Source organism: Anopheles stephensi, chromosome 3 (genome assembly GCF_013141755.1).
Source record: "Anopheles stephensi strain Indian chromosome 3, UCI_ANSTEP_V1.0, whole genome shotgun sequence".
Lineage (NCBI taxonomy): Eukaryota > Metazoa > Arthropoda > Insecta > Diptera > Culicidae > Anopheles > Anopheles stephensi.
Genome location: NC_050203.1, coordinates 84,968,061 through 85,092,189, shown reverse-complemented (window position 1 = coordinate 85,092,189; position 124,129 = coordinate 84,968,061). Strand labels below are relative to the sequence as shown.

Sequence of the window (124,129 nt, the reverse complement as noted above, 5' to 3'; positions counted from 1 at the left end):
TGCTTCTAGTCCATCCCGAAAGAAATAAGCGACCGAGAGAGAGAGAGCGAAAGAGAGAGAGACTGAACAAGGAGCCACGAAACCACAAGCGACGAACCCTCGCACGACGCACCAGCAGCGACCGAGCCCGGGGAAGAATCAAAGAACCTCCACAGCGGTAGACCGCCAGGCGGCTCCATTATTGTAGTGGGCATTTGCCGCGATTCTCTGCGGCGCTTCGATCGATTGAAGCAAGTGTGAGCGAACGGGGCAGGCGATTCTGCTGCTCTTGCCTGCTCTTTCCTGTAGCGTGAACGCTACGAAATTGGTAGAGCCGCCTGGCAGGAAGAAGAATCGGCCGATTGCTGCCGGGCGGTAACGATAAAATAACTATATTTTCTGAATTCTTTTACGTCGTCATAAAATCGGACCCGCCACTGCAGCTTCCCGGACTGTGGGTCCCGGAATGCATGCAGTCCATTTGGGAAAGGTTTGGCGCTAGAAGCGCTGCGGTGGTGGGCCGATCGTATGGGCGCCTCGATCTCTGGCTCATTTATGGATCTCTGGGGAATGGATTGCAGGGCGATGAGTATTTGCACACTCACTCACCTCATCGGATGGGGTTTGGCTCACTATCGGAATGCCTAAATCTTTCCCTTCGGTGAGTGCCGGTAAGTGATTGGGATGTTCTGAGCGTTAAAAGTAGTAATGGATGGTTGGAAGTGATTTTATAGCAAATTTCAAAGGATGTAGGGAACAGGAGAAGATCACTCAATCAAGAAAAAAAATTAATAAACGCAGAACAATATTTAATCAGTTGTATTCAAATAGAAATTAAATTTCTACGTTTAATAAATGTTTATTCGTCAAATTATAAAATTATAGTGACTTATAAAAAACTTAAATTTACTGTAAAATGAGAATATAGATATCCACAATATAAAGGTTCCATATAAGAACAAGGACATGGCAAAATCAATAAAGAGTAGATTGTCTAATGAATTTGTTCATGAGTAATATTTGATTCTATAGCTAAGTATGTAATTCATTCTTCATCAAGCTCTAGATAAGAAAATGAACTAGAGAATGAACCTCAAATTAGGTGATTCAGTTCACAGACACTATTTTTAATCTAAAATTTAATCCACCGTTCGGCATTTAACCCATTTTTGTACGAATTTCGTTTTTTTTTTACTAATTTTTCCTTCCCATAAACGCCAACCATCTGCCAAAGGGACCACCGTCGACGATACGCTTTCGAACTTCCAAAGTCCCAAGAATGAACCAGCGGGGGACCGGACAATTCCGGACGTCTCCAACCTCAACGGGACGTTCTAAAAACCTGTTGAAAATCACCAGCGAACTCTCTCTCTCGCTGCCCAGCCATCACTAAGCAGCCGCGGACACACGGACAGCTCGTAATTTTTATTGCATAAATTAACCCTCTTTAACTCGACGAAACGCTACGAAGCTTCTCTAGACCGTACCGAGCGGTCCAAAATCGGCACATCCGATACCATGTTGATAAATCATAAATTATTTTCACGATGGCAGTTGGGGGGAACGCAGAACAAAAACGCGTCCTGAGCTTTTGGCAAACGAGACCAGAGCGTGGACCTGGGGCTGGAGCACATACAAAAATGTGCTACAAAAACCAACATCGTTTCGGTATCGCTATGTGATCAGAGGCGATCGGTCAGCCAGTTTAAGATCTACTTCAAATCTAGACCCGGGCCGGGACGGTTGTATCCTTTTGCGCTTTTCACACGGACGCTCACGGGCACCAATGCGGGATGCGATCTTCATCAAGTCCTAGCCCCAAGCAGTATATCGATGAACACGGAACGATCCACCGTCCATTACCTTACTGAGTCCCAGTCTCCCTGGGTTGGCGAAGCGTCCACGAACGATAAAGGAAAAACCCCGCTTTACGAGCCCATTATGTACTGAAGGACCTCCTGGAACAGTTTTCCTGCTTCATTTTGTTGCGCTGCCGCTGCGGATCTTTGGAGACTTGTAAGACGAGAATGAGGTAAGAACAGGACGGGCAAAAGCAATGCACGAGAACATATAACATCATCTTATTAACGTGTTTGGATAGGTTTATTTTCTGCCGCTCCGGTTGCTGCGTTGCACCGTGCTCCTGGGACTGCTGCATCGATTCTTCCCTGCTGGTTCCTCCCGGTAGGTCTCGTTGCGATCTTCTCGTTCGAACAAAAAAATTACACCGCGTTCGCGAGATGATTCCTTTTGATACTTTTGATCGTGAGCTACCATGCGCAGTCACTCCCTTGTTGCGGTCTCTTCTTTACAGAAGTGGTGAAAAATCGTTCCGAAAGGCGAAAAGGATTCGCTCAGCAGCAGTGAACCGCCACACACAAAAAACCCTTTACGACGCAGATTTCCCAGGAATTGACTGGCAAAAAAAACGCACACGCAAAACGTAGAATGGTGGCGTGATTGCGATTCGGTTATTTGGCGGTTAATGTGGACAAGCCCATTGTATCTGCGCAACTGTTTCGAGGGAAGCGTGTTGTGTGTGTGTGTGTGTGTGTGTGTGTGTGTGTGTGTGTGTGTGTGTGCTTGTTATTTTTCTCTCCGTCTTACCAGGGGAAGAACACAACGATGGTGGCCCAACGATGGTTTGCATCGTTAGACTGAATGGCGTACTGGTGCATCCCCTTCCCCGTACAATCCCTTCCACCAGTACGCCTCTGCGCACCCTGAGTTGGCGTGATCGGAACGATTAATTTCCTCCGAACGTGAACCGGCCGGGAGAGTACAAGAACAAACAGTGCTGACTGAGTTTTGGTTTTGGAGTTGTAGTTTTGCTTGGGTTTCTTTTTCACTTATACGGGGGAAAATGGGGGTAATGGGAAAAAGGTAGATCAATGAGAAGATCCTCCGAAGCAGATAGAGATCGTGTGTGGGCATCTCCCGATCGATTTTTGGGAATGCAATGCTGAACTTTTGTGTAGTATTGCGAGTAGAAAATATTGCCTCTGCTCTCTTCTCATCATCGTACACAACTTGAGGAGTTTATTAGATAAGTTGGAGAAACTATGATATTCGATGTTAATTCATCCTTAATATCAAATGTATTCTCAAGCATTGGACATCAAGAGGCTCGTTTAAGACATCATAAGACCTATCTGACCATATCAGAGTATTCGTTCAGATAGTGAAGAATGATCTGACGATAGCTATAGCTGGAAGTAAACGATGGCTGGAGCACGTGATGAGGATGACGGACTCATACCTGACCAGGAAGGTGCTCGTCAGCTACCCATAAGGTACGAGACGTAGAGAAGCACAGCGATCTCGTTGACCAAATTGAGTGGAGTCAAACATGGCCAAGACCAAGAAGGAAACAGAAGAGCTGTTAAACATTTAGGTGAGCAAATCTTTGAGCTCTGAACTCTTCGAAGTGGTCTTAAATATCTATGTCTAGATTGTGTATTAAGGAGATAGTTGGTGACGATCGAATAGTCACCTCCAAGACTTTCGTTAAACAAGGACATATCAAGTGCAAATTACCTGTGATAAGTAGATGTCTTCATCAAGAAATCTGTGTGTGAAGAAATTGGATTTCTGACCAGCCTTGTTCCAGTTTGTCTAGATATCCCTTAAGGCGATGTAACAGGCGAAGAAAAACGATTTATTGGAATGTCCCTTCAAAAATTCTACTACATACAAATCTCCACCATTGCTTAAGTTGTGGAGATGGTACCTTATATTGGATGATACTTAGAGTAAAACATTTAAACCTCTAAATTTTATATGGTATACTTCATGACTTTTGGCGAAGAAGAACTTAGGTATTTGACACGCCGAGCTGGGACTGTGATCAATATGTCAAAATAAAGCTCCCCTGTTTGTATAGCATGTTTGTTTAGCAGAGTCTATTGAACCACTTCACAGCAACTCCACGACTTTGTTCTAATCGCGTGTTTAGTCCTTCGCACACTTTCTCTTCAAATGAAACAAAAAGGCAAACGTCCACAGCAATCGCACCGCCTTTGAACACAATAACAATCAACACTTGCCTGCCTCGGCTACGTCACCTGCCCGATTGCAAACCACCAGGAGGGAAAAAGTTACCAACGGACCACACACACCGACCGTCACCCTTCGAGTTGGCTGGCATCGTTGCGTGCGGCTAAAAAAATCCCCACAGCTGATAGTTCCTCCTAGTAACAACGGGGAGCGTGTGCGGTTGCAAGTACAGCACAAACAACAATCGAGCCGCCGACCAGAACGATCGATCGATCGATCACACCCCGGTTCGAAAACAACCGCCGCGATCGACGCCCGGCCGTCTCAATCATTCGCACGGTCACGTTCCGCACCGTGTCCATTGCGCGAACGTCCAAACGGCGTGTTTGCGTTTCGATTGCGTCGCAAAACGATCGTCGCGCTCCTTCAAACCGATCCGCTCACTCATCATCGCTTATCCTGTGTGTGGACGCGCGCGCGCGCTCTCGATCGCTCTCGGTGCTTGCTATAATCTCAGGATTATACCCCGTCAAAGAAGGTGTGTGTGTGTGTGCACCCCGTGCTCGGTAAGTAGAAGCCATTTTGCATTCCTAATTATTTAAACACGGGCCTCACTTTGCTTATCCACTTTCCAACATCCGGGCATTGTGGTGGGTGCCGATAAGGCTTGCCGACACCCGGATTCATGCTGATTCATTTTCGCGCAACCCTTAATCATTGGATCAATGTGTGATCGATGGAATCGGCGAGCGACCGCTTATCGAGTTTGGCCAAACGCTTTCCACCTCACCGGTTTCGTGGAATCGCCGAATGGCGGCAGCACGAGAGCGCCCGTCGAATACGCCACGCACACACGTTGCCTCGTTTTGTAATCACAGTGATTTTGAATTTTAAATATCAGTTATTTTTAGTACCACGCCATTAATGAGTTAATTATAGAAAGATAGCAAAAAAAAAACAGCTACTCACAGCTATCTGAACCGGCTCGGTAGCACGGGTTTTTTTCAGATTAGATATTCACCACGAAACCACGGGCTGATCGCGCGGCTCCCTAGCCCCGTGAAGGTGGTGGCGTAGAGTAATTAAGCGCATACTGCCAATTACATTTTGCCACTTCGGTAGACAACTTTCCAGGGCATTTGATTGCTGCCGATTAATAGATTCCGTGCCGGTGTGATCCAACACCTGGAAAAGGCAAGGGCAACTAACTAACACGCCGCTAACTTGCAGCGCGTGCACCAGCAATTGAATGACGATCGGAGCGGCTAAAGTACGGGTTGCAGCTCGCAGATTACGGCGTGTGGACCTGGGAGGGGGGGAGGGGAGAATTTCTGATGAAATGTCTTTTGAAAACAAAAACAGATTTAATAGGAGGAACTGCAACCCATAATAGATAATGAATCTGTGCAGAGCGATTTACGGCTGTTTATTCTCTGTCATTGTAATTCATTCCTATCATTCATTCTGCTATAATTCATCGAAAAACCTTATCCTGCTGTTCTGTTTATAGTGCATGATTTCCAGTGATCCTGTCTTTAAGAACTCCGTCCATGAAACCTATTTCTTATGAAACTACTTTACCTACTTACCTATCTGGACCTGCTTCAGGAGATCTCGCTAAACCTAACCGTTTTCCAATCAAATATCCTGAAAATTTTAGTGCAGGAATCTTCTCAATCAGTTCATCTCAATGTTGGCCTACCACGTTGCCTCTGTGGTTAATGTGGAAGGTACCATTCTCATGACATGACCATCCTACCGAAGTCTCGTAGGCTGAACTCTGCTATCGTCGCAATTCATTAGTACATTTGCTATAATTCACCTGGATTTAAGGGATATACTTTTGTTTATGCTACTTCTTCTTCTTTCTTGGCACTACAACCTCGAGTGGTCTAGGCCTGCCATATCTGACTTTCTGTGATGGGATATGAATCCCGTTCTTTCCGTGTGAAGACTGTTATCATAAATCATTAATGTTATCATAAATTTACCAATGAACTCTAATTATAGCACGCAAATATTCTAGCTTATTTGCCGTTTGTTGTCATAATATGTTCATCAACCCGAATCAAAACTTCCTTTGACGCTTACCGCCTCTTGCAAAACTTGTTTTGATACATTCATACGTACGTAAATCGAAACCGGCGTGTACGTGCCTACCAGCTGCATAGTAAAAGTGTTCAATTCTATCACGCAACGCCGAAAGGTACGTACATCCGCAATGTGCGCCACTATGGCTGCGTGCGTTCGAGCAATATCAAACATCCCACCCCTCCCAGTGCTTGGGAAGATGGGGAGGCCTTAACGCATTTGGACAGCCAAAATTTCCCACCCATAGTTTTGAGATTGTTCGCCAACAAAAACCGGGTTAGCCAGAAATTAAACCATCAACAATCGTTTGCCTCCAATCACGCAGCTGCGGGAGCAAGATCAGACCGATAAAAAGGATTTCCGTTTCCCGGCAAAGTTAAAAATGTGTCAGGCCACATAGCTTAAGATCATCTCGAGTGATCGAGTTCTCAGATGGACTCGACCGACAAAAAAAAATCCACAACTGCAAGAATTCACAAAAAAGCCATCATCCTCCCCAAAAATTACAATCATTGTTCTCGACGCTCGCCCAGGCGGATGAGATTGAGATGATACTGAGACCGTTGCGATGTATTGCGCTGTGCTATCCGCCTGGGTGTGTGTGTGTGTGTGCCGTGGAGGATGCCATAATGATGCTGCAGCACGGGGCAGCAGCAGCAGCTCCTTTCCTGATGCGGCTCACAGGTGGCCCTTGACGTTGAGGGCTGCCCAGTTCAACGGAATCCGGGAACAAAGGGAACATTTTTCACAAATATGTCTGAATGGCGTGTGTGTGTGTGTGTGTTCTGCGCATGGTCAGCGCTGCATGTTTTTATTTGGAAGGAATTGCCCCTTTTTTTAAGCGCTGCACCGTTTTCCGAACCGCACCTAGTTGGGTGGTCTGCCGTTTTGTATGCGTGTCCACCGCCTGTGGCCATTCCGTGTTGTTCCACTAACGGTGTTCCGCACGGGGTCCTGGTAGACTGCGAGGAGCTAAGACGTTCGGAAGGTTCGTCTCAAGGTCTGAAAGCAGCAAAGCAAATAAGACGCTCCCGAGGCGCAGAATTCTTGGAGCTTAAAGCAAGCAAGTTCCCATGGGAGATAAATGAGTATGAGTACAAGTATGAGAACAGTTTCAAGCACACAACAGTTTATTTTTGAGGAACTTACACTTACCATTTAATTACTAACATAATTACTCCATTATCATCTTCGGCTACCTAACATTTCGTATTCATCATAACACCAGAATCAGGCCACTATTCCTTGAGTAAAAGAGCTTGGGAATCTTCCTCCAGTATTTTTCAAAACTAGTGCCCATAGACGACACTATGCTCAAATAGCTTCTCTACCGAGAGACTTGATTGAGACTCTCGAACTATGTTTTCCTGTCACATTTTGGTAATCAAGAACATGAAGAATTCAGTTGTGAGTTCAATTCTGCTTCTACATCTTCAGGTCTCCAAGGGAATCTTAACCAAAGGTCTGTAGGAGTACAAACTTCTTTTTTTCCATCCATGAATTGCTTCTAATTTATCGGCAAGATATCGACAGGAGAACCAATTCGTCTCTCATTCAAGATCTTGTTGAACTTCAAGGTCTTCCTCAAACTTCAGATAGTTGCTGTATCAGCTGTTGAAGAGTTCTTCATAGTACAGCATGATTTTCGGATGATTTTACATCAGACGAGCGTAGCTCTCTATTTGCTATCAGTTCACACGCTGAATCATTCCGGAGAGTGCTCAGGTCAACCTGATCGCAACTTCAAATAACTAACGTTCTGCTTTAGATAGAGGTTCACTGCTATGGACTGCTGAAGGTTCGGTCTTGGCATATTTAAAGTGTAGTCTTACGTCCTACGTAGTCCTACGGGGCGGTCCGGTGGCCGAGGCGACAGCGGCGCCGGTCTTCACACGGCAGGGCCGGGGTTCAAATCCCATCCAGACCGCCTCCCCGTACGTAAGGCTGACTACTTTACTACGGGTAAAATTAAGTCACAGAAAGCCAGAAATGGCAGGCCGAGCCCTCTCGAGGTTGTAGTGCCAAAGAAGAAGAAGAAGTCTTACGTCCTACAGCTATATCCGCGACCCATCACAGGATCAGTCACTCCTACGTATATACAAAGAGTTGCACCGCAAGGACCCAAGTCTTCTTCCGATGAATGTTAGTTTCTTTCCTTTTTTCATCACAGTAATCTACAGAGCTTCAAGGACCACGGATACAAAACAAACAGCAACATGGTACGGTTTTGAATTTCTTACAAATTTATTCCTCAATTACACGCTTCCGCTGTTTCGTAAAATAAATACGTTGTTTTTCCTTCCGTTTACAGGTACAGTAATAATATACAAAAATTTACACAAACACACACACACACAAACACACAAAATCATATTCAAACATAGTGTAGCGGTGACCTAAACGTAATAGTGTATAGGCCACTCCCCTCACAGCGGCAGGCGACCACGAGGAAAGCGACCGGAAGTTGTGTGTTCGGAACTTTATAAAAGCTGCTCAAGCAACGCAAAACGTAAAGGACTGCCACGCAACGCGCTAAGCTGTTTCGTGACTTTTTGACTCGATCTGTGTCCTGCCTCTCCTACCTTTCCAATCCATCGATGAGTGCGATAAGTTTAATGCTCTAGTTTATCTCACTATATAGTTCCTGTTACTTTATACACTCACACACACACACACACCTTCGAGCAGGCCCTGTGACACAAGAGCAAACCGTCCTCCCCCCCTGTTAAGCTTCCTATCAAATAAATATGTACAATATGAGCTTTCCCCTGTTCTCTGCTGAAGTCTCCGCCATCTAACACCTATGCCACAGCACTAGTTTCCCCAAGCCTATCTATCCACTATCTCACCAGGCTCTCCACTCTGAACAACTCTCTCCTCGGACATCTCGGACGGACAAAATACCGTGTGTTTCGCGCACCAACCTGTGTTTTATTTCGTTACTCTCGATTAGTTCCGTATGTATGTTGATTATGGCTTCTTCTCTGCTTTGACGTCACGCACTCTCACCTCGCAGCATGCAGCGGAGAATGGCTCCTACTGACGACTACTACTACTACTGCTATCGCTACTACTACTACCTGCTACTATGGTACACCGCTTTGTTTAACCCCACGTACACGCACAAATACATACGCTCTTGCTGCTCGCTTTTCCTTAGTACGTTCGAACGCATGTGTGTGTGCTTTTTTTTATACACAAAACAAAGATTTAAAGTAATAATTAAACAAACAGTAGCGGCCCTGCCGATTCCTATGGTCATCCATCCTCGCCATTCTCGTCGATACCTATCCGAAAAACCTCTCTCTCTCTCTCTCTCTATGCTTTCTCACAGAAAACATGCCTTCCCTCCCCCCGTCACTCCTTTCACCGGCAGCCACAACCAACAACTGTCATGTCCTGGTAGTTCTTCAGTACCACCTTGTTCTGCTCGTTCAGATACAGCATCGAGATGGAGGATAGCTGCGTCGGCACACAGCAAGCCTTCGGCGCTAGCGTCGGATTGTACGAGTTGACCAGCGTCTGCACGATCGCGTGATTCGTCGTGTTCAGATGGTCCGCGATCGGGAACCGGCAGTCGCCCTGGCAGAAGTACGCCTCGTACCCGGGCGGCGCCACTATCCAATCGTTCCACCCGACATCACTAAAGTCAACGTACAGTGGCTTCCGCTGGCAGAGCTCATTTTTCCGCCGACTACTCCGCTTGGCCGACGCACGCCTTGCCCTGTTCGCGCTGCTGATCGCATCCCGGATCGGTCGCTGCTTGTGTCGACCGTCGTCCGTGTACGTGAACAGCAGCGGTTGCTTCTGCACCCACGTATCGTGCCGTTCGGCCGCATTCCGCCGTAACCGCACGTGCTCGTGCACCGGTACAGCTGCTGGCACGCTACGCCTCTGCCGACTGTGACCGACAGCTCCGGCCGACCGTCCCCGACCAGTCACCTGCACGAACAGGCCGTGATTTTTGCGCGGTTGCCTAAGCCACCGTTCGACGGCCGGCATCACATCGAAGCTGGCCGTACCGGACTCGTTGATGGCGAGCGTTTTCGTGTCGACCAGCAGGAAGGTGGGCGCTCGCTTACCTTTCACGCCCGGCCGGACTATGTCGTACACGAGCACCTGGTACTGGACCGGTGTCCTAGCCAGGGCCCGGCCACTTCTGTGTGCGATCCCGTCCCGGGTTAGGGTGAGTTCGGCGGCCCGTAGCTTCTCGCCTCGCGGGATACTCGATACGTTGAACAGTAGCCGGAAGCGATGATGGTGCTGGAACCGCTCGTCTATGTGACTTTCTGTAAGTAAAGTAAAAGAGAAAATGTTTATTAGCACAAGTTGTACGAAATTCTTATCTCAAGTTATTTAGAAGGTGTAGTAACAGGATCTTCACATTGCTATAATGAATTCTCCCATAAGATTCTGGAGGATATAACAGTCAAATTCATCACAAAAATTCTGTTTTCACTGAAGAATTCGTAACGAAATGAAGCTTGCCCAATCTCAAACAAACCAAACTTATCGCTTAAGTCTTGAAACACCTTACAAAACTCGACTTCAAGCGAAGCACATAAAGTGAACTCTCGTCATAATGAATTGTAACTCTTTCCCCCGAACTATAACGGCGGCTTATTAGGGGCTGAGATTTATCAAGGCATCTGACACAACGAAACATCGTTATGCACGCAGCAGCAGTTTCATTGTTTAGCCATAAATAAACCATTTAAAAACGGCTTTGGCCCTCCCCGGCGTGGCTCACAATTTCCCAAACCCTGTTACATGCAGAAGAATAAACAATCCCGTACCTGTCAATGTACCACCTGGACGATCTCAACTCCCCCCGAAAGAGAGCGAGAGGAAAAATAATACACGAAAAACAACAATCATCTCTCTACCCCGGGTGCGGGTTGCTAATATCCGTCCAGACACAAACCAGACACCGGTTGGCATCGCTCGGCAACACGATCAGCAAGCAGCTCGCCAAACAATAACACCTCCTCCAGGTTTTTAATCGATTTGGCAACCCCATTAGCGAATTTGAACAATCAGCAAACTCACCCTTGCCGCCCACAGCCTACGCATCGTACAGCGCGTTTCGCAATCCGCGTCCGACCGATCGAGACGGTCGGGTTTTGTTTGCGATTTGCCGAAAAATTGCGCCTCACGGGCACTCGCTTTAATTGCGATCAGCGCGCGCGTTGTGTCGGCGCTGCTAATATTCCTAGTACGTGTTTGTTTACAAGCGGGCTCTCGAATACTACTTCCAGCTAAAGGGATTTTGCGTAACTCTTCCCCATCCGGAGCTGCTGCCCGCTACAGTCCCAGCGCTCGATGCCGACATAGGATAAACACTGGGCCTGGGAGTAGGCAATAAAACTCTCACCCTCACGCACAGAGAGAGAGACGCCGACCAGTGAATAGTCACAGTGGAGTGAAAGGTCAACCGGACTTAGGACTTGAGACTCTACTGGATCTCCCCCACCCCCTCCCATCAGGTTCTACGTACCGCCAATAAGGTGTTGACGGACGATCCTCTCCTTGAACCCATCCACAGCTGGACGCAAAACAGCTCAGACTCAGGAGGTCCAGTTTTACGCTTACGCTTACTCGTGTGCAAAATTTACCGATCATTTTACGCACGATGCTTCGACGCTCGTGGGCAGCATCTTCGATCTTTGCCAGGCCGGCGGGGACGGCCGGGTTAAAGAAAACACGGCGCGCTGACTACGCCGCGTTAATCGTTTTTCGGGGAGGGTTCGTGAATTGTGTAAACAACAGTATGCGCGCCGGAATTACACAAACAACGTGCGCGCTTCTTTATTGCAATCGCATTTCCAGGTAATGCAATCAAAGTGCACCAGCTAAACCGCGGCCCGACATCCTGGTTCCCAAGTACTTGGTGGTGGTACATTTGGGGGTTTTTGAGGATCGCTTAGCCTCTTCGAGAAGTGCAAAGATCGTATATAATTGAAAACGGGGGCTCGCACAAGAAAAGTTCGCCACTGCCACACTAATTATGTGTTGCCATAATTTTGCCATAATGGCGTGAGTACACGCGTTGCTACAGATGGGTTTTGTGCGCTGCGATTGGAACCACCTTTCAATCGCGTTATTACTGCGCCACGTTAGCTTGCAATTAATTGAATATATAGAAAACAAGTTCATTCTGTGCCTTCTGCACACGAACGATCGTTACCGATATCGTGCGTATGTGGCAACCCGCGATCGTCGTTGATCAACCCTAACCAGCTTTGCATCAGCTGCATGTACCGGTTTTTGACGTCGTCGTCGTGGTCGCCATTTGTCGTCATGGCTTCCTAGATCAACAGATATCCCCTTCTCCAGATAACCCCAGTGCACACTAGACCGTACGTACCTTCGTGCGTGAAACTTCGCACCGTGTTGGCGTTGCGCGTGTTGAGTCCTTCCTTTGGTACACTGACGGAGTCGACCAGATCATGGCCCATGATCTGCGCGTACAGCTGCTTCATCGCCTCCGGTATCACCACCTTAGATCTATCGATTTTTGGTCGATTAGGAAACCCGAACAGGCTCAGGAGATTCTTCTCGATCTCGACTAGTGTTTTAGGATCGGGCCTGCTGGCGCTGTCACCGTACCGGGCGTCGTCATCACTAGCGTCCGCCTCCCCGTCACTGATCGCGTTCTCTAGCTCCGACTCCTCCGCCGGCTCTTCCTCCATCTCGCCACCCGGGGCTGCGTCCTTCCCGGCGACGTACTCCTCATACTCGTTGGTATCACTACTGCTTACAACACTACTACTGCTACTACTGCTGCTGCTGCTGCTGTCCGGCTGATTGTAGCGGCTGCTGGACTGTTGCTGCTCTCCGCCGATCCCAATCACTGTGGTGACTTTCGTCTGTGGCGCTCCATTGGGGCCGGTGCTAGCGACTCGCAATACACCGTGTGAAATCGCTAACACCACCAGCACATAGAACCAGGCGTGCATGTTCGCGGGAAGCAACGGTCTGTGGGAAAAAGGAAAAGAAAACACGGAACAAACGAGTTAGAAGAGCGCTCAAGTACTTCACTGGCGAACAGTCGGTGGATGAATGTGACAATCCGTTTGTCTGCCCGCTACCTAATAAACACCGACCAACGCCACTGGTGCGATTAGTCAACGCGCACGCTCCCGCACACTAGACGCCACGTCTTGCGAATGGGCGATGGGCAAGTGCCGCCAAGAAGGAGGAAGCTGATAATTAAAGTAAATGTTTTCAAAAACAACACCACAGTTGACGCGAGTCAACGGACCTAAGGGATGGAGGAGGGAGAGTGGGGGGGAGGGGGGAGATTCTCGGTCAAAGATTGGGACAGACCGGGTGGCGACTGCACGGTTATTGGCTTGCATCATGCTGGAGCTGCGGATTCCGCGGCATGCGGGCATCTGGAAGTCGCCACTTGCAGCGCCATTTATGCCACTGCTGTTGGCTTGATTTCTCGAGTAAAGGTCGACAGCAGCCGAGGTCGTTCGAGGTACAGGAACAGTGTTCGCGTACACATGATTCATTTATAGCACACGGACACAAACACACACAGAGTGAGAGAGAGAGAGAGCCATAAAAGCCACCTTCTTCAAGATCGCCCACTTCAGCAAGTCTCTAGACATCCCTGGATCAGGTGCAGACCGGTACGAAGCGATCGACTTCCCCGGGGTGATAGAAGAAGGTTTGGTTTTCGGGCTCCCTTGCTGAACCCGGTGCGATCCTTCTAGGTGTGGGCGAGTGTGTGAAACAACCAAAAAAAAGGACACAAGCTGCGATTCTCAAGTGCCTCCTCTTTATAGGGGCCCATAAGACTTCCAAAGGCTTCCTTCGTCTTATGAAGGACCCTTTTTTTTGGTTTTCTACCAGGAACCAGGCTTTCGCACGCCATCTCGCTCTCTCTCGCTCTCTTTCTTCCTCTCTCTTGTGCTCCCAACCCATCCAGAAAACCGGAGGCGATTGCAGGCGATTACAGGAAGATCTCCGGGATATTGGACGGTAGAGTTTTACTACCTCTTGCCACTCAAGTGGGCAACAAGCCCGGGGTTGTTGCCGTGCCCTGCCGAGGCTTACGCACGGAGGACAACAAATCGATTGTTCTTCACAATACGGTGGGCGGAGAACTGAAGAATGTGTCTCGTACGCTATTTGTGTGTGGCGCGTCCCTTGCCGTTGTCCTTGGGCTACCGCACTCGACCGCTACCACACACACACACACACCTTACACCGAGCTATAACGGGCGCTTAGGTACAAATCTCGGTTGCTCTGTTAGCTGGATGGGGTTTTTCCCGGTCCCACGTCCATTTATTCGTCCAGTGCTGAGGGCCGAACTGGGTGTCTGAATGTGGGATGGATTTGGTAATTTCCATACCCACTTATCAATGGGGAGCACCTGCTAACGATCGGTCCTCGAGATCCTCCGGGTACGGGAGTTCCGAATCGTCGTTTAGAATCGTTTTCTGGGAGGAGACGAGCACGCTCCGGGCGTAAAACACATAGATCGCACACACCGATCGCACAATCGCCTGCTGCCTGCACAACTAGGTCACGCCAAACGTACCGAGCAAGAGCAAGAAGAAATTGCAGCTAATCTCACCCATCATCACCACCACACAGCAACCAAGCTGATCAAGCAAACTGCATACAGGGCAATGCCAAACTGTGCGTCAACAACAAAGCGAGCTCGAGCGTGGCAGCAAATTCCAACGCCAACCTGGATCCCAACCTGGGAGCAGTGATAAAGTCCACGCCACCCTCGATCAAGTTTCCAACCTTTAACGCCTCCTTTCTCACTTGCTGCGGTTGCCTGCCCTGACTGCCCTGGCGGCCGTTTGCCGTACCTGAAAACGAGAAATGATCGCGCCAAACGCCACACAACCTCTGCCAAAGGGACTCGACTGGGTTACCACCCTAGTCGCAGGCGCGAAACTTCCTTCCCGGGAGGTTTACAGGTTTTGCTATTTTTAGCTCCGGCACCAGATAGAGGGGAAAAAAAATGGCAGCCACACACGAAACCCACCCACCCCGCTTACATCACGTAACACGCAGCATTGTTAATCGCGTTTGAATAATAATCGTCAGCAACCTTCATGACACATAGCAAAAGCGAGCGACGAAACGAACCAGCAAAGCTATTCTACGTACTTCAGGGTCCGAATCGTTTCGGACCAGCACAAACCGGGGTCTGGTTGCTTCGAATCGGTTTGATCCGGCTAAGGACGAGTACCAGCTTTAATCGTACGACCGGGTACGTGCGCTACCCGTACGCACCCAGAGGCGTTCCGAGGGTGCACATTTTACTGCACACGTCGCTTGGTTAGCTGGTGCCGCGTCGCCAGGATCCTATCCCCTTTTTGCAACAGACCAGCGGAGGACGTTTGCGAGGTTGACATAAAAGCATTAAGTGTGGGTTTTATGTGTTGATTGCCTAACACGTTCTGGGTGCTAAATGTGAGAGCTGGCTTTTAAACCTTCGTGGCGTCAGACCATACCCCGAAGGTGCCAGACACCCGTCAGGAAGTGCTGGAGAGTAGATCTGGACGATCAGGCTCACTGGGATTATTTAATTAATCCAACTATTTGGGCTGATCTTCTCATACGTTGCTTGTTCGGTGTAGTTACGACCGATCGTTGCTGTTGTACTTCGTTGACCCCGTTGGAGTGCTTGTTGTGGTGGTGGTGCCAGATAGTGAGCGGACAGATAAAGCCACGTCAGAGCACGTCCTTCCTATTTGCTCTGATTTATTGTCGGTGAGCTAACGATCGTCGGCTTAATTCTCACGGCCTCGTCTCATAACTTCTGATGAGTTATTTGCGGACTCGGGTTTTGGACCAACTCCCCAAAGGGTCCTCCAGAGGGACCAATTAAGTAACTCCGGTCCGTCGGTCCGTTGAGGTCCGTGAGGAAGTGATACGATCACCCACTAACCCTGAAGATGATCTTATCCTTACGATTCTTACCTTCTTCTAGTGTGCCGTCTGCTCGTCGTTACTCGCTGCGTGACAGGTTCGCCGAGCTGTGTCCTCGGGAAATCTGCGCTTTCGCTGCAGCCGCGGGGACATGCAGCCGCATGCGCACGCAGCCGTTCCCGCGTCATGTACTCCGAGCCGCCGGAACGGACCCGGGAACTCGCCGTCACGAAGGATATCGCGCGTCCGATAGGATATCCCCAAGGACCTCTCTCTCTCGTTCTCTCTCTCGCTCTCTCTCTGAATAGGTCAGATAAGCTGCTCTCTATGAAGCCCGGATACTCGGATAATGGACGCGTCAAACGGCAACTACTGCTGACCGTAACACTTGCGGCCCGTTTGGCCCCTATGGCACTGTGTCGTGACAAGCACGGGAGGGCTCTGTCGATGGGCGTTCGAATGTTTCCTGCTCAGCGGCCAACCACCGGCACAAAGCATTATTTCACTAGAGAAAAAATCCGACCCGGAATTTCGCTCGACCGTCACACGACTTTCACATCGAACCACTGCACACTTCGCGACAGGACGCTCGACGTACGGGTTTTGCCTCTTTCGGTTCGTCTGCACTTCCTTGCACTTGCTGCATATATCTATATCTGTGTGACTTGGTGTGGCGTGTAAGTGTGTTAGTGTATGTATATGCTGCTGCTCTCTTGTTTTAATTTCCTGACACTCTCGGGCCTGTTGGCCGATGTTCCGAAAGGACCTCCTTCTACCTGCCCACCACACACACACACACACTGTAGACCCTTTTTTTTCGTCTGTGCTGGCACTTCGCAGCACTTCGATGCACTTTTGCTTTCCGTTCGCTGTGAGGCTCTGGCCTCGCCAAAGGCTCACTAGATTACAGGTTGCAGGCACCTTCGGACTGCACACAATCATACACCGCCACAAACCTCGGGTGGAGAAGACAACAACAAAAAAAAACGCTCTCTATCTGTCCACTGATTGCTCGAAAGTTGCTCGTTCACTTTTCTTGTCGCCCACGCGCACACGCCGTACTTATGCACTTCTTCGCGGCGATGCACTTTCGATCCGGGGTGTCCCGCAGAAAAAATGCACACACCAAAAACAACAAAACAAAACTGGAAGGTAAATTATTTGCGTTCCAGTCGTGCCCGTTACATTCCAATCTTTGCTTTTTCGCCTTACCACTCACGCGTCGCTTTATTTCACGGTTTCCACTCACAAAACGTATTCACACACACGCACGGTGGCTCTGCTCCAGATTTAGCCGATTAAAGCTCGCTGCACTTCGATCACTCGGCGCGTACACTATCAGCATGCACTATTTTCAGCCAGACCCGCTCCGAGGTAGACAACTGTTTTACAATGAAAATGTATTTCCTCCCATCCACACTATTCGTAACCGGTACAGCTCACACACAAAACGCTCCACTGTGCACTCGGGGCCGATCTTGGTCTTGTTGCGGCAGCTTCACAAAGTTTTAAACATCTCGCGACAGCATCTCGAACACGAATGAATGAACGCGAGAGCAAACGTGCGAGTGAATGCGCCCCGTTCGGCCGACTGGCGAATGAACCCCCGGCTAGAATGAACTGCAGACGAGTGAACTGGTTAGTGGGCGTGGTCAGTCATGGTGTGGTCGGTGTGTTCGGGAAGGATGAGAGGATGATCGCGATCGTCCGGAAGAAAAAGAGAGGATCAAGACGTTTGAAAGACGTTTGACGTTCGAAATGACAGTTGCGATTGATGGAAGAGCACGCGCCCTGGTGAAGGTGAGCTCGCATTTGAATTGTAATTTTGCATTTGCATGTAATTCTTGGAAAAGCAGCTTAGGTTTACATCAGCCGGGTTGCGCGGTTCCTGGCCACCTTCCTGGTGTGCATAAGCCGAGTCGAGTAGCTGGAGGGCCTCGCGTTAATTGTGGTTATCCTTGAGAAGCAAACCACAGTGCCACAGTGAACGATCGTCACGGAACTGCTGCTGCACTATCCCCGTCCTGCTTTTGCTAGCTCACTCTCTCCCTTTCTCCCTCATTCTCCTCTCACACTCGCACGCACTATCACCACCAACCGAGCCAGTAAGAAATATTGAGGAAATCATATTTTCATTAACAGTTATTTACACTCCAACAAATCGTGAAGATTTATGTAAACTGTGTAAACTTTCATCTCTGCCCTCGCGGGAGCAATCGATCGATCCGATCTCGATGCCAACCTCCACCAGCTCTTCCTCCCTTCGCCCCGCGCGACCCCCGGTGGTCCTCCGCCGCCACCACCGACGCTTGCACAAGGGAGAGTGAGAGAACGATTTATGAGAACGATTTGTAAACACCGCGAGCGTGCGCGGCTGGAGAAAAGCGACTCGATCGCACACGCGAGCCGAGGCACTTGTCGTACTGGTGTGTCGGTGTAATGTGCGTGCTCTAGCGTGATCGTTGGCTCAGGATAGACTGATTGACGCGAGCACACTTCAGTCCACGCACCCGGGCTGTGGCCTTGTGGCGGTGGAGCATGGAATTGCTACGCCCGTACCCGTACCGTCTCAAAGCGAGAGAGATAGAGAGCGAGTCGAGAGCTACGGAAGAGAGCACGCACAGCAATTGCATGTCATTTTCACTTCCGAATTATTTATTACCAGCGCTCTGCCACAGCGGAAACCGACCGACAGTAGACCGACCCAGGGCAGGCCAGCACATACCGGTGGACTTCTGACAAGCTCTCGGCCACAACTTGCTAACTAGTCCGAAGCGGCAAACGGGTGGCCGATGCACACGGGATTGATGCTCTGTGAAGTGAAATTTATCTGTTATTTAGATCGAATGAATTATATTTAATCAAACAATTAATAAATTATCACCGATCGATTGCCAGAAGCGGCACTGGTCGTGTACCATGTTTACGCTACGTCAGCCGTTCCTCGCTGCTTTTTGAGATGATCGCCAAGCCGAGAAAGCTTGCCATGGTCGGCCGTACCCTGGTCGGTACGGCGGTTGTGTAATCTGGGCCAGTCCGTCTATCGGTGGCGCTCTATGCGTGTGCGTGCGTGTGTGCGCGCCGTGATTTCTTGTCTATTTTTTCACGTCAGCAAACTGTTGTGATGTCCATCACAACTTCATCCATACGGCGGAACTATCAGGCAAACAGATTACAGCGTGATGCTCGTTTAACCCTTCTTACAGGGGAATCAGTCTGCTACCTCAGGTTCTACCCAGCCAGAGCTGCTGTAAAGCATTGGCAGAACCCTCAGTGAGCCTTAAAAACGGATCCTTCGCGGGGGAATTCCCGGAAACTTCGTTCATGAACGATTCACGAAACGATGCTAGAAAAAACAAAGCGACCCAATGTGGTTGTTATTATTTTTTCACACCTCCAAATAGTATGTGACCTGGAAGGATGTTTAGCTTCCGGGATGGTGGTATCGGGATTTTCCGAGTTCTTCTTGAATGAGCCTCCTCCCCCTTGCTGATGGGAACTCGGAAAAACCCAACTATTTCCATTCGTATTTCGTGTCCTAAACTGTCATGTACCTAAGACCAAGCACTTTACGAGCCTGCAACACAAATCCTCGCTTTTTTGCTATAAATTTCCAATAAAAATCCCAAGTGAGGTAGCGCTGAGAGTCCTTGCATATGACACTTGCGATCAAGTTGACTAACACTTACGCCATCGCTAGAGGTCGACCATCGAAACAAGGAAGCGATTCTAACTCACTCGAAAGGTCAGTAATCTAACACCCCTGAAGTGAGGCAACGAAACGTATGCAAAAACAAGAGTACCCAAACGATCGGTTCGATGCAAAAAAAAAGACTCACACCGAAAGCTTCGATACTACATTGTAATCGTCCTTCTCGGTTACCCAACACCGTGGATCGGTTTCAAGTTACACCTCTGCTGGCCCTGGACAGTCAGCCAGCCCGGACCAGATGACTGATAGCGGTACGGTTCCCCAAACCTTAGCCAACTCGCAATGGCCATCGGAGGCACCCCAATCAACAGGCGCTCAACAGCTCCAGGGAAACAAGTTACCTGACAGGGCTTTTATGAGCCCGTTCCTACGACTTTTTTTGCCTGTGTTGTTGTCATTTTTGTTTTCGTCTCCCTCCCCAATCCATAGTGAGCGGATTGCGTCGTGTGAATGTACCGAACAGAAGCACAACCTTCGCGGGTAACCGTCGAAGGACGCAACAGCATAATGACCAGACAAACTGGCACTGGTTGTACAGTCTGTGCCTCGCCGACTTCTACGATCTACGATAGCTCGATCTACGAGACCGATCCGCAGGAGGTGATCGCGGATACGCAAATGAATGAAAATAATAAACTCTTATCCAGGCAAGAAGGTTCCCATACAGGCGTGCAAGGATGCTTGAGGTGCGCACTTTCCGAGGACAACTTCAAACCAACGCGGGGAAGTGATCGCGCACGGCAGAGGGCATCGGCTGGGCAGCATCTTTCGACACCTCGCCGATATTCGCGATCGATCGATCGTCGATCGATCAGTCAGTTCGCCGACCGCCGATGAATGCTACACACACACACTCGGTGTGATCTTTCGCAGCCGCCAGAACGTCTGCGGCGAACACGCACCACCGTTCCTTTGTCGGCAATCATTATCGTCAATAAATGGGACGTGGGTTTCCTACCGGGCAGAGGAGTTTCGGCGGCACTCGGAAGGTTTGCCACGGAAGCCCCGCGCAGTTCAATCAATTTTACATCTCACACGCGCGCCACCTTCACACCTTCGCTCCGGGAAGGAGCGAGCGAAACGGAACGTGCAAAATTCCGGACCCAAGCGTCTTGTGCGCACTTGACGGCTAAATATATAATCAACCTTCGACACGGAACAACCGCCGAGCCGCTGAGCGTCTGACAGCGGCATTCGGCTCGCATTATGTTTGAAATTACCGAAAATCCTTCAGACGAAAGTAAACAATTTTGTAGCCGATATGTAGCAATTTTATGCTTTTGGGAGGCGAAAACCTGTACGCCTGGGAGAATGTGGTGGTGTTTTGGTGTTGAGTGCAAATGTAGTAATAATATGCCTGCAACACCAAGCTCGGGAGTTTCGGGAAAGTGCCGTGTAGTTCGTTTAATTATGAGTGTTTCAATTTCGCCTGTGACCTACTTGAATGGTATTAACTGAGCTTATGCAAGCGAGGCGTCCATTGGGAACAGAAGTAATTTCCTGCCCGTAATGTTTAACATGGAGCTATCAGCTTTTAGCGTCAGTGTCTCTGTGACGTATACGTTTTATAGCTACAGTATAGTATTTTATAGCATCCAATCGCCGTAACGATATCGAGCCGCGTTTCATAATCTGCAAAACGGAACTCTTTCACGGTGAAATATCTATGCTAGTCCCTCGGTTCGTTCGTTTCAGTTTTTGTGGGTCAACTATGCTCAGCCTTATGTATGCATCGTGCGCGAGACTTTCAAAAACGCGACCCGAAAAGACCTTCTCTCGCTCTCGGCGGCGGTGGAAAAATGAAAGGGCCCATATGCCCACGCAAACACACACACACGCGCGCGCATGGTACGTTTGGCGCCCTTTCCATGTTGCGGCGAACGATGACACAAGACGAGACGAGCTGCTCGCGTCGACGACGACTGCGGAGACGTCGTACAGCTCTGCCAGCGACAGGCTGTCTGGTCCGGTCCGGGCTAGCACAACCTTGAACAACCCATTAAAGGAACAGCACCGCACAGCACAAAACAACAAAAACGACGCTCGCCAGAACCAGCTCACAGCTGCGACCGTTTGGGCATTGACGGGCCTCGACGGTGCGCCTGGCAGTGGCCGCGTGGCTCTGCTCACAAATGATTCGTTAAATGTAAATAAATTATACTGGCCAACACCGTACCTCCGTCACACGCACACAATGGAGGCGCACCTTTCATAAGCGTCCCAAACCATCCCGCAAAGCAACACCGGACAGTAATCAACGCCATCAAAGGCACATCCACACACACACACTCCGAGATCGTCGAACATCGTCTTGCTGCGTTCGGACGACAGCCATACAATAATAGCGTGATCTTTCCCTAGGCAAAAAGGGTGCCGCATCTCGAGTGGCCCTTCTGGGGTCCACTCGTAAACGCTGATAATGCGCCAACAACAATGTGCCTGTTGCCGATGCGTCTCCGGGGACGCTCGGGCGAGGAAAGCTCTCGGAAGGCTGCTCTGTTGGGATGCTGCGCAATAGACAATAGACGACCTAATAAGATTTGTGCCGTCAAGCGGTCTATCTCACTCCTCCGATCCTGGTGGAATCCTTTGGTCTGGGTGCACGGCTCGCACATATGCACGGCTCGGCAGCAGGAGGTGCCGAATTTCTAGCCCTACCAAACAATAGCGGAACCTCCGCTCCGCCGCCGACATTGCCAGACAGCTTGACTCCGGCGGTCAGGGTATGGAACACACAGAAGAGAAAAAAAACAACAAGCAACTTCTAAAACCAAAAAACACCCTTGAAACAACAGAAGTGTGCAAAGAACCGTACAGCTAAGGGATCCTCACGCTGTCCCTCACTTCCAACTGACCGAGGAACCAAGGCGAGCATTTTTTTTTTTTTTTTTTTGCTGTAATTCGAGATCCCATCAAGATGCCCATCTCGTCGGCTTATCGGTTTCTATTTCTCTGCGTAAGTGCAATTTTCCAAGGATTGTGTGTGAGTGCATCTCTCGTCTAACACGGCTGGTAGTGGCCGGCATTCCTCGAACCAGGCGAGCGTCGGTTGCCATATGCATCGCTTGCCTGTTTTTGAAACATGCATTCTGCGTTTGTTTTTTGCCACTTCACCAATGCGTATTGGGTTTTATTTCCGAGTATTCTAGACGAGAACTCAACGGCGATGACTTCACAGAAAGCGGAGGGCTATTAGGAGGTATGAGAATATCTGTAAGCTGGTGTACGAAATTATCATATTACATAGTGTGTTCAATGTCTTCAATTAATTCTTCAATAAGAGAGAGAGAGAGAGAGAGAGAGAAAATGACGAGGAAAAGATAGCCGAGCAATTGAATTGCTCAGCACAACCTGATCATTTTATTCCGATTTTGCATACAGCTCAGGAAGCGGTAAGATAGTCTCATCGGTAACGCGCTGTTAGAAATCTCGCCCGGAATAACTTCAACCCTCGGCTAGACCAAGACCACCAAACATATAATGAAAAAGTTCAGATTACCTTTTTCACGACTATGGGTTGAGTCGCCCTTAATCTCAACAAGGATTCAGCTCTCGTAAGAAATAGAAAGAGACTTTTCTGAGGTCCTCTTAAGAGACTCCCATACCTTGTAGTAGTCTCCACTACTGATACAAACTCTCATTCATTCAACGAACTTTAAGGACAATGTCGCATGTCACCAGCATCATCGTCATCGCCATGATCGGCGCGCTGAGTACAGCAACCGGACATTTCCTTTTTCGCGCATTTCATTCATAAAACGAGCTCCTTCAAGCTCGTTCCTTGCCAGCTCTCGATCAGTAGCCCGATCGTGTACGCGCAACCTCACACACTCGCTCGCTTGCCCGCTTCCGGTACCTTGGCAAGATTCCGTTGTCACAACACACACAAAACGGAGCGAAAAAAAACAAGCCGTCCGATAATAATCGAACCATCATCATCACCACCGATCGTTGGAACATTTCTCGATCGGTGTCACGAGCAAAACGAGCTTGCTTCAAAGCACGAAAACAATCTGGCCTGGCCCTTTGGTACATTTCTTTTTTCTTCTCTTTTCCCCTGTCCCGCCCATCCCCCGCGCAGGAACAATAATCGGCCGGACGCGGAAAACGCTGGCAAGGGAAACCGAACGCATTTAATTGATACACGCATTGCGCGTTCCTGAATGAATTGCAGATCGCGAATGAATCCCAATCCCGGTTTCCGTCCGGTTTTTCGCCGTCCGTCCGGTGCGCACCGAACGACACAACTGGCCTGGGCAAGCAGGCAGGCCCAGGTTGACCCATTGCCGTCGGCGGAATGCAAACTGTCCCCGTGTGTTGCTGCCTGACGGATGCTGTGACGGGTATGTCAATGTTAATTTCATCGGTCCGCTGTTGTCGTTTTATACATTTCAAAGTTTTTTTTTTTCTTCTTTCAGTTATTTGTGGCCATCCCCGACCGGCCCGAGATATTGCCGGGAGATGGCGCTGGATCGGTGCTGGCATGCTTCGAAACGGGGTCCATCTGGTCTCCAGGAACACAACAAACAGCTTCGGACAAGGGAGCCGGGGGGGGGGGGGGGGGGGGGGAGTACCTAAGCATCGTTTGTGATGCGACTCGCGGACTCGGACAGCCGCGACTGGTTTTCTCCGTTTTGCTTATGTTTTATTTATTTGTGTGAGCAAAAACATTCCTCTTAATTGGAATGGAGTTATCTCCTTTTATAGGAAAATTTGTTTTTAATTGATTTCTTCTCCTGGAGCTAACCCGCCCTCCGCCTCCGATCGTGCGCTGGGGCTCGTGCGAAGGTGCCCCCAAAGCGGGTCCTCAACTTCCAGTGCGCCATGACGTGTGCACATCTGCAATCGATACGCACCGATCTTCGATTCGATCGCATCGCAACGCCACAACCAGACGGCGCAGTTCGCCGGATCGCCAAACCGGATCGCCACGGGCCAAACTTGCCCGGGTTTTCGCAGTAGTACTGTGGACCGCAGCAAGCCACACTCGTGCCGTGGCCCTCTACCACCGGGAAACCGGTCTCGGGAAAAGGCTGCGGAAAAGCAGGTTTCCGTGACTGCTGGGCCGGTCCTGCTGGGCCAGGATTTCTGTCCAGCGCCTGTCAGTGCCAGCTTCCGTTCTTCCGTGCTGCGAGTTCTTCACCGTTCCGACCGGGACATTTGTCCTGTGGCGCGATTGGAATAATGATGAATATTGCACATTCTCCGGTGCATAGTTTGTTTGCAACAGTTGAACGTGCACAAAGTGTCAGCCCAACGCGTACAGAATCCATAATGGCAAATGGCGAAAGGGACGCCGTGGTGGTGCCTGCTCAAAGTTTGTTTACAGCCGATGGATCCTTTGATCGTAGGGGCATCAGATTGGGCATCAGCTTTCTCTCACTCTAGATTTGTTTGATAAGCACTCACGGCCTATCAGCGCGATCTGGCGATGAAAAACGCTTTGTTTAACTTTTATGTTGCTAAATAAACAACTCGCTGTGTTATGTTAGCCAAGTAAACGCTGTTAGCGCCACTGTGATGGAACTGACAACAACTACTGACAAATGGCGGACAGTAGCCCCGGCTGTAACTTCACACCGTGTTCCAACCCCAGCCTAGGAGCATCCATCCTTGCCGCTGTTCCGTAATATCAATATTGAACCGATTCGGCACTGGGACTGCGATGTACGCAGTGTGCGGTTTAGCCACTTCTCCTCAAGAACGCTGCACAAACAAATGTAACGATCATGTTCAAAAGGGTGTCGTGTAAATATTCTGGTACGAAGCACGACTGTAAGGTAAGCCGGGTACAAATGGCATTCCTTGCATCGGTCGCGTAACTAAATCTGCGGCCCGATCCCGATCAGCGTCACATTTGGAATCGCCCTGCCCGACGGCGGTGCGGTTACGGTGTAGGCCAACCGTCGCCAAACCGACATTCTGCGCATTTGTATAATAAACAGGCTTGACGGCACGCAAACCGCAGGCTAATCATAGCAAAGAAATGGCTAGATCGACGCTGTTTTGATCTCCGTGTGTCGCTGGAAGGTGGCTGTGATTTGCACACCCATGGCTTCAGCTACCGAACCGCAAACTTCCTGCCATCTCGCACCCTACCTGTTCACCCGGCCGTGCGAGAGAAATGAATGTGTCATTACTATTTCTTTGTGCTTCGATTGCTACACAGTTGGCATCGGGGTATCAACTGCGTGGTGTAATTGAAATACGCTAATTAACGTCATTCTTGGAGGGCTGAACAATGGCCTCGTGGCTCGGTGGTTGGGCTGATATACCGAAGGATGACAGTTTGAATTTCATCCGGAACGGCTCAGCTTTTGCGCAAAGACTAAATTGAGCAATACGATTTTATCTTCTTTAACTAGGTAAGTTAATAGAGTTTATAAGGCTTCGAAGGCCAATTTTTAGACGAAACCGATTCGAACTCATGTGCCTTTAAATTTGACATATTCCTTGATTATAAGTATGGTTTACCAAGCTTTTTGTCGTCTACATTTAAGACATTTAGAACAGAGCTAACTCCATCCATCGTTAGGATATTATTAAAACAATCAACTTTCTCTTGTAGTTTTACTATGAAGTAGCAAAATACAATGTAGCGAAGCTAACTTGAAACAGGCACTCACTCACTCAGAAAGGACTAGCGGCTCTAACATTTAATATAGGAAGCCCTTGTCTAATTAGCTTGTACTACTCACTCATTCTCTCTCTCTCTCTCTCTCTCTCTCTCTCTCTCTTCCTAGCCTAACGGCCTCTTAGATCATGCCGGCCATTTCTGGCTTACTAGACAAGCATGTACTACAAATTGCTTAAATATTTCTGCTATCAGTCAAACTGTTTCATATCATATTATCGCTTTTCTTTCTCGATCATACTTCATGCCTCTACCAAAGTGTGAAAAGAGGTCATTCAAACTCTCAAATCTCTCGTTTATCTGGGTCCTATAAAAGCCATTTGATCTTCGATTCTACGCATTCTTGAGGAAGGATGAGCAGATAGTGAGATAATATAATCTCTCTGGTGTCGAGGTTGAAAACATAATCTCCTAATCCAACATCACATGATCGTTCACATAACTATATTTTGTTTCAAGCCTCGTATCTCACTCAATGGAATGCATTTTAGTGTAGAATGACCTCCCCCCCTCTACAGCCCAAAAAGTGAGTTCATCCAACATCTCCAACACCTCTCTCCAGCCGTCTGCTATAAAAAGTTGTGCAGTGTTTAGCAATGTTTACTGCTTTTGCTTTTCCAAAGCATTCCAAACGATGGACGGGGTTAAAAAAGCCTGACGAAACGTCTCATACGAGATGACCTTGTAGGTCGTTTCTATACTTTCACAAAGGCCTTGGGGCGATTTGGTCGAGGCCGCCGTAGCTGAGATTGAGCGTCGCGATCATCAAGTCTTGTGTCGATGAAAATCAGGAACCAAAAATGATGAAGAAATAATGCTTTGTGTGAGTGTGTTGTGTAAAAGAGGTAAATAATCGTAGATGTACTAGAACTATTAGCCATTTTTTATAGCAAACTAAATCCGGTACTTAATCGTTTGAGTTCCACCGTTAGTAGAATGCCACCACGCAAGGATCTGTGCCATTTCACCACACCTGCTTCGATCATTCTTTTCGCTGCATTTTGTCACCGTTTTTTGTTTTGTTTCACTTGCGACTCCTTTTCCTCTTTTGTTTCCTCAGTGAACATGGGTTGACTTCACAATTTATGCACACAGACACACAAACGCGCGTATACTTCGTTGCTGATCTTTTTTTTTCTCTTAATAGCTTCGATTAATTCACCACTCCTTGCCCATTTCCTTGCTATTTGGGACCCGCACAGGCACACACACACACACTCAAATACACACACACACACTAGCACACCTCAATTTCGCTTCCCGCGAAACCCTCATCCACCCATCGATAGCGCTTTTCTTCTTAAAGCGATCCGCGCAAACGATCCGCAACGAGCGGGCCACGGAACGGATTCGCTTCCCGAACGGCCGCCCGAACACACGCAACGCACAACACCAATTCCCCGCTGTTGCTATCTCTTTCCCACTCACACACACTCACAATTATAGCTCCCCTTTAGCTCTTACAAACTCACAGCCCAAGCTACCCTCACACGGGGGCTTTCTTCCTTCACCTGCTGTCGCCTTCGCCCGTCATGTACTTTCACCCCGTTCGCAAGGTATGCATGGTATAGGATACACCTTTTTTTTTTTGTTTCTTACACATCGACCGTGTTCTGCTACTAAACTGTGTGACTTTGGCAGAAACAGAATTCCTCAATGCACTCAATGAGCAAGTTGGCCAAGGTTTTGGTGCCACAGATTTGAATACTATTTTCACACCTGCCCTGAGCAGGATTGCCGTCACTCGCCATAGATCACTGCGGTTGATTGGATCGGATCGCTCGATCGACCGGGCCGGGATACTACCGCACGGGGTTCGTCGCTTGCGCTACTAGGCGCAACGCGAGTCTTTCGATTCGCAGGAGTAACCTGATATCGACAGCTCGCATCAGTATGATGGACAATTCGAATGATCTGGAGTTGTTTACTAACCACTCATAACACACACGCACGCACACAGAAAAAACACAACGGGAAGAGAAAACGCTAATTCCTCCCAAAATACGGACGAATTCCCGCACCAGGTCTTCTCGACATGCTGTTATGTCTGCGCTCAACTCTCTACTGGTTAAATCTATCCGATGATTATTTTAAACTCCCCCTTCTCCGGGGGCTTCGCGAGGCTCCGGTGGTAGCCGAGCTTTAGCCGATGTTTGCTGCAGATGACAGCTCCCCCCCCCCCCCTAGCCTCCATCTCCTTCCTTCTCACCCCATTTCCAAACCCCAACCAGAGTGTGAGCCACCGTCCACGGTCGAGTGGCAGGAAGAAAATCGAAATGATTACGGCGATGATGTCGATGATGATGATGATGATTATCATGAGCAACGAATGATCATGATCGGGTGAAGCATACGATATTGCTGGTTTGTGGACAAGTTTTTGTGTTTTGCTTTTTTTGTTGCTGTTGTTCAACCCTCCCGCGAACAGCCACAGCAGCAGCGTACAGCCTGCCGTATGTAGATGAAGCAGCGAACCTGCGCAACAGGTGGATCAAGCCTCCTCTTTCTCGGTGTCCCTCCCGATCCTCTCCTTCTCCTTCTCCCTCTCCCACTCCCTCTCTCCCACACCCCGGGGGCTTAAATCACACGGAGGGCGAGCGCGACAAGGTTGAGTCGCGTTTATGCCGCGGCGATGGCCATTCGAACCGCTGGCTGCTATTTTTATTTATTTTATCCTACTACAACTACGGCCGCTCGCTTTTTTTGCTGCTGCTGCTGCTGCCTTTGCCATCTCCGTCTCCGTCGCTCGGGAAGCTGGTTTTCGAGCTGGTTCCCAGCTCCCCAAGACCGGCGAGAACATCGAACATTTGCATCGTTAGAAATCGGCGTAGAAAATGAAACCCCCGAGGCCGAGGCGCAACGGGTTGGGACACCCAAACGTGGCGGGGGGAGAGGGCTATCCCAACGGTAACTTGGGTGCAAAATCCAGCTGCCCTTTTATGCTTCCCTTTCTCGGTGCAAGTGTTCGCGCTCGGGCAATCGATGCGATCCCAGCACCTCGGTCCAGCCTTCGTGGAGCCCCGCGTGGACGATGTGGCATGTGGACGTAGGTCAGGCGCGAGCAGAGCGGTAAGAGGCTTGGTGTGGCGCGGCGGAAAATATCACCTTGTTACATGATACTCAATTTTATAATTTGCATCTCTTCACCGTGCGAGCCTCGAATGGAGGCCCATAAATCCGCGTGCTCTCGCGACCGACCGTTACACGCAGTCGGTCAAGGAATTCCCGTGACAACAATTCCACGCCATCTCATGGTGCATGGTAGCGGAGTTGCTTCGACCGGGTACATTCCAGAAATCCTTTCAATTTGTACCATTTGCTGCAATTTTTCGAACTTCCAACTTCTCGCTTGGACTGCCGTGCCAGTTCTAACTGGAACTCCTCGGCAGGGATCGGCCAACCTCAGCAGACCGGCATGCAAATTCATCGTGCACACTTAGCATCATGTGACTCACCTCGTTCTATCGCGCCTCTTTCTCTGTTTCCCTCCCGCTCATTCCACAACTCTTCCTGTCGGCGAACCACAAACCATGGCTTATAACGATCAACCCGACGAACACCACTACGACATCGATGACATCGCCAAAGGGGCGAATTGAAATTGAAGAGACGGCGAAGCACCAGCGAACAAAAAAACAGACCAGGCACACATCTTAAACAACTTTAACAACATTACTACAACCAATCCGCGCTACTAATAAGAACGTGTTTCTCGTCCCCCTTCGCGAGCCCTGCTATATTGGCCCAGGCCCCTCGGTGGCGGCAACAGTCCGCCGAGTCCGAATCGAACCGCTCCGAGGCTGCAACCGGTCTAACCGGTGGCCTTCAGTTTTTTCGAGTCAACGTATTTTTTCCCTCCCAGGCAGGCTCCACCACCCCAACGAGCCGCCAGTTCCAGCTCCTTAACCCCCTGTACAGGCGGGTGGTGTGTGTGCGCGTGCGCGCGCGAGCTCGCACATAAAACCAGGTGCCATTTCCGCCCGCGTTTGCTGCGTTGCCGTCGGAATGTGAAAGAGAAGTTTCCAGCTCCAGACGGCAAACGGCAAAACAATCCGCTGCGGGCAGGAGCGGTGAGGGGCGAGAATTGGAGAAGGCGCAGCAAGGCGTGTAGCTCATCAGCAGCAGAACTTTGCAGAGATGGAACGTACGACGGTCCGAAAGGTTGCAGTCGCCAACCGAGCTAATGGCGCATCTTGTGCTGCACAGTGCCATGGACAATCTCCGGACGGGAACGGCAGCTCGGTCAGTCAGGTGCAGGCGAGCGTTCGCGAACGAGCTGGCTTGGAGAGTTCTTGCGTAAGGTTCGAGGTACGAAATGTCAGATGAGATTTGGAACTGCATGGCACTCCAATATTCACTCGCTCAGGAACTTAGGAACAAATTCTACTGAAACCAATCTGATCTGATTCATTCGAGTTCATTAGGTTCATCTTTGACATCTAAGTACAACATGGGTTACTATGCGCTGGAACGATCATTCCCCTATGATTTTTTCCAGGCATCATGAGCCACTACTTAGCCTCTGCAAGATCGAATCCAAGCGTAACCCGGATTTGTTTCACTAAGCTACACCCTTCCAGGTCTGTATCCACCTGGTTCGAATATTGAAGATTTCGTAAGAGTCCTTTCAGAGCTGTGACCCATCGTCATCTGCCGCAATTGGCTTTTAGCTTCACAATGCTCACCTAACGTAACGTCCCTTGTGCCCAACCTAATGACCCCAAACGGCCATAAAACCCCATCGGCCAAACATGGGGCCCAATATTCACAGCCTAATGTGGCCTTTCATAATAAAACTTTATTTGCCCTCTCATTCGCGCATTTTCATCAACCGCGGGATCGTAACGCTCGATCGAACGATCGAAAAAGCGCCCAAAGCTTACAGAGACTTGTGAGAGTTTCCCCCTAACTCTAGTGGAGGTAAGGGCAGAGTCATCTGTTTCTAGACGTTTGTTTGGTTCAAGCCACGGCTCCCGGGCCAGTGGGTATGCAATGATAATCGATAAAAATCATCAACAAACACTCGCTGGGCTCAGAGGGACACGGGCATCGACGGATAGTGAGATAAGAAAAACAAGAAGAAGAATGTCATATCATAGAGAGAGAGAGAGAGCGAGAGAAGCGAGTTGCCACCAAGCTCGTTCTTACGTTAGGAGGCTACTCCACGCGGGAAATAGTATTGTGATTAGGGCGATACACGATGTCCAAGATGGGTAACTACGCTCCAGGGAGATTGTTGCCAATGCATTTTGGATGCGATTCAGCCCTGGAATTTGTGGCCACTTGGGAAATGGGAACGCACCAGACCTGGAAGGCTGAAGCTAAACGGCCAACACTTCGAGGCCAATCTCCTAGGCCACAAGGTGCGCGAGCTTCGAGATTTCCGGGGTGGTAAGGTTGAAGAAGAGCTGATCGTAAGAATGGAAGAGAGAGAAAGAGAGAAATGGTGTAGAATGTCTGGTGCGCGTTGTGGTCCCCTGCCAGTGGCGGGACCACTTCGTGACGAAGTGGATGATTAAAGATGTGTATAGGACACCTGTTTTTTGTTGTTTTATGATTATTTTTATAGCTTTTATTGATGCCTGGAATATAGCTGTTAATTAGTGAGAAATTTTAAAACAAACTTGTTCGCTTGGTGGGTTCGCTGTCCCTCTTTCTTGCTCTCTCTTTCTCTCTCTCTCTTTCACACAAGTCCTCGTAAAAAAGGGGGCCCCCGGGTTGGACGTACGGGCAGCTGACTGCTAGTGGATGGAACGGTTCCCAAGCAGCTTCTTCGTCCCTCCGGGAGTTTGTGTAAGGTCCGACAGGAAATTGCTGAGTACGCACATCCGCCACCACCGTGCGGGTCCGTCGGGGTGAAGATAAAGGCTACGATTTTCTAATTCTTTTTTCACACGTTCACATTCGTCGGCATTTTCCGCGTTGTAAGGGCCCGCAAAAGGGAGGCTCCCTCCGATCGAAGAATTCCCTTTTTTAATGAGCATTAATGAGCGGTGAAGGGTGAGCACACTTGGGCTCACTTTGAAGCTTTCCAGTTTTATTTCGAGGGTACGAGGGTTCCTGACGGCAGTCTGATAAAGAGCCGTATTTGATTGTCAATCGCGATTGTTAGGGGTTTGTTTAGGACCCACCAGTAGGATTAACTTCAAATTACTACACTGGCACACTTGACGTCATCAGTCACTGAGTATGCATTCTAACCCTCAATATTTACGTCATTTTAGTCGAAGCTCAGCTCCAACTCCAAAACACACGCGATCATTAGCAACTTTAATGGGAAAATCCCCCCATGGGACAGGGATCTTCTGCTTTTTTGGGTTGGGAAACGAGTTTTTAATTTGTAGGTGGAAGCAAACTTAAAAACTAGTTTAGCACACAACATCGCTAGTTGAAGTCTAGCGTTCCAACGAAAAGAAAACATTTTGGATATCTTTTCCCAAAAAATCTCCCCAAGAGGTACTTCCAACGTTCGAACCGGTTGCGTATGACTCGCCGGTAACGTTGGCGTGTCGAGTGTGAAATTTTCTGCGCCTCGAGAGTCTTCAGAAGCGCACCATCATTCAACGCCCGGTCGGTGGGAGTGGATGGACTCGCCACAAGCCACAGCGCCAGACACAACGTCGACGAAATTCACCTCAAACGTCCATCCGGTCAAACTGCGCCGTATGCGTACCGGCGTTCACTCATCCCCCGGGTACTCTGCTTATGCTGTCTTCTTCTTCCAGCAAGTACCGTTGGATGACGGCGAGGCTCAAGAATGTGCGGCAGCAATTAGCCGCAATGAGTAACGATCGCTGATAATTGCATTCTCCGCTGCAGTGTGCTCGCTGCAGTTCACCAGTTCCAGGGCATCGTCGTTTTTGGTCCGCCTCTATCACCACGGTCGGCCGGGGACTAGCCGCGTCGAGCAGGCAACTGATACGGTTTATCCACGGAGCTAGAATTTTGGTCTAGTCCACGGTGTGCACAGGCGTGTAGATACGCTGACACACAGCTCCTGCCACTTCCAGCTACTTCCTTTTTTCGGTTGGTAAGATTATTCAATTTATTAGTTTGATGAGTTTGCTTCAATTAGCGTACCCGCGTGTCTGGAAACTCCCCACGTGCCCCCCTTAGCCTCTAGTCTCTCTTGAGCAATTACGCCCTGGATAGAGAGAACGGGAAGAATTTCAACGCCATCCCATCTCGGTAACGGAACGCGACGATCGTGCCGGCACTCGATCGTGCTGTCGCGGGCGATTGTTGGAAGGAAGTAAATCACACAGCAGGCCCAATACCTGAAGAATACCCCTTTTCGGGAAATGACCATAACGGACCATTTCTTCCCACATTAGAATTAGCGTCCCGGGTCCGGTCGTAGCCAGCGCCGTATCAGAGCGAAGCCAATTAAACGCGCACCGGAAACGGCCCCTTACTGAGGTACGAAGTTGCTGGGGAAGGAACTGGGAACGGCCGCCTGCTAGTTGCCATTTAGTCTGATTTCACGATGCCGGACCGTAGCCGCCTGCAGTTGGAGTTTGCCGACGTGGCTCCATGCAGTCTCTCTCTCTTTCTCTGCGGTACGGTCGGACGGTGACAGCAACCGCGGTGGTGTAATAATCGGTCGGCACCATTGTGTGGATTGTGGCAAATTAACGATTTTGCGGAGATACGGCCGCTGCTAACTGCTTAACCTTGGAACGAAGTTGGGAAGATGGACAGCAGCTGTGCTAATATGCGGAAAAGAGTTTAACGAGACAGTTATGATTTTCCAATTTATGTCCAGCTCGATCGAAGTTCCAATTGGAATGTTCTTGTTGTCGGAAAGTAGGAATCCATCTAGAAAACTTCGTTAACAGCCTAGCTCTCGTGGTCCAAGACTGTGAAACACGTTATAAATAAATGTGAATCAGCGTGTTCCTCCGGCGAGAAACTCTTCATCCCCGGTAACAGAGAATGAGGTTAAGCGAGCTCTTGAAACTTAAAATTCCCAAAATCGCCACCTCGTCCAAGGCGCTCGAGGCGAGAGCCTCGTGGGACGCAGGAAAACTGTGATAAGGAAACCTGTCAGCAAGAAAAGTTAATGTCGTGGCATCAGCAAACAAACAAACAGCAAAAACCACAACAACAGCCGATCACTTTGCGTGCATCAGCACAGATTCCAGATTCCAGCAGTGTAGCCGGGAGAACATATTTCATCGGATTTACCCATTTACTTTCTTTCGACCGTTGCGCATCGAGCCTCCCGCCATTAAATGGTAACACGAGAATGATGTGGCTCGGGACAGAAGGTGCGGCACAAAGTGCAGATGAGGCCTCCACATTATCCTTTTACCCTGGAAGGAGCCCAAGGCTCAAGAAAAAGAAAAAACGAACCGTGTTTTATGTTCCCGGTCAGCGAAAAGTTCGCACAGTCTCAAACACACACAGTTTCGCAGCCATTTCGGCGTCCGCGTGGGCTTTAGCTGCAGGTGGACGACAGAGCACTGTGATGCCGATGACATCTCTTCGCCAAATCGCCGTCGTCGTCACTCAGTGTGATAAGTCTTCTTGCTGTTGCTCCACAGCTTACGTTATATACGCCGCTTTCCTAATATGCCAACCGGCAGAACTGGTCTGGTGTGGTGTGCCTGCCCAACAGATGTACAACTTTTATGAGAATTATTATATTTTTGCATAATTTTAAGATTAAACCAGTAAAAATATGTAAATTGAGCACACCCCGGCACAGCGACCAGACTCGATGGCCAGATGGTGTGGAATGGATACCTCGGAACATATACCGACCGAGACACACATACACACATATGACTCTTCTCCATTGCTGGTTAGTGTCCGATCGTCTAGTTTTTGGAGTTGGGCTAATTTCGACGAGGGCTCTGGCTCTGGCCTCTTCTCACTCAGGGAGCTTCCCCGGTTTTTGTCAGGCCCAGAGGTCCCAAGTCTCAGCAACATCTTCAGCAGCAGCAGCAGTAGTAGTACGAAGAAAAAACTTGATCGATGAAGAACTAACTATGATGCCCCATGCTGATTTTGGGGCGGTTATTTCATTAACAAAACAAAATACCCATACCTACACCGGTACGATCGCACCCATAAGCGGGGAAAATAGTTCACAGACCATCCTCGCCATTGTATCAGATGGCCATAAATTATGGCCGGTTTGGTTGACGCTCTTCCGGTGTTTCTGTGCGTCTACTATTACTGCTGCTGCTGAGTGACTCATAATCTCGGGCGGGAGAAAATGAATTAATGCGGACCGAAACGAACGGAGCATGGCCAGAATGGTCGACTAGGCAGCCGAACTAGGAGCTATGAGGGAGTTAATTTGAAGATTAAAAATGTAACCAAAGTAATTTTATTTACTTAATATTCCTACATTTTCCTTAAAAATCTATCAACAATAAGTGTAAATCCATCACATTCGTACCGGTATGGCCAGTTTTCACAAAATAAGTTCCCTCTTTAAGGCCCTCATAGAACCTGTGCGAGTCATTATTTTCTATAAACGATGTTCCTTTGTGCGGTGAATTTTCTTCATACTCTCTTGCTACGAACGATCCTCCAATTGCTCCAGCCACATCCGTCGGACCATCGATTCCATCTGTTCCAGCGGACAGAAAACACACCGAATCGGACATCGGACTCAGTTTCCGAATGCCGTAGGAAAATCGAAGAGCGAGTTCCTGATTTCGACCTCCTTTTCCTCCGCCGGAAACGCATATGGTTGGCTCACCAGCTCCAACGATCAGCAGAGGTTCCATTTTCGAATCGATCACGTTTCTAACAAAATCTTCCAATTCTAGGTCGGGACTGTTTAGTTTCAACAGCACGGTTCTTAACTGATCCGTTACTACATTTTCCGGCAAAAGACCTTTCTTAAAGTTGTATAAAACTGCCGCCAACTCAACGTACATGGCACTCAATTCTACTACGTTCCCTTCCAGCTGTTTTGATAAAACGATACATTTCAATCCTTCATCTTGAGCCTTTTGTACAACACGGTTTACAGCGACTGCGTTGCTGCCCAGTAAAAACAGCTCGTTATTATCTAAATTAATTTGATCGTCCTTATCTCCCGCTCTCGCAATTATTTCTAGAGCAGAATTCGGAAATTTATCCCACAGCCGGTATTTCATTAAAATTTCCTTCGCTTTCCCATTTACATCCACACCCTCCGGAACAACGGTTGGACCGCTGGCAATCAATGCTACCGGGTCACCGACAATGTCCGATATTACGTACGAATAAACCCGATAAGCTTTTCTGGCTTCCATCGCTAACTGTCCTCCTTTCACATCCGAAAGAGCAATCCGTACGTAGTTCAGTTCCTCGATCGACGCGCCTGCTGTGGAAAGTGATTTAATTATCTTCAATTTTTCCGGCAGTGTGATGGGCGCTTTCGGAAGACAAAGTAAAGCAGACCCTCCGCCAGACACCAAAACGCATAGAACATCGTCGGACGTCATGCTACGTGCAATTTGCTTTATCTTGCTCGCTGCCACCAGCGATCGTTCGTCTGGTAGGTTGTTACGAGCGCACTCGATCACTTCGAGCGTGGTATTTGGTGATAGGCTGAAGTCTACATCTCCTGCGAATTTTTGGCTCGTTCCAAGTGGAATGCTTAGACATCCGCTTCGAAGGCGACTACCGAGAAGATTTTCCATCTGCACAGCCATCCCTAGAACGGCTTTTCCGAAACCGATCACATGATAGCGTTTGTGTTCGTGATTGAAACTTTCGTGGATTTTGCTCGCCGTATTGATGTATTCTGCAAACAGTGTCGCTGGTTTTACCGCATCCACGCCACTCAAGAATAGTTGCTTAAGCTTAGTAACATTTGCATAATTGCAGGTACTCATCGTTCGAGGTATCTGTCCCCACAATCTTATCATTGATAATCATCCAACAGAAGTATGAACAGGTACGGCAGATACGAACGAGGTGGCCCAGTTGTTGAAAACGTGCAATGATGATAAAGATATTTAATCTGAAATTGATATGAAAAGACTGTGAGCCTTCAAGCCACTATGAAAATGTAGTTCTGCATAGAAATTAAAACCTTTTATTCTCGTTGCTCCGAATGCACCTGTTTATTTGTTTATCGGCGAGTTGTCATTTAAGCGCGTATTTAATCTTCACGTATATAGGATCTAGTTCAGGAGTTGATTTGTAGTTGAGAAGAAAGCAAACTCCATACCAAGCTGTATTGAAAGAAGGTATGCTCATACAAAAAACTTTCATTGCAGTTTTTGTTAATTTTTTCCATTCATCATGGTAATTTGCAAAATTGCAGAAATTTAAGTTCCAAATACTGAATATTTGAGTTCAAACAATTTATTTCTTTGCACAGCCACACATTGCCAAACCGAATTTCTTGACCCCAATTGCGTATGACAACATCTTGCCTCTATTCATCTTGCCCTAAGCTGTGCAAGCTGTCGATAAACGTCAAACGACGCTGGCCCACCTCCCATATGTGCGCCAGAAATCAAAACAACCAATGCAAGCCGGCCCAAAAGAAGCGTGTTTTTGTAAAAGAAAAACTAAGAAATAATAGAAATAGTGTTGTGCGTGTGCTGTGCTAATACCACTATCGCGATGGCCACGAACGGAATAAATGAAACACGCACTTCAATCACGTAAGTAGCGAACCGGTCGCTGGCAGTGTGTTAAAGCGCTTGGTCATTTGTGCCCTCCTCTTCCCTTCCCGTCCGCGTGTCGTTTGCAGCTGCGAAAACATTCCGGAACTGTTTCTGGACAAGCTGGTCGCAAAGTCGCACTTTAGCCGGTTTGGCAAAATCAAGCGCTTCATACTGCGGCCCAGCCGGCATGCTTGTACGGTTGAGTATGAGGATCCGGAGTCGGCACTGAAGGCCCTGGAACGGGGTGGCGAGTACAAGAACCAGACGTTCAGCATCACTTGGACGGACCTGAAACCTGCATCGTTCGGCGACAACGGGAAAGTAGGCGCATCGCCCATCGATTTGGAGGTGCAGATGGAGCTGGAAGCAATCGACCATACGCGTGGTGCACCTTCGCAAAGTAAGACCCGTAGAGTCCCGTTTGCGCGCTGTAGTTTAACATTGCGAATCTATTCTCTTTTAAGATGTGTTGGCGTTTTACAAAAATGCAGAACGTCCCGCGCTCGTCACCGCCAACAACCGTCCATCCCTTCCTAAACCCGCATTACCTCCCGCCGTGCGTACCGAGGTAGATCCGAAAATTAAACAAGCGCGTGCTGAGCTCGAAACGTTAGCCCGCAAGCCAGCGTTTTCGGCGGAAGAACGGTGCCGAGTGCTGGAGGCCAAGGATCGCTACATTCGGCTCACAACGGAACGCACGACCGACATTAAGAAGGCGAAAAACATCGAGGGAACGTGCCCGGACATGTGTCCGGAAAAGGAGCGCTATTTGCGTGAGTGGAAGTGTATGGTGCCGTCGTACGAAAAGCAGCTCGGCGGTGGCAGTCAGATCGATCACGTGAAAGCCATCAAACAGTACTCTCGCAGTTCGGCCGATCAGGAACTTCCCTTGCCGCACGAGCTGCGATCGCAACACGCTTTGGGGCGTACGATGCACTTTTTGCTTACGAATCTGGCAGATGTGTGTGACGATGAGGAAGCTGAGGGTGGGGGCAATGTAAGCGATTGGTTCCACTACATCTGGGACCGGACGCGCGGAATCCGGAAAGACATTACGCAGCAAGATCTTTGCTCACCGACCGTTGTGGAGCTGGTGGAGCAGTGTACTCGCTTCCACATACATTGTGCGGCCCGTCTCGTTTCCGAGGATCCTTCCGTGTTTGATCAGAAAATCAACACCGAAAACATGACGAAATGTCTGCAGACGCTGAAGTATATGTATACCGATCTTGCCCAACGCGGACAGCGCTGCCCATCGGAAGCGGAGTTCCGAGCGTATATGGTGCTGCTGTATCTGAACGATGGCAACTTCCTGTGGGAGCTGCGGCAGCTGCCGGAGGCAATCATCCACTCGAACGAAATCCAGTTTGCGCTCTCGGTGTACTTCGCGCTGGAGGAAAACAATTTCGTGCGATTTTTCCAGCTCGTTCGCTCGACCACCTACATGAACGCGTGCATCTTGCTCCGGTACTTCACCCAGGTCCGACAGAAAGCGATCGACATCCTGCGGAAAGCGTACGCGGTCCGTTCGACGGCTACCTTCTCGCTGGAGTACATGACGAGCATCCTTGGCTTCGAGGACCAGGAAGAGGCGGACGCTTTCTTCGATCATTACGGAATTGTGGTGGACGAAACGACCGATATGGTGATCTTTGAGCCGCGGCAGTTGAATTTCTACAAACCGGATGTTCCTTTTCGCACGACCCGTGCGGTGAAGCTGGTTGAGAGCAAACGCACCGTATCGATCGGTGAAGCCATCTGTGGACGTCCTCTAGAGGAGTTCGAAAAACAGCTCTCAGCGGTACAGCGTCCAATGGACAGTTTCGATGCGAACGGATGCCTGAAAGAGCAGGTGCTGGAGAAGGTGTTTGTGGACCGAAAAGAAACCGAGGAGAATGCAACACCGCCACCGAAACCTTTCCTTAAAGACGCACAACCTTCTGCTCATTCGATCGAGGAAGACAAGGTAGACAGCTCGACGTTCAACGCACCACGCGATGAAACAATGTCGGACGATAGAATCTTCAAAGTGCCTTCACCCACAATCGTTGTGCCGCGGGTTTCTCCTCGAGCACGGACACCTCCAACGAAGCCCGTTCCCCCATCGCCATTTGCCGTGGAACCACCCGTGTTTGGAACGAGCGAACCCAAACCGCCCGCTGCAGAAACGTCCATCTTCAAAATAGCGACAGCACCACCACCAGCATTTCCCGCATTTCCCGCCACCGGTTTTGGAAAAAGTATTTTCGGAAATGTTAATCCTCCCTCGACAACACCCACCGCTGATGGGGCTAATTTGTTCAGCACGCTTTCATCCAATTCAGCTTTGTCCGGGGGTAGCATTTTTAGTCAAACTACTGCCAGTAAGCCAACGGTCGCAAGTAAAAGCAACATATTCGATCAACCCAGCAACACCACGCTACAGTTCGCCAGTCCACCGACGATAGTCCCCACCGGACAAACGTTCTTCCAAGCGGCCAAGGAAACGTCGTTATTAAAACCACAAACACCATCAGCTGCATCATCGTCGTCGGCGTCCTTGTTTCAGCCTAAACTTGGAGGATTCTCCCAATCACCATCGCCATTCGGTGGCGAATCGTTATCCAGCGCCGGCAATCCTTTCGGACAAAGGACGAATTTATTTGAGAAAGCATCCACCATGCCTTCTCCGGCAGTGCCCGCTGCTTCAACGCCTGCAATTTCCGGAGGTTTCTTCCAACAGCCTCTTAAAGAAAAGATGGAAAATAAGGAGCAACCTAGCATGGCGCTTCCCGTTCCGAAAGACCTCGACCAAGCGGCTGAACTCGAAAAGCAGAAACAGGAGAAACTTAAGCGAGAGGAAGAAGAGAAAAGAAGAAGGCAAGAGCAGCGTGAAGAGGAGCGCCGAAAGGCAATCGAAAAGGCAAGTGCGGCGGAGTTGGAAAAGCTGCTCGATGCCGTTGTGCAGGAGATCGTTCCCGATATTGCAGATACGGCGCTGACGCGACACAAGCGCCTGCAGCAATATCCACACGAGCTGTTCGACGAGCTGTCGGATGAGATACTGCGAAGCCTTCTGCCGACCATTGCCAAACAGGAGAACGAGCGAATGGAGCGCATAAAATCGGCCCGAGCATGGAAGCTGAGCGTCAAGTACTTTCACCGCTGGCACCGACACGCCCAAAGTGCGGCCCGATGGCGTCGGTTGATGCGAACCGTACCACCGTCGTTTGTGAATGGATCGATTGGGATCGATCAGCTGCCACGCTGCGATCGATTGCGACCATTTTTAAATGCTCGCTTTACGGCGGGCACGAAACGGAGCGCGGATGAGGTGTTGCAGGATCGATCGGTCCGGCGCGAAGTGTTTCTGTTTGATGCTTTTCCCGAGCGACAGCTGATCGATCCGTTCGTGCAGCTGGAAGGTATGATTCATCAGTTGCAGACACTCGCTCCAACGCGATTGGTCGGGCTTGCGGGACCAATATGCTGGAAGCTGGTAATATCGGTACCGGCGGAAGGTGAGGAAGGATCGGCCGGCTTTCCGAGCTTCGTACATCGATGGCTGAAGTGCTGCGCGTTCCGGAAGGACGAACGAAACATGAATCATCCTTACTTCTATCTGGCGGCAAGGGCACCACCTTCAAAGCAGCATGTAAGACAGAGCGCGAACAGCGCAGCGGACGTGAGCAAGGAACAGCGAGCGATCTGTATGCGATTACTCAAAGGAAAATCGTTAGCAAGTGAGAAGGACACAGAAAGCTCCCGAGCGTGTAAGCTGAGTGATGGGCTACTATTTTTCCTGAGCGATCGCTGTCAAGTGGAGGAAGCCCGCAAGCGGTTAACCAACATCCTCGCCGAGTCGGGCAGTGAGGGGCCAAGCGTGGCAGTTATGCTGTACAGTCCAAACAGTGCTGATGCAGGCACCGTTTCGGTGGATGATCTAGAAAAACGATTAGGATTGGTTGTTGGAGTGGTGAAACGGTGGCGTGTGTTTGTTTGGAGTAAGGTAACCGATAACGACACCCTGCGAGAGGCAATCACCTACCTTACGAACTGTTATCGAGCGAATCTCCAGTTCGACTCTCCGCGTCATTTGGAGCGGTTAGAGATGCGCCCCCTGACGGACTTCCTGGAGTGCTGCGTTGGTTCGGAGCTGTGGTTCCGGCTGGATAAAGCTTGCCGGAAACCAGACGGCTACACGCTAGCCGGACAGAACGGGAATGCAATCGTCGAGCTGTACAACTCGATCCTCAACAAGGTACAGTCGATGGTCGACCAGGATTTAACGCAATTCGTGCAGCTTCCGGAAGAGTTCGACAAACTTCGAGATGGTTCGGGTGGGACGAAAACGGGCAAATTTTTACCACTCTCGGAAGCGTACTTCCCTCCAGATTGGCACAGTTCCGAACGTCGGAAGCAAATCGTACAGCTGCTTAAATCGCTCGAGCTTCGTCCGCTACCCAGCAGTCTATTGCAGGCGATCGATCATGTCGCGCAGCAAGCAACCACCAAAGGTGTCGCATCGGATGTCACGCAACTTAGAACGGAACTGACCTGCTATCTGTCGAGCTATCGGGTGCCGCTGGATGAAGATGTTCACGACTTGAGCACACTAACGCAACGAGTCGTTCAGGGCATTGTTTCGCAGCTGGCAGGATATGTGCACGAGGCGGAAACACGACCAACGGGACAGAGTGTTCGCCACTGCTATTGGATACCGATACTAGCGTTAGTTTCCGAGACGATTCTGCGTGCCGTGCTATCGAGCAGATCACCACCGCTGGAAGTGTGTTATCGAAGGAATGAGTTCCTGCAGCACACCGAGACGGATTGGTGGAAGGACCAACTGCATCAAGTACAGCAACAAGCGCAAAAAACGTATGAAGAATCGCAAGCCAACGCTACTAGCTTTTCGGATCAATCCCGTCGATCGAGCTTCACCACCACGACCACCTCGGACCGTAAGCGTACGCATAAGGAGCTTTCGCAGCACAATGACAGCTGCATTAGTATAGGTGACAGCATCACAAGCTACAGTGACAGTAGCAGCTTTAGTGACAGTGTCCGCAGTGATGGCGGCAAGAAACGGACCAAGCTAGTGAACGGTGTACCGTACAGTCAGGACATTGTCGACGATGTGATTGCGCAGGGTATGCGAGCGTTGGCCAGAGCCGAACAGATGCTTAGCCAACGGCAGAAGACCACCTCCGAGCTGCAGCACGTGTTTAATCCACTGGAGCAGACCATACTGGATGTGGAGAAATCGTGCAGGACGCTGCAGTACCAGCACGGGAAGGGTTCGTCCAAGTGACTGTATGAGCTGGACGAATGACGTAGGCTTTACGGAAACAAAGGTACGATCGATTAAAATAATTTATTTGCTTTCACATTGACCATTTTCTGTCCTCCTGTAGGGTAAAGATACAGCCTGATGTCTTCATAGTGGGTATTGTGTACAGCGGGAGAGGGATTTAACGGAACTTCATCTGAGTCGGAGGACCGTCAGATACTAGCTACGATTGTATAATATAAGATTAAAACAAAAAACTTGTTGCCGGTTTTTTTACAAGACAATTGAGTGTGGTAAGGGAACTCTAGGATTAAATTAGCTAGCGTCAACTCATTAATCAAGGACAAGGACTATTTTAATTGTGTAACTGTGGAACACTTGGTACGAGAACTCATCATTGGGCATCAGTCAGAAAGTGAAACAAGAAGAAGAGATACGTTTTGCTAAGACCCGGTCGCCGGTAAACGAGCCATAATGGAAAGAGGTATCAATGTTTTTTTTCGTTGCGCTACGTTAAGTATTAAATAAATTCAACACGACAAGATTGTATTACACTTGCTGCATACAGAACCCCGTGTACGCGTCAATAATTCAATTACTGTAGGAAAGAACCTTCGTGTGTCGAAATTATCGCGGTTTAAAAGAAAAGGGCCAAACTAATCTTACTAATTATGTTGTAGACCGCTAAATTCCAACTTCCTCCTTGAGGTACGGTTCCACTCGGGCTAGAAAAAGCTAGACCGGCTAGAGACTATCTTAACGCTCACTGCCATTGCTTTGTGATTTATAATGTGCCCTTAATGTGTGCTTAATTAACACCGGCGTAATTTATTTATTTATGTTAATTTAATTTCCCCCCTTCGACTTTGGCGAGAGTGACATAACAAGCACCATTCCTGCTTATCAGACATGACAGTGTGTGTAATGTTCCTCGTTCCAGTGTTCCTCGCAGTGGCCAAAAGTGTAATCAGTTTTAATAGGCTATTCTTAATAGGCAGCTACCAGTGTTTCGGTTGCGATAAGTGGCCGTAACGCCCTTAACTTCAAAGTTGGCAAACGCTTATTAGGGTGTTTGTAGTACAATGTTACATTGTTTTACATGGTAACAGGGTAGTTAACAAGAAATTGTTGTATGTTAAAATGCCTGTCGCTGTAAATCTCATCCCGAACCGTATCTCAGGGATGATTATGTCAAGGAAGTCAGCAACAGCTGGTCAGAAGAGGCTTCCTGAGGCTTCTGTTGTCTAAGAAGGAATTATTAGCTGCCTTTGTCGATCTTCACTTGATTAATCGATACCCTATGACAATGATCAAGTTCATGACCTCAATTGTGTGTGTGTGTGGCTTAGGCACAGCTAATTGCATCCTCGCCACCTTGACATAGACATCATAATTCATTTTAATCACATACTCCACACAAAAGAGAAACAAGATCACAACATCTTATCGCCTGATGTAAGGTGGAGAAAAGAACACACGCGGTTACGGCAGATTAGCCCGCCAAGAATCGACGCGACATACTGTGGTGCGATTCATTATCGCCACTGGGGGTACCGTCATATTTGCATAAAAGTTCGATTAAGGTCACCACACACACACACACGCAGGCTCATGCCCAGCCAAAAAGCAGCTGTTGGCAAGAATCTTGCAAAAAAGAGATGACTCGGAAGAAGGCTCGAGGATCGAGCCTGATGTAGCTCGATAAAGAATGCGGCACAGTTTAGGCCGGTCTGCTCGCCGTGTCACACGTCACCTTTTGCGCAGATCGGTGTTGCAGTTTTTGGTTGCAGTGCCCCCAGTTCTTGCCCCCACCCCCTCCCCCCGCTTGTTAGGCAACCGGTAAAACAACGATAAACGCGCGCCGAGCGAATAATTGCCACCCGGAACGTGTTCTGTGATAAGCGTGCGCCTCCTACCAGACTCCAACCGGTAACGATCGCCCCGTCCCGATCGGCAGGCGTAATTTGGTATAAAAGTGTTAAAAGAGAAATTTTGCGCTTTTAGAATGCTTGACGAGCTTCTCGTGACAGTTGGTGCGTGTGGCTGGTTTGGCGGTTCTTGGTGACACGGACAAGAAAAATGCACCCTCAGTGAAGATCACATCATCCGGCTCGCTCTCTCTCTCGCTCCAAAGTGATGTTCAAAGACGCATTGTTGCGGTGGTTAAGTGTGGTGATTGTCTCGGGCACGATCATCAGTCTGCAGCTGGTGGCCGGTGCTGACTGGAACTTTCTCAAGTGTTTCGAGACGGTGAAGCGATGTCCGAACCAGAATGTATCGTTTTATCTCTACACGAGGTACGAGGCTTCTTACGGGTTTATTACAGCCCTTCAAAAGGGTGATTGTACTAGGCTCACGTGGTCATAAAGTGTATCACACACGGCATACGATTAAGTAGTAGACTTAAGGATTAATACGAGTTAAGATTCCAATCGGCTTTTGCGCCCCCTAATCAGCTTTCGACTTCTTGCCACCAGTCGAGAGGCTTCCCTTAACAATGCTAACTACCTTAGACAACATCACCAAAAGTGCGCCGAAAGCGGCGAGCGTGAACGTTAGCACATCGAAAGAATACTTCTGGAACCAGCTCATGTGAACCGCCTTCGACTGTAGCAGATCCGCTTCCGGATTCCGCAGAACCCATTCACACCACCAAACCGCCCGCTCTAGTGGACTCTCGGGCTGATCACGGAACAGTCGGGACATTTGCTTCATCTTCGCACTGTACTTATCACTGGCCAAGATCTCGCTTACCGCCTCAACCAGCTCGTTCGCTTTGAAGTGTTGTATCGAGAGCCGTTTGGCGATCCCGGCATCCACGCAGTAGTTGATGTTGCGGAACTGATCGGCAAACACCGGGAACCCGATTATCGGAACTCCGTGCCAGATCGCTTCCTGCGTGCTCAGCAGCCCACTGTGCGTGATGAACAGCTTAATGTTGGGATGGGCGAGCAGATCGTTCTGGGGCATCCAGGCGCGGATGTACACATTTTTCGGCACCGGCATCGGTAGCTTCGATTCGTCCGATTCAAACTTCCACAGGAACTGATACTGCGGCAGCCGTTCCATCGCCAGCAGTATGTTCCGAATGCGCTCGGGCCCTAGCGTATCACTGCGCGCATTACTTCCAAGCGAGAACAGAATGAATCCATTCTTAGCTCCCTCGACAACGCTCCGCAAATCATCCGGCAGTGCTTTCGGCGGCATGATCTGCAACCCTCCGACGGGGACCATGCTCGGCATCATTGGTTCCTTGTACTGGATGATGGGATTCACGTTGGAGAACGATACGCGAACATTTTTGTAGAACGTCGTCGACGAGGGAGCGTCCGGATATAGCTTCCGCACAATTCGGTCCGCTTCCGGATGCATAAACGTTTCATGCAGAGCCATTTCGTACATGTCGTAGAAGAAGTTTTTCACCCGCTGCACAAAGCTCATGCGCTCGGGTGCATCAAACACGTGGTTCGGGACCAATCCGGGGTATGCGAACGAACCAAGAACTGCGGCCGACGTGGATGGTGCATTGTACGGTGTGGATGGGATGAACGGTAGTTCCTTGAACCGATGCATGATGATCGACGGTATGCACGGACCGATCATGTAATCACTCACAAACAGATCAAACTTAAAGTCTTGCGGGTAGCCAAGCAGGAAGTGCAGTCCTTCCGATTTGATGGCCGCCTCGCACAGGTTCAGACCAAACTCGTCGAACAGCCGCAGCATCTTGAACGGACTGTCGTTGGCCAGCTCGAAAAAGTCCAGCTGCTCTCGCATCGAGGTGTTGTACATGGTGCTGTAGAAGTTTTCCAGATGGATGTACGTGACGTTGGGCGGAGGCTTCTCAACATCCGCACTGAGAACCGTCACGTTATGGCCGCGTTTTCCCATCTCCCACATCAGTGGTCGCAGCCTGCAATGCGAGAGTAGAGGTTGAGGATCATCTGCCAATTGAAAGGAACTGCAACAACTACTTACCATATGTAATGACTCGGAGATGGCACACCGGACATGAACAGTATGTTGGCGGCCCGGGATACACCCACCAGCACCATCACCAGCAGCACGGTCGCCTTCATCACTCCACGGTACCACATCGCTCTGTCAGATCAATCTCAACAGTGACCCTGAGCTAGCGGAACGCGTTCGCTTTTATTTTCACTCACACTGGGCCTAAGCCAACAAAGCTGCCAATTGTAAAATTGGAACTAGGTGTGCGATACGGTGCTGCTCTTGAGACAACAGCCATGACTGGCAAAAGTACTGCCCGCCGACGACGGCTGTGATGTCCATGCACTTGCCCACGGCGGCCTACACGTGATTTAGAATGAGATGGTCCTTTTGGGAGGCGCTGCGAGCAGTTTCGAGCGTGACTACTTATCGCTCGGGCGGCATTGAGGCGTGCAATTGCTTTGCTACGCTTTACACGGCAAACTTATCGTAGGACGCGTATCACGCCCGATCCGTGTGAGAACTGCTGATAAGTGACTTTGTCTGGCGACTGAAACGTGCCGGTTCCAGACCTTCATTGATAGTTCGCCAGACGTCATTGGGGTGTAGTTTTATAGTTTACAAATGTAGTTTTTCTTCCATGTAATTCTTCTTGTAAGACTCGATGGCGTCGTTTACGCTCCCCGCTTGATCTTATCTGCTGCTGTCATCATGACTAGGAGCTTCTTTAAATAGGCTATAAATACTGGGCAGACTACTTCCAATTCGTGCCTCGTATGATTGATGTTTGACAAATAGTCTTGATCGGTACCGCTGATCCGGTTATGAGTTTTAGTACATTGACCTTGACCCATTTTCGACTCTCACTCTCTCTCTATCTCTCTCTCTCTCCATCTCTCTCGTCTATTCGCCTCACAGAGAAACGCAAGAGAATCCCACCCAGCTGGACATGTTCAACCCGCAGTCGATCGTGTCTGCAAACTTTATCAGAGGTCGTCCACTGATAGTGCTCATCCACGGCTACACCGGACACCGTGACTACGCTCCCAATCCAACCATCAGACCGGCGTACTTTGCCTACGATGAGTTCAACATTATCTCCGTCGATTACAATCCACTCGCACTGGAGCCCTGCTATCTGCAGGCGGTACGAAATCTTCCCACGGTAGCGAACTGCACGGCCCAGCTGCTGGATTTCATCATCGAGAGCGGGCTCATCCCGCTGGACGATATCCACGTGGTGGGGTTCAGCCTTGGCGGGCAAACTTCCGGCATGATCGCCAACTATCTGCGGGCCGGTCGGCTGAAGCGCATCACGGGGCTCGATCCGGCCAAACCGTTGTTTGTGTTCGCCTCGAACGAGTACAAGCTCGACCAGTCCGATGCGGAGTTCGTGCAGGTGATCCACACGGATGTGTTCCAGCGCGGAATTCTACACCCGAGTGGGCATACGGACTTTTTCGTGAACGGAGGCGTCGTGCAGCCGGGTTGCGATGCGAGCACCATGATGACGACGGGCGAGTGTAACCACAACCGGGCGCCCGAGTACTACGCGGAGTCGATCGCGACGCAGGTGGGATTCTACGGGTATCGGTGTGCGCACTGGTACCTGTACATGCTCGGTATCTGCCGTGCCGGTGGGTCCGACGAACAGGTCGCCATTATGGGAGCGCACACTCCCAACACGTAAGTTTCAAACCGGTAGTCTTCTGCTTGCTTGTACTAGGCGCGTTGCCGGGGATGTTGAAAGTAAAAGCCCGTCGACTTGCGAACATTAGACGGGGGAAGATCTGGATTGTTCCAATGTCGGCTTGCGATCAAACGACGATCATCATCAGCGAAGCTCGTTTCGTGATTGCAGACAGTTTAAGCTTCTTCTCCATTCCCCATTTCTTTGTCCTGGTAATTGATGCACGCGACAGATACATTGCATTATTGTCACACCAGTCTGCACTCGCCCTTTCGGTCTCATTACGCATCACTCTTTCCACTTCCTCCGGTATCCGTCGTGTATCCTCACTCAAATGCTCGCCCGAAAGGAATGGTTATGCAATTGCATTGCATGACCCGTACGGTGGTTTTGATTAAGTTACTGGAAGTGTCTGGAACTCTGCGGCCACTAACCACATTGCTCTCTCTCTCTTTCTCGTTCACTCTTCGATTCCCTGCAGAACTCGAGGCCTCTACTTCCTGACCGTTAACATGATGCCGCCTTACGCAAGAGGAAGAAATTTCTCCTTACGCGAGGAGCTGGCGGCCATATCGGCTAACATTGGCAACTAGCGGCATCAGCCGGCCAAAACCAACCAAGCAGAGTAGCACCAACCGGACGGGACCCAGGACCAACACCAAACAGAAGGGACAGAAATATAATACGCACTAAATCGCAAACCGTCTATGTGTCTATGAGTTCGCATGCTATGCTTGTGGTTTTTTGGGGAAGAGACTCCCGAAATTAGGACGCTTGTCTTGTCATAAAACTTTTTATGATAACTGAGGGAAGACATTATGCAACTTAATTATGTTCACCACTAATTGGTAAACTAGTTTTTGCTTTGAAAAGTCACACATTTCTCACTCACTCGAACTAATTTCCCTAGAACCCATATCTCTCTCAACACAAGTCTCGAGACCTTACGCAATAGAATAAGATTGAAAATTACCATCTCATTAAGCACTAATTGGGCTCGTGACGTAAAACGGGGCAGCGGTTACTATCAGGTGTTACTATCATCGAACTGGAGAGGCCCGACCTGTGATCACAGCCTCACCCGATGGCCAAGGCAAGCAGGCCATCCGGAACAACCCTGTCAGCCTCCATGAACTTCAAACTTACAATCGATTACATGCGGCGTGTGAAGTGTTTTATTATGCAGTATGAGCTGCTGGTGAACGCGTTCACTCGACCTTAGTCGGTGGATCGGTGATCGTGTTCATGAATGAATGTAGTGCAAGAAGGCAGGGTTAGTAGCTCGCTTGTGCAGGTAAGTTCATCGATTTTTGTCTTCCTTTAAATTTATTGTAATAGAAAAATACTATCCATAATAATTGTAAATTTTTAATTCAACTTTAAAACGCGGGTAATTGAATGAACCTATTAAAATGAATATTACACCCAACGAACCCTGCCTCAAACGCTCGATGCTGCTGCTAAAACTCTTTCCCACCACCCAAACCCAAGTGGAGTTTCTCTCTTGCTTTCGGTTTCTGTTTGGGAACTCCGCAAAGAAACGCATCTGAGATCGCGTGAGCTGAGAAAGGCGGCTGCATTCCAACCGACCGACCAGTTTCCCTAAAACCGTCGGCTGGTGTGGTACCGTAGCTCTCGTCGCAGCTCGATCGGGCGATCGGTGATCTGTGCGTGTGTTGCCCCGATTCGTTTGATCGCCTTGCTTTCTTTGGTGTTTATTGAAGTAAATTGAAAATTGACAGGAAAAAGTGAATGTTAAGTGTGAAAGGTACGAAACATATCCCTAAAGTGAAGAGATAACCGAATGCAAACAGGAGCAGCTGGTTGAGAGAAGGAAAAGGCGCTTGTTAGTGTTACGATCGATGCGACCTTTTCGCGTTCCGCCAGTGATCGCCAGCCAAGTGACATAAGTTTGATAAACGCCAAACGGATATATTCACGGTAAATAAATCGGTGAAAAACCCCAACAAGTGCAGTTTTTATCGAGCTTTTTACCAAAAAATCGGGAAGGAAAATCGGTTTAACAAACAAACCAACAACCAAATCGAGCTGCTGCTGCCTTCGGAGCGGGTTTTACCCACCACAGCCAAGGTGTTACTTAACGTTAGGCACTCGCTCGCCCCAAAACAAAATCATCATCAGCTGTGTTATTTTTTTTTCGGAACGTGGAAGTACGGTGGAAGTGTACCGATTCATAATATAATTTTTCCACCGAGCAATTGGCCAGTGTCGGGTGATTGGCGGGAAGCGAAAAGAAAATATGTAACCCCGACCGAGTGTGTGGATAAGCGAAAGTGTTCGAATATAGTGACGTGCATAAGTGTACTGCTGTTGGGCCGTCATCGAAGATTGCATTGCGTTTGCACGATACGCATCGAAAGCTAGCAACAGTGTGAAGAAGGTTGGAACGAGATAGAGTGAGAGAAGTGTCGAAAGAAAAACAAGGAGAGTGAGAGAGAGAGCGAGAAACGGCGTTTTCGGTGCAATTCAAAATGCGGCAACTTCCGTTCGTATCGATTGGATTCGGTTTGATGTTGCTGGCGGCGTTCCAGAGCACTACGGAAGGTAAACATTGGCAGAATGAAGGTTTTTAGCGGTTGAAGGTTAGGCGAGGGTTTTGATTCGCCCCTGCTAAAGTGGTAAAGCAAATAATGTTCTGGAATGTTTTCTAATGCATGTGCTATCTCGTTGTACATTTTCGCTTGACCACCTTGAAATGATACAGGATGTTTATAGCTTTAACGGCGGCTTGTTAGAACCGGTTCACGTGCTAGATGTAATTAGAGGTTCATACCAGCTCTCTCAGAGTGCTATAAAAAGTTTAGCACATTCTACGACCCAGCGACCTAACGTTGCTGGACCTAAATTATCTTACCAAATGGACCAGATAAGACAACTAGTTGATGTGGAAATGAACAGTAAAAGATTGCAAGTATGATAGAGTAGATGAGACAATGAATTCGTAGCTGGTTACTGATTCGATTTCTGGATATTGAAGATGAGTATAAGACAACAAAATAAGACATCAAAGTCTCTCCTAGAGATGTTGTTTATAGCAAAACCGTAACTAATTAAGAGATGAAACTTTGGACAAGTTTACAACACACTGCACTCTGTTTGAATCTAGAAAACGTTGATTGAAAACCATGATAAAATGGTGTGTTTGCCACTCTGCTTCTCATATCACAAGCAAATGTGTCAACAGTGACAGCCATTCGTCACCGTTTGAAGCTAGACCGCGCCAGGTGCGGACCACTAACCCACTAACACTTCTAGCCCTTGTCATTGTGGTGGTCACAGTCAAATAGTTGTCATCTAAACTTCGCCGCACCAAACCAATCAACGGTTCGATACGCGCTTGACAAACACCTCACGGTTAGACATCCCTCCCAGTTTACAGGCCAAATTTTGGAGAGACTCCCTGGCTACGGTTTTGGTTTGTTGTTGCCCCTTTCCCTACCGATGGTCACGATTTCTTTCCTTTCAAGGTTAACCCTGCCCAACGTATTGGACTGTGCCAGTTTTCACTCTCGATCGTCGCGCGAACGCGTTGATGTAATAGGCGCACCACCATCGCATACGGGATTTGCTAATAAAACCTTCGCCCAGTCGTCCGGATCCGTGCTTGTGACTCGGCGTCGTGGTGGTGCCCTCGTTTATTGGGAGCCTTTGTTTGGCCGGAGATTCGGTGAGATTGCGCAACCAGGAAATGCACACACCCGTTTTCGGCGATCGTGTTTTAGCGCCGGATGCAGGAGAAGCTCGGGAATAGCGCGAAAACACTGACATCAACCTTGGCTGTTTGGGCTATTAGAGCCCGCATCCGCACTATGTGGTTAGGCATAGGCAACTTGGCAGGCTAATTATCGGTCACGGGAGGAGATTGCACGGTGTAGTAACCGGTCATTTCAAGGAACTAGCTACGCGCACGCATGGCTAAAAGTGAAAGGAACCTCATAACCGGAATCTCTACGCCATAAAGTGGGCGCGTTCCCGGGGGTGATATCGTGCTACGTCACGATCGAAGACTTCGGAAGTTCATCGCACGCTGTGCAGATCGTTTGTTATCTGCCGGTTTTGCGTCACCAGCAGCAGAAGGGTTGGAGAAAGTTCTTCTGAGGTCGTCACTGTTGGCGGCTACTACCTACTTCAGCCAAGGCGGGCAGCTAACGGTGCGTTACTGATTCATGCCATCGGTGCATTCGGTGATGCAATCGGTGTGCAGCGAAAAAAAATGAAGCGACGGCGATCCACCTGGAACCGTGAAAGGCCAGCTGTCGGGTGGGGGGTTTTAGCTTCCAGCCGTTGTAATGCTTCACAACGAGCATGCAGTCGTAGACATCCGTCATAGCGCTGTAATGCGCGCGAACCTCGCGTTATGCTGTAATCGATGATGGTCGTTACTGACCCGACTGACTTATGTTAAATGCCGGCAGTTTTTACCGCTGTTTTCTCGGTTTGACAGTTTTTGTTCCACTTCTTTCTTGTGTCTGACCCAGTAAGGGTACTTCCTTTGGCTGACCGGGTGAAAGTGTTGTGAAGTGTGTCTGGCATGGTGTCATGAATCATGATCTCTGCCTGCCGTCGACAGATCCAATGTTGACAGAGGTTGTTAGTGTAGCTTTGTTTTCTTTCAATTGAAAGTAAGCGATGAAATTTACATACGCGAAATTTAAGTGCCTCTCGTGTTCTTTTTCGGCAAGTACTTCACAGCAACCGCAATAGGCTATTTAAACATCAAACACCCGCACATTTTTCGATCTCTTTTCTTCTCTCTGCAATTAACGCAAGTTACAAACAAGTGTGCATCATCATTAAATTTCCTTTCTTTTTCATATTTTAATTACCCTTTCGTGCTGCAACGACTTACAGTGTGGTTCGAGCTTTGAGCGCCGGGCGTGAACAACAACTCGGCAAACAAGAGCAAATATGATCGCACACACTCAATAACGCTCGCCCACCACTTAATTACGCATTCCAATCTCACACGGTTCGCCAAAGGTCGGCCGGAATTAGACGTGCTTACTGTTCGCACACTTTTTTCGAGCATGGCCCAACCAGCCTATAGCCTCCAGTGATGGCTACCGATCACGTGCGGAGTCAGATCACACGGGGGAAGGCGGTGAACTGATCTGGTCAGAGTAGGCTCAATAATGGGCAGATCGTTTGACGGGTCTGTCAAAAACAGAACCACGCGCTGAGGTCGTCGCACGACATTGAGGTTGATGTGGACAAGGCAAACTGTGACGATCGCTTTGTGGGTTGATATTGATCAGTGAAATAGGCTTTCAAGAAATCTAAAGATCATTTTTCGAAAACTAATTTGAAGTTGTTATAGTTTTGTTGAGGGGAATTGTTGGAGGCTACGATCTATCATGAGTCCTAGGCACTCGGCGATCACTGTTCTCCGTGATAAAAAAAACTCCGATCAAGTATTATGCTCCGGCTCAAAGTATATTAATCGCCAGTTTTTCCTCAAAGCATCTAGAAACCTTATTACATTTATTAAAGATCACATGCTTCGTCCACTTGCGTAAGGCACATACATATTTATACGTTGTGGCAAAAAAAAACCAACAATTCCTCCACCATTTGCTAGCGCACACCGACATAACCTTCTCTAAATTCTTCACGACAGCAATTAAATGACATTTCTTTTACGATTACGATACACACCGCCGGCAAGCTGACGCCCACCGAGTCAGTGGCCGACTTAACGATGCGTGATATTTACATGCTTCTGGATTAAACTTACATAACTTGCAGTGCAATTGCCTGGGCGCACAGTGATTCGGCCATTAAATCAACTTTTCGCATCCACCGCTCCCGCCAGAACGCACCGACGTGCCGTGTGTCAATAATGTCATTTTCCATCAAGCTCATCTCGTAATCATGTTTAAGTTATACCCTCACCGTCATTGGCCACGCGCCCGTTCTGTGCGAGGCCTCCTGTATGTGGGTCAATTATTACCTTCATGAAAAATGGATGGCCTACCGCATCCAGTAACGATCGTTTAGTAGCTACAGTCCATTGCTCGTCGCGACTAAGAAGGGTTTTGTTGCAATATCAATTCGACTGTACGATCGGTTACGACGTTGTGCCAATAATCCCTTCGTGCAGCAAACATCGTTTACAGCTTCGCTTACCATGGCAGCCAGTAGTCTAACTGTGTGCATACTTTTCCTTTCTATTTTACCAACTCCAGCTCAGAAGCAGCAAGAGAACAAAAATGTCTTCAATACTAGCTCGTGTCTGGAGAAACCCTTCCGTTGTCCACATCCGAGGATCAAGTTTTATCTTTACACACGCCGGACGCAGCAGAATCCGGAGCTGATCGATGTGCTGAACCCGGAGTCCCTGTACTACACCCACTGGAATCCATCCCATCCGGTGAAGATCGTCATTCACGGGTTTGGTGGAGGGCGCAATCTGTCTCCGAGTCCAGACATGCGCAAGGCATACTTTACTCGCGGCAACTACAACATCATCATCGTGGACTATGGATCTGCGGTGACGGAACCGTGCCTCAGTCAGATCGAATGGGCCCCACGGTTCGGAAGTCTCTGCGTGTCGCAGCTGGTGAAGTACATCGCCCATCATCCACGAGGAGTTCCACCGGACGATATGCATCTGATCGGGTACAGTGTTGGGGCACACATTGCGGGTCTGGTGGCGAACTATCTCACACCGAGCGAGGGCAAGCTGGGGAGGATTACTGGGCTCGATCCGACGATCTTCTTCTACGCCGGGTCCAACAATACTCGCGATCTGGATCCTTCCGATGCACACTTTGTGGACATCATACACACTGGGGCGGGCATTCTCGGACAGTGGAGTCCGGGAGGACATGCAGATTTCTACGTTAATGGAGGTACTAGCCAGCCGGGTTGCGCCAGTTCCACCATCTTTCGTGAGTAGTTTGCTTTGATTTTGCTCTCTGAAGCCTTGAAGTGAAGACCATTTTTCTCTACTCGACAGAAACGCTGGCTTGTGATCACACCAAGGTGACGCCATACTTTATCGAATCGATCAACAGTGAGCGAGGCTTCTGGGCTGGACCTTGTCCAACGCTCATCTCGTACCTGCTCGGGTGGTGCGAGCCCAAAGACTCCGATTACGTCCTCATGGGAGAGCATCTATCTACACAGTGAGTAACCCTTGAAAAGCCATAATCCAATTAAAGTGAAGGTAATAAAAATTTGTTTTTGTACTTCTTCTAGAGCTCGAGGTGTATTCTACGTAACGACAAACGCGAAACCTCCATACGCACGTGGATTCCCGGGCAAAAATCGTCGAACGGCGAAAACCTCCGAGTACAGTGGTGTCCGGCGAAAGTAAACTAACAACAAAAACGTGAAACCAATCGTCAAAAGCTTACTGGTTGTGATAAAGTGCGTGGCAGAAGAATTATTTCTCCTTTTGCCTATGACCGGTGTGACCATATTTCATCCCCAAGCTACAAGCTGCCAGAGGGGGCAATTAGCCACCTGCCAGACCGATCGATCATGACGTCATCCTAATGAATTAAAGTGTGAAGGAAATTTAATTTTCTCACCCCTTACAAAGAACACATACGCAAAAAAAAATCAAACTAAATCGACAAGTAATTAAGAAGCACCAGAGTAGAGATGGGTAGTATTAATAATGCTAGGTTTCATAGGATCGTGTAGCTTAGGACATTGTACATAGAAGGAAGTTTCAGCTTGATCGTAGCCATTCTACAGCGACTAAAGCATGACGGAAAAAAAAGAAAAAGGGTGATGGATGTAATCGTATATCGTAGCCTCCAAGATCGTTAACCTTCGTGAGAGTAGAACGAATTTCATGTGGCTAACATCCACATTAGCTACGGTAACGCAATTAAAAGCTTCATCAACGATACGTGTGACGTTGTGGAAGAACCCTGCACACCGCGTACGCGATACGTCAAAGAGAATCGACCTTAGTATTAGTAAGTGTAGTATACATAGATAATGGTATTCACGGCAAGGAGGATATTAAAGTGATGGGTAAAAAAGCGACCTAGTGTCACTTCGGATAGGGGAAACACGCATTCGTAACGCAAGCACGAATAAAGCAATAAAGCTGCTACCTTTTCGGGGTTGATTCATTTCAACAGTTTAAATATACGCACTTTTATTTGGATGTGTGTGTTTTTTTGTTTACTATATCGAGAGCGTCTGTTTTTGTGAGCGTGACTATAGTGGATCGTCTCTTCCGGTGGTGGTAAATACCCCCAGCTAACCAACACACTCACGCACACGCACCGTTTTCGTTCGCGTCACGCTCGCTAGTAGGTGGTAAGTTTCATACACAGTTCGCTAAACGCTATTGCCAAGAAGAAATGCTTAACTACTAAATGTCATAATCATATTGTTTGTGTCTGTCGTGTTGTGAGTGCTTCCGAACGAGTGGTCTTCTTTGCACCGACGCTCCTTCTACTGGCCACCGCACTTTAGTAATTACGATGATTGATTATGATGCGATTATAACAGCGAGACGACTTTTTACTTATTACTTACTGTGGAGCTGATCTTTCACAGGTCTTTTGAATATTCGTTACCTTAGCATCGGTCGCCTATAGAGCGAGGCACAGTGTTTCGCCGGTCATAAAACAAGTGTCTTCATGTTTGAATTTCGAAACAACACAAAATCCAAGCAATCTACGCCATATATGAACATCGAAACACTTGTCTTATGACCCGAGAAACCCTGTAAACAGATAAATACATGGTAGTGGTTTTTTGATTGCTCCTTCCTTCTCTCTTTCTCTCTCTCTCTCTCTCTCTCTCTCTCTGTCTCTGCCGTTGTATACGTTTACAGGTATAGTATTATTTCTATGGTTGTTTACGGTTACGTGTATATGCAATGTACAAGCCTGTCCGGAATTTTTTTTCCCGGTACGCCTCGCAGATATATTTACTATTCAACGTTTACAGCTATTTATGTATATGTTTGTGTAGTGGATCCACCTCCAGGAAGGGAGCTGGAAGCCAACCACCAATTACTACCAATATTTTAAGTACAATGCTGCTATGCTGCTACTCCGGAAACAACGAAATTACAACTATCCGAACCGACCCGCCTGGATCGGTTCGGTTGGTTTGCGATGATGTTTTGCGTAATATTCTTGTATTGTTGTGTTTTTTTTGTGGATTTTGAGAATGCGGGCTTTCCCCGACCCTCTCGTCCACTGCTGTCTGCCACCGTCCCTTCGTAATATAGAATCTTTTATTTTGGTTACTGGAACCGATAACTAGTGCGCACAGGGGTTCCAGATACGGTTATATGCATTTTTATATATATACTTTTCAATTAACAACAACAGCTAGAACGACATCCGTTTGGGTTTGAAAAACAGTAAAGTAAATTGCAGTTCAACAGAACGAACAAACGAACCGGCACATTTATAATATACGAGTCTCAACAGTATCTCTGCATAGTGTAGAGGGTTGCGTTTTTGCGTTAGCTATCTTTGTTTAGAGCTCCTCTTTATATTAACACAACTACACCATAGCGCTACGCGAGCAAACATTCGCATTACGTTTGGGAAGGATACACTACCAGAAAGGGAGGATGAAACAACTGCTGATTGTCATCCTGATAATACTGCGTGCGTGTACTCAGTGTGTACAGGTGTTCGGCTGTCCAGCGCGGCTATCCCGGGGCCGGTTAGCCGAGAGAAACCGCGCTGGTGGAGCCTTACATTTATGGCCTACACTACGTGTTCTGCACTGCTCCGCACCGAACAGGAGAACGATGGTGAGAGAGTGAGACAGACTCTGTTTCTGCTAGAGCGAGAAGGGTATAACAATCCCCATTTGATTACGGGCGGGATTTACTTTTTTTACAACGTTTTTTTTTTCTTCTGGGTGGTCAAATAGCATTGGAGGGCAAAAACTGAGGTCATGTACAGTGTGCCACTGACAGCTGTCAGCGTATGACAGCTGGCCAGTGTACTAACGCTAAATAGTGTGTTAAGGAACCCGGTTGATGAGGGAACGATAGGGATAGAACGAACAAACTCGATCGATCGCTAGCGCGGTCGATCAGTGTTGGCGAGAGGGGTTACAGAACAATGGGGAACTAAGAACCTACCTACTGTCACTAAAATTTCAATTGATCGCGTATAGGGGTCACGTTTCCGTAAGAGATATTTTGTTCAAAGTGTTTCCGTTCCGTTCGAAATCATACCTGTCATTACTGTATGTTACACTACATACCATATCCCAACTAGCATTATAATACCCGTTTGTTGGATGATTCTTCTTACGTGAACTCTGTTGGTCGCTGTACCGATGCACACAGATTTACCGTACCGATGACACACGCCCGGACAGACGGCTCCGAAGTTCGACTTTGCTAGGTATTTACAATCTTAGCCAAGTGTAGTACGGTCTCTTTTACGATAATCGTCTCGGTATACTAGCACAACCGAAACTGCGCGGACAAAGGATCGTAATGAGAGTTTTACTTTTGCTTTGTATTACCCGATTGTAGCTCCCGCAGGACTCCTGTCGACCAATTTGAATGCCTAATTCGATAGTGCCAACGGTATCGTTCCTCCCAAACAATCGTTTCCCGCCATTCCCGGTGCTGATGCCCCGACCCGACTGACGTGCTACTAATTAGGTTTCACTTCGTATTTGCAACGGTTTAAACTTTTGTTGATGAGCTGTTTAATTCACTACTATCACTGTAAAGTGGCTTAGCACTAGGACTTACTAGCTAGCGTTGTTTTTTGTTTTGTTATTGTTTCTCTGTCACATTCGCAGTACGATACCGCTGCCACCGGTTATCGAACGAAGTTTCCGAAGCTTACTCTAAAATCAGGAATATAAATTTACAAACTTACATCGGTGTTAGTGCTTAGCTGCTCAGTTACGGTACACACAGTACAGTCATTAAAATATCCAATTAACTAACCAACTCAAACGAGCAAACGAAACCACGAAGCTATCTCGCCTTAACCTACGGTTTTCGGTATGGGCCTCTCCAACAGCCTCCTCCTCGCCTCCTGCTGAGGGCCCTTCCAGTTTATTATTGTCGCCACAGCCTTTGAGAGTGAGTTGACACACCTCAAATTTAACTCCTCCCTTACGTCTTCGAAACAAGAAAAAATATTTATATAATTACACGATTAGCTACACATTCACATATTGCCACCACCGTACGGTGAGTACCGGATCCGGTACTTTCGACGAGCTTAAGATGCGCTATAGATCGCACAGTAAAGAGGAACGCAATAATCAACGCACCAACTGCCAGTTCATTAGCCAGGTTCGTTCAACTTTGAACCAACGTTAAATTGCTTGCGTCGCTTATTTTTGTGTACGGCAGTATGTATACCTATACTGAACCGTGTGTCAGTCGGGAGACACTCGTTCGCAATTGACACTTGGTTTTTATTATGGTTAGCAGACCGACAGACGCGCTATATTATGTTCAAGACTTCTTCTTCTTGGCATAGCAGCCACAGCCTCGGCCCTTCGCTGACTTCCTTGACTTATTTTACACGGCGCAGAAGAGCTAATCCTGCGTGCGAGGGCACAAGATGGAACTTAATACAGCATAAGTCAGGTAAGTCATTATACGGCCGGTATGACCTAACAGGTTGCTAGGCCAAGAAGAAGATGACGATTTAGTACTTCTAAGATTGATTGTAACTCCTGGCACTCCACAGGTGTCGCACACACACAAACCTCAAAGACTCAAACTCCAACACGATCAAATTCCCATCTTTCAGACATGGTCTGATCGTAGCGATAATATCGCTACCAACATAAGGAGGACTTAACTCTTACTCAGTACGTTTTGCCTTAACAGACGTATCGCGTCTGACAGTTGTTTGCGTTGTTAGTACTTCTCGCCACGGCAGTATTCAATAGGGTTTTACGATTACGATTATTATGATGCGTGCGTATATATACTAATATGTCTGTTTGGTGTGTATGTACACTCTTCGTTTTGCTTTTGTAAATACAATATGCATCTTTTGCTATTTGTTTTAGGTATTTGTTAGTTACTATCTAGTGTTGTAATTGCTTAAGCAGGGTTATTTTATTTTTTTGTATTTCAGTTGTTTGTTTTCTTTAGCCTTTTAGCTCACACCTCCGCTCGTCCTCACTGCAGTGAGACATTGCAAACAGTTAATGATTGCAACTTTGCCATAAAACAGAAGAGATTACCAACCAAAAGCAAACCTTTGTAGATGTTCGTTTCCTCCACTGCTCTTTCCTAATTCATGCTAAATGTTACGGTTTTCTTCATGCGAGCAGGTCAGTAGGTACGCTCTGTGGGATTTCCGTGTAAGTACGTGTCCCTCGCTTCCGGCTGCACCGGTTCCTCGCTGATGGCGTTCGGGTAGGCGAACGGATTGTTGGCCACGTGCTGCTGGACCGCACCGTACGATACCGTCTTGGTGGCGTTAATTTGTGCCGAAGGATCCATCATTCCGCCCGCTGTGCCACCGTCACCTGCATCGTTGAACGTTGTTTCCTTCTCGTACCCGGACCCGACGGGATCCCAGGCTCGTTGCTCCTCTACCGTCGGTTCGGCCCAAGGTTGTAGCTCACCGGACGCAAATATGGCGTAGAAGGTAATGCCCACCAGATGGACGGTGGCTGCTATCGTGAACACTGTTGACCAGCAGGATTTTGGCTGTAAGTAGAGAAATCGTCGTTTTAGAATTCAACTCGCAGCTATAAACCGAACTCACGAGTCTGAAATTGACTACGTGAACACAGTACTTTGGTAACATGAGATAACGCATCAGTAAATATTTGCATCGCTTTCAATTGCTTGTTTGGATGGAAACGAGACAGACGAAAAAAAGGATCAAACCACAACAGTTGATTCAGCAGAATATTATTCACAACAACACAAAAACACAACCATTTCCCTTCGCAGCCGAGAAAACTGTCGACGTTATGGGCGAGAAAACTGTCGACGCAGCAAAAATTACAACCCTTGACGACGACGTTGCTATGGAAGAGACGAACATATCATCCATCTCGCTCCCCTCCACCAGGGGCAGGAGGATCCTGACAGTTGTACAGTTTCAAGATTTTAAAAGCCATATCCTTTCCCAGTTTCCCAGACGAGTGCTCCAGGATAAAACCGTAGGGCGGCAAACACTTCTCCTACCACGGCTCTAGAACTCTCGTCTCAGTGGTGTGTGTGTGTGTAGGGTTTCGCTTTGTTCGCTCGTCGTTTTTGTTCAAAGTCATCGGCCGTGTAACATCGTAACAAATTTAATTTATTTCATTGAATCAGCTTCACCGAAATGCAAAAACGGGAAGCCGCTGAGTTAAGCAATTTTGCCGACGGGAAGCGGTGTGGCTATGCCGATACGCGAAGTGAATAGCTTCGGCACCAAGCTATTAATGCATAACATGCTCCCAATCGGATTAGGAGACGACGAGCGTTCGATGCGAGGGGGACGATTCCCGCCCACAGGCAGCCATCCAACTTACCTGCCCCCGTGTAAGGTGGTCTATCGCGATTGGACAGATCAGGCCCGCTATCGTACCGATGCCGTTGGACATTCCCATCAGAATACTGGCGTAGCGTGGTGCAATGTCCAGATGATTGACGTTGTAACCGGATATGGCGAACCCGCTGAAGGCAACACCCAGCGTCAGTGCCGTCACTGCACCCATCTGTGAAGGGACAACGAGTTGCTCGGAGTGAGATAAAGAGTTGCTTTTGACCAACTTCTCGCGGAAGTACTTACAGGACTGGTGGCATGTGCTACGACCAGGAAGAACAAACCCTCGAGCCCAAACCCACCGCAGTTGAACAGCTTCCGCACGTTGGTAGTCGACAGGATGCCCGACTTTCGGATGTGATCGGCCAACATTCCGCCGAACGGGACGATGATCGTCATCAGCAGATGGGGAAGGGCTCCCAGCAATCCCGTCTAACGAAGCCAAGAAGTTTCAAACATTTAAACGTGCCCAGAAAAAAAATCGACAACTTCGCTTACAAATCCTTTACCTCTTCAATCCGGAAGTCGAACGAATGCTTCAGGTAAGCGCTCTGGTACAGCACCAGCAGATAGAAGTTCCACGAGCGGCAAAAGTTCGCCACAATGATGGCGTACACGGGCATCGATGTCAGGAAGTGACGCCAAGGAGTCGTCGCTATGGTCGGCATCGGTAGTTGTACCGATTCGCCGAGGGACTTTTCGATGTACTTCAGCTCCTTCACGGAGATGGTTGGATGTTGGCGCGGTTTCTCGAACGATAACCACAGCCAGAAGCAGTACCAGATCAGTCCCATCACACCGTAGAAGTAGAACGGAGCGTGCCAGCTTATTGAACCGGTCAGAATGCCGGACATTGGCATACCTATCACGACACCCGCGTACGAACCGCTGAATGCCATCGTTGCGAGACGGGAGCGTTCGAGTGGTGGGGCCCAGAAGCGCCAGATACCGTGACAGGCCGGGTACGTTACACCCTGGAGGGAAAGGAACGATAACCAAACGGTTTTATGGCTGCGAATGTCTGGAAAGTTTCGTAACCGAGCAAGGCAACTCACCTCTACGAGACCCTGCAGGACTCGAACCAGAATTACGACGGTCGGATGAAGCATCATGGCGCCCGGGACGAGTAGGTTGAGGAAGGCCGAGATAGCGATGGCCGTACCGAAGATTCGGTTTGCCGGGAACATGGAGGCTAGGAAACCGCCCGGCACTTGCGTTACCAGGTAGCCCCAGAAGAAAGACGAATCGACGGCACTCTCCATTGCGACGGTCCAGTTGTATTTCACCGACTGTAAAAGGACATTTGGAGATATGTTGATTAATAACGATGCTTGGTAGATATTAGAACTCAGAACTGAAGTCACTATAGGAAACGAGAGCTTGTTGAACAATTTTGAACCTTAGAACTTATTGAGCTTTCCGCTCGTGGAGATAAACTTTGTGACTTTTCTCAATGTATGATATCACTGGATTGATGACACCCCTTCGTATCTGACAGCTGTCAGTTACTAAGTAGACGTCCAGGAATATTTAGCAATTTTTAATATTAAACCTTCAATTTCTCAACGGTCCGCTGACATTTTTCCATGCCCAACACATAGAGTTACAGTAAAAATATGGCCATTTCCCGTTGTTAAATCGAGCCAATGCAACCGGAAGTCGAGCGTACTTTCCACCGTTCCGAACCTAGCCTGTTCGCAACACAATAGTATCCTCCGGAGAACTCGAGCAGCCCCCCATAAAAGCGACAAACGTCAAGCAAAAAACGAAAGAATCTTGAAACGACATCCGTTAACGCATCACGATTTGCGCTCTTCGCAGCGTGGCGTCGATGAGGTTTTTCCCGGGCGGGGTTTTTGTTGTCATTTTCTCGCTCTTTATGCTCGTTTCCGGCTTTTCCGGTCTGGGACTTCTTTATCCGTGTCCCTGCTTTTTCGCTGTGCTCCCTTGCGAGCAGACACCGTCGATGGTATCAGTACACGCGGCCTTTCGGCAGGAACCCTTCCAGCGGACCGTCCTTTCGTCCATCCCGCCGTCCCCCGTTGGGCAATGACTCATGAATAAAAAATTATCATCTTTTGTCGTCGCATTTCTAATAAATGCTTCCATTATGTTTGACTCCATAAAATTTCCCATATTTTCCTGATTTACTTTCCGCTCCCTCGCCTGCCCCCGCATTCCATCGGTGGGTTTTTTGGCCATTCGTCCAATGAAATGTTGCTGTGTGCGAACTCATCGTTATCTATTGCTTGCCGGTTGAATGATCTCTAGCCCGGTGGGTGAGTGGGACATTCAACCAGGGCTCCCCCTTTCGCTGGCCTTGACTGTTCATTTTGCCTGTTCATTATCTTTTATGTGCGGTGCATATGAAGGTATCGATAGCTGAATTATTTCATTGTGGAGAATAAAAGAGCTCCCACCATTCATTCCTAATGCTTATTGTCCTTACGAAGGCTCTGAGAATGTAGGAAAGGCCTAATAATTATGTTGTGGTATTGGAGGGTAGAATTTGGGGACATCCTGACCTAAGGACCTCCAAACAGGACAGAATACGTGACAAAATGAGGTACATGTTCACGCGGGAACTCAACGAAAAAACACAATTTGCCCATCATGCAGTGCGTGGCGAAATTATAATCGAAACATGCCGATCGCCATGGCGCAGACATCACCCATAAAAGGGACATCGTATGGGACACGTGTCGCCCGACCGGGGTTGAATAATTACGCGGACTCACTCACGTGGAATAGTCGCTTAATGGAACACGTGCAAATTGCCGTGCCGGAAGTGAAGGTAAAATGGTCTGACTCTCTCTCTCACACACACTCCCTTTGTATCTCACTTACCCCGTTCTCGAATTGCAGCTTGGCCATGCCCATGTTACAGCGCATGCCAAACGAAATGATAAAGCCAAGGCAGGTCATCAGCGAGATCGTGTAGCGGGTCGTCTTGATGCAGGGACACTCGGCCCGGACGTACTTGTCGACGTGGCGCAACGGTGGCCGCTCAATTTCCTCGAACGACATCGGCGAGTCGTTGCCGCCGTTGTCGCCCTGGTAGGCGCCACCGACCGCTGCCCCGTCCATCTGGTCGTAGCCGCCCTTGGGCATTTCGAACTTCTCGAACCCACCCCTGGAATAGAAAGAGAGAAATATGGTGACATTAAGGAATCTGTTCTAAAGTGTTATACAAAAAAATGAGAGTACTATTATAAAGTGTTATACAAGTCAGGAAAAATATTTTTTCTTCTCCAATAATGTCTCCTTGTATCAAATTCAACTTCAACTCAACTCATAAAAAGAGGTATACTAGGTCATATCATACTAAACTGTTATACATGCTTCAACAGCAAAATTGAGGATCCTTTTACTCCTCCAGCAAACATTCATTCGTTCCACTTTCTGTAAGCCTTTCGCCAACACTACTTCCCACCACTCAGCAGTAAACTGTCAGCTGCAAGGCGCGTTTCGCGCCCAAATATAATTGAGAAAATGAAATTTAATGAAAAAGACCCACTTAATGTCATTTTCATGCGCACAGACACCAGCCCGATGTCTTTGGTGCGCGAAACCGTGTTGCCTTACCGAGACTGGCTCCTTAGCATCCGTTTTCCCGAGAGCTAAGCACTCACTCGTCTTTGTGGCGTGAAAAGATGCTAGACAAGCGCCGTTTTTCTGCAATTCGAGCATAATGGAGGCGAAGATGTTCGTTCGTGCATCCTTACCGAACCCACACAACTTTGATGTAAATTTGCTCCCACGCAGCGTTTTCCTCGTGGGAGATGATAAACGATGTCGGTTAGGGAAATGGAAGGCAGCCTCTAACTATCCCTGCACAGTGGGGTACAAACAAATCTCTCTTGGTGGCGTTGCTCTTCAACTGGGAAGCGCTAAAGACAAAACTGGTCCTGATGTAATTGATAATTTGTCTACCTCAAGCGAATCTCAGTCCCGCACATCTAGTGGAATGGTTCGTTAGTGGCTATGGATTATGGCTATGAATCATTGCTAGCAGTCTGATGAAGAGGACTTCTTGCAAACTCCAAAAAAACCTCACACTTTTTCTTCCGGCTTGATGCACTCTAAAATCAGGCTCCCACTTACCCACAACAAATTGTGTCCCTTACATGGTTTACGATGCGTCATAAATCGTGAAACATTTCGCCCTACCAACAACCCGAACGAGTGCCTTCAGTTCTATTGGAAGCATAAAAAATAATTGATTTGATAAATGTCACCCAGCGCTTGCTGTTGCTTTGTAAGACCGTCGGCAAAACCATGATGGCGCCCGAAATAAAGTTATCCTTTTTTTTTTCTACTGAATCCGACTGCCGATATTGCTCGTCGCGTCGGCTAGACTCTCCTCTTAGAATATGATATTTTGGTGTTTTTCCTTCCGATTTTATGAGATTTATCAGAAGAGACGAATAAACAAGAGGGAGCCAGGAAGAGGGCATCAGCCTCTCGAACGGTACGGAACGGCTGGCAGGAATTATCGTTGACAAACATAATTAAGTTACTTTCTGGAGGTTTGATAATATTGTTTACTAATATCCGCTTTCAAGAGTGCGAGCATTTTTCGCCCTTCATTTGAACAAGATTTAGGACCAGTCTTGTAGTCATCGTCGTCGTCGTCGACGATGAGCTGGCGAAACGTTTTGCGTTGGCCAAATTTCGATGCCACGATGATGAAATCGAATTTCCGGTCTCAGCACCCTCTTGACGGCATTGAGCGATTCGTGGTGGTTGGTGGTCATTCTGTACGGACGATGACTTTCCTGATGATCTTTTGTCCGAGAGCAGCTTAACGGAGCTGATATTAATCCGGAATAACTTCTCCAGCGCCAGGTTGTATGATTGATTACATCCAAATGAGATAAGAGCGAAGGATAAATATGGGACAGAGGAGATCAATGAGCAAGACAACTGATGCATAGTTGGTGAAGTCTAGTATATATTCTTGTCTAGAGAATTATGGTAACTATAACTTCGACAACAGTTTAAAGAATTAAATTTGTTCATTGAAGTTAAAAAACTATACACCATCGAACATAATCGAGATTTATTACCCCAAACAGAACATCCCAAACGCCGTCTGCATCGACCCAACATGCAAATAAAGTCCTTCTCGCCATTTCGCCAACAACCCTCCAGCTCCAGCTTACAGCACATAAATATCAATTTCACCGTCAAGCACGTGTCTTTCCCGACACCGTGCCATGCCGATAGCAACCAACCTACCTCATCTGGCTGCAGAACCCGCCAGGTTTTTGGGATGAAAATTAATGAAATCGCTTTTCAAGCATTTTTAATTTAAATTTGTCAGCACTTCAAACGATTGAACGGTTGTGTGGCCCGAGCATCGGTGTGTCGCAGCCGTCGATCTACCCAGACGTTGACTTCAGCCAGCAAAACCCCAAAATCCTAAGCACGGCACGCACCGTACCCCGAAGACGGGCATGATTGAAATCCAATTCCCCGTAAATATCATTTACAATTCTTCCGAGACTTAGCTTTTAATTCACTGGATTTTCTCCGAGCCGCTCTCTACCGTTGCCGATTTAACTGTACTGTCAAGGTGGAGGGACTGTTCAAGGTACTCAAGGTGTGTTTTTTGCGTGTGACTCGGTGTGTGATTGTAACGTGATCCCGGAACTCGTCCACCGTCGGCGGGATTACCCGATGAGCTGGGATGGATGCTGAGAATTGGTCGGTGCTGGGCGAAAATGCTATAATCTGCCAAGGTTTTCCCTTGCTAAGTTGCAAAGAATAGGGCTCAAGGTAAGCAAACTTATTACGCTAAACGATTAGATTGTATTTTCCTGGAGGTTGTTTGCGTTCGGAAATTGACACCTCTTCACAGTCTCACATTTAGTATTAACCATTGGAGGAAATTAACGCTTAAATTGAAAAGTAAATTCCTTATTATTTTGATTTTTTATAGCATCAAGTCAAATGTAAGATAGTTGAAATTAAATCTAGAAATTCTTGAAGATAGATATTCAGAATCAATTTTCTCTCTGCACCTCTCGCCATCAAATCAACACCCCAGCTCAGAATCAACAGGTGAGCAGGAAAAAAGGTGGTCAATCCAAATCAAAAGAATCTCTCATCCCCGTCGTCGTCCTAGCACCCGCAAGGGACTTCAACACACCCACCCTTGCTTCAACCTTTTCCACCTCGAAATCGGCACAGCGAGGTGAATATTTGATGAAAACCCGAACACCGAAACCGAGCACAAAACCTTCGAGCGCAACTGAAATTCATATGTCCTGAGGGAGTTTGTGGTGAAACTTTTATGATTATAGCTACGTGGTGGTCCCCTGGTTCCCGGTGAAATTGTGTTGATTCGCTTGTTATGTTAGTGATTTGATTTTAGGCCGCCGATACGCAAGGGAAGAACTGGGGAAAGAGCTGACGAGATGTTCAAAGGACTCTCTCGGTTAGGGGGTGTTTGCTGTTGTTGCGTGGGAAAGAAATACATAATTTATGTTATTAACTGGTAACAATCCGCTTTTCCCTCTGAGTAATGTGTTTTGCTACCCAAGGAGGGGTGTGCCTGGTTGGTGATAAGCGTTTTGGGAAGCCTGGAAGGTAATTGACGATATCAAACAGTTCTGGTTCGGACTAATTGATGCAGTACGGCTACGTTTCCTAGCAATCACCGTGACAAAAGAGATCGGAATGAATTCTCGAATGTCCTTCACAACTTGTACAGCTTCATTTACGGTCTCTCTAAGCTTGCTAGAACGAACATTACGCTCTCAAGAATTTCTAGAACTACATCCTCAAAGTCGTGCCTCAAAATTTAATATAACTCTCTTGTCTACTCATCTCAATGTGTTTCCCCTCAAAGTAAATAAAAACACCTACAAACAATAGTTGCAATGAACCGAGAGCCACACTGGATCATCCAGTCTAACAGGGACAGTGAAGCACAAAGATAAATAAAGTCCTTCGCCCTGAAGATACCTCCAGAGGCTGAGCGGATGCGAAATGAGAAATGTTATTAAAAATCTGACTACCGGTTGGGTGCGTTCGTTGTAAACATCGGTTCACTCCCGGTACGCCGGAAAGTCAAACATTTGCTTAAAAGCTATTAAAAACCCCACACAAAATGGGAGTTTCCAAGAGGGTTCTCGGCTCAGCTGAGCTGCGACTTTATCCTTCGAAACTGTTACATCCACGTCTAGACCAAGAGAACAATTTCGTGCTCAGTAGACAGCACGCAAGAACAAGAGATATGCAAATAAATTTAATTTCTAAATTATGGATCATATCAATATTTGGCCCGGCTGCCCTCACAATGTACTACACCACTGTAAACATTAATAAACCCCCCCGATGGAAAAACAAAAACGGTCGCGAGGGGTTAAGTGAGTGGTTTATTTGTGAGCGGTTTTTTCGATTTCCCTCACGCCCTCTGTGTGTGTGTGTGTACGACCGTGAATCTCTCCCAAGGGACTCGAACTCCCAACTCGAGAGGGTCGATCTCTAGAGACCAATATTTTGGTCCTGTCGAGATTCACGCACTCACTGTATCGGAAACTGTAACGGATATCAATCAAAATTAGATAAGCCTATCGACGTATGTCATCAAGTCCGTAGCGAGCAACGCCGGAACAACTTTGAAGGTCACACAGAGAGAGAGCTCTCTTATCTGACTTGGTCCATCATTCGATTAAGCCTTTCATTGTACCGCGATGATTGAATTTCCGGTTGAAGTACTTCCATCGATTCGAGGGTGGACCAACTGTGGCAGGCTGGCTTTAATGAAGTTTTGATTGATGGAAGTTTTGATACGCCCGTGTGGGATTCGCAGTTCATTAAAAAAGGATTTATGTACTCTTGGCTGAGACAGCGAATGCCTAGCAGCATCCTGCAGGAACTCTTCAAAAACTGCCAACCGTGATTGGCCAATCGTTTTGTTGCTAAACAACAGCACGAAATGAGGCTTTTTATAATTTTCTTTTCTCTCTCTCTCTCCCTCTTTCTCTCTTCATTGTGGGGTTTCCAGCCAGAGAGAAAGAAATAAAAAAGAAAGCAAATGGGCAAGAAAAACGCAAGCACTTATTTATTCATTAAACGGTAATCGTTCGTGCGAAATTGAATTTCCTTCCTATTACGGTGTTGCCCCTGAAAGGTAGGCAATCCGGTTGTCATGCCCTGCTCGTTTTGCTCTCCTCTGCGCGCTCTATCTAATTATCAGTCTACTACGATCGCTGCCCATCACTTTCTGTGTGTGAGTGCCAGTGTGTGGCGCCACACTGGAATCGTGACCGAAAGCGGATGCGGAACAAACATCACACAGCAGAGCAAAGATAGAGTCAGGTCCATTTCTCCGGACATGCCGCCACAAAGTCTGGTCGGCTGAGATTTTTTTTTTTTTTGCTCTCGCCCTTCTCTCAGTTCCGTTGCCATCGGTAACCGGCCAATTCGCATTCGAGGGGCTTCAAGGCTTCCAGCGAACGTGGCAAACAACGAAAGTCGAATGGGGAAGCAAGAACAAGGAATCTTCCGCCCTTCAAAGACAGGAGGGAATCGTTCCTACAGAAACACCGAACCGGAAACCATCCGAAAGGGAACAGAGCAAAAGCAATCATTAAAAATAGCTGTTAAAAGATTGAATCGCCCAGATTACGAAACATAATAGAATCTCCAGTTGGAAGAAGATTTGATGGCCAACGGACGAAAACGATTTTCTTGGTAATCTCTCAAGAAAGTAGCATTAGTTGTTATTGTTTTCTCGTGCTGCACCGTACGGGAGCAAGGTAAACATTTTGTAAATAACATCTGAAGAGGGTTCGCCAATCATAGTGTGACGTTTAATAGTTGTGGACCTGCAGATTCTACCAACAAGAACTCGTTGAGATCTGTCAATCATACCACGATGAAGTTCCCGTGCAACTTCATACGGAGCATCATATGAAGCACTGCCAATATCTCTTCGACGACTTACGCAAGAGTTCAGGCAAAATCTTCACGCAAACAAAACACAGAGAACAAAACTTTCAGAAGGGAAGGCTCATGGAAAAATAGAAATGTAATAAAACCGATACATGACCCGATGTCCTCTTCCCGCGTTTGACGGAGGAAAGAAAAACAGCAATCAAATGAATTGGCAGGATTGATATCCTTTCCCCCGGTTTCAATGTCTCGTCGCCTTCGATTCGATGCCCCTTGAAGTTGTGAGGGAACAGCATCGGGGTGAAAAAAATAACATAAACATTCGTCGGGAACCGGTGGCGTCCGGGAACCCTGTCAGCGAGAGGATTTTTGCAAACAACCATTCCTGTAATCCCTCGAATCCTTGCGAAGTACGAGGCTCTGCGTACCGAAACCCTCAAATCCGTTACAGTCGGGCAGCAGGAAGAAGATGCTCCCTCGTCTAAGTCCGCCACAAACATTTGGAAATTCGTGTCTTCACGCTGTTTTCGGCTGTTTTCGGATATTCACCAAGGGAGTCTTTATGAAGGAAGAGAATAAAAAACCTTCAAGAAAGATTTACCCCTGTGAAGTGCAGCAATAAAACCCCTTTGCTTATGGCCGGCGTACCCGTTTAAAGGACAACGAATTGCGTCAAAGCCGTATCGTATCGGGCTGATTATTGTTTCGTAATGATGTAATTTAAAGTCATTTCTCAAATGAACACACGAACCCGATAGCCCGGGAATTCTAGCGCTTTCGCCGTTCTCCGCCCCGGGTTCCGATGACGGGTGTTGATTTATTGCGCTTTTTTGTGGAAAAAAAAACCCCAAAACCTCCCAAGAAAACGGAGACATCGCGATAGATCCCCACTTGGCGCGCTGAAATATTGGGACAAATCCGTTGAAATTCAATTCCTGAAGCGCGAAGCCTAGCGGAATTTCTAAATAATACGCCAATTTTTCATACTGGTGGATGCTGTGAGGCTGCGTCTTCAAAGGGAACGAGAAAACGAGAGCCACGTGATAAGGAACAAAACGAACGAAACCTCACATCGATTGTCGATTGTCGTAAGACGACAACACTTACGGAGCAAAATCGATCCCTCGACCGGGTCGTCTAGGGCCGGAAGTGCATTATTCTGGATGGAGAGTGCGTCCCGGGGAAGCCTTCTAACGGCCGGCCAAAGTGAATTGAAATCTCAAGATACGCTTCAAGAGTGAAAGCGAAACGTGACAATCGAGCCGCGTGCCGTATTTGTACACAATATTCGACGATTCGACGCGGGGCCCGTTTGGCAATCAAACATTATAATGTGTGGCAGGGCACGGTTGGCGATTGTCGGGAACAAAAAATGAGTAATGGAATTTTGAAGTTCCTTGGAGTTGGCTTGGAAACCTGAAGGAAGCCTTAGTATGGAGTTCTGGAAATATTTTTTGAATACTGGAGTTCCTTCAGATATCTCTTCAAGAATTGTTCAGCTACGTACATCCCAACATTTATAAGTTTGGTAATTATTTCTTCCCTCTTCAATTCTATCAACTCTAATTATGGTCTTAACGCCTCTCGCTCAACATCATCTCACTACAAGGACAATAACTGTTCCTGCTCATCTCACCAACTCACCAACCAAGCCCTAAAGGATTTTCATCAATCATTTACACTAATCATGCAGCTACTAGAAAAGCATCTTTACGACCAAAAGCCAAGGGGTTAAGCGGTTCTAATTACTTTAACGAATAACGGCCTTCCGACAGATTTCCGACCCCGAAAAGAGACGTGTGCCAGAGTAGATTACCACGGAACAGCGCGCGTGACATTTCCTCCTCTCACATGACGTTCATCTCACGCGCAACAACAATGGTGCTGCTAAGATCTCCCAGCTCATCACCGGGGCCCATCGTACTCGATTCAAATTAAGATCATTTATCGGACCGAAAATGACTCTGGCATAATTTAGTCATTACTGCCAGTATTTTTATGTGTCGCTTCCGTGTCCGCGTGTCCGGACACAGATAGTGTGCTCCCTCTTGCTTTTTGGGTTTTGTTTTGTTTGTCCCGGTTGTCATCACGCGTGGCTCACTCCAGCACTCCCACTTCGCCCCGTAAGGATCGGCTTTCAGAAGCAATTTCCTGAGATTTCGCCACTTTTGTTTATTTATCGTGCGATTCTTCAGGGGGACCACCTTCGTTGACAGTTATCGGATTCGGTGCAGGGGACAGGGTCAGCCAGGATCAACAGTCATCTCCGCTCAGAAGACGACGACCATTTTCATTTATTTCGCATTTTATTCACCTTTCCACCGAAAGTAGGAGAATAGGGACGAAAAAACTCCCTGGAACGAATGAATTATCAGACATCCCAGCGTAAACAATGGTCGGTGAACGTTTGGGACGCTCGGAGCGAAGGACAAGTGTCGCCAGTTTTCACAACTTTACGCATTCCAATCACGCTCCAGACAAGTGGCTTAATGTGTCTCGCTTTTGCATACTTTTCGCCTTCGATTGACCGTGGCAAGTGTTATGAGGATGTCCCTTGGAGCTAGTCGCGACAGAGATACATCTTCATTTACTCCGCTCAGGGAATGTCCTTTCTTGTGCCGAAGCGTTGCATATTCCATCTTCCAGTGAAAGTGTCTCTAAAATACTACTTTCCATTTCATGACTATGACTAGTTCCCTTGAATTTTCTACCGACGCTTAGCTTTCTGTCCGTGCCTTTAGTGTTCCTTCCAGTCAGGATAGACGTTTAAAGCGTTTCACTTTCCACACACCAAGGAATGCAGCTATGATGCACGCGGAAGGAGCTATGTTGGACATAAAAATGATATCCGCACGCCTTGGCATGAAGCGAACGACGAACCCAGAGATGTGTCCGAGAATGTTTGACACACAGCGAGAGAGAGAGAGAGAGCCGTTGATCATTCTATTGATTTTACCATTAGTGAAGTTCACGTACAATGTATGACCCAGTTTGTCCCAGTTCATAGCACGATGTAAGAGGCGTTTTCTTTTATTGTGATGTATTGTATTGTATTTATCCTCATAGACAATATCTAGGTTTATACAGAACGGAAAACTCTTAATTATTATTTGGAGGATTTTCTTTTAAAGTGATGCTATAATACTGATTTTGAATATTGAATCGAATACATAATGTGAAAATGACTAAAACGGAAAATTTTTCACTGTTAATCACTGATTTAAAAATTTATAAACTAAAATGAATTATTGAAAGGAGTTCATTTTCATTTTCATAATCGTAAATCCTTTCTTTTGAATTATTGTTACTCTACATCTTCCAATAACGCTTTCTACTCATGTTAAAAATGGCTTTGAATTATTCTTTCCAAACTCCGACACAGACGGGATCAAATCAACAACCACAAATCTCTCTCTATTGAATGAACTCCAGAAAACCGTTCCAACCTTTCAACAGTCATTTTCCTTCTTTTTTCCAGCAGTGTTTTTCCGTGTTTGTGCCACACTTTTTAATGGACCTCGAAAAAAAAAGAACCATTGCGCATTGAAAGGAAAGAAAGTCATGCTACAAAAAGTCACACATGTATCAATCACCTTGGAACGTGATATCGGGGATATCCCCGTTTTCATCGATGATTGTGGAGGCTGTCAATGTCAACGGGTAAGGACGTCAGGATTGTCGACCCTCCGTCGACTGCTGCTCGATTTCGTCATGCCTATCGGAAGACTATTTTTCATCCCTTAATGCACACACACGCACACTTACCCGTATGGTGCTTTAATGTTGACTCATTCCCGGCATTGTTGCTTCATCCGGAGTTGGCAAATCTTTCCTTTAAGCTGACTGAACACACACACACACAGAAAAAAGTGCTATAAAGGTAAAATTCATTTCAGCTAAAATCTCAAGCCTTTGGGGAACCGACCCGTCAGCCTCAACCACAAACGATGAACGCGGCTCTACCAACGATTCCCCAAGGGAAATCATTTAAGCCGCATATAATGATGACAACAAAACACATACACACCGTCCTCGACAGGAGATTTGTTGCCTTCTGCCAAATCTCCTGCTATGGTGAATCGAATGTGGTTAATGTGGCCTTTTTTTGGTTGGTAAAAGGATTGTGTTCGTTCCTAGGACATTGATGGCCGATAGATGTCATCGGCGCAAAAAGATGACAAAAACGTGATCATTTCATGAGCAGATTAATCAAAACCCATCACCGTTTTGATGCACAACTTTTCCACCAGCAATCATCAACTGTATCACGTTCCATCAGGATGCCCACCGTTACACCACAATGATTTACCTCATCCAGAGCACGCATTCACGCATTGTCACTTACTCGAATGCTCGCTTTTGCCAAGGGTTTTTAGCCCTGAAGTACCCGAGCGCCGAGAGCGTTAATGAGAGCGGTCGGAGTCGGAGGAGATTTTTGCTGATGCTCGCAAGGGGACAACAGCCCGGTTGTCAACAGCCAGTAAGTGAGACATCACAAGGCAGAGGCACCCTTCATCAAACGGCTTTACACAAAAACCCCTCTCTCGGTTGCTGTCCATGTGCTTGTCGGTGGTTAATTCCTGATTCGAACGTTTCGATGCCACGCACACTTCACGGTGAATGAATGAAATTTAACGTCACTCGCTTTAAAACCGTTGTTTTGGTCCGGGGTTTGGAAAATGCTGATTAAGATAAAAGTGCCCTCCCGGAACCCTCTTTCTAGCGTCGTCAGATCATTGTTCATTGGGAGGAAAAAGTTTTTCTCCGCTTCAGCGTGCCGTGTTCGTCAGTTGCAGTGCTTCCACGGTTGTCCCGGGATGCGAGATGATTATCTTGGCCGACGTTTTCTTGCGATATTAATTATCATTAGGAGTGTTCGAGCGTTCGAAGAAGCTGATTCAATCAGACCGTTCGATGGGATGGGTGATTTACTAGTTTTAATTTAATTATAGAACACTTTGAGCACCGGGTTTTCTTTTTCATCAATCTTAATCATGCTTGATGTACTGGAAACCAAATAAGGAACTGTGGAAATTTAATAACGGAACCAAGTGTGCTGAAAAGGTTTGACACCTCTGATAAGAAGCTGTGAAAAAAATGTATCCAAGACACAAATGTTAGTGCTTAGTAGATTTAGTCAAGACACAAACCACGCGCTCATATGAATTTTGATTACAGGAAGACAGGAGCATATTGAACAAGAAGAGTATAAAACTATTAATCTAAACCAAAAAAAATTTTAAAAAAATCTGATAATGTTTCAGTCTCAATATCAGATAATAAATACTAATTAAAACTCTCACATGTCATTGAGAAAACAGACCTTAATTTTCGGTTCTTGGCTCAAAAAAATTAAATAGAAAAAAGTATTCATTAGCCTTATCCGCACTATCCATATTGCTAGTGAAGAATTTATTCTTGACTCCGCTCACCAGCTGTGGTAAACCATAATAATCTTCCATTCAACCGCCTCAACTATTCAACAAAACCCCTTCTTCTAGCCTGACTGACCTACCGGCGCTCCACACACCACATCAAACGGATTGAAGTAGGAACGTTCGGCTTTAGGAGCTTGCGAAATGCGAACGTTAAGCCTCGTTTCTTTCTACTAACCACCAAACAGCAAGTCCCACCGATTCATTATCATACCATCTCGTCGGGATATCGTCGAGCCACACTGAAAGCCGCTTAGTGTGGGGGGCCTCATTCAAATGCCACTGAATGGAACAGCATGTGGTAGATGGATGTTTTCTTGTGTGATTTATTTTCCCTCGCTGATTTTTTTTTTTTCCAGGATGGATTGGCCCGGGTGGTGGAAAATCATTTCGAACCACCCTGTACTTGGAACTGTGCGGACACGGTGATAATAGTAGCCTTCATCCAAGCATCGTCTCCGAACCGCTCAAAACGGCAACGAGCGAAAGGACACGAACGCTCTGGGTGTTTGCGGCCCAAGTGTGTATCGATGACACTCGAGCATGTCGCAAAAGCGGTGTGCAGTATGATCCGGCTGCTTTAGGACCGTGGAAATCACAATGAAAAACCTTCTTAGCAACACAGCATTCAACGCTAGTAGCAAAACATCAAGAGAGAGAGAGGGAGAGAGAACTACACTACACGGAAGCACACTTTGCCGATGCGATACCATCTCAAGGGCGGACTCGAGGATGAGGATGTCGAGAAGCAGAAGCGAAAAAAAACCCATCGGTGGTCCATTTTACAACGATTACAACTGCCAGCACAACAAAAACCATCCCTCCCCCCCTCCTCCCTGCGTCGGACCAGTTTTGATCTTCACATTAGAAAAACGGAAGCAAAAATAGCTCCCATTATCCATTCTTCGACCGTATGAGGCCGGTCGGCCAGCTGTGGCTCCGTGTCCAGGCGACAACAATCACTATAATGGTGGTCAGTTGCATTTATCTAATTGGAATCGTTTTTTTTTCTTGCCGCTACTACGCCTCACGATGTCCACCCCCGGTGATGATGGTCACGGTGACACGGGAATATTTTAAACCAACCAACCATTGGCCGGTCCACCATTTTTGACTAACAAATCAATTTCATGCGCCACTTGCTTTAATTAATCACACCATCAGTTACGGACCGTTTTCCCACTACGCCAGCGAAAATCCCTTCATATCGATTTAGGTAGAATATATAATATAATACCACAATTTATGATCAACGTCATCATCATTTTGCGAGACGAAGTTCCGTCCCACCCTGCTCGCAATCTCTTGGAGTTGAGTTTCCGGGCCATGAATTTTCCACCGGAGCAGAAACAAAAAATGGCTCTCCCTATTTTGTTTTCCTTCACTTTAAACTAGTTATCTGTAAACTTTATAATAACTGGTGCTTATTCCTCTCTTCTCTCTCTCTCTCTCTCTCTCTCTCTTGTGTATCTGTTCGCTTTAAGCGCAATCTACTACTATCATACGAGTTTATGTGAACATTTTGTCCACTTTTCCATTTTCCATCTTTTCCTTCCCATTTTTGTCTCTGCCGTCTCTGTGGTAAATGGTAAATCCGATTATAACTTTGCGCTTTGCAACATTCTTTCATCTTGCAATTTATGGGATGGAACCGCAAGGCCCGAACCCGACAGGACCCTCTCCTGGTACGACATTTGTCGCTTTTAGGACAGTTTTTTTTCTTCTCCACTGTACATTTATATTATCAGTCATAATCGTATCGGTGCTGATTGCAGCGAAAAACTTGCATTGGTAAGTGGATTTTTTTTCTGAGCTTCTTTAAACGATGATTTACTTGTCGTTTTTTGTGCGTGTGAAGTTCAAATAAAATTCCTTTCGTAAAATCGTGACAATATTCATCACGCTCCCAGTCGCTCATCAATAATTGTGTTTCAGGATTACTTACAGCCCAGTTTAAGCTCAAGAGGAGTGTTATAAAAAAGCACATCTTTCGAGTATCGGAAATACACACCCAAAAACACTCCATTTCCGATACCATTCTCGGTGAAGAACTTAATAAACCACTCTGGAGCGCTAAACTGTGCGAGAGTGAAAATACGTGACCAAAATGACTAAAACATCCGGACGCCCTCTTTCCCAGCGATAGTAAAACGACCATCGCTATCGCCATACCCCAGCAGTTCAGCTAGAGTTTTGAGCTGCTTGGCTGCGTTACCCACAGTTATTTTATTTTTATTTGCCCCGATATTCCCGCGATTACGATTACGATGACATTATTACATCCGGTGTTCTTTTTTTGTCCCTCAGATCCTTGAGTCGCGTGCCTGTGTGTGTGAGTGCTCCCTGCAAGAATCCGTCACATGATGTCTCATACCATTCTCCGTACTCACGCACGTATTGATTTTGGGGTGGGAAAGGGAGCGGTGTGCACTGGGGAGGGGGCGAAGACGGATGGTAATCAATATTGCCGAAGATTAAGAACTTAACGTCGACAAATACACTCACTGGTGCAAATATCATTCAGCGGGCGCAATTTGCTAAAATATGTAAATTGCTAGACATTTATGCAAAGAGGCGAATCGGTACGTTTCTGCGTATTGCCTTCGTGTTCTCTCTTAGGTAAAAAAGGGACCAAGCAGGCGGGAGAGGAGAGGAAAAGGGGGCTGGAAGAAATAGCTCATTTTAGTAAATACTTCAAAACGTTTCCAGTTAGGCTAATTTGTGTATGATTTTTAAAAGAATTTCTATTTTTATTTGTAAGAGGAGTTTCAACGAATTAAATTAAGTTTAAGTGCACGTTTCAACGCCACCTCGTGCGTAGGAACAAATAGCAGCTTTGGTAACGTATAGTTCTACAATACGCGAAGGTGCGTCCTGGGTTTGATTCTCATACAGGACCCTCTCAAAAAAGTTTTCTCTTCTCAATTTCAATGCATTTTAAGGACCCAGAGGACCTTTTCAAATATCACGATATGGCCCAACTGACAAAAAGGCGACGAGAACATTATTCCTAAAAGTGTAAAAATCTTTAAATAATATTTTATATTTCATTTAGAGCAAATTTTTATACATTTTTTAACATTTGTGTTAACACCTGCTAGAGCGACTGAGTGCATTTCCCTAAAGAACAACCATCACGACAATAGGATTCTCCCAACTGCACACACACACAGGCTCACAACCGTTTGAGTAAAAGGCAAATGGATCGGTCGGTCGGTCGGTGGTACAACAATGAAATCCATTAACGTGATTAAATTGCTTCGGTTGTTGAAACCCGGGACTCATCCGTCGCGATTCTCCGTCGATTTCACACAACAATAATCACACAGACACACGCAGACAGCCAGCCAGTAAGGATGTCGTCGTTGCGTCCACACCGATGCAGCTAGTTCTGTTCTGCAGGAAAATCAGAACAATGGCCCGAAAAAAGGGGTACATTCCCTACTCTCGTTCCTTATCCTTTTTTTCCCTCTGCACAAACAGACACGAGTGTGAATGCAAACGATTCGCTTTTCATTTCACACAATGTGGTTCGGGTTGCTTTATTTACCTTTTTTAACATCAACTAAATGTTGCTAAACTCATTTCCACCACTGTGGCCACATCGTCTAGGGTGATAAGTAAATTGCAGCTTGCGAACCCGTTAAAAACAATTACCACACACACGTGGTTTCACGGGTGTTTTCCACTTTCATTGGGAAGTTGCTCCCGAAAGATTTTTCTCTCATGGTGGAAAATAGTTTTTGCAAACGCAAAACGAGCATTTTTATTGATTGACCGAATTTCCACACCCATCCCCGAGGAACCACTTCAGCACGCAGACAATCACGTCACGGCGAGGATAAGCGGGCCAGTAAACTAGCCGCCAAAAAGTCGCCCAAAGTCTCGCCCGAAAGTCTGGCAATTCTTTTTTATTGCTGCGGGCATCCGCTTTTGGCAGCAGCCCTACGGGCCACGAGCAGTAGAAGAGAACTACGCGAACTAGCGTTCTAGTTGTGCGTGCGGTACACTAGCATGAGGCTGCCGAAGAACGGTGAGTGTCTCGCAGAAGATTTCCACCCTTCGAGTGGAATGGAATAACATCGGTTATTAGTGCTCGCGTCGCCAACCCGTCGGAAAAATTTGGCGCTCCGTGGTGCGTTTTGTTGATTCTTCCTGCTTTCGGTGTTGGCAGGAGTGTTTGTCGACTTTTTTTTCTCCTTTCTCTATGACTTCTTGTAAGATTGCAGGGAAGGATGCTGGCGGGTAAGATGCTGTGGTAGATATTGGTTTGGCGCCATCGTGCCGGTTCACCCAACATGATAAATCGTTTTCGGTGCAATATGATGCGGCCGGAGAAATTGGCCGCCAAACTGAAGGAGGTTTTTGCCGGTGATTCTTCTGGTGAAAACAGGGCTCAAAGAACGGTTGAATGCTGGGACGTATCGAATAACGATTGAATATTTATTAGAATTTTTATGTGAGGAAGAGCGAGGCAAAAAAACATTCTCATTCAAATGATAATTGCGGGATGAGTCAGTTTTTGTGTTCTTAAGAATTACAGATTCACTAGAAATGATTCACAAAACTGTTACTCTCTGAGTAAATGATTCTTCTAGATTACCATTTATCGCTTTCTTATTTTAATAATTATTCATACCTATCATATGAACAATATCAAAGCGTCTAGAGTTGGTTTGGTTTCTCAAGTCGCTCAAGATAAAGTTTGATGTACTACATCACTTACTGTTAAGTACCATTTTTAAGAAGCACTGGAAGAGGCATTATAGCAATAGTTATAGCAAAGTTAAGGTCGTTTGAGGATAAAACAGTCGAGGAACTGACAGGTGTTAAAACCGAATTTTAGTATTACTTTACTATTCTCAAGTATATTAATTTAATTCCAAGATATTCATGAAACCATGACTTGCTTAACAATCCACCACCATGCGTCCACTGTTACTAATAATCGCCGACATCTCGACAGCCCACCGTTAACAACTGTTAACCAAGTAGACCATCATAAATCTCGGCAGCCCAGCAGGTGGCCACCTCGAGCCCTTTTGGTACTCCCGCAGGGAAGATTTAACGCCTCCAAACATCCACAAACACCAATACCGCCAAGAAACGGAAAACAAGCAGCAAAACAAATTGTTCCCCGGGGGTCGAATTAGAACTGCGACTTCAATCTTCGACTTCTCCTCGTGGTGCTGTGAGCTGATACTGCTTCACTTAAAGGATCGATCCTCCACCGTGGTGGATCCTTTCCAAGAAGCTGCGAACAGAGTGTCCGCATTAGCGCTAGCGTACCGTAACGAAATTGGCATCAGGCACGTGCCGTTTGATGCGTTGCGGCGTCACTCATATTGTCACGGTTACACGCTTCGTACGCTTCGGCTCACTTTATTCATAGCTTATATGAAGCCCATCATCAGTGGCGCGTAACCGAAGCGCATTCATCGAATCCTGCAAAACCGTATCACATTTAATATTTATACTCCTCCACGGGAGATGGTTCACTTTGATTTTTGACACATCATTTCGGTACATTTTGCGACCCAGGGATGGAAGCAAGTCGAGATTTCACTTCATTAAATAGTGCCCTGAAGCCACAGCAGCATAAGGACCCAATGAAGTGTTGTGCTCCCGGCAGGACCAACCCGAACCACTCCATTCGGTTCGCAACTCCGTTTTGCATAAATCTCTTTATCTACGAACGACCGCTCGGAATGCATACGCCCGTCACACCGGAAGCTGTGTGCCACGGAAACACCCTTTCCTCGTACAGAGGCTTAATTAAATTCAAAATGCGTCCATCAACCGTCAGCAAACTCCACCCAAGGCGAGGCGCGGGACTTCGTCTCATCGAACTCGGCAGCATTTTAGATGTTTGTGTTGTTATTGTCCTTTAGAGTTTCCGGTCTCTCTCTCTCAGTCTCTCTTTCTCTCGCTCGTTCGCTTGAAGCTTTTTTTGTTGTAAAATTTAAATACGTAACAATATTTCTTGAAAGAGGGGTTGGACGGCACTACCCTCCAGGCTCCCGGTACCCCTTTCTAACGGGCTGCCGTCGTGCTGGTAAATAATCTCCCATTAGGATCCCCATTAGGTGGTATTATCATAAGTAAATTCTATTAAACAGGACGACAAGGGCGATGCAGCGTTTGCTGGAAAATCCCTTTTTTGCTCAGCACTCTCCCTTCGACTCAGCGCCAGGACAGTGGAGATGCAAAGCATTTACCGTGAGTGGGCGTTACCGATGAAAGCGAAACATGTACTTTAGTCATTTATAAACAAATCCTCCACAACCTAGGCGGGAGTCCTTTTGCCAGTCGCGTAGCGTAGCACCGAGTCCTGGATGGAGCGGCTAAGCAACGAAACGTTTAAAACTGATACAAATCCTTGGCTTTGTTAAGAGATACGAGGTACAATCCGCTTAAAATTGATTGCATTGCTAGGGAAAGAAATATTTTAGAAGCAGCAGTGGCGCTATAAGGATGTCCACTAGCTACTTCAAATTTTATAGCATATTTATAGCGAGCGTTAATCCTTCTTCTATTTCACTTAAAACTGCCAGCATTTTTTTGCGTGTTTAGAGAGTCCTTTTAAAACAGGAATTTCGATTCACGATAAGTTTTTGTGTAATTTTTCACCCTTCATTTAACATCTCCAATCTACAATGGCTTCGTTCTACACCACTTAAACCGTTTACATCCACCGATCGAGAGATCGGAATGGTACGCATCAAAGAGAAGAAAAAAGACATGCAATGGGCGCATCAAATCGGATCAGGTACTGCGTTTCATAATTCTTCCTCATCCGCAGTCCCCATTCCGAGCCCTCATTGATCGATTGCGTAGAGATAACAGCGTTTTCGGAGGTTTACAAAACATCCCGTACAAAGCTTCGCTGGGCGCTCGCTACGCTGATTGTGCGTTTCGAGTGCGGATCCTAAATCCGGATTACAGATGCTAGCCCGGGAGCCAGAAGGCATGGATATGTGTTGGTTGGATACTTACCCACCGAAAACGTTGGACGCTCGGTCCTTGAGATCTGCGAAGCCTGGCATTGTGTAGCGCTGTCTTGTTGCTTAGAAACTGGGGCTCCCTTTCTCAGGTGGTGGTGATTACCGGACGCTGATATCTAGGCCTAAACCGAAGCAGTTTTTTCTTGCGTTCGTCTGGCGTGGTGTGGCCAACAAAGAAGCTGATAACGAGCGGGGTACGTTCGTTAGTGGTTCTAGTGAGCAGTGGTAGCCTGGTTCATGATCTCCGGCGAAATCCTATGCGTAGAGAGAAGTGGAGAGAGAATCAATAGGTTTATTAGGAATATGAAAGTAAAATATAATTATAAATGAACTTTGTGTATAATTATTTATCAATCATGCATGTCCCAAGAACACATCAAAGTCAAAGTCGTCAGGACTCCCGATTGACTTACGATCTGCAATAGCTAAGGCCTACCACGGGTGTAAAGTCTGCCAGCAAAACATTATAGAATTATATTACAAATATTAATTAGATTGAATTAGACTAATATCAAACTTCCTTCTGACTTTAAAAACAATGTTTCTTTGAACAAGTTCGTCCATAGTTGGATTAGCCAGTATCACCTATCCCAGTATCCCCGACTATTACGAAAAATTTATTAAGCAAAACCATAAAAAGATAGGTTATAGTACAAAGAAGAAGGAGTCTCAAAATATTTAAGAAACTTTAATAATAATATTAAAAGTCTTTCACCAACTCTTCGATCGAAGAATTTCAAACACTTTAAACAAAGGCTTCAATTGAATCCTGCTATAATACCGAATCTCTTTTGCTATAAACATGCCCCAACATCCCATAATTTCAATGTTATATCATTTTCCCAGACTATTTAATCATTGAAAAGATTCGCTTATACAAATCTTTTCCTATTTGTCTTTGCATAATACGGCTTCCTTAACGAACGTAGGATCTGAAATTGGCCATCGCAGAATAGTGAGTCTCAAGTAGAAGATTTGAACCCAGCACAATGCCTTGTCTAAGTATCTTTGAGCGATACCATGTTCACTATTTAATCAGCAAAGACACATCAGGTTAAAACTAATTCTTCTACAACTTTTTCACCAATCGAAAACTTAAATGCTTAATTTACAAATCCGTGTGTACAAACTAGGATAAAGCTATAAAATAATTTGCTATCGTCTTTAGCAATTGCCAGCAGCTTAGATACTTTTGCATACATTTTCTTCACACAAAATCCTCGATGTTACACAACACTTTTCCATAAGATGGCTCCTTCAGCATGCATCATGATCTGCAATGGACATGCTCTGTGACCTCCGGTAGGTTGATCATGCGCACAACCAGCTTTCTAAGGTCTGCGCAAACTATCCAGGAAATACGTCAACGGAAGCGTTTTTCTATCATCATTTCTCTTTTCATCATTTCTTGGAACTTGTGCTAGGAATATAAAATACTTACAGAATTGCTATGAATTAGCCACTCCAGGGCTGCTGGCTCTGTGGATTGTTTGTTGGACGTGATCGTAGCACCGGACTGGAGGGTTGCGCTTCGTAGAGCCTCGTGTTCCCCGGACAAAGCCCCAACTATCCGACCTACACCGCCGACTACACCACACACTACACACCTACGCACTCACTCAACCCGGATCCGGAATTAGTGCACTGTCGACCTACTAGAACTGCATGGAAATCCCATGGTTTGCCTCAGCTTCACCCACGACAGAGCATGGTTTGGTTTTTTGTGTAGGTCACACGCAGAACACTGCAACGGTCAACGGCCCGATAACACCGAGAACGCACGCACACACACACACCAACACACTGCCCTGCGTCACGGACGCACCGGACGCATTCACCAGGACACTCCGATACCCCCACACCCCGCACCTGCCGCAGGTCCACCGGTCCACACCCTGCGGGACCCCCCAGGCTCACAATGGCGACCCACCCCGTGGTAAGGATGGTCCGCTAGTAGCGCAACCGATCTGCTTGCATCCAACTGAACTGCCAGCGACGGACTCCGGCTCGAACTGCTGCGAAATGGGCACCGCACTAGCCCGACGACGGTCAGCAATCGTCTGGCTCTCGGTGGTGCCCGGACCGTCCGGGCATCGTCCTTGTCTGGCATCTTCGCGACAAATAGCGATACAGCGGACTCGGCTCTCCCGGAACCTAGCAGCGCTCTCGCTTTTCGCCCCGGACGCAACCGACCTGCTCTAACCAACGGTTCCTTCGCCTGCCTACAGGTGGCGCATGCGTCCTGCCCGACAGTTCCAATTTTTGCTCCCCAGGACGAACGTGTTACATACTGTGTTTGCAACTGTATTGGAAGCATCTCTCGCTCTCTCGCTCTCTCTTCCCCCGCAAGGACACACACACCTTGCCGGTGATGGCCACTCAGAAGCTACCGAAATCTCGCGCCCCATGTTGCGAGGGTTGGCAACAGTAGCTAGATGGTGCTGCTGTTTGCGTTACCTTACATAGCTACTACCAAACCGTGTACGCCAATCGACAGACTCGGCGAAGGTGGAGCTCTGATGCGCTAAGGAATCGGTCCGTCGGCTACCCTTATGTACAACTTCCCGGGATGGGCCCTACGCCAACCGTCCATTTGCGACAAAATTGTAACGCTTTTTGCCCAACGCCGATGAGAACATCCTGCCCGAATGTTTCAACAATCGCAATGGCTTCCGACCTTCGTTGAGACCCGCTCTATGGAAAACGCACAATAGTATTCGCCTTTTTTTCGCAGGACTCGGGCTTTTCTACTTCAAACTCCTCATCCTCCCCTACCTCAAACGGTGCGAGTTTTGTCCACGGCTCTGTCTGGTTTTTCAACGTTTGGAGAAAGTTAGTGGAAATCACATTACCGGCTAGACGCCGTTTTTAATGGAAAAAGTAGACTTTATTTCTGAACACCTACAACAGAAAACCAGAACCAGGTTGGCAAAAAGGTTAAATTTAGCGTTCGCTCTTGTTCTACCCCTACGCCATTCTGTAGCACGGTAAATGTCACCTTCTGTGTGGGAAAATGAATGGTAAAAGAGTGGGTTTTACTAAACACGATTCGTGCTATAACTGTGGGACAGACAAATGAGGTATTGTTGTGACACAAAAATATTCAGCTGGGAAGCCTTTGGTTCGTTGGAGCTTGCGGTCTTTGATTGTAGCATAGAAAAAACTGTGAGTAGTTGTAACTAATTAAACTTTTTAGCTTTTGAATGTGTAAAGAACGGAATTAAAAAGCTTCATTTTACTGTATAGATAGCTATTTACTCTAATCCGGATTCTCTATTTTTAGTGTTAGTAGACTAGCTATAAGAATTGCTATAAAATTAATTTAAAGTACGTCTTGCTGTAAAAGATGCGCTATAAAATATACTAACATAAAAAAGTTCTAAAAATGTGTGTATTTGGCGTTATTAAAATAGTTTACCAGTGGGAGACGTCAATAGCTACCCAGTTTGCACTAACAATTATTCTGCTTAATCGTTTGACAGATACCGCCTTATAAATACATTTGCCCAGCTTAAGTCATCAAGGACTGCAGCAGCGAGTCTTTTTTTTTTGGCTTATTGGCCTTTAAAGCCATGCTTGCAAATACTGACTTACTACACTTATTGACACCGCGTAGTAGGACACTCAATCCTCGCTACGGGAGGACAGTTCGGATGGGATTCGATCCCAGTCCTGCAGTGCTCTACCCACGAGCTCCCGTGGGGCCCAGCAACTACAAGTATAATCAAGGGAAAAATGTCAGTGAAGGCAGGCCAAGTGTTGGTAGATAAGCAGGTCAGTTAGTAGCTCAACCAATCAAAAAAAAAAAAAAGAATTGCCCTTTTCTATGTTCTATTATCGATACAGTTTTCTTATTGAGGCGCTTTATATGATTGTATTGATTAGTGCCACAGCTATTGAATAGGGCTCTCATCGAAGCCCCAAAGTGCGTACTTCACAGCCGGTGGATCTATAAAATGTTTTATTATTAGTAAAACCCATAAAGATTGTGTAGTAAAACAAGTACGAACGCTGCTACGCGTTATTTTATTTTTATTAAAAGCTTTTTTATAAGCCACGACCACAAATTTTTTTTGTGGTTTTTTTTATATGCCATTTCTCAGACAAATTTTCCCGCAAAAAAACTTAATGGAAATGCTCACGTGATTGGTGTTGACGTCTTTTCATTTTTTATACACAGGAAGTAGCTTTCCCCTTGCCTCCTGCCTGCGCCACTACAATCCGTACTTTCCTGCCACGCCTCCAAGTTTAGTTGGAGCTAAGTCGGGGGTGTGTACGGGAGGAACTGCAGCATGTGGCACATCTACATGTGGTATCGAATCGACCTGGTGCTGGACGTTGGAAACACCTGCTCCAGATAAGAGATCACCTTCAGCGTACTGTGACACCACTGAAGTGTCCGGATGGACTGCTGCAATCCCTGGAAGACTACCGGTATCAGTTATCGAGTGCAGTATATCCCCCTTTAGCATATCATTTCCCGAAACTGGATTCGTGATGGGCAAAACTGGATTCGACCTTGAACCGCCGTCCAGCGGAGCAATGGGTAGCTGTATCAGTCCCGCTTTACAAAACACTGCCAACGGTAAGAAACAGAGCGAACAAATAGTTAGTATACTGGCATCGTGCTTGTATACTTGACAGCTACGTACTAACAAACAATGCGATAATGAACTCAATGCCTCCTAATGTACCACTCGGCAACATTCGTTTCTGCTTGACACTGGTCCGTGTTTCGTCCAGCATCTTCCGCACGATTGTACGCCACGTTTTCGACACCTGATGCTCTATCACCTGTGCCGGTGTGGCGATGACTTTATTCGCCGTGTCCGTTTCCCGATCCTCGCTGACCAGATCGTTCGGCAGCAGTTCTACCGTTGCTTCGCGTTCTAGCGCATAGGCTGAAGGGTTTGTTCCCGGAAGCACTACCAGGAGCACTACTATGCCGGTAGCAATGATCACACCACCCGATGATCGAACCATTGCTGAAACCACAAGACCACACCGAAGAACCGTACATTAGACCGTAGCTTCTCAGCAAGCTTGACCAACCTCACCAACTTTAGAGCTCACTCACCGGACACGGTTGACGTACGAGGCATTCCGGACACATTCGGCCAGCCTACTGAAACGTGCCACGGCGTGCGTTTGCATCTTAAGTAACTGTTTTGAAAGTGCCCTGGGCTTTATCGGGGATGAGCGTGTGGCCACAGCGCTATGCAGACGATAAACAACGACTACGCCGCCGCCTTCGTTTCAACCTTACGGCATCCTCTAGTTCCGTATCGGACAATTGTTATTATGCTTTTTTTTTTGAACGGTTTCACTCTTTTACCTCACCTGCAAAACGTGCGCAGTTAATCATTTTCCATTACTTATCGTTAAACGACGCCGCTGGACTGCCAAAGAAAGACGAGACCCAAGTCTAGGTGTGTCTAGAGTGTGTGTAGTCGATTCTTGGTCGCTTTCTAGCTGCACAAAAACCGTTGAGACCTTCGTGGAGTTGTTTTCGCTTAATGACAACCACAACAACATGTAACAGGCAACAGGGTAACAGGCCAGAGAGAGTGTGATATACTAAACGACCGACACCGACGCTACTATCAATCATCGTGTTCATCGTGAACACGGCCTTGTTCATCACAAATCGCACTCTTTATTTCCAACCCAATCTTATCAGCGGTGCCACACTCGATTTAATCCGGGTGTCATTTTTTGTGTGCGTGTGTGTCTTCTTTTTCATCCCATTCAACAACCGTCATGCTGCTGCAGGGGTTCTCCGCGCCGTTACTGTGCGACTTCCAACGACTCCGGTCACGGGGTTCCGGTCGATCGCAAACCGACACGCGTCCAAGGAATTCCCAGAACTTATGCAACACACCCCCGTACGGTGCCATATCTCGTTGGTGCCAACTTATTGCCACTTCTGTCCTTCCACCTTCTGACTCTGCCTCTTCCCTCTCTAATCCAACTCAACGCGCGTTTCGATAGAGCGATTTGCTTTCTTCCCGATTTTTCCCCTGTCCTTCATGTTTGTCCTTCGTTCCCCCCGTCGCCCAATGTTTGCCCACGGCAGCACGGATACGGACGGTTTGTGACAACATTGCCGGAATCTTTACCATCGCCGGTCACGGCGGAAGTTAATAAAGTCGTTCAAACAGCTCACTTAACCGAGTAACGCGAGCACCGAAGAATGTAATGAGCGCCCACCGAGAGTGCTACGGAGGTGGTCACTATTGGGAACATTCTTTTGGGGGCATTGGGGTTGTTGCCACATTTTCTAACTTATTTCTGGTTGCCATAATAACGTGCTGCTCAACATTAACCCCATCCCGATACTCGGGGGGGAAGCGTTTTCCGAATGGTTTCACAGAAAAAGAGCTTCATTTTGGCCATTTTTTAACCTGATTGGTTGCCCTGGAAACCACATGAGCTATTTGGGAACGGGATGAAAGAGCATTGCTCGTGCTTGCTGGACCGTACTGTTCCCATAGTAACGCTCCGGTGTTGCGTTGATGAGTCAAGCACGTAGCAAACAGGCATTTTTCTATCCCTTTGATGGTGCAGTACAGGTTTAGGCGGAGTATGAAAATAGTAGTGAACAAGAATTTAGAACTTTTGGGGTGAGTGCCCTGTGAAATATGTAAATATTTAACAAAACTTGTTTTTTTTTGCCTGAAAGTATGCAATTTACCCACACATCGTTCTAACAACTATAATCAAACGTACTCACTATAAAATCCTATCAAATTCTATGTGTCGTCTTATAGCATAACAAAAGCACCAGCAATAAATAGTCTTCAACGCTATTTTATTAATAGCAGATGATTATTGTAGCTCAACAATCTCTCCTTTTGCTTAATTACCTTCATAAGCTTAAATGGTGAAGTGCTCGCCCGAACAGCACAAGAAATACCATCTTATTCTAATGCATTCTAATTTCTTTCCTGTGAATCTGGCATTTCCATGTCTTACGTAACTACCCTCAACGGTATGCGATAAGAATTTTGCACACATCCCGTGCCACGGCGCTCCACAATGCTCCACAAGAGCTCGTACATTCGCATTCACCGTAGCCCAACTGCATTAGCCGTACGTTGAATCCCTATAAAACACGAGTTCCCCAATATTTGCAGTCCCCGCTGCGCCTTCGGAATCACTTTTTAATGACCGGCGAACTAATTTACAGCGGAAAACGTAGCCTCTCAACCAACGTAGCCTCCTCCTCCCATCCACCTACGCACGACTCGTGAAACTGTGTCTGCCTCTCAGCGAAACCCGACACCGTTCCCCAGCGTTCACACATCCTAAAACGACTCCATCCGTCTAAACTCCGCCTACTGCGGGTACGGTTCTATGTACCAGCGCCGTAATGTTACGTTCGCATCGTTTGCCCCCCTTCGAGCTACGGTTGATATGGATACATTCTGGGGCTGCCATTTTTTGGTTGGCAACGAGCTTTCGCCCCAGCTCCTGGCTACGGCTAGGCCGGGAAACCCGGAACGACTGCCAAAAGTAAAAAGAGAACGGTGAAGCTGAGCGTTTGCGTACGACAGAACGCTTTTACTGTGGGAAGATTACGCCATACTGCGTGGCCTTTCTTTGGGCGAGTAAAATGTGAGCGACAGTTTAACAAAAAAAAAAAAAAAAGGGAAAACGGCACAGTGAATAATTCTATGCGCTGTGTATCGATTTTTCATAGCTTGCGATTTGGCAATGGATACCATGGAGGACTGCCCACGTTCAGTAGGAGCTGTTTGCAATTGCTTTCCGCAAACGCACAACCCTTTTAGTATTTGCATTCTGCTTGTATGTCGCTCGTTCTTCTGTGAGCAACATTTGGAACCTTTTTTCCAGATGACATAATAATAATCACAGAAAGGTGTTAGCAATCCAGCAGTACTGCTCTGAATATGTTAATTGGACTTGATGATAATAGGGGTTTTATATGATTTATTATTCTTGCCTGATTATTTAACGTGCACTAAGCTGGAGGAAGTACAAATAAATCTATTTACTACGTGTTTATGAGTTCCCATTCTTAAGCGCTTTTCTCTGGCCAGCTTCAGGACGCACACGAATTTGAGACATTTTTGCTCGCTTTTACTATATTGACCCAAATGGCTCTGAAGTATATAGAATACGTGAGGCCATGACAATCCAATATTTTCAGGCAAATTTCTTAATGAAACATAAACAGAACAATTTTATAGTAAAAGCAAAAATTATCAAAAAATCATTAATTTTCTGATTTGACAAGTAATTTTGATTCGTGTTTTTATTTTCTTCAGTCTTCTGAATTTGCTCTCTTATATAAATTATTTGACGATATGGAATATTTATTTTTCGCTGCTTTATCCAATTACTTTGCGTAAAAAATACGCTAATAAAGCTTAAAGCATGGCACGAACCCTGCTTTACAAGCGTACGAAGCTTTTATAGCATGGATAGCCTTACTTTATGGCAAAGCTATAATTTCTTCCCCAATACCGTTATGCATTTGTGTCTTGGATGAATCTGTTTACCGCAAGCGTTACGCCAGCGTTATTTTATTCGAAATTTGGCTCTGCATGTTCCTTTTTGAACAATTTTGATTTACTTCCATATTTTTGCATGGTAATTGAAACAAGTAGTTAAATGTTTAACTGTCTTGCACATTATCTAAGCAACCATCAATTGATTTATTTTTTAATACCACATAACAGTGGATTTTTGCTGCTACAGATTTTTTTTGTACTTTGAAGAGTCGCTAGTTCTAATTTTCATAACTTATCTAATAGTTCAAAATTTATCGGAAGTGATATTATTTTCCACTCAGGAAAATACTCCAACGGTAACCGTGTGCAGTAGTCCATAACACGAACAAACTATGGCTAACGACGGTGTCAACTTGTACGATTTGCGGCTCAAACTTTTCGGCCCAACGTTGGACGATTCCGTCCTCTACGGGATTGATCGCATGATTGACTATTTTGTGAGCCAAAAAGAAAACAAAGCACCCGAGCGAAAAGAAAGCTTCTATCGGTCTTGTGAAGCGTTACCGGTGCTCGAAGAAATGGCGCCGATCGGCCAACACTTGCCACCGAAGCTTTCCGCCGACGAGATGGGTAAGGGCGCGCCGTGCCGATCGTATCCCACCCGAAGTGGGAGCTGTTATTTGAGCACTTTACCTCTCCCGTTCTAGATATTATCATCGACGCAATTGTTCAGTCTCGCCGAAACAGTCAAAAGTCCGCGCGAAAAGTGAGAACCACCCCGAGCCGGCAGACCGGACCATTCCCTCGGCTCCGTCAAACTCGGTGGGCCATCGCGCGTATCAACGAGTTTGATGATGGTGGCAAAACGTACGAAATCATGAAGCCACTAGACGGGACAGCCCTTCTACCGACGGTGTCGCAGGATACGGAAATTGTTTTCGCCGTGCTGCAGAACGGGAACACACTCTCGTACCGGATCCAGCAGCAGCAGCAGCAGCAGCAGCAGCAGCTAAATCCACCGGCCGAAGCTCACTGATACCGCTGATTGTGCGTATTTTATTTTTGTGTCACTTTTTTTCGTTTGTTGCTGTCCCCTTACAACTATTTCACAATCCCAAAGAAACGTGCAATCAGCAGTGGATTGTTTTGTTTTTTGTTATCCCTCAATTTCTTCTCTCCATTGTAGCTCAATTTAAGATTTTTGCGCTGGGCGACGGATGGAAGCGACGAGAAATGGAAAATCAGGCCGTTCCTCACGATCAAGTCGTCCCACAGCAAATGGGATGAACATGATAACAACATTCAAAAGTCAGTCGTGCGCAATAGACAAGCAGACAGCGAAATGGCGAGTCGGGCGAAGCGAGTCCTGTCCGTTCCACTGTTGTCCAACACTTACTACTTACTGCCGTAAGGATACTCGAAGAAAAACGCAAGCAAAATCCAAAATTTAATCTTTCAAAGTGATAACCTACCCTACGCGAGGCATCAAGTCTTGGCTACAAGTTTCGGTGCGCTGTGCAGCACAATTTTATGGTTCATAAAGCAAGCAGCTCCAGTGCATTTCTACACGTTTCGCAGACATGAAGATGTCTGATGTGTGATATTTACTTGACGCTGGATGCAGTCAGATGCCATTCACTTGATAGACATATTGACAGCAAAAAAACGGGCGCCCGGAGACGAAACTCTGGGACTCAATTCAGTCTATTCCATTCGACAGATGGTTCCCAATTGATAGGACTTTGCATGCTCAGCAATATTAAGGATAAATATGTCTACCATTAGAATGCAGTTTAGTGTTGAGATGTCTGGATATAATTCTGCATATCATAAGCACCTGAGGTCTAGCAGTCTTCAAAGTAGAAGGAAAGTCTTCGTGAGCTAGTTCACAGAGAATCCGCGTGAATTCCTAGCATAGAATCCACTCAAACTGAGCTCTCTCGAGTTGACACTTGAAGTCACACACACTATTGTGTTTCAGTTCGTAGAATTATGATAATCAATTCTTAGACATGTGAAACCATTTAACTGCTTCCTATCATGCTACTCGGAAAATCAAACTACAAAAATTAATATATCGTTCCAGTGAATGGCTATCTTCAACCGTACACAGCTTTTGGCTATCTTCAGCTCAGATCAGCCCCTATTTCCGATATTATTCATCACTCGCTTCTTACTAGACAGAAGGGAAACAAATCAATTTTGAGAAATATTTACTCATCGACTGATGCTCAGACAGATTCACTCTACTCCCATTTCTCAACTCTGAGTCTGAGCCCTCCGCATAGCGACCCCGACATCTCTCGCCCAACAGTTGTTGGTAAACACCAAACACATCCCAGACGCGTCCTCGCGCAAGGCTCGCTCAGGGCCGGGTTTCCCCCCATCCAAACAAGCCCAAACCCAGAGTCAGAAGCATACATCAAGCGCACAGACAGATGGACAGATGTTTTATTAGCCCTTTTGTCTTGTCCCTTAACCCACCGGCACTGGGTCTTACTCCCGCTCCACAATACGAAAAAGGGCCGGTTTTCGCAATTTAGGCGCCATTCTTCACCGACGATAGCGTGTGTGTGTGTGTGCTTGCGTTCATTCGGGGAATCCTACCACGTAACATTGTCCGCACACGAGTGCACGGATCTCCCCGGACCTGGTTATTATTATTTAATAAGCAGCTATAGAACAGCACCGTACAGCCCGCGATCGTTCTCCTTCTGCGTTGATTTCTGGGCTCTCCCCGTCTGCAGCAGTGGGGAACAAAGATGGGGACGCTTGGAATATTGGTAGCAGCAGTAGCCGAAAAGAACCTAAAATGACCGAAAAATCGCTGGATCCCGAACACGAGCTTGAGTGCAGTTTTACAAGGAGGAGCACAAATTGGTACAATCAGCAAAGGGGCCGATTGATTTATTACGGAAAATGGTAATAATTCGGGATGAGCCATTTTCTTTCACGATTGACACGTCTTGGTCGTCTTTTATGGCTGGATACGAGTTTTATTGGAGAATTAAATTTGTAACTTACCCAAATGTCACAAAGAAGATAAGAGAAAACACAAAAAAACTCGCTTTTCTTTTAGTAATGTTTTATTCTCATACACTTTGTTTTGTTTACTATTTTCGTTGACAGCTTCAAAGTCACCGCTTCAATTACTGGTTTCACTTCACATGTCCTCACGCCCAACCACTGTCAGTGAAATGGAAAACATACCCACACTCTGTCCCTTGCCGTTGCCATAACGTCGAGCTGCTTAACCAATTTACACAACAACAACAACAAACCTTTCCCTTTTAAGGCTTTTCGATTAAATTAGTTCTGCGCGCTGGTTCTGCTCTGCTGCCGGTCCCGAAGAACCCGTTTACACGCCCGAATTCGCCTTATCATCCTCATCGTTTAAAGGGGTTCTTTTGGTGGAGGTTTATCCCAGCCAGACCCGCAAGCCCGGCAGCAGCACGTGTCCGTTCGAGGGCGATTCGAGCGATTGATTGAGTGCACTAAATTGCGCTCACACCTAAAAGCCACAGAAACACGCATTCCAGCTGCTGTCCACGGAACCGTTTAAGCGCTAATTGCTACCGTAACAAACAACTGGTCCAAAAATTACAGTCCAGCTCGGGATGAGCCTGGGGATGAGCAAGTACAGCAGCTCAACCGAACAAAAATGGTGCGATAAAGTAATTAATATCTTAAGAAAACTGTTAGGAATCATCTGATTTTGGGGAAGATGCGTTTATCGTCTTCATCCCTTTTTGTTGCTTTTTTCTACGCTACATGCCATCAGTATTTGTATACAAATAAGCTCTTAGTAAGGCGAACACGTCAAAAATGGAGCAGAAGAGCTGTCACAATTTTCTCAACTAATGACATCATCTATCAAAGAAATAGTAAACAATTGTGTTTTTCCTTCTCTCCCTCTCTCTCTCTCCTCCATTTGACAGCATGCTGTCAAACTATGTTTACTATTTATTCAAAATGCCACTCTGGAAGTTGCCAGCAGGTTCGTTCTTTTCTCTTTCTTTTCCTTTCCCTAATTTATTGCTTTCACGCAAGCTACTAACCACTTTGCTACAACTGCTTGCTAAACACAACATTCGACATGTAATAGAACAATAACAACGGTCATTGTTTGTTTGTTTGTTTGTTTGTTTGTTTGTTTCTCTAATATTCATAGCTTCAATACTGCTGTTGGATGGGGCCTTTTTTTATTATAATCGCTAGTTAATAAAGGGGAGGGGAGGGGGGGGGGGTTGCTTTTGTTTTCGTCCATAAATACCTGGCTTACTGATAACAGAAACAATACACACGCACACACATAAAGAGACACGCACACTCGCTAACACGCAACACGCTATACTTTCGACATGGCTTTCGCTTACAAGGGTCTACAGGGGTTTCCTGTGTCTTAAATATCTTCTCCGATGGCTGGATCCATCTCTCTCTCCCTCTGTCTCGCTCTTGCTCTACCACTGTCTCTTTCCTATTCGTTCGTGTTCGTTTTTTGCTAGTTCTATTCTCTAATCATCCAGCCATCAATTTAGTTAAATATTCATTTGTTTTTCATTTGTTTTGTTACACGTTCACTGTGTTTTTAGCCGCACTTTTATGTTTCTTTTTCGCAAAAATCCTCTTCCATATCTTCACTGTCTCCCTTTATCGATCGTTCCCCCCATGGCTATACAATAAATATTCTCTTTGCAAACTACAACTAGAAAAGGTGGTTACGATTTCATTACTTCATGTTTTGTTTTATTACCATGTTGTGTTGTGGGTAGTTGGTATGTGTATGTGTATGTGTGATGTAATCCTCCAACTCTTCTCTCCATTTCATTTCATCGCTTCCCTGTGCATCCTCCTTTGGTTTATCCTTCTGTGCATCCTTCATCCGGCCCGTTGCAGAAAATTATTCCACATAAATATTCCCAACGAAAACAAAAAAAACAAACTCCCCAGCCCCATGGTCACCTGCTGATGTGTCCGAGGACACATTAGCATCACAAAACGCATACCACTGCAACCCTGCTGGTTCGCCGATAATTGATCGACACCTCGGCTCAATCAGCATCGGCCGCCTGCCCGTATCCGATTGCGCGCCAGGAACTCCAAGACGCTGATTCATCGAATCGGCGGTCCACGGATGCAGGTGATTCCAAAACCCGTGCTGCGTTGCGATTGACTGTTTTCCAGATCTTTTTTCTACATCCAATCCAGTAACACGGCACACAAAAACCGGCAACTTTTTCGACACACACACTCACGAATTTAGCACACCCGAAAGGTGGTGCCCCGGTGGTGACTTATGCCAGACACCGGTGACAGAATTTGCCGCCGCGTGGAGGCTCGCTGCGGCTGTGGCTAGCTATGAGTCACACCGCAGCTTCACCAATTGCGTCGTTTGCGTATCGTTTCGCGGCACGGAAATCCGATCCGATCGGCCGAGGTGAGTGAGCCAAGGAGAGAGGGAGAGAGAGAGAGAGAGCACCGTCCAAAAGCAGCTTTTTCTTGGTCCAAAACTGCCGCCCGGTACCAAACGGTCACCCATAATTAACACCGCCATTCGGGTGTGCTCTATCTCTCTCCCTCCCTCTCTCTCTCTCTCTCTCTCTCTCTCTCTCTTTCATCCGGATGGTATCAAGTACAGTGATTCTGAGTTCCAATCATAACTAATTTATTCGCCACCGATTATCTCATCGACCGATCGACCGATGGCGGACGAACCCTGCCACGCAAGGGTTCCGATGCATGACATCAGAGATCCCGCTTCCCAGCCACGATCCACGCAAGTTCATGGACACGGGGGCACGTACTCGGCAGGCGCAGAATTTGGAGCGCAGTTAGCGTCACAAAGCGATCACTCATCCAGTGTCATCCGTCAGCCGTTAGAGTAGCTCGTAAAGCTTCACCCACTGAATGACACCAATCAATCGCACGGTGCTCCCAGCACCCAGCTTGTGGTGTCGCAGTCACGTGCGCCAAATGCAGGAAGAATAGTGATGCACCACTGCGAACGGGGTCGTTAATGGCGGTGACTCAACCACCGCCATACTGTCCCGGAGTAATCGTCCAGGGTCTGCTACTAACGCATGATACATTCTGCAAACTTTCCGACCGGGAAACTTGGAAAAGTACCTCAGGAGGGCGCGCTCGCGTTGCTAGAGAGTTACTGACATCGCTCAGACTTCAGGTTGAGCGGCAGAACACCTGCGTCGCGTCGCGATCCTTCATTGAAGAGTCGTCAGATTCACGGTCAGTTTGGCCTCAGATATCTTTATCGATTGTTTTGCTTCTCTAGACAGAGCGTGTCTCAAATCAACCTCTCCGACCTGGTAAACCCTGCAAACGTGCTACACCAGAAACGATCATTATAACATCCCCCCCAATTGAACGTCCGCGTTCTGTAACAACTTCTTGGGGCTTTCCCAAGCCCCGCAAAGTCCCAAACCTACGTATGCCCACATGTAGTACACGAGAGCACGCGCACACTCCCGAGTTCTCTCTGCATTTGGCAAATTCGCAGCACCATTCATCATTCTAAGAAAATTACCACCTTGCCGACCGGTGGGAAAAGGTGGGAGTCGTCTACCTGGTCGCATCCTAACCCCCGAAAATGGGAGCGCTGACACCTTCGCGCGCCGGTAACTTTATCTTCGCCCTCTCCGCCTGGACGTAAATGGAAGGTTGGCCAACCCGGCCCGAGGATGGTTCCCAAAACTGGCCAGCAAAACCAAACAAAACCAAGCCATAACCCTCACCTTTCACAACAAAGATGGCTCAGCTAGCAAAAGCTGAATGATAGCGAGATGTGTTTGTGTTTGCTGTGAGCTCCCCCCCCCCCCCCCCCCCCTCCCCAAACAACAACGCCCACAAAGCGCGCCCCCTGGATGCACAGACTTCCCGAAAAAAAAATGCACACATGCGTCCACAACATCCAACTAACGTAATTACTGAGACAGGCTAAAACAACCAAACATAATTGCTATAACGGCTAATACAATACGAACAATAATACTAATCAAAACGTATAACCTATCGCTCTGTCCATTCACACACACACAGGCTCACTCACACACTCACAACACGCTCACACATACGCGCACGCCGCAGCTCGCCGCTGCCCACTTCAGTGGAGCGGTTCGGCAATGCACTTGCACTGCTTGATGCGTTGGATGCGCTTCCGCCGTAGCTGCGGCACGAGCGACGGGCAGCGCAACGTCACCGTCATCCAGGTGAACTTCTTCGGCTTGCAGAAGGCGCACGAGCGGAACGCGGGCCCGGTCAGATCCTCGTCCTCGAAGTCGCCGCTCAGGTCCCGCCGGTTGCTGCTGCTGCTGCTGCTGGCCGAGTAGCTCGCGACGGTGGGTTTGCCGCCGTGCCGCCTGCGCTTCGGCGACTTCGGGATGTAGAACGAGTTGCACTGGCCGTAGCAGAAGCGGTTCATGATCGTCCGGCTCATGCAGCCCTCCTCCCGGATCCGCTGCATCAGCGGTTCCGTCTTGCACCAGTCCTTCTTCAGATACTCCTTGCGCGTCACCAGCAGTGCGTTTTTGCTCGACTTGAGCAGCTTGTCGCCACGGTAGGCGTGCAGATCGGCGAGCAGATCCCCTCCTCCTCCACCACCACCACCACCGGAACCATTATGTGAGACCGGGGTGTGCGAGTGCCGGGACCCGTGACCTCCCTGACGCCGACCGTGGAAGTCAAAGTCGATCGCCACCTCGGGCGTTTGGTAGAGATCCGCTCCATCCTCGGTGACATCTTCATCGAGGTCGTTCTGTACCAGGTAGCGCTTTTCGTTTTCTCGCGAAGCGTTCGCCCGCCTCTCGGCCAGTATCTGCTCCACGTGCCGCGTGTTGATGATGTCCAGTATGGAGTCGGACAGCTGTATCCGGTGGCCGGACGAGTGGACTAGCAGCAGTGATAACAGCACCAGCAGCTTCATCGTTGGATTCATCTAGAACGAGCGGCAAGAAAGTTGAGATCGTGATTAGCTTCAATCCTTAGACCAACTTCTTCAAACAAATGTCCAAAAACTCCTCTTGGATCCATAATTCCCAGAATAGAGACAACAGTCGTGGAATTAAGTTTTTGACGAACAAGATAATCACACCACAAACTTCCATCCAATCTCCGGAGGCGTCCCCGGCTTTGCTGGAAACAATCTGGTAGGCCCTTCGTCTGTGTGCACCATCCTACACACACACACACACACACACACGAAAGCACCCCAAAAACCGAGAGACATTGTTGTGGCTCGGCACTCAGCACCTTCCCACCTTAATATCCCGAAACGTTCCGGCCAGACACTTGAGACACCGGCGCCACAAGACTGTTTCGCTTCGCGTCCCTCGTGGGTTGCATCTTCCAGCGACCGACCGTAATGACGCGAGCTCTCTCCGTGCCTATCTCCACAATACGCAGTCCTCAACCGGCTTAGGGCGCTGCTCGTACGCGACCCGGTCGCGCCATCCGGCTTAGAAATGACATTTCGATCCAGGGCGCGCGGGCCGGATTTTTCATGAATGAAAGCTTGGAAAGTACCCCAGCTGCTGCAGCATGAATGGAGAGGGCTCTACTAGTTCCAGCCCTGGTTACTACTACTACTACTACCAGCAAAGTCATCAAGTCACCAAGTCACCCGAGTGTTGCGACAGTTGCCTTGCTGGCGAGTTTCTGGTTGCGTGTGCGATCGCGCGATCGGATCCGTTCGTCGTCACGCGAGAAATCAGTCCAACAAATCGGCCACAAGTCGTAAAAACTAAATGCTCTCCCCTGCTTCCTCTTCCTTCTCTTCCTCCTCTTCTTCTGGGCGCGTGGGCCGCACCGTTGCGCATCGGGGGTCTCCTCTTGCCGGGTCGCGTACGCGCACGAAAGATACGCGATTCATCCATTTAAAACCGAAATCCCGTTCACCCGCGCGGATGGCCTCCGCAACTTTGGTCTGTGTGTGTGTGCGTGTGTGTGTGTGTGCGCGTTTTTTATTATTATTTCCCTTATTTTCGCTTTGTTTTCGCGCGGGGGTATACATACATCTGTATGCATGCATACACTTTCTTGTTACCCACGTGCGACCCCGGCCACGGTGCTCGTCGCGTCGGTGTGTCGCCGTAGAGAGGCGCGTGTGCCCGGGCGCGCGCGATTTTGAGAAGCATGCAATGGCAACGGCCACACAACCGGCGCTCGGCCGACCAAAACCCGCCACCAGTGTGTGATGTCAACATGGAATTAAAACAACAACAACGAAACCCTTCCTCCATCGGGTGGGTTCGCCGGTTTTGGCAGCACGCGTGTCGCGCCACAGCAGATAAGTGTCGTTTCCCTACGGATCGCTCAATTGCTCACTCACGGTACATCACCGAGAGTAGGATCCATCTTGGTGCACCCATTCATTCATAAGTGAGAAGCTTACTGGCGCGATCTAACTACGATGATTTCATGAACGTAACTCAGCCGTCACAAGGTGGATGGACGGATGGAGATCTCTTGACACTTGGTTGACGTCGAGCCGGTGTGTGCGAATACACATCCACACGGTCATATGTTTTATGTCACAGTGGAGGAACTCTTACTGTGAGCCTCATCTCCCAACTCACAGTTCAATGTTTCAAACTGTTTAAGTCATTTGGATGGGTCATGATTAAATTAGGATGTCATATTCATTCTTGATGACATCTTCTCCGAACTCATTCTCCGTAGTGAGGAGTGATTATTCTACTATGTAGCATCAATAAGTCTAACCCAGAATTCGAGCCCAGAACCTGACGGATAATTCAGTCATGCCTTTACCTTTCCCACTGATTAACAGGCCTAATCAAGTAGAGTTTCAAATTAACCATAAACGGACAAAACAATCAAAGGCAGGTCAACCGAGCTCTTCATTCAAACGTCTATTGCCAAACTTCATAGATCGCACGTCCTTTCTTCTCTACGCGTTGTATAATTTATCTATTCAACGTTTACCACCCTTAATAGAGTTGTCAAGACCACAACCCCCAATGCCAAACACTAGCTAATACGTTAATCGTAAATTTTTAATACGGACAACAATTCGCGCTCTAATCCGACCGTTCCGCAGGTCCGTCTTATCCTGTTTTCCCCCTAGCCAACCGTGCGACCATATTTTGCGACTTCATTCATTGTCGTTTGCCTCTTACATGCTGTGAAAATTGTCACCTCTACGGTCACCCCGTAGCACCAAATTCGTATCCAATCACACACACACACCCACGAGAACGGATGATGCGGATCCGCACGGCAAGGTCCACGACACCTTCAGCCGACGAGCCTTATTAGTCACCGGGCATCAGTTTCACCAGCCCACCCCAGCCAACAGCGAGATGGAAATCAAGCGTCCCCCCTGTACGCGCGTGTGTGTGTGTGTGGCTGTGGATCTATATATATGCGCCACACCTTCGCATCTTCGAGGAAGCGGCTTTCCTTCAGGTATCGTCGCGACCACTGGACCACACTCCCCGCCGAAAATGGTGAAATGCGACACCATTAATCTAATGGCGAGCGTCGAATTTTTAATCAGCCATAAAACGCTGACTAACAAATGGACATTGGACCGTGGAGTCACGCGCAGACCTCTCCTGAAAAGCATCCGCACAAACTTCGCCAAGCAGAGGAGATCCAGCTCCAAACGACTCCTCTCGCTACGATTCCATTTCCTCGAACAGTGACAGCCATTCTGCAAGTGCACAGCGGACATAACCAGTGCTAGACGTTTCGCGAGCATAGCGACAGCATTCCCACCGGAGTTGCCGGGTGACCCCACAGGGAACTGGACATCAAATCGAGCCGAGACTCAGAACCCCAAAACGACCGATACGATCGCGGTTACCGATCGTCTCCGGTAAAAGGGTAAAATATTGAGACATTCGAAATCAGACGCCGGTCGGCCAAGCCGGGACGCCACAAATATCTTTCCTGCCAGTCTGATTTGGCAGCCGACCGGACCATTTGAGTTGTGGTGGCGCCGGCAAAAATGCTGGAGCCACATTAACGGGCTCTCTCGGACCGGACCGCTTCCTGGTCTTCGGCTGGGGTCTGATTCGAGCCGTCAGCGCCGATTCTCCGATCTCGAGTGTCTTTGAACGTTTGGAATTGGACGGTGCTGGGTGCATTAAGTTGCTCTCCCCCAACCGACCTTACGCGTCGTCAGCCGATGCGAAGAACCTGCGGAGGCCCTTGCAAAACCCCTCAAAAAACCAGTATTCATTCGTGAATGCCATAATTGTATTCACCTGAGCGTCCGGGCTATCGAGCGTCCGCCATCGGGAGTTCTCGGCTCGCGCGGGTAAACTGATCCACGGTACGGATCTTATCGACATACGCAATCGCATCGAATCGTCCAGCGCCATCACACGCCATCCACGCGCCTTAATTACAGACACGGCCGCCGTACGCCCAGTGTCATCCGAAATGGGTACGCATCGGCCCACCAGCTCGAAACGGAATCGGCGCCCAATTTGGTGGAAACTTCCCAGCTTCCAGGAAACTGCCCGACCAACCCACCGGCTCGGCATCCAGCATCCAGTTGTTTGGTGCGTCTTCTTGTTCCGAAAGACTTCACAAGAGGATTATTTCGTGCGCAGAGTGATTGTCACTCCATTTCGGACAAAAATTGCTGATGCTTCGGGTGCGTGAAAAGATTGCCTAGACACTTGCCCGGCACCGTAACCGTAAGTAATTGTGGGATGTCTCTGCGTAAAGCGAGTCGTCCGGTTGGTCCCGGCAGTGGCGGCGACGTATATGGGCAGCGAGCGTTTAAGCCGATAGATCTTCTGGTAGATCTTAATCTGCGTTTAGCCTATTGTAAAACCATTATTCGCATCTTGTCGTTCTGGCGCGGCTGGGCGTTCTGGAGGCGATACCTCCGTGGGCATTGTTTTTTGTGGTTTTCTGGTGTCCAAAAATGAGCCGCGACACAAAGAGGAAGTAGCATGTCCAGTTTACTGTTCAGGTTCTCGCAAGAATAGCTCGCTTGAGCTTCCTAAAAGAAATGTTGGAAGTCATAAAGCGCTGAATATAGCACAATTTGAATATTTATTGTGCCTTGCCTGAATCGGTAGGCGAGGAGCAGTGTAAATCATCTAACTAGAGTAAGAGTTTGATGAGTCAACGCACAACCTTTGAAACTGAAACCCCTCGACGATGGTTTCTCATTATCGTTTCCAAAAGTCAACCGAACCGATTGCTTGCCGATAATCAGCTCGTCCGGTCCACATTGTACAGCCTCGACAGCCAACCACATCACCACCATGAGTCAATAAATGAGTAATTTTAATACGCCGATAAATCTGCCACGGAACTCATCATCCCGGTGCAGATGAAGCGGATTGATTTTTTAAACCGCAGTTTGGCTCTCATCACAACACTTTATCTGACTCATAAATTTCAACTAAATTTATTGTTTTCCAAATGGCCGCACCTTCCACCCGGCGCGTTCGATCGCGATCGTCACGTACGCTGGACGGCTGGCTGGCGACGAAAAGCCTGGACCCGGGGCCGGTCACAGTCGGGCAATACTAAAAATAAAAACTCCGCCGCCCCGGCTAGAACCCGATCTCTTGAGTCATGACCTATAATTTGATGGATTGGAAAAGTGCGTTTTCGCCACCGCAGGAACCGAGCCGATCAGGTTCGATTTGGTCTGCGTCATAACAAAACCGGCGCTCGGCATGGCTCGGTCCCGATCTGGACAGACTTTCGCTGCCTGTCATCATCGTCCGCGCGGCGGTTTGCGCTGTAATGGATCTGTTTTGGCGTGCCGTTGCTGATCGCTTTATGAAGCGATCTTCAAAAACCCCGGCCCGTGTTGGGGGGGGGGGGTGCATTATACATTTTTATCCCCATTGCTTTATTGCAAATTATTACAACTCATCGACGTCGGCGACGGCGTCTAGACGCATATGCACGAGCGCTAAATTAACCTTCGCGGTAATCAATTTTGCTTCAGTTTACTGTACCATAAATCTTCAAACGTACCAGGCGCACTGGTGAGCATCTGCCGACGCCGTCGGGGCCGATCTTGTAATCATGGCGATCCTTTTTGATCCAGTCAACAGGCCAATGAGTTGGCCGCCGCTAGCTGATATGATCTTTACCGTCTAATGGGAGGATTAATAAAACGGCTTGATGATGTTTGCTGCTCCCCCTGCGGGAACTTCCACACGCCCGGCAACGCGCGCTTTCGGCTTTGGCACGATCGCATGTCAGCATGTCATTACCTGCCGGTGACATTCGCCTAACGAAACAATTAACACCACTCGCTCACCGCACGTAACACTGTTCAATTTTATGTATCAAAAGTATCGCGATAAGTAGACGATAAATCTACCTAGCCGGGGCCCGGCTTGACAACTTGTTTGGACAGTCCGGTACGTGATCGCGCGCCCCCGGCCTAAAGGATCATCGCACATCGTGAGAAGGTTCATCTCATTTGCAACGGTGATGCCCAACTTCCAAAAGGGTGGCAGGATAAATATGTACATTTATGCACCGCTATCGGACGCCAATTGTGTCAGCGTGGCCGCCATTGTCAGGCCCATCAAGCGGGCACCATTTTGTTGTGTCATTTCGTGTGACACACCACGGTGAGCCGTTATCGTTCGCCGTTCGCGCTCCAGGAAATCAAAGCAGATCGTGATTTCCAATATTCAAATCGCAATAAATCACCGACAATCCGCCGAGACAACTGCAAATTACCGTCGCCACCAACCAAACCCCAGTCGTTGGGAGAGGTTCGGCGTTAGGTATTTGCCCTTCCTGGACACGCCAAACGGCTCCAGCGCCGAGGCCCAATGATCGTGGCGCAGGGGCAAGCGTTCGCCACGAATGATGAATTCCTGATAAAGTTTACAGACACTGTACCACCACACGACAGCACGAACACGGTTTGCGCCCAGCCGAACGTAGGGCGAGACAAACATGAGGATCACGAGAACCGGGCGGACCGGGCGAAAGATCGATAGAAATGAATTTCCATGTGACATTCTTCTAAATCGATTTATGACACCTGCCCGCCAACAATGAAACACAACAATGCACGATCGAATCGGCGCGTATCCTTCAAATTCCATCGAGATCCGAGATTGGGTATTGCGATCGCCGATCTCGGGCGCAACGATACCCGCGAGTAGCGAGCCCTTTTGCCCATACTAAAATAGTTTTACAACAGGAAACCCTTAAATATCAACCCCCGTTAATGCCACACGTGCGAAGGAAAGCACCAGTTTTATGGCTCGCGTTTCGTCGTCGAACGAAATCTCTGCCAGGCCGGGGCAAGTTATTGCTAGGCAGAAGTTAAGCCATTAGACCTGCTGACACATTGTCAATTTAAATTGTGGCGCCTCGACGGCATACCGAAATAGTTGTTGCTTGCACCACTTCTTGACGACACCCGGTTTATGGCGGTTTGGCGTTCGCTGCATTCCTCCATGTGCACTGCGCAGCGTTGGGCGGGGAATGCAGATTAGCGGCCCAGCCACAGCATGCAGCATATCGTTCCGTTTCTACGCGTGAGGCGTAAACTATAATTATCACCCGCGAGTTTCTCGCATGCAGATAATCCGACGCGCGAGAGATCCTCGCCAGCGTAATCCAGCCCGATTCGCCGGTCCAATAATTCGGATGCGCGAAACTGGCCCCAACAATAGCGCGGATGGATAGGGTGATGTTTTCCTGGGTGGATGGAAAGATTTTATGATCCTCGCATTCTAGTGCACACCGACCGAACCGGACGTCGTGATGGGTTTCGACGAGACGCTCGCTTTATTTACGCTTTATCGTACCCGGCGAGACAACAACAGCGCGCTCGCTGGTTGAAGTGCGAGACCCTGCACGGGGACAGAAAAGGGAAGCGATTCACCACGGTAGCTGCGGCGTCACGATGAAATGGTTTACTTTAGGTCGGGACTAGCCCCGGGGCTAACCCCAAAAAATATAACCCCGAAACCCCCCCCTCCGGAGACCAGAAAAACACCTCAACGTAAACAAACAGACGACCGACCGGTGCAGTTGTTGCGTACGAAACAGGTCGCCGGCCCCTGGTATGAGATCAGCTGATTCCAAACGCGCTGCCATTACGACCACGGACTACTCCTTGCTTTTCTTTCCTTCGCCCTCACTGACTTCGTTGTCGCCAGCCGCCGGGTGCGCGGGGCGCTTATCGGCCACGGAAGACTCGGCGGAACGCGACTCCGCTTCCCTGAGGGGCCCAGCTCGAGCCCATATTCTCTTACTCGATCGCACTCTAATCCTGCCGCCGCCAACGGCCCAAAACCATTAGGCGGTTGGCGAGATCGCGTGATGCGTGATCGCTCGAGAGCCGTTGAGTAGGTGTCGCCCGGTCGCCCGGCATAAGGCTGCGCCTGTGTTTGTCAAGCGGTGCCGGGTAATTACATTACATTTAATTAAAAATCCATCACTTATCTACCACCAAATGGACGAAATGGAGATAAAATGCCAATCATAACACACGACCGGTGTGGTGTTCTTAAGCGACCCCGGCTGTGCCATACCACCCTCTTCCCAACCACCTGGCACACCTTGGAAGGCTGGGAAAGCTTTAAAAGCACGTACCGTACGTAAACTACCCACCCCGGGGTTTCTTTCATTTTATCACCTTTGAAAGCCTTTTTTGTGTGTCTTGTTTGTGGAATTGGTAGAAAGGGGCCGGAACATTGGGCCGGAAGTCCTTTTCGGTAGAAGCCCACACCACATGCGCATTCCGATGCGGATCAGCCACACCTGAATAGGGCGTTCGTTCCCGGAAGACAATCCTTCCTACCTGCCCCGAAGGGGAAGCATCGAAGAAAATGGTATCAAAATTCCCACGCCAGCTAACGATTTAATCCTATTGGCTACGAGCAGGGCGGAAAAAAAGGTTGTCCGGTGTCTTGCTGATCGGTGGAGCGAACAGCTCAGGTACGGATCGCCGGAACACGTACTGAGGGATTGTTTATCGGGTCAAAAAGAACGGACTGGTATGGGTATTTACTTTAGGAAAACGTGCTCAATAGGCTTTTCCTCGAGATATTCATTACGAGAATAAAGCATCAGGATAATGGACGGCCTTTGGAATCCTATTATATTCGGAAGATTGGACGTTTCAAGAAGAAAATATTTGCTGAATGATCCTACTGAGATTGTGCTTGGTTTACCGCAGTGAGCAAGTGATCGTGAGCTGTGCTCCAGGATAACAACAGATGAGATGCTCACAAGGATTCTCGCGCTGATTACTAGCTCAGGCTTCCTAGCTCATCTATCCAACTAGGTGGTATTAAGAAATCTATTCTTGAACTTAAGAAGAAGTATTCTTGAACTCTCTTGCTATTCTTGAGATTGCTCGTCAGTAACTCATGTGAGCTATAGTCTCAAGACCCACATCAATAATGTAGAATTTAGCTCAGCTCTCCAACCGGAGTACTAGCTCACTAGATCTGGACTTTAAGGATCTCCCAATACGCAATACAGGACCCTGATATCATGAAGTCTTAGGACCTGAGCTCTTGTGACTATGCCTGAGCTCCATTATCTCATGTGATGTTGAATTTCTGAACCTTCAACCCCAAATCCATCAGAAGCTCCTATTAAAGTATAAATTTCGAAATATTATTCAAAACCCCATACATTGTCAATCATCCCGAAAAACCCCCTTCTTGGCTAGCACAGATCTAATCAGCCAGAAGACAGATCGGTTTTCCACGTGCCTGACCGTACAACCTCAAGATCAGCGCAATTCACACACGCTGTAAATTTGTTTTCATCGTCTTCATCGTGAAACGCCGGCCGGCGCGCACGGTGCCGAACCAACCCCCTTCCTACCTTCCCTTACTCCCCACTGCACCCTACAAGCACTTGATTTCCGCATCACTCCCTCATTTCCATATGATTTTATTTATAAGCAACAGGCAGAGAACGGAACAGCGAAAAAACAAAAAACGTCCACCACAACAACAAATAATTGTATCGAAAATGAAAAATTAATTTCTGATATCATGCTCGTAAATATACACACACGGAGAGGCACGCGAAGAGAACGGCGGCGCATGCTCGAGTGAGTGCGCGCCACACCGCCGGCATTGTGTCGTCGCCGGTCGGCGTCGCCAGAGCAAGTCACGCTAAGGTTCCCTGGGTGATTTTATTTTTTTATTTTGTTCGTTTCGGTTAGGTTTTGTTCCCTGCTTCTCTCCGGCCAGGTCAGGGCATCGAGCGGGTGTCCCACCTTCCCCGTTTTCCGCGCGCGCGCGTGTGTGTGTGTGTAAATATATATTTTATTCTTCTCATTTTTCGCTACGTCGCCGTGATCGCCGGTGGCTGAGCGACTCCGAGAGATCAAACTCACACACACACACACAGATCGTGAGGTTCATGATCGTCGATCCCTTGCACGTTCACCGCCGTGTCCTCCCTCGCCCATCCCCACCATCCCTCACCATGGCGCCAAACGTAAAACTGCCCGCCTGTCGCTATCTTATTTGTCAGTTAACCTTAAATCTTTAGCGCAACAACAACCAGCCGACGCCGTGATCATCGTTCGCCCGCGATCGTTTCTAGCGGTGGGACAGACAGGCAGCGGAGGAGGAGTGAGCGGCGGGGGGTCGACGTGCGCCATCACCACACGCAGCTTCCGCCCGCTTCTCTACATCTATCTTTGACGACGATGATGATGATCTGTCCGGGGCCCTGTCTCGCGCCGACGACGACGACGACGCCAGCTAAGCGCCATGATGAGGGGAGCAAAGCACCCGCTTCTCAACCGACCTTCCCCCTCTCCCCCCCCCCCCTCAGTTGATCGGCAGTGGGCCAAAAATTGAATTGAAAAATCGCACCAGCCGAAACTCGACGCGAGAGAGCAGCGATCTCAGCAGCAGATCGCGTGTTGCGATCGCCAAAGGATTCAATGTTGTATGCGCTGCTCATCGCACCCGTAAAGAACTTGAGAAGATCTTGTGCGTGTACGTGTGTGTGTGAAGCGCCTTGTGGCGCCCGCTTCTTGGCGACGGGTGAATCGATCGAGAGGATATGGAAACCTTACTCGAGCCACTGGCGTCACACCGGGTTAACACACGTACCAGCGAGCAGCGGCGCAGACGACCACGCATCATCATGCTGCTGCGGCTGCTGCTGATGATGATCATCATCATTATCATCATGCACGCGTCCTTTCCCTGCTTTTTGGCGTGAGAAAGCGAACGCGACGGCGCAGGACTCGGGGGCAGCAGGAATTATTAAAACCGGCCAGAACGGGCCAGAACGGTGTATAATCAGAAACAACTTGTTAAGCGCCACCAGAAGCAGAGAACACCCCTTTCTGTGCGCGCTGTCTACACAAGCTGTCCTCCTCGCACCTGTACGAGGCTGGTGCGAGCGAACGAGATAGACGTATTCGTACGCAGCATCGCGCCAGATGCGGCGGCGTTTGGCAGCATTCGTATCGATCGTGCGCGGTGAAAAATTATTACATGCAACCTTCTCCGACCCTTATGGGATGGTCCCGCGACTTGGCTTCCGCGACTCGTTGGTTTCCCTACTGGACGTATTTGCGAACCGGTGAGACACAGACAAACAGACGGACGGACAAAACACCGATATCGGTTTGGAAAGCGAGAAGGAAAGCGCCATCCATTCTCCGGACTCGACGAGATTGGTTTCGTTTTCGGCTGGTTTCGGGCAGCAGAAAATGTCAAACCGATTTACGCACACAAAAACGCGGACAACGGGCCGATCCGGTCCCTTGGTGGTGCCCTTTAAGGAGTCGGAAAAGAAGATGTGAACGACGCACTGTCACGCGGCGCCACAGCTCTAATCGCCGGTGTCTCCGCGCCGAAGTTGCGGAGGTTACGCACCACCGCGATTCACGCGGCCTGGCACGCGGCCACTGGACGCGGCCCCGAAAAAGGCAAAAAGGGCACGTCGACGAAAACGGCGCAAAAATGTCACGCATGATAGCGCAATGCCGATTTTCGCCGTTGCAAGCCGCTGCGTTTTGTTTATTATTACCGGTGACGGTGGCGCCATCGCTAACAAGGGTTTTGTGCAGGGGCCGACAAAACACTTTCAAACTCGTGGCAGGTCGTGCTGTTGCAATGCGGATAGCAATCCACTAATCCTTTCTGAGACGTGCAACTGCAGAACGTTCGCCGTTGCAGATCGATTTCAAATCGGAAAAAGGGGTAGCCGGAATTCTTGGACAGCACGAAGGCCAAGATCACCTTCAACTAGAGTGGTTAATCACATAGACTGGCAGAAATATAAGCTTTGATAACAATATCGTCAAGGCTAACTTCAGAGTGAGACTTTCTAACATTAATATTTGTCTAATTACCTATAACAAGGAGGCCTTGCCTACATGGCTCCTAATCAGTGTAGACTAGATAATCCTGAGCTAGAGTTCCAGTCCAACTTCGCTTTCGGACGTGCTCATTAGTTCATTCAGTTCAATATCTGAACGCTCCTTAAGGTCCAGAACTGTGATGTCCACTAGCAATGTCCAACTCAAGTAGCGATCTCTGAATCATTGATTGGAAACAATAAATGTCAAGCCAAGAACTCCTGAAGTTGTAGAATAAATTTATAAAGATGAAATCAGACAAATCCACTGGTTCCAAGGTTCACCGGTAGAGGACATCATGACCCAGTACAGGAGGTCATTTGAGGAAGACATTCAGCAATTAAATCGCAAGTAATCGCATCAATCATCTGTATCCTAAGATTCCTCATAGAGGATATAAGATATTGGATATTATTTTAATGAGATTTATCCCTGGAGAAGATCAGTTTTAGCCTTCAGTGCTCACAGTTCCACACACACGCACTGTCCACGTGGTCGTCCGATTTACAACTTCCCAACGCCATAAAGTACGTCAAAGCTGTCGCAAACGTCTGTTCGATGGTTCCACAGGTCCATTAACGGGTGCTGCCAAAATAAACGAACCGATGATATCCGATCGCGAGCAACAACATCGGATGTGTGACCAGCTGATTTTCTGCTGTCTAAAACACATACACACACAGTCACCTCCAATCGCTTTTCTTCGACCGCAGACCTTTTTCAGCCCTTTCGTAATTTTGCCCGCTCGTTTTAATTAGAAACATATTACACCAGATTGCCAATCGGCTGTCCCCAACCCTCAACCACCCGGAGATCGTTGGAAATAACAGACGCATTTGCATACGGCCGCAGCACAAGAATCGCACATATCAATCACGGCCATTCATTTCGCCCGGGTTCCATTTCGCATTCCGTGGCGTGCCGAGAGCGGGTGCGCGACGGAAATCGAAGGTGCCGGAAAAGCGGATGGCCCGGTGGTGCTAATGTGCGAACACGGTTGAAAGGGCCGTCCAACATTAGTCGCCTCCCCCCCCCCCCCTCTTCACCCCAACAGTCAGTCCCCCCTTCCCTCCTTCTCCAAATGCCACCAGCTATCGCAATTTATCTCAATTATCTTTTATGGAATTTTAATAACAGTGCAACAATAGTAATGCATCGAATGCGTTTTGTGTTTTGACGCTCAAGACCTGCTTGCCTGCCTGCTGGGAGAGTTCTCTAGGCCTGCCGTGACTAGAGATACCGGCGGAGTTGCTTGCTAAACGATCGCCCGAAAGGATGGTCAATGTCAGCACTTTGTTGCACCAACCGGCCCAGTATGTCACCTGTCTGTGCGCAATGCACACTTCCTTCCCGCTGCAGTGTTTGTGTGCACAGGCGTAAACGTTTCATTGAACCTTTCATCGCGGCAGGATGCCGAACGGCGTAAAACACCCTAGCGCGATTCCCTGGCGTGGCTGGAACACGCGCGCCATTCATAGGCCACATTCTTGGCATACCTGAGCGAAGCACTTCGCGTAAGCAGATGCGCGTGATGTATCCGAATCGTTGGCCCGATGATGGCTGCTTTTCATCACCTCCCAGACTACCCACGGAATAGGGGGGTAATCGACGGCTTCGGTGAAGAGCAATACGCGTACGTTTGACCTATAAATAACGAACCGGTTCATTGTTGAGCAGCTTCCGATCGAGCGTTTACGTACGCACACCGGCGATGAATCAACGCTCTACGGTTCATCGGATGAATTCGTCGGAACGTTACCCGGTAGCTCCCGGTACTATCACGCCCTGCCAGTGATCGATAATGGGTTTGCCGTGATGATCGATTGATCGATTGACGGTTAGAATTTATGGCACCGGGAGCTTCGCTCGTCAGTGCTTCCCACGCGTTACCTCGCACGGATTATCGTGTGGTGTTATCATTCCAAAATAAAACAATACTCGCCATCGGAACGCATCGATCATTCACCGTTCGAGCGTGCGTCATAAGGAAGATCATCCTCCAGGTGAATCGTTTTGGCTGCGCACGAGCACCCCCCATAAAAGTATTTGGCCCCAAAACCAAATTGATCGACCGTCGACTGCGCGATATAAATCATCCAATTTTTCTTAAGTAAAACCAATTAATGTCCGAACTACCGACGAAAGCTGCATAACAAAAGGTCCGTGACGCACGCCAAAGCTTTCCCCGTAGCATGTCCAGCAATTCGTTCAATTCTACTACTACTGCTGCTGCTGCTGCTGGATCCGGAAGCCAGCAAAAGAATGTAAACAAGAGGTTAATTTAGAATGACCACCCGAGCCGATCGTCAGATTTCGGCAACCAAGGGATAATTGGCTCAATTATGATCTGTCAATATTATGCCAACTAACACCGTTCCTGCAAACCACTTAATGTGTGTGAAGCGGTCGATGTAAACAAATCGTGCGAGGTGCTATAAAACCTGCGACCAGTTAAATCGAAGCACCGATCGGAGTGGCGGGGGGGTGGGGGGAGGGAGCTGCCAAATGTGTCGCCAATCTTCCCAATAAATCAACGTTCGAGTCGTTGGATGAAGACTTGTTTCAAGATTTATGAAGCCATACTTAGGAAGTCACTCTGCCATAATCGTATCTTTATTGTCTTCCTCCACGGTGTGATGGTGGTGAGCGGGCTCGATAAAATGCACACCCTGTGTGTCTGAGTGTTAATCCATCCTAAAACGACTGGCGAACACTGGCGATCGCGCTCGCGAACAACTCAATCTGCGCTAATCCTTGTCCGTGGTGAGCCCCCCCCCCCCCCCTACAAATCCAATTAACGGACGCTTGTCATCACGTCCGCAATGGAAAGCTCAGTACACCATTCTGTATCAGAATTTGTGCTCCGGACATCATGCGCCATTTTGGACGCAGAATTTATCCCAATCGATCGTTCGAAACGTGTCGATGTTTCGGTTGGACAAAACGAAAACCCCACATTTACAGACGAGTACACTCATTAGCAAACCAGCACCGAAGAAACCCCGAGAGGGTCATAAAATTTTAAATTAGACCATCGACTATGGTTGGCAAGCGATGGTGGTGGCCAAGTAGTTCTGGGAAGATATGTAGTTCAAGGTTTGGTGTGTTTTTCTGGTTGCTACCCGTTTGGAGACCTGTGCCAAGCGTTACCCAGTCGGCTATTATTTATGGCATCGAGTATTTAAAGCCGAAAAACTTTGGAGAGCTCCTAGCTAGTAGATCAGTATCAGCTTCTTTGGTAACTCTCGTTGGAATCCGATGTGGACTAATCGATGTCCAGTGTCTTTAGGGTTTTGTTGTCCTGATGGCTTTAACTGCTCTCCTAAAGATCGCTAGAGGTGATACCCTCCACCGGATAATATCTCCTCGAATTGATGAGTTCTTTTCAATGTCAAATTCCGTCTACGATCACCAACACCCCCAAAATTGCTCATCCTGCAACGAGGATCCCAAACAAAGCTATCGCACGATCAAACTTTACCATATGTACAGCTCCAACCAAAGCCACTAAGTGCAACCGGGCAAAAGCTACCAAGACCCCCGCATACTGAAATAGGCCACTGCAATCGGTATAAAATCGGCGGCTCGCGTTCTCCCCCCCGGTCAATGCTAATGACACTGCACTGCCACGATGTAGGTTTTGATTGCCATCCGATTTCGCACTCGGCTCAAATTACCCGCAAACGCCTTCTCCGCCCCATACTACTTTAATGGATAATTAAACACCTTATCCGGCGCAGGCTCCAGGTGCGGTGCGGTGACAACCGCAACGGCAGCATCCACCGGAGCGGCCGCTCCTCCAGATGCGGAGCTCGACCCACACACCACGGTCGACGGTGGTACGTTCATTGACAGATTGTGCATTCGATTGTTGAGCTGTTGCGTTTGCGTGCGCTCCGTATCTGAAGATGCAATTTAACACCCCCGGGAAAAATCACTCAGGCTTCCAGGTGTCCGGAAGTTCGCCCGCGTAGTGAGACGCGTGATGAGTCGCCGACCGCAAAGAAAAAAAGCAGAACCGAACTCCCCTTCGCAGGCGACGGTGTCCAAAGACGGCGACGGATTACTTACGGATTGCCTTTTATCTTCAGCACTTCGCCGAGAATTGCGAGCGATGGGTAAGGTATCTCAGGGACAGGGACTTGGATCGGGGAAGAAAAAAAACGAACCCCAGCTGGACGGACTCAGTGACGCTAGTTCTGCGGATAGTTCTTGCAAAACTTTCCTTTCCTTCCTTGGTGATGCTTTCCCGGCTGGCGGACACGTTCTTCCGGGCTTTCTTCTACATCCGCTTCATTGAAGCCATCGCTCGATGACTGATTACATTGTTTTGCTGGCAGTGGTTCGAGTAATTTGTAATTTATCATACCGAAACCCGGCCAAAACGCTCCACCCCAGGCCACCCTGAGAAAGAGTTGGGTTGCGAGCTTGTGTTTGTGTGCGGGAAGCAAAAGCCACCAATCATCCCGGTGGATCCGTTCCATGTGGACCATCGTCGTGCTAGCGCTGGTGGCCATAAATCATGCTGCGAAGCTCTTAAAACTGACGGTCGACGGTCAAACTAAATAATTGCAACTCTCGGGTTTCGGATGGGGGCACGACGCGTTTGCGAGAATGCAACCGATCAGCTGACTCCGAACGCTGGTGGCTCGGCGAGGATTTCTAGACTTCGCCCAAGAAGTCTAGACTTTGATGCGATTTTTGGAATCCGACCCATCAAAAACCCATCAAGTTAGCAATGAAATGGAAAGCAATACGAAGGAAGCATCAAGATGTACAAAAAAACAATCTTTTCCGCGGCTACTAGATCTTAGAACGTTTAGCGACATTGAATCTGTTGGTCCATAAAACTGAGGAGCTTAAAGCTAGCTTAAACTTGGCTTGAAGTTAACTTTTTTAATACCCGAGCTACTAGATCTTGGAATCGAAGTTCGCTTCGCGACTTGACTTAAAGTCCTAATAAAACCTAATACGCCTCTGCAATAATATTTTGTAATATCTGATGCGTAAAATAAACATACCCACCACACCAGCAAGAAAAACAACCAATACTGCATCCAAACTGAACTGCGTAGAAATGCCGAGGATTCTTTTACACGGCGAGAAAAAAACTATATTCCTCAGACACATGGCAGAAAAGTTTCCAATTTTTTTGTTTCAGGTTTTCAAGGTTTTCGCGTGAGCAAACACACACGCATACCCGACCCGAACTTTGGTCGTTTGTTTTCCGCCGGACCTCGAACATCCGCCAAGAAAAACAACCTCCCTTACGCTGCAACCACGGGGCCAGCGCCATTGCAGCCGGTGCGTCCTTGCGAAAAGTGTCGTTCCGACCGTATAATTTTAAGATCACACTTGGGAGGGTGCATTTGTTTTCTCGCTGCCCGGAGGAAGAAAAACCCCGATTTTATTGCAATTTTATTTTGTTCGCCCGTGGACCGAGGCGACACCGGCCACAGTCAATATGTTGTTGTGCTAGGACGCCTTTTGCAAGCACCCCATTGAATAATCATATTTGTTATCGCGATAAGGACCTTGGGCGTGTTTGCGCTCTGTCTTTGTGCTGGGAGTTCGCCGAGCGCGAGGAATTCTTATCGATGGGGAAAAGTGTTTACCGGTGCCACGGCGGCGTCATTTCCATTCTCGGGCGATGAAATCACTCACCCAGTAGCAGTAGCAGTAGCAGCAGCTATTGAGGGATTAATGGATTGCTTCCAAAAAAAAAACTGAGAACTATTCCGGAATTTTCAGAATTTGGAATCTTGACAATGAAACAATTGCATTCGTAATATTCGTAAACCATGCCAAGAATTCGTTAATTCTTCGCCAACATATTGTACGAAAATTCCGTCCTCAACTCGCGATTACTCATTCCCGTGCTTCTCTTAAGTCACCCCGTGGACGAACCTCATCCATCAAAACCGAGTCCTGGGGAGCAGAAAAAAAAACACAGAGCTCCAACTCTCGACGGGTCCTGCTGGCGCTGGTGTCGAGTGCGTTACCGATGCCGATTGCACTGATGGGTCTGGCGTCTAGCGCCACCACTACACAATCCGGCCGGTGGTAGCCAGCCTCTCGAAACCTGCCCCTGGCAATTCTAGTGTAACGTATCGGCGAAAATACATCTTCCACCATCCCACAGACAGACAGAGACGATCGGCAATCGTCTCGATGGGTGCAATTATAGTGGCCCGACTCTAGCGGTCTGATGCCCTTAAGCCTCCCACCGATGCTGATGACGTTTCGCCATCGAAACCGGAAGGAATTATCATCGCTCCGGGAAGCTGGTGCTGGCGCTAGTAATGTTATTACAGCGACGACCGCGACGCTGATGATGATGATGAGACAAACTGACGAAGCGTTACCATGATTAATGATTTATTGTACGCGTGGTACTCGCACCGTTCGATCACGTCCAATGTGTGAGTCCAAATAAAGAAAATAGAAAATCTATTTCCACCTACATGCGCCATGCTATTAGCGGGAAAGGATTGCAGCTTCCATTATAGCAATGTTGAAATGCAACGAACGATCAACGAATCGTACCGGGTAAGGGCTTGATAGATACATCTTGTGGGAGGAAATACACACAAATGTTTTTCTTGGTCCATTTTATGGGGTGATAGTGAAATATTGGGTGGGTTAGTTAAGTAGATCAATTGCTCTAAAATTACCATAAATTATAGCAGCTACGATTTAGTGGCTATTGCGTCAACGGTACACTTCGATTTTTTGTTGGTTGTTTTTCCTATTTTCTCATATTAACTTAGATTTTAACTATAAACGTTTGGCGCCGTATTGTCATGTTTTCCCACATATTTTTATATTACTTACGCCTACTTTTGGGATAATATCGGTTAAGAAATTTAAAAGAAAAGATTCGAATTTCATTTCATGACCTTTTTCTGCTTCTTGGAAGCGTTTTAAACATTTTTTCTCTAATTTCAAGAAAATAGTAAAATTTTTCCTTACTATAACATAATACCACCTCTTATAGCAATGTTTTACTTAGTTGTTCATTATCATGATATCATGGTTTTATTTTAGGATTTGCTATAATTTTTCACATTCTTCAAATACATTTTTTTCACATTTTCCTTTAATATTTTTCTTTTTTTTTTGCTTTAAAAATTACTAGCTTTAAATTACTCGAAAAGCTAACATCGTAGCTATAAATTATAGCAGTTTAGTTTAGAACTAATCGAATATTCAATAAATTTTAAATTTTTTAAAAAAATTGATAAATTTTCCAATTCACGGAAGATTTTCTATAAAAAATATAATTTAAAGCAGTTTTTGTATTAAAAATCCATCAAGTAAACAATAGAAAAAAAAATTATAAGAAGCTTTTGTCATTGGAAACTATTCCAAAGGCATTTAAAAAAGGGAAAATTTTCCTTTTTGCATCATACAACATGAAAAAAGAAACAAAAACCGGATCAGTTCATTTCAATAATCTATGTGTTCCAGCCCAGATCATAATATGCACCACAAAACCTCAATCATCAAACGTCTTAATCGTGCAATTAGCCTGTTAATTCGCACTTTTAGCAAATCAGCATACTTCCTGCGTGATTCAGACGCATTTTTCCGGCATGGGAAAAAAATGCCGGTCCGCTCAATGTCCGCTCCCGTCGCGTTCTGCCAACTTGTACCGCAACTACTAGCACTACTACTGTTGCTATTACTACTAGCGCTGCGTCCACTTACCTTGAACGTTCCGTGCAACGTTGCAAGCACCACTGCTGATGATAAAAAAAAGTCTGTTAAACGTTCCCCACGCGTCGTCAAGTGGCGAGGGTCTGGGCTGCGTCACCGGGATGGGAAACGAAATATTTCTAGCGGTGAGTAGGTGATGATGACGATGATGATGGTCCGCCTAGTGTCGAGGGAACGGAGGCACAAATCACCACAATTGCATCACTCCGATGGCGTCAACGTGGGAAAATCTCATCAATGTGCTCTTTTCGGCGCAAACTACCAGCGAAAGGACACACGAAGAAACGCTGGTCGCAATCAAATATCCAGCTACTGATCCAGCTTTTCCACACTCACACTCAAAGACACTACAGACACACACAAACACTACGCGATTCTGACAGAAGCAATCGCTGACGATCGGTCGATCGCTTGTTCGCAATTTTTTACACTAAATCCCACCACGTGTTGGCTGCTTCGGTTTATTTATATTGCTACCATATAAATCATCAAACAGCGCGCGGCTCGATCGCCATAAAACGCTTTTCCGCAAGTTGTTCGATTGCTTGCACGATCGAATCGATACGGATAAAATGGCGCCAGCAGCGAGGCAACGAAACAATCCCAAACCAAGGACGAGCTTTCTCCACCGATAAGCGGAAGCAAACACTTGCACAAAACAACACTTTTCAGTATTTTGGCACTAATTATTCACACGAACAGCTTGTTTGTTTTGCGGCGAACTCAACACCACTCACTAAACGCGTTTGGTGTGACGCTAGTGGACGCGGCTCGCACACTGGGTTTGGTTGGAAGATTCAGTGAAAGCACCATTGCTGTATATGTCTTGGCACCATTTAACACAAAAGCATTAGAATCCTTTCGAAAAAGTTGTTCAAATCTCTCAGCTCGAAAATCTGAAAAGGAAAAAGAAAATAGTTAATTTAGCTGTTTCAAACATACGGTAAAAGTCTAAGTAAAAGCGATCACCCGATCGCGACAAATCGGAAGTGCTTTTAAACATCCCTTTCCGCTTTTCGACTCGAAGGGGTGGACACAAGTCTGGTGTCGAGTCGCACCGCAATCATGAATGAATGGCGGATGACACCGAGCGATAAAATCGCAACACGATCGGATCGTGTTGGCGAGCCACAGCGAAGTGCATTCTTTCCACTACTGCTATTCAAGCGGAACTATCTGCCCCTTCGACAAGCGTACCAATACCGCCCATTTGGAGTAAAAATGTCTCATGTAAAAATGTGTCACGCCAAATTTGCAACCATCGACCGAGTTCTAATTTGGTCGCATGTACTAATCAAACTAACGTCAATCACTGGCAACATCGACATGATCATCCAAGTCAAACAAAAACGATCCGGAAGCAACCACAACAAACACTGCACACATTACTGCATTACTTTTTATCGCCCCAACACATGTTGTCCATTTTGGTGCCGTCGCTGGGAGTTTTATTATAAAACTGTACTGAGAAACCACTATAAACTACACTCACCGACCAGAAGCGTCGATCTGCTCTTTCCTGCGTCGTATCGGAGTACACTGATGAAACGTAACGAAAACCCCTTTTCGCCTCAAAACACCGGATCACGAATCAACACGGCAAAGAGAGCAAAACACGTCCGTACGACTCGAGCGCTAAGCCAGTAATGAATGAAATGAATGAACGCGCGAGATGCTCTAGTGGGACTGTGGCTGCTGCTGCTGCTGGCCGGCCGCTGTTTTCACACGCGCGTACGTACGTATGCGGCAATATGCGAAAGTGGTGTAGTATTGTTAGATTCAATTATTCTTACATTGCTTCAAATTATTCTTATCATGATTGCTTGAAGTTATAGAGTATTTTCTTTTATTTTATCTTTTTCATAATTTTAAAAACACTTTAATTTTTTAGCTGATTATGATCAGGTTAGCGAATTTTCTACTATTTGCACATTTTTTTCCAAGTATTACAATAAAAATCGCTAAGGATTACTTTACAAATTCAAACATTATAATATTTAAACGCATAAAAAAGCGTTAAATATTCAAACAGTTCGATAATTATACGCTTTCCATTACGATTAAACATACAAATCGTAGTAGGCCGTTTCATCTCTTGAAATAGAACCTATTTTGACCATGTTCGCACTACGCTTATCCCACTGTCTGAGATCGTTTGAATAGCACGCACGAAGGAAGCCGAGCTCAACACGAATGCGTTTGATGCTTTTTTGTTCTTTTTTCTCTTTCGGTCGCGATTCACTCATTCTATGTTTTGTCTCGCTGGATGCTGGAAGCGCAGGAAGAATAGTGCTAGCAATTGAAGTCAGATAAGGATAAGTAAATAAGTCCTTAGAAATAAAAAAAGATAATAACATAATACTATTACTTCAAACAATTGTAAATATATGTTTAGTTATTCTCTAGAGCTCGGTTTTTTGAAATTTAAATAAGAAAGGAATTAATAAATAAAGTCTTAATGATATTAAAACAATTAAGAGCTAAACCGTTATCATAAATATTGAACGAGTATTTACATCACCATTTTGACCCAATTCTAGAAATTAAACACAGCATAACGAAGCGTGTTATAATGAACAATGATAAAGAATATTATTCCTAGCCTTTTACGAAACTCTTACCAAATAACATTACTTAACAAACCATGCAGCTTTACATGCCGTTAACCTACTTGCTAATCGATCGTCATGCAGGCGTTCGTCGCTCGCTAAACTTATCAGCAGAAATGTTACGGTGCCGATACTAATTCGATTAACGACCGTTCAACTTTTACACTTACCGAACAAGACATTTTGTTCGGTTTTTCTTATCACATTTTTTAGAATTATGTGTTTGAACATTACATGACCGATGCCGCCACCGGCTGGCTGAGTGTAATGAGCTCTTTATCGCATTATTAACGTCGAAGAAGTGGTAGAGCTACCAAGCAGCATTATTAAATAAATATTTTGTTTAAAACAAAGTACCCACTCCTTGCTCATGCTTTTTTTATAAATTAATTAAACCCTCCACCACCAACCGATTCAATGGAGACGCCTCGTATCTCAAACGCGTTGCTTATCGCTTTAGCATTTGCATAATCTTATCCACCGATCATCTAAACCACCCATGAAAAACGATAAACAAACCAGCAGATCAAGATCGATCGGCCGACGGGAGCATCGCGGCGCAAATCACTGCTCATCGATTAGCAGCAGCAGCAGCCCGTGTCGCAACGGTCCACACAAAAGGACATTGGCGCAAAACTTGTCCACTCCGAGTTTTGATGAGGAACCGTCGCACAATGGTGTGTGCTGCGTGCAGCATCAGCAAGGGTGCAAAACAAAAACGGGACGGGAACGAAAGACGAAGCACTGCTGACCACGGACGCCCTTGTCTGGTGTCAGTCTGGAACGGGCAGGAGATTATTAAATCAAATCACCATTAATCTACATTCCCCGGTGGTGGTGGCGGGAAGGCCGGGGAAGGGACGGCATGTTGTGGCGAGAGAAGAAAGAGCAAATAGACGACGACGACGCCAACCAACCACCAAAGACTGATGACAGGACACACCGAAAGCCGCGGAGACTCTCGCAACCGGTGTGCGGTGTCTTTGTCAGTTCGTTTAAATATCACGCCACGCCACGATCGGCCGCCAGTGCGCCAGTGGGCCTGTTTTATGCAGGATCGGCCAGCTTCTTCCTTTTTGCAGTTTGATGCTTTTTGCAGTGATGGCGGCCACTGGTTGCGGTTTGGCGTGTCCACCATCATGGCTCGATGCCTGGATAACGCACATAAACTTTTCTACCAACCTGTGGTTTGGTCCGCTCCGTTGATTGACCGGAGCGGTGAGCCGTATGATTCAACGCTTTAAAAATCTTCAGCTGATGTTTGAGAATGTTTTGAGCACGGTTTTCGATCATCATTTCGTCACCGTCACAGCACTACAATCAAACGATGCTCACCCTCAGCTCAACTCCAGCAAGGCACGACGCTATCGCTGGCGGATGTTGAGAATTATTCAATGAAGCCAGCAACCGCCTTTGATTTAATCCCGTCCAATCTCAACCTGCTGTTAACTGTCGATTTGCTGCCGGCGAACATAACACACCGCTCGTGCACCCTCCCAAAGCCTCCCAGGCTAAGCTTCCGCACGCGGCACGATGATCGTCGCCATGTTCTTTTTTTTTTTGCGAAGCGACTCTAGGGGAGTAAAGGGTGCATGTCGGGGATGTGGTGTGTTGACGCGTTGACAATGCGCGGCACAATTGTTCACTTAACATGGCGGCTTGACATGACGCCGTAGATTGGAAGGCGTTGAAGATCTCCCCGTCCGCGCTGTTGTTTTGCGTTTTTTTGATGATAGATTTGAAAAGACTATGGCAGGTATTAAACTCCTTCAGAATCAAAACCCAATTCTCCAATACGGCTACATGCGCCTATGTGAACTATGCTGATGCACCTCTTCATCACGATGCAACCTGTCAAGCCTAGGTAGCTCCAATAGATCATCCCTGTAGCTCGTGGGCACAGATTTGTAGGATGCATACACACACACAGACAGAAAGCAAGCCACACGTACGCTTCTCCCTTCTAATTCATCTGCTTTTGGCGCTATAATGCTTGTCACGTGCTGTGCCCCGAAGCCCTCAACGGCTCAACAATGTTACCACTATTACACCGGGGCACGGGTGTCGTTACTTAGTTTCATGTTTGATTTGTTGTCGCTTTTTTTTTTGCTTCATGGTTTATGATGTACAAACCCACCAGCGGGCCCGCTCTGCAACGTATTACCAACGCGTACCCTTTAGCACCTTCTCCGGCAAAGGAAACTGTGAATTAAGCTGCCTACGCCTTCCGCTAACGTGTCGGGTTTGAAGAAATTGGAAGGGGACAGACAGATCTCAACGGAAGCATCCAAGCTTTTCTCAA

General features: G+C 47.6%; 10 protein-coding genes across 16 annotated transcripts; 4 read left to right on the top strand and 6 right to left on the bottom strand.

Moving 5' to 3' along the window:
* Window positions 1-8,286: 8,286 nt before the first annotated feature.
* LOC118513866 (protein decapentaplegic) lies at window positions 8,287-28,368 on the bottom strand. Of its 4 annotated transcripts, XM_036060168.1 has the most exons (4): window positions 28,249-28,368; window positions 16,022-17,590; window positions 12,434-13,044; window positions 8,287-10,355 (listed from the first exon to the last, which is right to left on the bottom strand). In XM_036060168.1, the coding sequence occupies exons 2-4, from the start codon at window positions 16,156-16,158 to the stop codon at window positions 9,433-9,435; spliced, it is 1,671 nt and encodes a 556-aa protein (XP_035916061.1). In that variant the 5' UTR covers window positions 16,159-17,590; window positions 28,249-28,368; the 3' UTR covers window positions 8,287-9,432. The 4 variants fall into 4 exon arrangements, with proteins under 4 accessions (XP_035916061.1, XP_035916062.1, XP_035916064.1 ...); XM_036060169.1 differs by lacking the exon at window positions 28,249-28,368 and having other exon boundaries at window positions 16,022-18,452; XM_036060171.1 differs by lacking the exons at window positions 16,022-17,590; window positions 28,249-28,368 and adding an exon at window positions 14,622-14,639.
* Window positions 28,369-35,630: 7,262 nt separating this feature from the next.
* On the bottom strand, window positions 35,631-37,429 carry LOC118513865 (glycerate kinase). The gene is made up of 2 exons (XM_036060167.1): window positions 37,358-37,429; window positions 35,631-37,285 (listed from the first exon to the last, which is right to left on the bottom strand). Exon 2 carries the CDS (start codon window positions 37,188-37,190, stop codon window positions 35,682-35,684), a length of 1,509 nt encoding a protein of 502 aa, XP_035916060.1. The 5' UTR covers window positions 37,191-37,285; window positions 37,358-37,429; the 3' UTR covers window positions 35,631-35,681.
* Window positions 37,430-37,757: 328 nt separating this feature from the next.
* LOC118513859 lies at window positions 37,758-43,782 on the top strand. Its single transcript, XM_036060160.1, has 4 exons — window positions 37,758-37,937; window positions 38,027-38,340; window positions 38,405-43,276; window positions 43,337-43,782. The coding sequence occupies exons 1-3, from the start codon at window positions 37,897-37,899 to the stop codon at window positions 43,231-43,233; spliced, it is 5,184 nt and encodes a 1,727-aa protein (XP_035916053.1). The 5' UTR covers window positions 37,758-37,896; the 3' UTR covers window positions 43,234-43,276; window positions 43,337-43,782.
* A 553-nt stretch (window positions 43,783-44,335) lies between these two features.
* On the top strand, window positions 44,336-49,554 carry LOC118513864 (pancreatic lipase-related protein 2-like). Its single transcript, XM_036060166.1, has 3 exons — window positions 44,336-45,509; window positions 48,082-48,849; window positions 49,335-49,554. The coding sequence occupies exons 1-3, from the start codon at window positions 45,349-45,351 to the stop codon at window positions 49,444-49,446; spliced, it is 1,041 nt and encodes a 346-aa protein (XP_035916059.1). The 5' UTR covers window positions 44,336-45,348; the 3' UTR covers window positions 49,447-49,554.
* On the bottom strand, window positions 45,493-47,350 carry LOC118513862 (UDP-glucosyltransferase 2-like). Its single transcript, XM_036060163.1, has 2 exons — window positions 47,191-47,350; window positions 45,493-47,125 (listed from the first exon to the last, which is right to left on the bottom strand). The coding sequence occupies exons 1-2, from the start codon at window positions 47,307-47,309 to the stop codon at window positions 45,661-45,663; spliced, it is 1,584 nt and encodes a 527-aa protein (XP_035916056.1). The 5' UTR covers window positions 47,310-47,350; the 3' UTR covers window positions 45,493-45,660.
* Window positions 49,555-50,385: 831 nt separating the features above from the next.
* LOC118513863 (lipase member H) lies at window positions 50,386-57,059 on the top strand. Its single transcript, XM_036060164.1, has 4 exons — window positions 50,386-51,418; window positions 55,060-55,764; window positions 55,833-56,001; window positions 56,075-57,059. Exons 1-4 carry the CDS (start codon window positions 51,346-51,348, stop codon window positions 56,190-56,192), a joined length of 1,065 nt encoding a protein of 354 aa, XP_035916057.1. The 5' UTR covers window positions 50,386-51,345; the 3' UTR covers window positions 56,193-57,059.
* LOC118513861 (vesicular glutamate transporter 1) lies at window positions 56,944-85,794 on the bottom strand. 2 transcript variants are annotated; one of them, XM_036060162.1, is made up of 8 exons: window positions 85,131-85,790; window positions 83,682-83,944; window positions 65,191-65,476; window positions 63,399-63,632; window positions 62,853-63,317; window positions 62,590-62,775; window positions 62,330-62,515; window positions 56,957-61,514 (listed from the first exon to the last, which is right to left on the bottom strand). In XM_036060162.1, the coding sequence occupies exons 2-8, from the start codon at window positions 83,729-83,731 to the stop codon at window positions 61,134-61,136; spliced, it is 1,788 nt and encodes a 595-aa protein (XP_035916055.1). In that variant the 5' UTR covers window positions 83,732-83,944; window positions 85,131-85,790; the 3' UTR covers window positions 56,957-61,133. The 2 variants fall into 2 exon arrangements, with proteins under 2 accessions (XP_035916054.1, XP_035916055.1); XM_036060161.1 differs by having other exon boundaries at window positions 56,944-61,514; window positions 62,853-63,632; window positions 85,131-85,794.
* A 1,910-nt stretch (window positions 85,795-87,704) lies between these two features.
* Window positions 87,705-91,469, bottom strand: LOC118513858. The gene is made up of 4 exons (XM_036060159.1): window positions 89,030-91,469; window positions 88,767-88,963; window positions 88,342-88,674; window positions 87,705-88,265 (listed from the first exon to the last, which is right to left on the bottom strand). Exons 2-4 carry the CDS (start codon window positions 88,789-88,791, stop codon window positions 87,904-87,906), a joined length of 720 nt encoding a protein of 239 aa, XP_035916052.1. The 5' UTR covers window positions 88,792-88,963; window positions 89,030-91,469; the 3' UTR covers window positions 87,705-87,903.
* Window positions 91,470-92,364: 895 nt separating this feature from the next.
* LOC118513857 lies at window positions 92,365-94,262 on the top strand. 2 transcript variants are annotated; one of them, XM_036060157.1, is made up of 3 exons: window positions 92,365-92,796; window positions 92,874-93,213; window positions 93,353-94,262. In XM_036060157.1, the coding sequence occupies exons 1-2, from the start codon at window positions 92,559-92,561 to the stop codon at window positions 93,200-93,202; spliced, it is 567 nt and encodes a 188-aa protein (XP_035916050.1). In that variant the 5' UTR covers window positions 92,365-92,558; the 3' UTR covers window positions 93,203-93,213; window positions 93,353-94,262. The 2 variants fall into 2 exon arrangements, with proteins under 2 accessions (XP_035916050.1, XP_035916051.1); XM_036060158.1 differs by lacking the exon at window positions 93,353-94,262 and having other exon boundaries at window positions 92,409-92,796; window positions 92,874-93,316.
* Window positions 94,263-96,058: 1,796 nt separating this feature from the next.
* Window positions 96,059-121,170, bottom strand: LOC118513854. 2 transcript variants are annotated; one of them, XM_036060147.1, is made up of 3 exons: window positions 120,711-121,170; window positions 119,210-120,114; window positions 96,059-100,114 (listed from the first exon to the last, which is right to left on the bottom strand). In XM_036060147.1, exon 3 carries the CDS (start codon window positions 100,112-100,114, stop codon window positions 99,284-99,286), a length of 831 nt encoding a protein of 276 aa, XP_035916040.1. In that variant the 5' UTR covers window positions 119,210-120,114; window positions 120,711-121,170; the 3' UTR covers window positions 96,059-99,283. The 2 variants fall into 2 exon arrangements, with proteins under 2 accessions (XP_035916040.1, XP_035916041.1); XM_036060148.1 differs by having other exon boundaries at window positions 120,715-121,170.
* Window positions 121,171-124,129: the final 2,959 nt, after the last annotated feature.

Excerpts from the sequence above, each read along its gene's own strand:
- LOC118513866 (XM_036060168.1), bottom strand. The coding sequence starts at position 16,158 with ATGACGCGGGAACGGCTGCGTGCGCATGCGGCTGCATGTCCCCGCGGC. Across the intron at positions 13,045-16,021 it reads AGACGGCACACTAGAAGAAG|ACCGTTGCTTCCCGCGAACA; the intron begins GTAAGAATCGTA and ends TTTTTCCCACAG. Across the intron at positions 10,356-12,433 it reads GCGAAGTTTCACGCACGAAG|AAAGTCACATAGACGAGCGG; the intron begins GTACGTACGGTC and ends CTTTACTTACAG.
- LOC118513865 (XM_036060167.1), bottom strand. The coding sequence starts at position 37,190 with ATGATAAGATTGTGGGGACAGATACCTCGAACGATGAGTACCTGCAAT.
- LOC118513859 (XM_036060160.1), top strand. The coding sequence starts at position 37,897 with ATGGCCACGAACGGAATAAATGAAACACGCACTTCAATCAC. Across the intron at positions 37,938-38,026 it reads GAAACACGCACTTCAATCAC|CTGCGAAAACATTCCGGAAC; the intron begins GTAAGTAGCGAA and ends TGTCGTTTGCAG. Across the intron at positions 38,341-38,404 it reads GCGTGGTGCACCTTCGCAAA|ATGTGTTGGCGTTTTACAAA; the intron begins GTAAGACCCGTA and ends TTCTCTTTTAAG.
- LOC118513864 (XM_036060166.1), top strand. The coding sequence starts at position 45,349 with ATGTTCAAAGACGCATTGTTGCGGTGGTTAAGTGTGGTGATTGTCTCG. Across the intron at positions 45,510-48,081 it reads TCGTTTTATCTCTACACGAG|AGAAACGCAAGAGAATCCCA; the intron begins GTACGAGGCTTC and ends TTCGCCTCACAG. Across the intron at positions 48,850-49,334 it reads GGAGCGCACACTCCCAACAC|AACTCGAGGCCTCTACTTCC; the intron begins GTAAGTTTCAAA and ends GATTCCCTGCAG.
- LOC118513862 (XM_036060163.1), bottom strand. The coding sequence starts at position 47,309 with ATGTGGTACCGTGGAGTGATGAAGGCGACCGTGCTGCTGGTGATGGTG. Across the intron at positions 47,126-47,190 it reads TCTCCGAGTCATTACATATG|GCTGCGACCACTGATGTGGG; the intron begins GTAAGTAGTTGT and ends CTCGCATTGCAG.
- LOC118513863 (XM_036060164.1), top strand. The coding sequence starts at position 51,346 with ATGCGGCAACTTCCGTTCGTATCGATTGGATTCGGTTTGATGTTGCTG. Across the intron at positions 51,419-55,059 it reads GTTCCAGAGCACTACGGAAG|CTCAGAAGCAGCAAGAGAAC; the intron begins GTAAACATTGGC and ends TACCAACTCCAG. Across the intron at positions 55,765-55,832 it reads CGCCAGTTCCACCATCTTTC|AAACGCTGGCTTGTGATCAC; the intron begins GTGAGTAGTTTG and ends TCTACTCGACAG.
- LOC118513861 (XM_036060161.1), bottom strand. The coding sequence starts at position 83,731 with ATGCCAGGCTTCGCAGATCTCAAGGACCGAGCGTCCAACGTTTTCGGT. Across the intron at positions 63,633-65,190 it reads AGCTGCAATTCGAGAACGGG|TCGGTGAAATACAACTGGAC; the intron begins GTAAGTGAGATA and ends GTCCTTTTACAG. Across the intron at positions 62,776-62,852 it reads TCGACTTCCGGATTGAAGAG|ACGGGATTGCTGGGAGCCCT; the intron begins GTAAAGGATTTG and ends TGGCTTCGTTAG.
- LOC118513858 (XM_036060159.1), bottom strand. The coding sequence starts at position 88,791 with ATGCCTCGTACGTCAACCGTGTCCG. Across the intron at positions 88,675-88,766 it reads TCGTACGTCAACCGTGTCCG|CAATGGTTCGATCATCGGGT; the intron begins GTGAGTGAGCTC and ends TTGTGGTTTCAG. Across the intron at positions 88,266-88,341 it reads CATTATCGCATTGTTTGTTA|TGTTTTGTAAAGCGGGACTG; the intron begins GTACGTAGCTGT and ends TACCGTTGGCAG.
- LOC118513857 (XM_036060157.1), top strand. The coding sequence starts at position 92,559 with ATGGCTAACGACGGTGTCAACTTGTACGATTTGCGGCTCAAACTTTTC. Across the intron at positions 92,797-92,873 it reads GCTTTCCGCCGACGAGATGG|ATATTATCATCGACGCAATT; the intron begins GTAAGGGCGCGC and ends CTCCCGTTCTAG.
- LOC118513854 (XM_036060147.1), bottom strand. The coding sequence starts at position 100,114 with ATGAATCCAACGATGAAGCTGCTGGTGCTGTTATCACTGCTGCTAGTC.